Genomic DNA, 144,179 nt, shown 5'->3' with positions numbered 1-144,179 from the left:
GGACCTCGGCCTTCAGCCGCCTGTAGAGCTGCTTTGCTGCTCCCGAATTGGGTTGCTGCTTTAAGTTCAGAAATGCCTTGTGCTTGCGGCTTATTAGCTCCTGGATCTCTTGGTCGTTCTCATCAAACCACTCGGTGTTTCCTGGTTGAGTGACCGAGCATCTCTTCGCAGGCACTGGTTATGGTGGCCTTGAGGGCAGACCAGGCACTGTGGGTCATCGAGGGTCGCCAGGTTGGCAGTGAGGCGCTGGCTGTACGGTTTTCTTAACTGGGTCTTTGAGTGGCCCAGCGTTGATTTTTCTGCGGCATTGTTTCTGTTGCCGTCATTGCTTTGGGGTTATATTGATGTTGATAATGGAGCGGATTAGGCGATAGTCCATCCAGCAGTCGTCGGCTCCTGTCATGGTGCGGGTGGATCAGGAGCAGATGGAACCCCCGCTGAGGCACTAAAGTATGACGGAGAAGCATTATAGGCATGGATGCATGACCTCATCTCTCTTATCTGGAAGGAGAAGAGCATGCCTTGAGATCTTAGAGATGCCGTAATCGTGACCATCTTCAAAAAAGGGGATAAGTCTGACTGCGGCAACTACAGAGGAATCTCCCTGCTGTTGGCCACTGGGAAAATCATTGGAAGAATCCTCCTCAACTGACTTCTTCCTGTGGCTGAAGAGCTTCTCCCAGAGTCACAATGCAGATTCTGTCCATTAAGGGGTACAATGGACATGATCTTCACCGCGCGACAACTACAAGAGAAATGCAGGGAACTGCACCAACCTTTGTACATGGCCTTCTTTGACTTCACATTGGCCTTTGACACCGTCAACTGTGAGGGACTATGGAGAGTCCTCCTCCATTTCGGCTGCCCCCCAAAAGGTTGTCACCATCCTCTACCTGCTCCATGACGACATGCAGGTCATGATCCTGATCAACGGATCCACCACAGACCCGATCCACATCTGAACCGGGGTCAAGCAGGGCTCTTTTCGATCTTCCTTGCTGCAATGCTCCATCTCTCTCTCTCAACAAGCTCCCCAGTGGAGTGGAACTACACTATAGAACCAATGGGAACCTGTTCAACCTTCATCGCCTCCAGGCTAGATCCAAGACCGTCCCATCCTCTGTCATCGAACTACAGTACGCAGATGATGCTTGCGTCTGCTCACATTCAGAGGCCGAACCCCAAGCAATTGACAACATCTTCACCGAAGCATACGAAAGCATGGGCCTTACACTAAACATCCGTAATTCAAAGGTCCTCCATCAACCTGACCCCGCCACACAGCACTGCCCCCCGGTCATCAAAATCCATGGACAACGTGGACCATTTTTCATACCTCGGAAGCCTACTATCAGCAAGGGCAGACATTGATGACGAGATCCAACACCGCCTCCAGTGTGCCAGCGCAGCATTCGGTCGCCTGGGGAAGAGAGTGTTTGAAGACCAGGACCTCAAATCTAGCACCAAGCTTATGATCTACAGGGCTGTAGTGGTACCCGCCCTCCTGTATGGCTCAGAGACATGAACCATATACAGTAGACACCTCAAAACGCTGGAGAAGTACCACCAGCGCTGCCTCCACAAGATCCTGCAAATCCACTGGGAGGATAGACGCACCAACATCAGTGTTCTTGCTCAGGCCAACATCCCCAGCATCGAAGCACTGACCACACTCAACCAGCTCCGTTGGGCGGGCCACATTGCCCGCATGCCCGACACAAGACTCCCAAAGCAAGCGCTCTACTCAGAACTCCTACCTGGCAAGTGGGCCCCAGGTGGGCAGAGGAAATATTTCCAGGATACCTCAAAGCCTCCTTGATAAAGTGCAACATCCCCACCGGCACCTGGGAATCCCTGGCCCAAGACCACCCAAAGTGGAGGAAGAGTATCCGGGAGGGCACTGAGCACCTCGAGTCTCATCGCCCTGGGCTTGCAGAAATCAAACACAGACAGCAGAAGGAGCGTGTAGCAAACCAAACTCCCCACCCACCCCTTCCTTCAACCACCATCTGTCCCACCTGTGACAGAGACTGTGATGCCCGTATTGGACTGTACAGTCACCTGAGAACTCACTTTTAGAGTGAAAGCAAGTTTTCCTCGATTTTGAGGGACTGCCTATGATGATAATGATATCAGTAAAAAGAAAATGATTAAAAGTGAAGTGGACCCCTGAGAGGAGAGGATTGTCAATCTGTAGAGGTTAATCAAATAATGTCAGAGATATTTAATATGTATTTCAGTCTTTACTAAAGAGAAGATATCAGAGAGGATGTGAATCTTGAAGTGGATGAAAGGGATATGGTGGTGGTTAAAAGGACATTATTGGAAAAGTTAGTTAAACGAAAAAATGACAGAATTCCAGGACCTAATGGGATGCACCATAGGATCCTGAAGAAGATGAAGGAGTACATTGCAGAATTGCGAGAGATTATATTTCAGCTCTCTATTGAGTGTGGATTTGTGCCAGAAGACTGGAGAGTGTCCAATGTAGTAGTCATTGTTAATAAGAGAGACAGAGCTAATCCAGGTCGGGAATATTTTAGAGTCTTTAATTTATTATATAATTACCACAAATCTAGATCTAAAGAAAATAATCAATAAATCTAGCTACACTTCTCAAAGCATTTTAGGAGTGAATGTAGTTCCAGCACACCATCTGCTGGAATGTAGCTGAACTTTACAAGTGTTTGGTGTCAAATTTAAAAATCTCATAATACTCCAGTGAAGGTCCTTGGGACGTTTCACGATGTTAAAGGTGTTATATAAATACAAATTGTTGTTGTTGTAGTAGTATGAAGATCAACACTAAGAAGAGCAGCACGCATTAATAATCCACTGCTAACATAGAGTGCTTTCCGGGGGCACTGGAAATTACGGAGCAGAAGACAGAGGATTAAGTGGGGGAAGACAGAGAAGTCTGAATGGAGAGGTTGTTGATCGGCATTGGAAGGAAGAAAAACCTGTCGCAAGGCGAAGAGGTTTTGGGGAGAATTCCAAAGGATAGGGTGTAGTGGCTGAAAGTTTTGGAGAAATGTGTTAATTTAGATTCAAAGAAGTGGAGGGTGTGAATCGGACATATAGCTGAAGAAAGAGGATCAAGAATGTGGAGGAACTTGAAGGAGCTTAAAGTTGACATGATGAAGACTGCGAATCAGTGAAGCTTGGTAAGGAGAGGGTCCACGTGTGTGAGAGGACTCGGGCTGCAAAGTCTTGGACTAACCGAAGATTATGAAGGGTGAAGGAAGAGAGGCCATTGAGAAAAGCCTTCAGAAATTAAACTCTGATATTCTGTCAGGTAAATGTGCTGGCTCTGTGATCAGCAGGATCCAGTGGTGCAGCACAAAGAGTCACATTTGTGCCTTTGTTTCTTGCTTTGAGCAAGTGCCAACATTCACCAAATACATTTACCACCATAGTCCCATGGAACTGATCAATCTACAGTAGATATTGCACCTGATACAGGTTCCATGAACAGAGAAACTACTTCTGGTTCATTGCAATGTATTTTTTTTAAAACTTTAGTTTGATAAAGTACTGTGGTAAACATCTTCCACAATGATTTTGTTTACATAACTTTAGTTTTTCTTTTATTGTTAAGAATTAACAGATTATTCATTATGTTCTTGTTTCCTCTCTTGAAGTAGTGACTCATTCTCATGTATAGTTCTTTAAGTGCTGGCCATCCTCTTCTATTTCACTCAAGTTGGCACAATTCATGTGTGTGCACAGATAGTGATGCCAGCAGAGTATTTGTCATAAGTCATTGTGGTGCTAAAACTGATTCCTAATGGTGAGGCCATTGATTTGGTATCTCCACAATCTGGTGAGGTCTGCCATGTGCGCTCTGAAACATTGGCCCTATATCAGTAATTCAACCAAGGAGGTGGCCCAATATGGCAGGACTCATGCAAGACCAGTATGCCAGAGGACCAGTGTGCCAGACTATCACAGTCTGCTGTGTAGGAACAGTGATCCAAAAATTGGAGCCTTCAAGATTGGGTGGGGAAATGCTCTTAATTATGCCTTAAATGTGCCTTAAAAAGTAGTTTTAGCTTGAAAGTTCAAGACATCAAGTCGAGTTCAGCTGCTGAACTGAATGCTAGGAAATAGCTTTCAGCTGGCACAAGTACTCAGCTAGTTCAGACCATCACACAGGCTTTTAGACATGGGGCTGAAATTGCCCTCTGCCCCGTTTGGTGCAGTAATTCGAATTAGATGATGATTTACCGCCTGAATCAATGGGGCGGGGAACTAAGCGATTTTGGGCACTTTTGACTGCAAAAATGAACGGGCAGTGTTGGGGGCGGAAATGGCCTCTGTGTAGCGGTGTAGGAGCGGGATCACCGACTGAGGACCCAATTTCACCTGAATCGCATTAATTCATCATGAGGCAACTTCTCCCTGGCCTTGTTAAAGGGCAGGTCTTTCAGGTACTGGTCATTCTGATCAGAGTGTTTGTTGTTTCTCATCAATGTAACATGGCAAGTCAGAGAGGTAGCAGGAGGGTAAATACATTCACAGATGTACAAAATGAGATGCTGCTGAAAGCTGTGGAGGGAAGGAGGTGCCTCCTATTTCCAGAGTCTGGCAGGCCCTCTCAGCAGGTCTTCAATGATGCTTGGGCAGAGGTGGCTGCAGAGGTGTCGGCAACCTCAGTAATGGACCGGACGGGCATTCAGTGCAGGAAAAGGTTCAACGACTGTAAGCATTGGCATAGGCCCCAGGAAGATATTAAAGGATATTGGACAAAGTGCTTACGTCAGAAGGTTTTTATTAAAGAACATGCTGGACACTGTACTGTTTCCCAAAGATTGAGAATTTGGGACAGATTGTGTTTTATTGTTTGCTGAAAAGAAGAGAGCAGCCTGTTTGTGTTAATGTCTGGAGCAGGCCGAGGTCTCTGGGCAACAATGGCTAGGAGCGAAAACTCATCCCAGGCGATTGGCAGGATTGTTCAGTAATGGGAAACCGCTTAACCCAAGATCGGGTGCGAAGCAGATACCCATCAACAGCTATTTACGCCATTACCTGGATGAGATAGCCCTGAAAGGTGGGAAGCCGAACAAAGAACTGCCATTAAGTCCCAGACCCAGTGGAAGCAGAAGCTATCAGGAACTATCAACAGAATCCACAAACATAAGATCTGGGATGATGGGCCATTCCGACAACGCCCCAGACAAAGGGAATACTCTATTTTGGCAGGAAGAAGCATGGACTGTAATGTATAAGAGAAGGCAGTTTGCTGCCATTTCTCTCTCTTCTCTCTTCACTTCAAGAACTGTGCACTCCATCCGTGATGGAGAGGAAACCCACCAACGAGGGACCAACAACGTCGCTGCTCTACTTTCGGAAGGACCCTCGAGACCAGGACCTGAATGCTGCAGTGGTGGCACGGAATCAGAAGAGAAAGCTTTCCCCAAGGAAGAAGCAGTGAGTAAGCCAACGGATAATCTGGGTCTGCATTATCCAAGCCCAGGCACCGTTAAAAGCACCGAATCGAGTGTGAGGGGGTGTTATGTGTCCCAAACCAAGTCTTAGGGGTTTAGTGGGGAGATGCTGCGTGTGATTATAATGTGTGTAAGGTGGGATTTGTTGGATGAATCCAGTTATACCCTGTACATTACTGCAGTGTGTTGTTTTCTTCGTCGTCTTAATTTGCGACAGGGGCCTGTTAGGATGGGCCAGTTTTTGTACTGTTGTACTGTTTCATTTATGCTATAAGGTGTTACTTTTACTGGTGTTTGTGTGTGTGTGTGTAACCGAATAAAGTATTACATGGTCGAGGCTGAAAGACCTGTCTCTGGTTCAGTTTTCTGTTCCCCCAAATAATTCCCGTGTCTAGAACCGTAGGCTGGGGTGATTCGAAACCACCAAGGCAAACCACCTACACCATCACTCGAGTGATGAAAGTGAGTACATGGTCTCCCTGTTATTGATCTTCACTCTCTGAGCCTCTCCTATTCTAATTCTTATTTACCTGCTTCTGTTTCCAGTTAGCAAAGCAGCATTTCAGTGGTGAGTCATCTATATGTCATGTGTGCATACTCACAGTTGAGGGCCCCCTTCATTTATGCCTTACACTTGCACCTAATGATTTCCAGATGCCTAACTGGACTGTTACTCACCAACACTTCTTTGCTTTGTAGGCCAAGATGGCACATAACCGCAGGGAGCAGCAGAGGACTGGGGATGGAGAGGTCGACCTCCAGCAGTTGACCGATGTTGAGGAAAGGGTATTTGGCCCACAGGTTGCCTGCCCAGTGGCCAGTGACACCGTGGATCCTGCTGGGGGCAGTATTGGTATGTCAAGGCCTTCCTTTAATGCCATCTGTCTGTAACTGTTCAAATGCCGATCAGTAACATGGTCAGCAATGTTTGCAACTTGGTTGTTGCATGGTCCACCCCTCTCCCTCATCATCACACCACTCTTGTCCCATTTATGCTTGCAGATCATGCCCCGGAGATAGAAACATAGAAACATAGAAAATAGGTGCAGGAGTAGGCCATTCGGCCCTTCTAGCCTGCACCGCCATTCAATGAGTTCATGGCTGAACATTCAACTTCAGTACCCCATTCCTGCTTTCTCGCCATACCCCTTGATCCCCCTAACATGAATGACTCTGAGGGGGCATCTGGGCCAGCATGAGCCTCAGCCCCCTGAGCCAAGTGACAACAGTGACGAAATGTTGGAGGAGGCGGATGCCAAGGGAGAGACAGCTCCAAGCACTGATTCTTACACTGCACCTGGTGGCTGTCATTGAGAGTCATTGTCGGCTTTCTGTGCAGGAGTGGTGGGGTTGTGAAGGGAAGTCAGGATCCAGGTGCACAGTGCCTTCTTGTCTCCTAGGAGTTATCTACCACCTTCATTTGGTGGCTGAAACAGACCTGACCTGGCCCGCTGCAGGATGAAGGCATCGTGGCTGCTGCCAGGATACCAGACACCAATAGCCATGATTTGGTGCTTGTGGTCACAAACCAACTGGACATTGAGTGAGTGGAATCCATTGCGGTTTCTGAACATCTCCAGATTGTTCTGCGGTGCCTTCAATGCCACGTGGGTGCAGTTTATGGCACCCTGAACACTGGGGAAGGCCGCTATCATGAAGAAGCCTGTGGAATGCTCGAACTGCTTCTCTCTGGTTTTTGGAAAGGAGAGGTAGTCCTGTAGGGGTTGGTCTCGGGGGTCACGTTCACCTCTGACCTTCTGAGAGGCTCGAATAGCTTCCACTCCCTGGGTTCGAGACTTTGGATTTATTTGGGGATGTGACAAAATGCAAGAGACAACTGGTTTTGATGGTAAGAACTTCGATTTTATTAAGGACAAGAAAGTACAATGTCAAAGCTGGCAATCACTAGAATAAAGAACACTTTATCACACGTTCAAAAGGGGTTACAGAAAACAATACACCTCCCACCTCCCAATGCCTAACTCTGACTAGGTTGAACTCCAGGGCAAACAAGGATTATGGTCATCAATCCTTTTTATCGTGAGTTGGCGGTGGTTCGCAATTTCGGGGTTTGCTGGACTCTGTCGGTCCAGCTTGCCGTAGTCCGAACGTCGTGGAAGACTTCTTACTGCGCAGTCTTTAGTTGGGTGGTGTCCGCTGATGCGATAGGGCGTGTATTGGACTTATGGGGTGAGTACCCACTTTCTTCCGTCATCAGTAGGTTTTAAAGTCTATTTAGGTAATATTTCACCTGTTGGTAGCTAGGAACAGATTGTAGAGTGGAAACGTTCGAATCTTCGGTTTCTTCTTGAGGAGTTTTATTTTTGGAATTTGTCGATCGCGGTGGTTTCGATGTTACCACGTTGGCTATGGTCAGTTGCTGCCGCGATGGCGATGTGCGAAGTTACTGGGAACTGCTTTTCTGTGCCTTGATGATATTCTTCCTTCTTCTTCGATAGCAGAGCAGTATGGCCCAGGAGTGTCGCCGAGGCTGAAGATGTTAGTGCTCATAAGAGTTGCATAGAAAGCTGTGTAGCAAGCTCTCTGGAATGCTCGTTAAGGCTGCTGCGGTGGTCTTCACACTTTCTCCCTTCTTTCTCTCTCCTCACTCATTAAAACTAGGGCCCCAGTTATACTTTGGGAGTCGTTCTAATCTGCACGCCAAATCAGCCCCAGAGTAACAAAATTTGCAGATGACACAAAGATTAGTGGGAAAGCAGGTTGTGTAGAGGACACAGAGAGGCTGCAAAGAGATTTAGATAGGTTAAGCAAATGGGCTAAGGTTTGGCAGAAGGAATACAATGTCGGAAAGTGTGAGGTCATCCACCTTGGGAAAAAAAACACAGTAAAAGAGAATATTATTTGAATGGGGCGAAATTATAACATGCTGCGGTGCAGAGGGACCTGGGGGTCATTGTGCATGATTCCCAAAAAGTTAGTTTGCAGGTGCAGCAGATAATCAGGAAGGCGAATGGAATGTTGGCCTTCATTGCGAGAGGGATGGAGTACAAAAGCAGGGAGGTCCTTCTGCAACTATAAAGGTATTGGTGAGGCCACACCTGGAGTACTGCGTGCAGTTTTGGTCACCTTACTTAAGGAAGGATATACTAGCTTTGGAGGGGGTACAGAGACGATTCACTAGGCTGATTCCGGAGATGAGGGGGTTACCTTATGATGATAGATTGAGTAGACTGGGTCTTTACTCGTTGGAGTTCAGAAGGATGAGGGGTGATCTTATAGAAACATTTAAAATAATGAAAGGGATAGACAAGATAGAGGCAGAGAGGTTGTTTCCACTGGTCGGGGAGACTAGAACTAGGGGACACAGCCTCAAAATACGGGGGAGCCAATTTAAAACCGAGTTGAGAAGGAATTTCTTCTCCCAGAGGGTTGTGAATCTGTGGAATTCTCTGCCCAAGGAAGCAGTTGAAGCTAGCTCATTGAATGTATTCAAGTCACAGATCGATTGATTTTTAACCAATAAGGGAATTAAGGGTTATGGGGAGCGGGCGGGTAAGTGGAGCTGAGTCCACGGCCAGATCAGCCATGATCTTGTTGAATGGCGGAGAAGGCTCGAGGGGCTAGATGGCCTACTCCTGTTCCTAATTCTTATGTTCTTATGTTCTTATGTATTCTTTGTCTTAATTTTGGCGGGCTTGATATTTCTTTGTCATATTTTGGTGGGCCCATTAATGGTGATCTGTCTCGGATGTGTCGATCTTTCGAATTTGTTTCCTGATCGTGAAAAATTAGCCTTGGTATTTGCAATGTCTGCCTAGGCCTGGGTTTTCCATGTGGGCTGGATGGGCCATTATCATTATGTATACGCTGGATGGGTTTCCTGCTCAGAGTGATGGCTGGCTATCTCTGGGTTGATTGTTGCTATGTTAATGTCTCCCGGGGAGAAGGGTTTTCGAGTTTACACAATACCCCAAACAATTTGTTTAGCTTCAATTCCCCAGACAGCTTCAATACACAAAACTGGTTTCCTTGAAGGATAGTTATCCTTCAGTTTTCAGTCCTTTCCACACGGACCCAATCTGCCTTGTAAAATCCCAAATTCGATTAAAACTCATCGATTCTTCCATGTGCACTTTTGGATCCCAAACTTTCTGGCTGATAGTTCCAAATTGAATTTCCTTTACAATGAATCCAAACACTGGGGGGGTTTTCCCATGAATTTTACAATCTTACAGTTCCTCACCCTCTTGTACAGAGCATCAGTGATCTGACGGATGGAGCAATATGCGGCATATTGTGAGAGGTTGGAGATATCTGCTGTGGCTCATTAGAAAGATCCAGTGGCATAGAAATTCAGGGCGATGGTGACCTTTGATGCCACTGATATAGCCGTCCTCACCCTTGTTTCAGGCTGCAGGTCTGGCTGGAGGAGATGGCACAGCTCCATCACCATGTCTTTTCTGAATCACAGTCTCCGCAGACACTGGTCATCATTGAGGTCCATGCAGGAGAACTGTTGTCGGAAGACCCTTGGACAATAGGGCCTTCTGCCACCACTTCCATGACTGCGTCTTCCTCTGCCACCTTCCTCATCCCCTTCTTCATCCGGGTCATGCTGCTCCTGACCTTCTGCATCCTGGTGCTGGTAAACATCTGGCTGTTGCTGATGCTGACTTCTCCTCTCTATGTCCCTCTCCCTCTGGCTATGGATGTCGGCGACCATGACCCTCTTCCTCGCTGCATGCCCTTCTTCACATCCTTCCCACGTCCTTCTCTAGGTACAGGTATATAGTCATCTCCATAGTTGATCGGCCATTTTGCTGTCCCATCCTATGTGGGTCCCTGTCCCGCTGCCTCTGCATCTGTAGTTGGCGGCGCCGCTCTCTTCTGTGAACCACCCTGCCCTGCACAATGTGGTAGAGGCGGTCCACTTCCAGGACTGACCCCATTATTTGCAAGCAGTGGCCTACTCTGCCAATGCTAGCTCTTGGAGCAAGGTTCGGTATTGCAGGTTGTGCAAAGTGAGGCCAAGTAATCGTTGAAGCCCGATTTAGAGGATAAACATTCAAAGCATCAACACTCAATAACAATTTGGCTGACAACAATGGTGCAAGCCATAGCGCTGGTGGTTTCGAATGCAGATTGTACACCGACAAAAAAACCTATCGCTGGCACCGACATGCGTTGATCGACTATTTGAGCGCAATGTCGCTTCTGTGGCGGGAACCAGGGGTTGTGCACTATGATGACATCATTATCGCTGAATGCACAGGAGCAAAGTGGATGTGGTGGGAGCATGGTGGTCACCTTCCCCTCCTCAAAAATCATGAGGGCAATGTTCCAAACGTCGGGTCTGCCCCGCCTGGGGGGGAAACTAATTTCCACCCCGTAACTGCTCTATAAAAAAGGGGCAATTTCAGTCCCATGGTGTTTCCTGGATAATTTTCTAAACTAAAGACCATAAACTAATTAAAGCCATAAAACCACTAATTCAATTGCTCCAGGAAAATTGATGTTTCTGCTACAGGTATCTCTTAACAGGTATTAGAAGCCATTATCCTGAATTCAAACCACATGTTAACACCTAATAGAACATAAATTGTTCCTTTCATTAAGATTCGTGACCACCTCTATGAGGTGCTCATGGGTTCGTAAGGACTCACCGTTCGCTTGGCGCGGAGGGACTGCCATTTTTAAAATTGGCCTCCTTTATTTTTCGAGCGGGGTACAGGATAGCCCCAGTAGTGTTCCCAACCCGTTGGGCACGCGCCGACCCCTTACCGACCAGTGGCAAACCCCTTTCTATTCCGCATGGGAAATAGCCCCATGGGAAATTGCCCCTCTGGAGCTTCTTGTGGCAGGGCGGCGCGACCGCCCTTAAAGGGGAGGGCGCAATGACGCAACTGCCATTTGATTTAATTGTTGGCCAACTGCCAGGTCGGCCCGACAATGGTGGCCACGGGTTCGGCCAGGCCGCCAACAGGCAGCCCGGCACCCCCTTTTGGGGGCCAAAACCCTCCCTGGTGGTCCAGTGTTTACCACTAAAGTGGCTGCAGAGTTTGCCGCGGCCCTCCCCTTTAACTGAAGGGGAGGGACGCTGACATCATCAGCGTGGTGCTGATGACTCGGAGCGACAGCTATTCCAAGCCGCCCGCACTTTCATCCCACTAACGTCACCATGCCCTGCTACCAAAAAAATAAATAAAGAGCTGAATTTCACCGGATTCTCCGCCCCAATGAAAACACTTAAAAACGATGAGTACACCCTGTTTAGGACGGAGGGCAATTTTGGCACCGTTACCTCGTCCCATTTTTGTGAAATGAAATTTGTGAGAATGCAGTTTAGTGGTGGGGTTCATAAAAACCACAGCCACAAAATCTGTCCAGCTAGGGGAAAAAAACCATGCTCCAGGGACTCACTCTCAGCTTTAGGACTCCACATTGATCAGGCTTTATTTTTTTTTAATTTTTTTAATTTTTATTTTTTTTGTGGGTTTTTTTTGGGCACTAAAATCAAATTTTTCCTTTTTTCCAGTGCCCCCTATAAAAGGAGAGGGGGACACTAAAAGTTGATCAGGCTTTATTGGCAGAGGTGGGCTTGACCTTCTGGAACCAGTGTCAGCCTGATTGTTTAAGGGAGACCACACTTTAAAATTAAAATATACAATAGAGGTTTCTGTACCTCTCAAGTTGATCAGTGTTAGACAATTGGCAGTTGGTAGTAGTTAACAGTCTAAAGTAATTTTTTTTATCGCGAGAACAAGCTGTCTCTCTTTGTCTTTGCCACCAGTCTTTCCCCCATGACATGGATCCAGTGCCGGAAGAAGTTTAATGACCTCACACGAGGTGGGACGGCCTCTCGTGGGAGCAAAAAACCTGGCAGACGGTGTTGAGCATGCTTTCAGAAAGCATTTAAACTAATTCAGAATGGGGATAGTGCAGATCAGTTCAAAGTTAGGCTTACTGCTAAGCATGATGTACCAGGTAGGAAGCAAATAAGAATGAATAACTTTAAGAAATTAGATGGGAGACCTTTAAATTTCTTTTAGGAAAATGCAAGGAGTGTTAGACGCAAATTGTTAGCATTGCAATCCTATGCTATGTTGGAGAATTTAGACGTAGTTTGTATTTCTGAGACATGGCTAGATGACAATGATGGCACAGAAATTCACCTTAAGGGCTACAAGGGTTTCAGAAAGGATAGGGTAGGTCAAAGGGGAGGTGGGGTTGCTATTTTTATCAGTGAGTATCTAATAGTTAGAGTGAGGCTTGATATTGCCTCATCTGGTACAGCTGAAGCTATCTGGGTTCAAGTGGACCAAGTTCAAAGGCAGAGATTAATTATCGGTAACTGTTATAGGCCCCCGGGTCAGACACTTGATGAGTTATTATGGAAACAGATCACTGATGCTTTTAATATAAAATACCACCTTTGTTTGGTGGGTGATTTTCATTTTCCTGGCATTCAGTGGCATGGTGGTTTACCTGCTGTTGAGTTGAGAAGTGGAGCTGAAAAATGTATTGAAAATATACAAGACTGTTTCCTGACTCAACATGTTAATGAAGTAACGAGGGATAATCATATATTGGATCTGATGGTTAGTAGTGAGCCTGACCTCATATCAGGCTTCTATGTGGGGGAACATCTGGGCAACAGTGATCACAACATTATACGGTTCCAATTGGCAAGTTGAACTATAGTTACTGAGAACCTGCAACTTGTACCAGATTTCGGAAGGGCAAACTTCTCCAAAATGGCAGATGATTTGGAACAGGTAAATTGGCTAACCCTCCTCGGTGGTGATGCGACCGATGTTAATATAAATGGAAAGTTTTTAAGAATAAGATTAAAATGTGGAAAACAAACATGTACCCAAAATCAAAAGACGGAAATGTGGTAACAAAAAGCCAAGGTGGCTGACTGGCTATGTACAAAGACAAATAAAATGCAAACAGAAATGTTCCTCTAAATTAAAGAAATTTAACACTCAAATAAATAGGGTTGAATAAGATGATCAACTGAAGAAAACTAAGGAACATAAGAACGTAAGAAATAGAAGCAGGAGTCGGCCATTTGGCCCCTCAAGCCTGCTCCACCATTTGGTAAGATCATGGCTGATCAATGCTGCTATTAGATCAGTAAAAAGGCAAATGGAAAAAAGGATTGTAGACAACTGTGGTAGGAATGGGAAGAGCTTTTTTAGTTATGTGTAGAGTCAGAGAATTATCAAAGACTGTATTGGCCACTGAAGGGTGATCAAGAACAGGTTACAAATGACTCACTGAGTATGGAGGAAATATTAAATGAGTACTTTGCATCAGTATTCACCCTTGAAGATGATGCTCAAATATTAGAATTTAATAATACTCATTTTATCAGTAACATTAACATAGACAAGCATATTATTTTAGAAAGAATTATGAATTTAAAAATAGATAGAGCAGCGGGGCCTGATGATATTCATTCGAGGGTCCTCCGGGAGACGGGTCATGTGCTGTGTGAGCCCTTGGCCTGTATTTTTAATAGCTCACTGCACTCTGGAATGGTTTCTACAGATTGGAAAGAGGCTAATGTAGTCCCCTTTTTTAAAAAAGGTGACAAGGCAGATCTGGGTAACTATAGGCCCATCAGTTTAACATCAGTAATAGGTAAGATGCTTGAAAGAATCATAAGGGATGCAATATATGAATACGTTGATAGGGAGGGACATATTAGGGACACCCAACATGGCTTCATAAAAAAGAGATCATGTCTCTCAAATCTAATTGTATTTTTTGAAGAAGTTACAAAGTTGGTGGATGACGGAAGCGCAGTGACATTGTCCACTTAGATTTCCAAAAAGCTTTCGACAAGGTACCACACAAGAGGCTTCTCTACGAGATCGGAGCCTCTGGTATTAGTGGAAATATATTGAACTAGATGCAGAACTGGCTGGCACGACGCAGGCAAAGAGTAGTAATAGATGGATTTGATCTGTTTGAAGACCGGTCACCAGTGGTGTCCTGCAGGGATCAGTGTTGGGACCGCTACTTTTTACTATTTTTATTAATGATCTGGATTCGGGGCTTGGCGTCACAATTTGCAAATTTGCAGATGATACCACGATCTGTGCAACTGGTTGAATTGTAGAAGAGGCTCGTCTGATTCAGGCAGATCTTAATGTGTTGGGAGACTGGGATCATGACTGGAAAATTATTTTAACTTAGATAATGCAGTGTTATACATGTAAGCAGGGCAAATGCTCAACAATCATGCACCCTCGAGAGAAAGGCAATAAAGATGGTGGAGATAGAAAGAGATTTGGGCGTTCTAGTGCACACATCCTTAAAGGTACACGAGCAATGCCATACAGCGACACTAGAGCAAATAGGGTGTTGGGGTATATCCGTCATGTATGTATCCTCTATGCAACACCACTGCAATACTGTATATACTTAAGCAATGCACACCTTGACCACAGGGGGTGAACTAGTGGGAGACACTCCTTACCTGGTCATCCAGGTATATAAAGGGAGGTCCCACGCAGGGTAATTACTTCTTGGTCCTGTGAATAAAGGTTCAGGTCATAGAGTGACTTTGTCCATAGAATGTGCCTCATGTGGATTTTGTGCCATTGAGTAAGGACTTTACATTGGCGACGAGAAACGGGAATCAATGACCCACGTGAATGGCCACCGGTAGCACAAAGGAATGGTACTGTGTTGGTGAGGACTGGGATGATTTCATTGAGACGCTCCAGCAAAGCTTTGTCACGAAAGAATAACTGGGAGATGCAGCGGCCGACAAGCGAAGGGCACATCTGCTGACCAGCTGCGGACCTAAGACTTACACGCTCATGAAGGACCTACTAGCACCCGAAAAGACAGCGGACAAAACCTTTGAAGAACTCAGCAAACTAATCAGTGAGCACCTCAAACCGGCGAGCAGCGTACACATGGCCCGACACAGATTCTATACCCACCGACGTCGTGAAGGACAGAGCATACCGGACTTTGTTGTGGACCTCCGGCATTTGGCCAGCCTCTGTAAATTCACAGATGTTAAGGGTTTCTTTATTGAGGGCATCGGTCATGCGGGGATTTTCTGAAAGTTAATTGAGATCAAGGATTTGACTTTGGAAGCGGCGGCGTTGATGGCTCAGACTTTCATGGCGGGGGAGGAGGAAACCAAAATAATATACGCGCGCAATTCTGCCTCCAACGCGGCGGGGGATCAGGGAGTCAATATCATAAACATAACTCAGAACCCTGCAGGCAGGCAAGGGCAGTTCGACACACCCAGGCAGCAATAGACCCCAGAGCAGGTTTTCAACAGATACAATGGCAGGCTGAACGGAAATTTATGCCATCACAGTGGACAATGCGGTCCCGGAGGGGGCCATTGACACCCACTATCAGGGTACTCAAGGGCAGTCAAAGAGGTAATCAGCTAGGAATACCGGGTCATAGCTCCTTTGTTCACAACAATGGGAACCTCAGCTCATGCTGGAGGTGTGGGGGCAAACACTCAGCCAGGACTTGCAGATTTCAACAATTTGTCTGCAGAAATTGCAACCTTAGTGGCCATTTAGCTCGAATGTGCAGGAAGCCTGTAACCAGGCTAATTTACGAGGCGGATGGACCAGAAGAGGGGCCTGTGATGCAGGATGACCCTTGGGGCAAATCAATGGACGCTGAAGTTCAGCGGGTTCATGTGGCAAGGAAGTGGCATAGAAATTGGCCAAAAATAGCAGCGAACCCGGGGACTGGGAGAAATTTAGAACTCAGCAGAGGAGGACAAAGGGTTTTATTAGGGCAAGGAAAATAGAGTACGAGAGGAAACTTGCAAGGAACATTAAGACGGACTGCAAAAGCTTCTATAGATATGTAAAGAGAAAAAGGTTAGTAAAGACAAATGTAGGTCCCCAGCAGTCAGAATCAGGGGAAGTCATAATGGGGAACATTCAGGAAGGATAGAATAAAAGGAAAAGGAGGTGGGGTAGCATTGCTGGTTAAAGAGGAGATTAATGCAATAGTTAGGAAAGACATTAGCTTGGATGATATGGAATCTATATGGGTTGAGCTGCAGAACACCAAAGGGCAAAAAACGTTAGTGGGAGTTGTGTACAAACCTCCAAACAGTAGTAGTGATGTTGGGGAGGGCATCAAACAGGAAATTAGGGGTGCATGCAATAAAGGTGCAGCAGTTATAATGGGTGACTTTAATATGCACATAGATTGGGCTAGCCAAACTGGAAGCAATACGGTGGAGGAGGATTTCCTGGAGTGCATAAGGGATGGTTTTCTAGACCAATATGTCAAGGAACCAACTAGGGGGGAGGCCATCTTAGACTGGGTGTCGTGTAATGAGAGAGGATTAATTAGCAATCTCATGTGCGAGGCCCCTTGGGGAAGAGTGACTATAATATGGTGGAATTCTGCATTAGGATGGAGAATGAAACAGTTAATTCAGAGACCATGGTCCAGAACTTAAAGAAGGGTAACTTTGAAGGTATGAGGCGTGAATTGGCTTGGAGAGATTGGCGAATTATACTTAAGGGGTTGACTGTGGATGGGTAATGGCAGACATTTAGAGACCGCATGGATGAACTACAACAATTGTACATTCCTTTCTGGCGTAAAAATAAAAAAGGGAAGGTGGCTCAACCATGGCTATCAAGGGAAATCAGGGTTAGTATTAAAGCCAAGGAAGTGGCATACAAATTGGCCAGAAATAGCAGCGAACCCGGGGACTGGGAGAAATTTAGAACTCAGCAGAGGAGGACAAAGGGTTTGATTAGGGCAGGGAAAATGGAGTACGAGAAGAAGCTTGCAGGGAACATTAAGGCGGATTGCAAAAGTTTCTATAGATATGTAAAGAGAAAAAGGTTAGTAAAGACAAACATAGGTCCCCTGCAGTCAGAATCAGGGGACGTCATAACGGGGAACAAAGAAATGGCAGACCAATTGAACAAGTACTTTGGTTCGGTATTCACTAAGGAGGACACAAACAACCTTCCGGATATAAAAGGGGTCAGAGGGTCTAGTAAGGAGGAGGAACTGAGGGAAATCTTTATTAGTCGGGAAATTGTGTTGGAGAAATTGATGCGATTGAAGGCTGATAAATCCCCTGGGCCTGATGGACTGCATCCCAGAGTACTTAAGGAGGTGGCCTTAGAAATAGCGGATGCATTGACAGTCATTTTCCAACATTCCAAAGGGCCATATCGAACTCCCTCTTGAATATATCCCATGAACTGACATCAACAACTCTCTGCAGTAGGGAATTCCACAGGTTAACAACTCTCTGAGTGAAGAAGTTCTCCACATCTCAGTCCTAAATGGCTTACTCCTTATCCTTAGACTGTGTCCCCTGTCTCTGGACTTCCCCAACATTGGGAAAATTCTTCCTGCATCTAACCTGTTCAGTCCAATCAGAATTTTATATGCTTCTATGACATCCCCTCTCATCCTTCTAAACTCCAGTGAATACAAGCCCAGTCGATCCAGTGTCTACTCATACGTCAGTCCAGCGATCCCGGGAATCAGTCTGGTGAACCTTCGCTGCACTCCCTCAATAGCAAGAACGTCCTTCCTCAGATTAGGAGACCAAAACTGAACATAATATTCCAGGTGGAGGGTCAGAGGGTCTCGTCAGAAGGAGGAACTGAGGGAAATCCTTATTAGTCAGGAAATTGTGTTGGGGAAATTGATGGGATTGAAGGCCGATAAATCCCTAGGGCCTGATGGTACTTAAGGAGGTGGCCCTGGAAATAGCGGATGCATTGACAGTCATTTTCCAACATTCCATAGACTCTGGATCAGTTCCTATGGAGCGGAAGGTAGCCAATGTAACCCCACTTTTTAAAAAAGGAGGGAGAGAGAAAACAGGGAATTATAGACCGGTCAGCCTGACATCGGTAGTGGGTAAAATATTGGAATCAATTATTAAGGATGTTATAGCAGCGCACTTGAAAAGACGTGACATGATAGGTCCAAGTCAACATGGATTTGTGAAAGGGAAATCATGCTTGACAAATCTTCTGGAATTTTTTGAGGATGTTTCCAGTAGAGTGGACAAGGGAGAACCAGTTGATGTGGTGTATTTGGACTTTCAGAAGGCTTTCGACAAGGTCCCACACAAGAGATTAATGTGCAAAGTTAAAGCACATGGGATTGGGGGTAGTGTACTGACGTGGATTGAGAACTGGTTGGCAGACAGGAAGCAAAGAGTAGGAGTAAATGGGTACTTTTCAGAATGGCAGGCAGTGACTAATGTGGTACTGCAAGGTTCTGTGCTGGGGCCCCAGCTGTTTACATTGTACATTAATGATTTAGACAAGGGGATTAGTATCTCCAAATTTGTGGATGACACTAAGTTGGGTGGCAGTGTGAGCTGCGAGGAGGATGCTATGAGGCTGCAGAGTGACTTGGATAGGTTAGGTGAGTGGGCAAATGCATGGCAGATGAAGTATAATGTGGATAAATGTGAGGTTATCCACTTTGGTGGTAAAAACAGAGAGACAGACTATTATCTGAATGGTGACAGATTAGGAAAAGGGGAGGTGCAACGAGACCTGGGTGTCATGGTACATCAGTCATTGAAGGTTGGCATGCAGGTACAGCAGACGGTTAAGAAAGCAAATGGCATGTTGGCCTTCAGAGCGAGGGGATTTGAGTACAGGGGCAGGGAGGTGTTACAACAGTTGTACAAGGCCTTGGTGAGGCCACACCTGGAGTATTATGTACAGTTTTGGTTTCCTAACTTGAGGAAGGACATTCTTGCCATTGAGGGAGTGCAGCAAAGGTTCACCAGACTGATTCAAGGAATGGCAGGACTGACATATCAAGAAAGACTGGATCAACTGGGCTTGTATTCACGGGAGTTCAGAAGAATGAGAGGGGATTTCATGGAAACGTTTAAAATTCTGATTGGTTTAGACAGGTTAGATGCAGCAAGAATGTTCCCAATGTTGGGAAGTCCAGAACCAGGGGTCACAGTCTAAGGGTAAGGGGTAAGCCATTTAGGACCGAGATGAGGAGAAACTTCTTCACCCAGAGAATGGTGAACCTGTGGAATTCTCTACCACAGAAAGTTGTTGAGGCCAATTCACTAAATATATTCAAAAAGGAGTTAAATGTAGTCCTTACTATTAGGGGGATCAAGGGGTATGGCGAGAAAGCAGGAATGGGGTACTGAAGTTGCATGTTCAGCCATGAACTCATTGAATGGCGGTGCAGGCTCGAAGGGCCGAATGGCCTACTCCTGCACCTATTTTCTATGTTTCTATGTTCTAAACATTCACAGCTCATATACCAAAATGCCACCAATGATGATGAAGGTTTTATTAAACGGCATCCCTGTACAAATGGAGCTGGACACTGGGGCCAGCCAGTCACTCATGAGCGTTCAACAATTCGAAAAGCTATGGCAGACAAAGCCAGTAGACCCAAACTAGAATGCATTGAGACACAACTACGGACGTATACCAAAGAAATCATTCCAGTACTTGGCAGTGCAATGTTGGCGGTCACACACAATGGATCAGTGAACCGGCTGCCGCTCTGGATTGTCCCGGGCAATGGTCCCGCACTGTTGGGAAGGAGCTGGTTAGCTGAGATGAACTGGAAATGGGGGGATGTGCACGCCATTTCATCCATGGAGCAAAGCTCATGCTCACAAGTCCTACAACAATTTGAGTCACTATTCCAACCTGGCGTCAGGACGTTCAAAGGTACCAAAGTGGTGATACGTATCACACCGACGCCAGACCAGTGCACCACAAAGTGAGAGCGGTGCCGTATGTGATGCGGGAGAAAATTGGAAGAGAGTTGGACCATTTGCTGAGAGAGGGCATCATCTCGCCCATTGAATTCAGCGACTGGGCGAGCCCCATTGTTCCCGTCCTAAAAGCGGATGTTTCTGTCAGGATCTGTGGTGAATACCCAAGGCCACTATCAATCGGGTGTCCCTACAAGACCAATACCCATTCCCGAGAGCAGAGGATCTTTTCGCCATGCTGGCAGGTGGCAAGCTGTTTACCAAGTTGCATCTCACTTCAGCCTACATGACCCAAGAACTGGCCGACGGATCTAAACTACTGACCACCATCACTGCACACAAGAAACTGTTCGTTTACAACAGGTGCCCGTTTGGCATTCGATCAGCGGCCACGATTTTTCAAAGAAACATGGAAAGCCTGCTTACATCCATTCCTGGAACAATCGTATTTCAGGACGACATCCTCATCATGGGTCGTGACACCGAGGAACACCTCCACAACCTGGAGGAGGTGCTACGCCGACTGGACCGGGTAGGCCTGCGACTCAGGAAATCCAAATGTGTGTTTTTGGCTCCTGAGGTTGAGTTCCTGGGCAGAAGGGTTTCTGCAGATGGAATTCGGTCCACCGAATCCAAAACAGAGGCGATTTGACGAGCGCCCAGGTCTGGCAACACATCGGAGTTGCGTTCATTTCTGGGACTCTTGAACTATTTCGGGAACTTTCTGTTGAACTTAAGCACGTTGTTGGAGCCGCTTCACGTGCTCCTGCGTAAGGGTTGTGATTGGTTTTGGGGGGACTGTCAAGAACGGGCTTTCAATTGGGCGCGGAACCTACTTTGTTCAAATAAGTTATTGACACTGTACGACCCCTGTAAGAAATTGGTTCTGACATGTGATGCATCGTCCTATGGGGTCGGGTGTGTGTTGCAACAGAGTAATGCTGAGGGCCAACTACAACCTGTGGCTTATGTTTCCAGGTCGCTCTCTCAAGCAGAACAGGGATAAGGGATGGTTGAGAAGGAGGCACTCGTGTGTGTCGATGGTGTAAAAAAAAATGCATCTGTAAAGACTCCAAGCGCCTGGGCAGAAGAGAGCTCTGAAAAGAAGAAAGGATCCCACAAACGCTCAGCATCCTGGGGAGCGTGGGGCTCAAATGGCTTGAGGGTACTGTAATAGACAAAGAGGGGAACAGGGTCATCGTGGTTAAACGTAACAATGTGCAGATGTGCCGTAAGCATCTGGACCAAGTAAAAAAAAGGTTCAGCGTAGACACTGAGGAACCCGAGGAAGATCATGAGATGGTGTTCACACCACCGCCAGTGAACGAGCAACAAGAACATTCAGCAGCATGCACAGTCCCGGCGGTCAGCCCGGACAGGCCGGAATCACCACAGGTGACAGACACTCACGCCAAGGCTCAACAACCAGAGCCCCAACTGCGGCGCTCCACGAGGGAGCGTATACCACCTGAAAGACTTAACCTATGATCCCAATAAAACTTTGGGGGAGAGGTGATGTCATGTATGTAACCTCTATGTAACACCACTGCAATACTGTATATACTTAAGCAATGCACACCTTGACCACAGGAGTTGAACTTGTGGGAGACACTCCTTACCTGGTCATCCAGGTATATAAAGGGAGGTCCCATGCAGGGTCATCACTTCTTGGTCCTGTGAATAAAGGTTCAGGTCATAGGAGTGACCTTGTCCATAGAACGTGCCTCATGTGGGTTTTGTGCCATTGAATAAGGACTTTGCAGTATCCATAGCACAATTGAGCATAAGAGCATCCTAGGGTCTTAAAAGAAGTAGTAGCAGGGATTGTGGATGCATTGGTTGTACTATCCTGGATTCTGGGGAGGTCCCAGCAGATTGGAAAACTGCAAATGTAATGCCCCATTTAAAAAAGGAGGCAGACAAAAAGCAGGAAACTATAGACCAGTTAGCCTAACATCTGGGTTGTGAAAATGTTGGAGCCCATTTTTAAAGAAGCAGTAGTAGGACATTTGGAAAAGCAAAATTCAGTCAGGCAGAGTCAGCATGGATTTATGAAGGGGAAGTCATGTTTGACAAATTTGTTGGAATTCTTTGAGGATGTAACGAACAGGATGGATAGAGGGGTACCAGTGGATGTGGTAAAATTGGGAATTCCAGAAGGCATTTGACAAGGTGCCACATAAAAGATTACTGCACAAGATAAAAGTTCACGGGGTTGGGGGTATTAGTCAGGAAATGGTGTTAGGGAAATTGATGGGATTGAAGGCCGATAAATCCCTGGGGCCTGATAGTCTGCATCCTAAAATACTTAAGGAAGTGGCCCTAGAAATAATAGATGCATTGGTGGTCATTTTCAAACATTACATGGACTCTGGATCACTTCCTATGGATTGGAGGGTAGCTAATGTAACCCCACTTTTTAAAAAAGGAGGGAGAGAGTAAACAGGGAATTATAGACTGGTTAGCCTGACATCGGGAGTGGGGAAATACTGGAATCAATTATTAAAGATGTAATAGCAGTGCATTTGGAAAGCAGTGACATGATCTATCCAAGTCAGCATGGATTTATGAAAGGGAAATCATGTTTGACAAATTTTCTAGAATTTTTTGAGGATGTAACTAGTAGAGTGGATAAGGGAGAACCAGTAGATGTGGTGTATTTGGACTTTCAAAAGACTTTTGACAAGGTCCCACACAAGAGATTAGTGTTCAAAATTAAGGCACATGGGATTGGGGGCAATATATTGACGTGGATAGAGAACTGGTTGGCAGACAGAAAGCAAAGAGTGGGAATAAACGGGTCCTTTTCAGAATGGCAGACAGTGACTAGTGGGGTGCCGCAAGGTTCAGTTCTGGGTTCCCAGTTATTTACAATATATATTAATTATTTAGACGAAGGAATTGAATGTAATATTTCCAAGTTTGCAGATGACACTAAGCTGGATGGCAGTGTGTGTTGTGTCCTTACACACTACTATAAATTCACACGAGGCACATTCTGCAGACAAGGTCACTCTGTGACCCTAACCTCTATTCACAGGGCCAAGAAGTGATGACCCTGTGTAGGACCTCCCTTTATATACCTGGATGACCAGGTGAGGAGTGTCTCCCACAAGTTCACCCTTTGTGGTCAAGGTGTTCATTTCTTAGGTGTATATAGTATGCAATGTTGTTACATGAAGGTTATAGTTACATGAAGGTTACATACATGACATCACCTCCCCCCAACATTTTATGGGTCAAAGATTAAGTCTTTCAGGGGATCGACACTCTCTCATGGAGCGCCGCAGTTGGGGCTCTGGTTGTTGAGCCATGGCATGCGTCTCTGTCACCTGTGGTGATTCCGGCTTGTCCGGGCTGGCCGCAGCGACTGTGCATGCTGCTGAATGTTCTTGTTGCTCGTTCGCTGGCGGTGGTGTGTGCAGCATCTCACGATCTTCCTCAGGTTCCTCAGTGTCTATGCTGAACCTTTATTTTACTTGGTCCAGATGCTTGCGGCATATCTGTCCATTGTTAAGTCTGACCACTATGACCCTATTCCCCTCTTTGTCAATTACAGTACCCTCAAGCCATTTAGGCCCCAAAGCATGATTAAAAACAAATCTTAATCGTCATCGATTTCTATACATCTCCCCTTCGAGTTACGGTCATGGCACTCATTTTGGGACTGCCGCTTGCCCTCAATAATGTCTGACAGGACTGGATGAATGAGGGACAGCCGAGTTTTAAGTGTACGTTTCATGAGTAGATCCACAGGCGGGACTCCCATGAGTGAATGCGGTCGGGACCTAAAGGCCAGCAGGAGGTGCGATGGATGGCATTGAAGGGAGGGTCCTTAAATCCGGAGCAAGCCTTGTTTTATGATTTGGACTGCATGTTCCGCCTGGCCATTGGAGGCCGGCTTGAATGGTGCTGTCCTGACATGTTTGATGCCATTACCTGACATGAACTCCCGGAATTCATAGCTAGTGAAACACGGGCCCTTGTCACTAACCAGGATGTCCAGCAAGCCGTGGGTCGCAAAGACCGCATGCAGACTCTCCACAGTGGTGGATGTTGTGCACGAATTCAATATGATGCACTCAATCCATTTCGAGTATGCATCAACAACAATGAGGAACATTTTTACCATGAATGGGCCCGCGTAGTCTACGTGACTACGTGACCATGGCCTGGTGGGCCAGGGCCACGGGCTGAGTGGTGCCTCCCTGGGGGCATTGCCCAGCTGGGCACATGTCGTGCACCTGTGAACACAGTGTTCCAGGTCTGATTCAATTCCTGGCCACCATACATGTGACTGGACAATGGCTTTCAATAGTACAATGCCAGGGTGCTCGCTGTGGAGTTCCATGACGAATGCTTCCCTTCCCTTCTGAGGCATGACTACCCGGCTGCCCCATAGTAGGCAGTCGGCTTGGATGGAGAGCTCATCCATCCGTCTGTGAAACGGTCTGACCTCAGGGCATGCTCTGTGTGCGTGTGCCCAATCCCCAGTCAGGACACATTTCTTAATCAAGGATAGGAGGGGATCTTTGTTGGTCCGGATTTTGATCTGGCGGGCTGTGATAGGGGAGCCTGTGCTGTCAAAAGCATCGACAGCCATGACCATCTCAGCCCTTTGCTCCGCTGCCCCCTCAGTGGTGGCCAGTGGAAGCCTGCTGAGCGTGTCAGCGCAATTTTCGGTGCCTGGCCGGTGCCATATGGTGTAGTCATACGCATGCCAGCGTGAGAGTCCATCGCTGTATACAAGCTGACGCATTGGCATTGACAGCTTTGCTGTCTGACAACAGGGATGTTAATGGCTTGTGGTCCATTTCTAACTCGAACCTTCTGCCAAAAAGGTACTAGTGCATCTTTTTCCCCCCGTCGACACATGCGAGTGCTTCCTTCTCAACCACCCCATATCCACTTTCTGCTTGGGAGAGCGACCTGGAGGCATAAGCCACAGGTTGGAGTTGGCCATCATCATTACTCTGCTGCAACACGCACCCAACCCCATAGGATGATGCATCACATGTCAAAACCAATTTCTTACAGGGGTCGTACAGGGTCAAAAGCTTATTAGAACAAAGCAGGTTCCGCGCCCGATTGAAAGCCCGTTCCTGACAGTCCCCCCAAAACCAATCGCAACCCTTATGCAGGAGCACGTGTAGCGGCTCCAACAATGTGCTTAAGTTTGACAGGAAGTTCCCGAAATAGTTCAAGAGTCCCAGAAATGAACGCAACTCCGATGTGTTGCCGGGCCTGGGCGCACGACGAATCGCCTCCGTTTTGGATTCGGTGGGCCGAATCCCGTCTGCGGCAACCCTCCTGCCCAAAAATTCGACCTCTGGGGCCAAAAACACACACTTGGACTTCTTTAGTCGCAAGCCTACCCGGTCCAGTCGGCGTAGCACCTCCTCCAGGTTGTGGAGGTGTTCCTCGGTATCTCGACCCGTGATAAGGATGTCATCCTGAAATACGATTGTTCCGGGGATGGATTGAGCAGGCTTTCCATGTTCCTTTGAAAGATAGCAGCTGCTGAACGAATGCCAAATGGACACCTGTTGTAGACAAACAGCCCCTTGTGCGTGGTAATGGTGGTCAGTAGCTTGGATTCTTCGGCCAGTTCCTGGGTCATGTAGGCTGAAGTGAGGTCCAACTTGGTGAACAGCTTGCCGCCTGCCAGCGTGACAAAAAGATCCTCCGCTCTCGAAAGCAGGTATTGGTCTTGTTGTGACACTTGGTTATAGTGGCCTTGTAGTCGCCACAGACCTTGACCGAGCCATCCGTTTTTAGGACAGGGACGATGGGGCTTGCCCAGTCACTGAATTCAACGGGCGAAATTATGCTCTCTCTTCGCAACCTGTCCAACTCACTCTCAATTTTCTCCTGCTTCACATATGGCACAGCTCTGGCTTTATGGTGCACTGGTCTGGCGTCTGGGGTGATGCGTATCACTACTTTGGTACCTTTGAAAGTACAGACACCAGGTTGAAATAGTGACTCAAATTTCTGTAGGACTTGTGAGCATGAACTTTGCTCCACAGATGAAATGGTGTGCACATCCCCCCATTTACAGTTCATCTCGGCTAGCCAGCTCCTCCCCAAAAGCGCAGGACCATTTCCCGGGACAATCCAGAATGGCAGCCGGTTCTCTGATCCATTATGTGTGACCACCAACATTGCACTGCCTAGCACTGGGATGATCTCTTTGGTGTACCTCCGTAATTGCGTGTCAATGCATTCTAGTTTGGGTCTGCTAGCTCTGAGTGCCATAGTTTCTCGAATTGTTGGACACTCATAAGTGACTGGCTGGCCCCTGTGTCCAGCTCCATGCGTACCGGGATGCCGTTTAATAGGACTTTCATCATCATAGGTGGCGTTTTTGTATATGAGCTGTGGATGTTTACCACCTGAACCCGCTGAACTTCAGCATCCATTGCTGTGTCCCAAGCATCACCCTGCCTTGCAGACCCCTCTTGTGGTTCATCTGCCTCGTAAATTAGCCTCGCTGTGGGCTTCCTGCACATTCTGGCTAAATGTCCACTGAAGTTACAATTTCTACAGGTGAATTGTTGGAACCTGCAGGTTTTTGCATCATGTCTGCCCCCGCACCTCCAGCATGAGCTGAGATTGTTGTGAACAAAAGAGCTGTTACCAGGCATTCCTCTCTGATTGTCTCTTTGATTACTTTTGAGCAATCTGTTAATGGGTGTCAATGGCCCCATTCCAGGACATATTGTCCCTTGTGATGGTGTAAATGTACGTTCAACCTGCCATTGTCTCTGTTTAGAGTCTGTTACTGCCTGGGTGGTGTCGAATTGCCCTTGCCTGCCTGCGGGGTTCTGAATCGCGTTTACAATGTTAATTCTCTGATCCATCGCCTCGTTGGAAGCAGAGTTGCTTGGTCTCAATTAGCTTTCTGAAAATCCCGGCATGACCAATGCCCTCAATGAAGAAATCTCTTAGCATCTCCCCCCTGCAGGCATCTGTGAACTTACAGAGGCTGGCCAAGCGCCAAAGGTCTGCAACGAAGTCCGGTATACTCTGTCCTTCCCGATATCAGTGTGTATAGAATCGGTGTCGGGCCATGTGTATACTGCTCGCTGGTTTGAGGTGCTCACCAATCAGTTTGCTGAGCTCCTCAAAGGTTTTGTCCGCCGGCTTCTCGGGTGCGAGCAGGTTTTTCAGCAGCGCATACGTTTAGGTCAACAGTTGGTCAGTAGATGCGTCCTTCGCTTGTCAGCCACTGCCTCTCCCAGCCAGTCCTTCGTGACAAAGCTCTGCTGGAGCCTCTCAACAAAATCGTCCCAATCCTCACCAACACAGTACCGTTCCTCTGTGCTACCGGTGGCCATTCTTGTGAGTCGTTGATTCCCGTTTCTCGTCGCTAAATGTTGTGTCCTTACACACTGCTATAAATTCACACGAGGCACATTCTGCAGACAAGGTCACTCTGTGACCCTAACCTTTATTCACAGGACCAAGAAGTCATGACCCTGCGTGGGAGCTCCCTTTATATACCTGGATGACCAGGTGAGGAATGTCTCCCACAAGTTCACTTCCTGTGGTCAAGGTGTGCATTTCTTAGGTGTATACAGTATGCAGTGTTGTTACATGAAGGTTACAGTTACATGAAAGTTACATACATGACAGTGTGAGCTGTGGGGAGGATGCTAAGAGGCTGCAGGGTGACTTGGACAGGTTAGGTGAGTGGGCAAATGCATGGCAGATGCAGTATAATGTGGATAAGTGTGAGGTTATCCACTTTGGTGGCAAAAACTGGATGACAGGTTATTATCTGAAAGGTGACAGATTAGTAAAAGGGGAGGAGCAACGAGATCTGGGTGTCATGGTACATCAGTCATTGAAAGTTGACATGCATGTCCAGCAGGCAGTTAAGAAAGCAAATGGCATGTTGGCCTTCATAGCGAGAGGATTTGAGTATAGGACAGGGAGGTCTTGCTGCAGTTGTACAGGGCCTTGGTGAGACCACACCTTGAGTATTGTGTGCAGTTTTAGTCTCCTAATCTGAGCAAGGACATTCTTGCTATTGAGGGAGTGCAGAGAAGATTCACCGGACTGATTCCCGGGATGGTGGGACTGACATATGAAGACAGACTGGATCGACTAGGCTGATATTCACTGGAATTTAGAAGAATGAGAGGGGATCTCACAGAAGCATATAAAATTCTGACGGGACTGGACAGGTTAGATACAGGAAGAATGTTCCCGATGTTGGGGCAGTCCAGGGGTCACAGTCTAATGATAAGGAGTAAGCCATATAGGACCGAGATGAGGAGAAACTTTTTCACCCACAGAATTGTGAACCTATGGAATTCTCTACCACAGAAAGTTGTTGAGTCCAGTTCTTTGGATATATTCATACTGAGGTTGCATGATCAGCCATGATCATATTGAATGGTTGTGCAGACTCGAAGGGCCGAATGGCCTGCTCCTGCACCTATTTTCTATGTTTCTATTTTTCTATGTAATATATTAGCATGGATAGAGGATAGACTAATGAATAGAAAACAGAAAGTAGGGATAAATAGTTCATTCTCGGGTTGGCAATCAGTAACCAGTGGCGTGCCGCAGGGATCAGTGCTGGCACCCCAATTATTTACAATCTATATTAACAACCTGGAAGAAGGGACCGAGTGTAACGTATCCAAGTTTGCTGGCAATACAAAGATGGGAGGAAAAGCAATGTGTGAGGAGGACACAACAATCTACAAAAGGACATAGACAGGCTACGTGAGTGGGCAAAAATTTGGCAGATGGAGTATAATGTTGGAACGTGTGAGGTCATGCACTTCGACAGAAAAAAATCAAAGAGCAAGTTATTAGTTAAATGGAGAAAGATTGCAAAGTGCTGCAGTACAGCGGGACCTGGGGGTACTTGTGCATGAAACACAAAAATTAGTATACAGGTACAGCAAGTGACCAGGACGGCCAATGGAATCTTGACCTTTATTGCAAAGGGGATGGAGTATAAAAGCAGGGCAGTCTTGCTGCAGTTGTATAGGGTATTGGTGAGGCCACACCTGGAATACTGTGTGCAGTTTTGGTTTCCATATTTAAGAAAGGATATACTTGCTTTGGAGGCAGTTCAGAGAATATTCAGTCTCCCTGTTTTTTCCACCAAAGTGGATAACCTCACATTTATCTACATTATATTGCATCTGCCATGCATTTGTCTACTCACCTAACCTGTCCAAGCCACCCTGCAGCCTCTTAGCATCCTCCTCACAGCTCACACTGCCACCCAGTTTAGTGTCATCTGCAAACTTGGAGATATTACATTCAATTCCTTCATCCAAATCATTAATGTATATTGTAAATAGCTGGGGGCCCAGCACTGAACCCCACTAGTCACTGCCATTCTGAAAAGGACCCTTTTATTCCCACTCTTTGCTTCCTGTCTGCCAACCAGTTCTCTATCCATGTCAATACATTACTCCCAATACCATGTGCTTTAATTTTGCACACTAATCTCTTGTGTGGGACCTTGTCAAAAGCCTTTTGAAAGTCCAAATACACCACACCCACTGGCTCTCCCTTGTCCACTCTACTCGTTACATCCTCAAAAAATTCCAGAAGATTTGTCAAGCATGTTTTCCCTTTTATAAATCCATGCTGACTTGGACCGATCCTGTCACTGCTTTCCAAATGCGCTGCTATTACATCTTTAAAAATTGATTCTAACATTTTCCCCACTAACTGGCTAACTGGTCTATAATTCCCTGTTTTCTCTCTCCCTCCTTTTTAAAAAAGTGGTGTTATATTAGCTACCCTCCAATCCATAGGAACTGATCCAGAGTCTATAGAATGTTGGAAAATGATCACCAATGCATCCATTATTTCTAGGGCCACTTCCTTAAATACTCTGGGATGCAGACTATCAGGCCCCGAGGATTTATTGGTCTTCAATCCCATCAATTTCCCGAACACAATTTACTGAATAATAAAGATTTCCTTCTCGCTAGACCCTCGGTCCCCTAGTATTTCCAGCAGGTTATTTGTGTCTTCCTCAGTGAAGACAGAACCAAAGTATTTTTCAATTGGTCTGCCATTTCTTTCTTCCCCATTATAAATTCACCTAATTCTGACTGCAAGGGACCTACATTTGTCTTCACTAATTGTTTTCTCTTCACATATCTATAGAAGCTTTTGCAGTCAGTTTTTATGTTCCCTGCAAGCTTACTCTCGTACTCTATTTTCCCCCTCCTAATTAAACCCTTTGTCCTCCTCTGCTGAATTCTAAATTTCTCCCAGTCCTCAGGTTTGTTGCTTTTTCTGGCCAATTTATATGTCTTGTCCTTGGATTTAACACTATCCTAATTTCCTTTGTTCGCCACGGTTGAGCCACCTTCCCCAGTTTATTTTTACGCCAGACAGGGATGTACAATTGTTGAAGTTCATCCATGTGATCTTTAAATGTCGGCCACTGCCTATCCACCGTCAACCCTTTTAGTATCATTTGCCAGTCTATCCTAGCCAATTCACATCTCATACCATCGAAGTTACCTTTCTTTAAGTTCAGGACCCTAGACTCTGAATTAACTGTGTCACTCTCTATCTTAATGAAGAATTCTACCATATTATGGTCACTCTTCCCCAAGGGGACTCGCACAACAAGATTGCTAATTAGTCCCTTCTCATTACACATCACCCAGTCTAGGATGACCAGCTCACTAGTTGGTTTCTTCTCCTCCCATGAGCGGGCCCCCTGATATAGAGGGTCGACGCTCACCCCAACCTGCGTAGCAGTTCTCGAAGTTAGCAGACAGAGACGGATGGCAAGGTATAACGATCTTTAATTACAAGCGTCCAGGAGCACCTCTCATCACAGCCGCCTGTGAGTGGAGATGCTCCCTGAATAGCAAAATTGTACATCATTTATACATTTCATCGATCCCTTCGTCCCCTGGTACGACCTCCCTCGATCTCTAATTGGGTTACCTTATTAGTAATATTTTGGATTGACAGAACAAGATCTCAAGGCAACGTTTAGACCTTAACTGGGATGACCTCATTGGGTTAGAATTTGCTGATCGTACGTAGCGCCTAAAAGTCTGTTTTGAGTCTTTTTGCAAGGTCTTATCAATGTCTGTTTAAGTTCTCACATCGTATCCTGTCGGAATATTATCTAATGTCCTGGTACATATTGAATTAATAACTTCTGGAGCCTTGGTACTGGAATGTGCAAGGCCGAAGAGAGGCCTTTTACCTCCTTATAGGTCGGTGCAGGAACCAGCACTTTAACCCTTGTCCCGCTGGTACCCCTAATGCAAATTTCTCTTACAATTCCCCCCTTTTGGCCCTTGGCCAGACGCCAAGTGAGGCATATTCCCTGAAACTACCTCCCTGTGGGCAAGTCTCAGATGTGTCCGTTCGCCTGGGTGGCCATCTCCCGAACTTCAGGACTTCCTGTGACTTTTCCCGCAGAGCTGTATAAGGTAAGCCCCTTTTGCAGGATTGTTTAAATTTTTGTCCCTTATTGTCTTAATCATAGTGCATGCCCTGACGTATCGTTTGGCCTGTTTAATTCGTGCACAGGTTAGCTCTACCAGTACCATCAGGACCAGGCATTGTATTACTACAAGTGCATGTGATATAATTCTTATCCATGGGTGAATCTGAATATTAAGTCCAATGTTCCACAGTTTTGAGTACCAAGGCTGGTCGGCCAGCTTCGCGTTAGTGTCTCTTTGTAGGTTTGTCTATTTCTTCCATCAGCTGGATATAGTGTCGTCTTTGGTTTTGGATTCATTGCACCAATCGTTCCTCACTTAATTCGGGTATCTGTCTCCTTGTATCCTTCTAGGAGGGTATCCGTGATTGTTCCGTGGATAATTTCCATTTTCTCGGGATGGATGTGATATCCATTTATGTCTATCTTTCCCATAGGCCTGGAACAGAAGATAGGGTTGGTGATGACACAGGGGATAACTCCTCCCCTGGTCTTAATCGTCGGGTTGGCTGCTCCTGTGCTCACGCACCAATCTCCATTCCCTTGTGGAGCAGCGATTGTTTTGGAATCGTGTTCGAGAGGAGTGATACTCAGCATGCATCCGTTTGTTTGGTGGAATCTGCAATCATCATTCGTCACTCGTGGCGTACCTCGACATAAAACCACTTGGTTAATTTTCTAGCAATCGGTTATGTCAATGCCTTTGGTACTAATTTAATCACCTGTCTGGAGGGGCGATGGTAACGTAACTCTGTTCGGTTTCTTCACCAATACTGTCGGTTTGGTATAAGGGGTCTACCTTTCTTACGTCTTACTGTGGTATTGCGCATGTAGGGCTTGGTTATCCATGTCCCTCCCCAGCAAACCCCTTAAGATTTGCGTTAAGTTGTTAACCCGGTCGTCTATTACATACAGGTCTATGGAATTAATCATTGTAACCCCTGCCGTATAACCCGTGCCTAGTATTTCCAGTATTCCCCTTTTTGTTCGACCTTGTCCTGTTCCCTTTCTGACATTAAATCTCAGGGTAGTGGATTCCGAACCTTCGAGGATCCGTTGTGTCAGGGTCTGGGAAAGACTTATAGTTTCATTCCCATAGAAGCTCGGAAGAATGATATCCGTTAGGTTTAGGTTAAGTAGTCGCTGACGCACCCCAAATTATATCCTTTCTTTAGATTCTTTTATTACTAGCCCCGCTTTGGCTCCAGTCTTTATCGACGGGCATATGGGGGGGCTTGTGTGATTGTGCTGGGAAGAGTTGTTGTCCGTAGGGTGGTTGTCGGGGCAGTGGCAGGGCTTCCCAGGGTCCCTTTGGGTGTGTCTGGTGTCCCAGCCGGACCTTTATTTCGGGTCCACTACATTGTCATCTTTCCTCCACACTCCATCCACCCCCCTTTTTAGGTTGTATTCCTTCTTGTTTGCGCTGCGCACGATCAATACCGGCTTCTCGGTGTTATTACCATGTCACACTTCGGGACATACACCTTATATTCCAGAGACCTCCCTTGGTCTTCATTTTATCCCACTGGCCAGTTTTCTAAACATCCTGGGGTCCCACCCCCCTTTTTGCTCGGTTCTGTTCCCACCCTTCTATTTCTCTTGCGGGGTGGATTTGGCTGCTTGATTTGCAGCTTCGTCTGTCCATGCATGAGCTTCTAGAACTGAAATTCCATCCAGTTAGATTTCTGCGCCCTTCCCCTTTTGGTCCTATGAACTAGCTCCTGTCCTCGGAATCTATTGGCGCCCATGGCATCGGCAGCCTGCTGCATTACAACCTTACTTAATACACTATACATAGCCATGCGTTAAAATAAGTTCTGTCCTTGCTCCAGTCCTTGGCTGCTGGGATGCATATTTTGTCAGTTAAATTAAACAGAGCCCCATCGTTCATGTAGTTGTGTCTTTCCTGCGTGTGCTATATCTCTCGTAGTCCGTCTGTATTATCCAGTGCTTGCATGGGCCTTAAGGTTCCCAGTATCCTGAGTCGAAGTAGCTGCTGTGGCCCCATCTCGGTGAGTGTTTTATCTGCAAATTTTAAACAGAGAGCCTGGTCGTCACCAGGTGTTAGGTTCTGGTCTACTCATCTTTTATCCATGCATGTCGAGGTCACTCTGTGAAATCGGAGGTAAGGGCTAGGTTGGGTTTGTGGATTACACTTACCCACCATGGGGTACATTGGCTCTATTGCCATAGGTGATGGTGCTATGGCTGCGCACTGCACTATCCGTCTGGTCCCATTTAAAAAAAAATCTCTTCCAGCTTATTTATCTTAGCTTTTAACTCTTGAATTTGTTTTGTTTGAGTATCTTTCTTTTATTTGTATCAGGCGAGTATTATTACATAGGCTAGTTCTGTTTTATTTTTATTCTGACTATCCCACCATTTCCTCTATCTGTCAGGTGAGTATTTATTTTATTAAGAAATCCAAATTAATAATGTCCAGTATAAAACAGCTGTCAATGGAAAGGGTTAACACCTTTACAGGTTTGTAAGAAGGCCTGATGTCATTACGTGACTTCGCGTAATTATCTAAAATTTTTTCCAAGTCTTTGTACCTTCAAAACTTGCTTAGAAATTAGGAAATCATTAGTAAAGCCGTCATAATAAAAGTCTTCTCATCAGGAAAGACAGCATTTTAGATTAAACTCCAATTTTTTTTAACTTCTAATTCAAGTACTTGCCAAATAATTTTTTAAAAAATTGATTTAAAACAAGACCACACATTTTTAATTGCTATTTTGTTTACTGAAATCCAATTTTCACACAAACTGTATACATTCCAACATTTCAGGGTTTTTTACGGTGCCGTTCACTGGGCAAATCTTGTGTTTTATTTCTCTCTCAGCACAAAATCTAAACTTCCGTGCCAGTTCCATTTTCTATAAGAATTTTAACATTCAGTAAGATTCTCTAATTCCCAGTTTTTTTTCTTTCTGTGCTGAGTTCGCATAGCTTAGATCTTTACTCCTCGTTATTTTCAAAACCCTCCTGCTTGTTTAGACTGTTCGGGACTTTTCTTGATAAACAACGTCTATTTTGGAAATCTTTTTAAACTGCAGTGAAACTTTCGCGTAATTTAAAATCATTATCAATGGAGAATGTCTTTTACCTTTTCCAAAACTTTTTCAATTAAACCAATATCTTTTTCACAGCCAATATCAACTAGTATTTAGTAAGTTATGTCTTTTTCCATCGCAAACACTCTTTTTTTCAGCACCTATTTAGTACGTAACTTCTTTTTTTTCATCTTTTCCATAACTAGAATGGAGTCTAGCACGTAGGCTTTGAGAGCTGCTTTTCGTTATCTCAAATGTTCCAGTTTCAAGGCCATTACAATGTCCTTTTTTCTAAACTGCTAAAGCTTACCGTTTTAACCTTTTATTTTTTTTTCAAAAGTCCCTTTTACACCTTCGCAGATAGCTCACCACTCACCCAGAAGTTTGACCTGATTCCTGAAGGTATTTCTAGATTGTTTCCAAATCTTTTAGTTTTATTTCTCTTTTTGCTTTGAGATCAGATTTAATTTAATATTTTTTTAGTTTGAATCTATCTCAGTATTTTGCTGTGCCTTCTCTTAATATCTCAAAATCCCCAAATCCCAATTCAAATTTTGTAATGCCAATCTTTTATTTAAAACTCTTTTTTACTGAGCTAGAAGCTTTCGCATCGAGGTTTTACACAAAGGAAAATGGGAGCGTCCTTCCCCAGCCCGCAGCCTCGAGAGACCCATGCAGGCTTTTTTTTAAAGGCATTACAACTTCCCTTCTCTTTTCTTTATCTCATTCCGAGACTAAATTTATGTCTTTCAACCCAATGTAATCAATGATTGCGTGTTTTCTTTTGATAAGTGAGCTTTTCGAAAAAAATGTTTTTAAAACCACCGGGACCATGTATTTTTTATCTTTTACTCAACAAACCTATATCCTTTGGGCATTTCCTAGCTCCAGAACTTATCATCCAAATAAATCCACACCTGCATTTCTAACTTAAAACTTCCTACATACAGGACAAGACTACAAAGGGTTAAAAAAAACTTTCACTCTGTCTGAAAAAGTGGGTGGAGCTAAAACAAACAGACAGCTTCACCATTTTTCCAAACGGGCTTTCAGACACATGAAAAATTCATTCCACAGTCAAAAAATCACACAAGCACTCTCACTCAACGACAGACATTCACAAAAGTCTCTCTTCATTCAACAAAGCTTATTGTTTGGCCGGCTCTATTTTTTTTGGATCCATACATCACTATCAGGGTTTTTTATAAATAAATTAATACATGATGATAGATTAATACATTATTGATTTACTTTCTCTGTTAATTTTAAGTGGGCTCGAAGAATTAGAACCCAGGCCTTTTCTATTACTTTCTTTTGTTCCTCCGCCAGTTGGCGGGTAAGGGACCCTTCGGATCCCCACTCGAGTTCTGTTGATATATTGGCCATGTTTCAAAACATAGAAATATAGAAGGACTACATCTATAGAAACATAGAAAATAGGTTTTCTATTTTCTATAGGTGTAGGAGTAGGCCATTCGGCCCTTCGAGCCTGCACCGCCATTCAATGAGTTCATGGCTGAACATGCAACTTCAGTACCCCATTTATACTTTCTCGCCATACCCCTTGATCCCCCTCGTAGTAACTTAGTATAGTTAGAGATCTAACTATCGGAGGTCCGCCTTCACCAGTGTGACTTGTAGTAGACCACCTCACTCTCAGCGGTCCACCTGCACCAGTGTAACTTGTAGGAGGCTGTTTCTAAATCGTAAGTTGAGGATAGTTAGAGATCTAACTCTCAGAGGTCCGTCTGTCCCAGCGTGACATGTAGTAGGCTGTTTCTAACTATTAAATTTAGCTTGGGTAGCTCGTTAAAGATTGGTTTTATTCGTCTTTTTACTAGCCATGTTACCCATCTTACTTTGGGGAAGGTGTAGGGGTCTTAGGCATTTCCTTTAATTCATGTTAGGTATGCAGAACGTTGTCTATCTGTCTCCCCTCGGTGCCGTACACTCGTACTGCCACGCTTTGGGTCAATATGTCTCTGCGGGGACGTCATCTCTATGTCCTCAATATGTCTCATCCCTGCACCATGCGCTCGTACCGCTTTGGGTCAATAGACCTTCCCCTATATCTTCCCTTGCATCAGACCCTCGCACTGACACGCTACCTACACGTGCGCGTCTCAGAGTATGTCTTTTAACCCCCTCCCACCCCTAGATTGTCCCTGTCCTCTGTCTCTGTCCCTCCTGGACCTGCTACAAATGGTTCTTTGTATAGATGTTCTTCCCTCCCGGTTTACAATGCCACAGCTCTAACTTGAAGGTGGTAAATTAAACATATTCACCCCAACAGCTGGATCATTGTTCCGTTCAGGAAGTTCTTGTACCCTGCTCGCAGCGCCAAATGTAGGGGGAAAATAGGAAGGCTTCTCTTTCCACGAGCGGGCCCCCTGATATAAAGGATCGACGCTCGCCCCAACCCGCGTAGCAATTCTTGAAGTTAGCAGACAGAGACGGATGGCAAGGTATAACGATCTTTAATTATGAACGTCCGGGAACACCTCTCATCACAGCCGCCTGTGAGTGGAGATGCTCCCTGAAAAGCAAAATTTTACATTTATACATTTCATAGATTCCTTCGCCCCCTGGTACAACCTCCCTCGATCTCTAATTGGGTTACCTTATTAGTAATATTTTTGATTGACAGACCAAGATCTGAAGGCAACTTTTAGACCTTAACTGGGATGACCTCATTGGGTTAGAATTTGCTGATCGTACGTAGCGCCTAAAAGTCTGTTTAGAGTCTTTTCGCAAGGTCTTATCAATGTCTGTTTAGGTTCTCACATCGTATCCTGTCGGAATATTATCTAATGTCCTGGTACATGTTGAATTAATAACTTCTGGAGCCTTGGTACTGGAATGTGCAAGGCTGAAGAGAGGCCTTTTACCTGCTTATGGGTCGGTGCAAGAACCAGCATTTTAACCCTTGTCCTGCTGGTTCCCCGAATGCCAAATTTCTCTTACAGTATTAAATGGCGGAGCAGGGTCGAGGGACTGTATGGCCTATTCCCCTCCTATTTCTTATGTTCTTATGTTCTTATGTTCTTATGTTTTGTCCATATTCAAAATCTTAGTCAGGCCGCATTTGGAATACTGTGTCCAGTTTTGGTCTCCTCACATGGTGGGTGATATCGAGGCTCTGGAAAGGGTGCAGAAGAAGGTCACTAATTCCAAGTCTAAAGCTTTTTAGTTATCAAGATAGGTTAAAAATGTTGGGCCTCTTTACTTTAGAGCAGCTTAGACTTAGGGGGATATGATTGAGGTTTATAAGATAATGAAGAGAGTAGACAGTGTTCCAGCTGACCGCTAATTTCAATCAAATAGGCTAGGCAGGACCAGGGGACACAAATTTAAGTTGTATAAGGCTAGATCGAGGTTAGATGTCAGGAGATGGTTCTTTCTTTATACCTCTGGAACAAGCTGAATTCACTGACTCACTGAATTCCTGCAAGCAAACACTGGATTTGTTTCTGGCTGCGGCAGAGATTAACTCTTATACAACGTAGGTACTGCAGGGAGTTTAATGGCCAGATTGATCTCCTGGCCTAGTTTTGATCACCTAGATGGGTCGGAGAGAAATTTCCCAGATTTTTTCCCCCCAAATTGGCCTGGGTTTTTTATCTGTTTTTTGGCCTCTCCCAGCAGATCACATGGTTTTGGGTAGAGTGAGTTTATAAGTTGTGATACACAAGGCATCGCAATTGTGTGGGACAGGCTCGATGGACCAGATGGTCTTTACCTGTCCGTCATTGTTCATGTGTTTGTATGGTCAAGGCCAGTGAATGCATCTTCAAATGCTCTTTTCCACCAATTGCACCACTAGCCTCACACACTGCTCAATACACCACATCCCATCACTCACCTACCAACAATCTCGATCAATCACAACGCATATCTCACAATTCTAGCTTCACTTCACCCTCACACACTTACCACTGCTGCAAGCCTCACACCCATATCTCACACCTTATACACAATGCCAACTATTCAACCATGACAAGCACATCACCCAAACACAATCCACCACACTGACTGACACACTTCCCTTTCTCTTGCAGGCCAAGTCACTTATAACCAGCATGAGCAGGAGCAAACAGGCTGGATGCAAGCACGGCTGCAGAATCTGACCCAGCTAGAGGAGACAGTGCTGGAGATAATTGGAGAGGCCGTCACTGAGGCCGTGGCAGTTGGCAAGGCTGAGAGCATTAATGATAACAGTATTCTCGTAATTAATCCTTAAGAGCCTTAGCAGTTTTGAAAGTGGATAAATCCCCATACCCGGATGAAATGTATCCCAGGCTATTAACAGAAGCAAAAGAGGAAATAGAAGAGGCCCTGACCATCATTTTCCAATCCTCTCTGGCTACAGTGTGGTGCCAGAGGACTGGTGGACTGCTAATGTTATACCTTTGTTTAAAAAGGGGTAAAGGGATAGACCAAGTAATTACAGGCCAGTCAGTCTAACTTTGGTGGTGGAAAAAATCCTGAGAGACAGGATAAATCTTCATTTGGAAAGACATGGATTAATCAAGGACAGTCAGCATGAATTTGTTAAAGGAAGTTCATGTCTGACTAACTTAAATGGATTTTTTGAGGAGGTAACCAGAAGGGTCGATGAGGGCAGTGCGTATGATGTAGTGTATATGGATTTCAGCAAGGCTTTTGATATTGTCCCACATGGCAGATTGGTCATGAAAATAATAGCCCATGGGATCCAGGGCAAAGTGGCAAGTTGGATCCAAAATTGGCTCAGAGGCAGGAATCAAAGGGTAATGGTTGACGGGTGTTTTTGTGATTGGAAGACTGTACCCAGTGGGGTTCTGCTGGGCTCACTGCTGGATCCCTTGCTTTTTGTGGTATATATCAATGATTTTGACTTAAATGGTGCGGTATGAATAAGAAGGTTGCAGATGACATTAAAATAGGCAGTGTAGTTAATAATGAAGAATAAAGCTGCGGACTGCAGGAAGATATCAATGTACTGGTCAGGTGAGCAGAACAGTGGCAAATGGAATTCAATCCGGATAAGTGTGAGGTAATGCATTTGGGGAGGTCTAACAAGGCAAGGGACTACACATTAAATGGTATGACACTGAAAAGGGATCTTGGAGTGCAGGTCCATAGATCCCTGAAGGTACCAGACCAGGCAGATAATGTGGTTAAGAAGGCATATGGAATACTTGCTTTTATTAGTCGAGGCATAGAGTACAAGAGCAAGGAGGTTATGCTTGAACTGTATAAAACACTGGTTAGGCTGCAGTTGGAGTACTGTGTGCAGTTCTGGTCACCACATCACAGGAAAGATGTGATTGCACTTGAAAGGATTCAAAGGAGATTTACAAGAATGTTGCCTGGACTGGAGAATTTTGGTTATGACGAAAGATTGGAGATGCTGGGTCTGTTTTCGTTGGAATAGTGAGGCTAAGGGGAGACCTGATTGAGGTGTATAAAATTATGAGGGGCCTGGATAGAGTGGATAGGAAGGATCTGTTTCCCTTGGCAGCGGGGTAAACAACCAGGGGGCATAAATTTAAAGTGATTGGGGGGGGAGGGTTAGAGGAGATATGAGGGGCAATTCCTTCACCCAGAGGGTGGTGGGGATCTGGAACTCATTGCCTGAAAGGGTGGTAAAGGCATGAACCCTCACCACATTTAAAAGATACTTGGATGTGCACTTAAAGTGCCGTAACTGACAGAGCTACGGACCATGAGCTGGAAAGTGAGATTAGGTTGGATGGTTCTTATTCGGCCGGCGTTGACACGATGGGCCGAATTGGCCTCCTTCCAAGCTGTAAATTTCTATGATTCAATGATTCTCACATTCTATCACTTTTCAGATATCCAAGAACTGCCACCAGCCCAGTCTACGCAGGAAGAAGTAGAGGAGAGTGAAGGAGAAAGAAAGACACCATCACTAGATCTGACACTTCCAGTGATCAGCTCAAAAAATGGCACTGCGCGAACTTTAGAAGGTAGTATAGAGGCAGGATCTGCATGTCATGAGTTACTGGGCATGAGTGGGCTGCAGCCTGGCCAGGGGGAAAGGGTAGCACAGATGCCACCTCCCCAGGGGGGCGAGGTCGCACACGGGTTCTGCTGCAGAGCACTCAGGTGAGGACTTCGATGGGGCAGCCTTCAGAAGAAGAGTGATGGGCATACACACAGAAATGCTTGGTGCAATGGTGGGCCTGCCAGAGAGCCTCTTGTCTAGGAGCATAGAGAAGTCCAGCTCCAACATTGCATGGGTCTTTGTGCAGAGCTTGGAGCCAATGATTTCCAGGATGGAAGTGATGGGCAACTCGATTCGACCAGTTGTGGAATCAACCAGGATGCTAGGTGTGATGGATGACGTCACAGCTTCCATTGCAGCACAAGCAGAAGCGACCCAACATTTGACTGCTCAGACTTCTGTCTTGCAAACTCTACTTGCCACCAGGCAAGCTCTCATGCAAGCTCAGCTTGGTGCCTTCGTGGCTGAGTTTACAGGTGTGGAAAAGGGCTTGCAGGGTCTGACAGTAGTCCACCAATCTGTTCTCTAACAGACGGCTCGGAATGATGAGACGCCATCCTGGTGAAGTGGCAGTGTCTCCATGGAGCAAGATCCTGCTGTCCTCTCTCAGGAAGACAGTATTCGTACTTCCACCACTGCCATTCCACCAGTGCCATTGCAGTTTCCTGTCAGCGAACTAGCTCATGCCGAGGTGGTGCAGTATACAGCCGGGTCTTCTTGGCTCAGAGCTGCTCGAGGTTATCCTGAAAGACTATTTACATTGTCCTCCATGGAACGTCAGCCACACTGCAGCAACTGGGATAGCACTGCGGGAGCACTAGAATAAGCAAAGAAACATGAAAGACAGACACAAGGCTGTGATTTTCCCAACCTCGATGGACCCATGGTGGATGACATCGGTAGCAGTTCATGGCCACGCTGCTGGCTCCATCCTGGCCTCTGACATGACTTTCCATTGATTGGAATTGTTAATATGTTTATGGAGGGAGTCAAGCACGCAGGGAGGTTTTCTTCCCTTCCAATGGGCAGAAGTGGACTTCCCAAGGGAGTAACACAGCCTGGTTGCACATTGTGCAGCTGGGCACAAGCAGGGATATCGTCAGGTGGACCTGGCTGCAGTGGCGCAAGTCCTTCAATGATCTCAGTAGATCAAAAAATTTTACTGCAAAGCCACACTCAACATCATCCTGCTGTGCACTCATCATATCCCCATCACTCTGCTTTCCCTACCCTACTCCTGCACATCCTTACTCACACCAACTTAACTTGCACCTCCACCCATCCCTCTCTATCTACATTATCACTTCCCTATCTCACTAGCCACACTCACACTCACCCTCATCCTAGTCCAATCGTACCAATTAACAACACACAAGGGACATGTATATGTTTTAGCCAATGTTCATGTGAAGTTTCTGTTAATGTTGTGTCAAACATTGAAATTTTTATTTTCAACACTTTGCATTCTTGGATGGATTTGTGTGCACAGTTGAAAGTGCCTTAGTGAGTTGCAGTGAACAATGAGACATAACGGTACCCCCACCCACAATGGCGATGAGTGTGAAAGGAATGGCTCGGACATTGCAGGGATGCTTTATGTTGTTGGTGTGGGGTGATGCCCACCTGGCGCATCATGTGGCAGCCAGGGTGTGCAGCGTCATGTGAAGTAAACCTGGCCATGGTCATTGTGAAGAAGGTTGGTGTTGTTATTGGTGCTGCTGGTGTGCCTAGTGATGCTGATGTTGGGACTCATCATGATCATAATCTGAGGACCAAGGTAAGAGAGTGTAAATGGTCCCCATCCTGATGGAGTAGAAAGCAGTTGAAGTTGCGATGACAGATGCAATCTGTCAATGATGACAGAGGTTGCTGCAATGAGGTGACATTGCTTGGAGAATTTGCTCCAAACACTTGCAACATCAATCTCTCTCCCTGCCCCTCTCCGGGCTCCAAGCCATCCGATCGGCACCTGGCTCTCTCTCTCTCTCTCTTCTCCCCCTCCCTCATCTCCATGGCTTGTTTTATAGCCGTACCCCGAGTTGCTGTGTCCGGGCGCGAGGCCGATTCTGCCGGCCAAACCTACAATATTCCAGCCCAGCTTCAAGACGTTCGCTGGTGGTGTGTGAGTGAGTAAAAAAATGAGAAAACTTCTGAAATCCAACAAATTTACACTACTATGTTGACAGGTAAAACAAAGTTGAACTTTATTATTGATTTTGACAGTGTTCTTGACTCCCTCCAAAATCTTCGAATTTCAGTGCAAATTTGTGAATATGCGCTGGTTTTCTTAACTCACCAGAAGGTTTTTTGGGAGTGGCCAGGTACGCCAAGCTAAGAGGAAAAAATATTGGCCAAACTGCGAACAATTGAAAAAACCAACACAGACATGAGGGAATGACGTAAAAAAAAAACTGGCCTAGAAAAATCGTAACTAAGTCAGTTACGCTGGCGCAGATCGCAGGGAGAAACTTGGAAAAAAATAAATACATCAGAAAAATTAGTATAGACACAATCTATCTTCATAAGTCAACCCCCTCATCTCTGAAATCAACCTAGTGAACCTTCTCTGAACAACCTCCAATACAAATATATCCATTCTTAATTACAGAGACCAAAACTGTACGCAGCCAGGTGTGATCTCACTAATACCCTGTACAGTTATAGCAGAACTTCTTTATTTTTATACTCTATCCTCCTTGCAATAGAGGTCAACATTCCATTTGCCTTCCTGATTACTTGCTGTAACTGCATGCTAACTTTTTGTGTTTCATGCACAAGGACCCCCAGGTCCCTCTGTACTGAAGCACTTTGCAATTTTTCTCCATGTAAATTATAATCTGCTTTTCTATTTTTCTGCCAAAGTGGATAATCTTACATTTTCCTACATTATACTCCATCTGCCAATTTTTTGCCCACTCACTTCGCCTGTTTATATCCCTTTGCAGATATTGTGTGTCCTCCTCACAATTTGCTTTCCCACCTATCTTTGTGTCATCAGCAAATTTGGTTACATTACACTCGGTCCCTTCATCCAAGTCATTAATATAGATTGTAAATAGTTGAGGCTTCAGCACTGATCCCTGTGGCACCCCTCTAGTTATTGTTTGCCAACCGGAAAATGACCCGTTTATCCCAACTCTCTGTTTTCTGCTATTTAGCCAATCCACAATCCATATTACCCCCAACCCCGTGAGCTTTTATCTTGTGCAGTAATCTTTTATGTGGCACCTTATCGAATGCCTTCTGGAAACACCACATCCACTGGTTGCCCCTTATCCACCCTGCTCGTTACATCCTCGAAGAACTCCAGCAAATTTGTCAAACATGATTTCTCTTTCATAAAACAATGCTGACTCTGCTTGATTGAATTATGCTTTTCCAAATGTCCTGCTACTGCTTCCTTAATAATGGACTGCAGCATTTTCCCAATGACAGATGTTTTGCTAATCGGTCGAGAGCTTCCTGCTTTCTGTCTGCCTCCTTTTTCAAACAGTGGTGTTACATTTGCGGTTTTCCAATCCGCTGGGACCACCCCAGAATGCAGGGAATTTTGACAGATTGCAACCAATGCATCCACTATCCCTGCAGACACTTCCTTTAAGACCCTCGGATATAAGCCATCAGGTCCAGGGGACTTGTCCACTTTTAATCCCATTATATTACCGATACTACTTCTTTAGTGATAGTGATTGTATTAAGTTCCTCCTTCCCTATAACCCCTTGATTATCCCCAAATGGAATGTTTTTTAGTGTTTTCTACTGTGAAGACTGATACAAAATATTTGTTCAAAGTCTCTGCCATTTCCCTGTTCCTTGTTATTAATTCCCCTTTCTCATCCTCTAGGGGACCAATATTTACTTTAGCCATTCTTTTCCTTTTTATGTACCTGTAGAAACTCTTACTATCTGTTTTTATATTTCGTGCTAGCTTACTTTCATAATCTATCTTCCCTCTTGTTGTTATTTTCTTAGTCATGTTCTGCTGGCTTTTAAGAGTTTCCCAATCCTCTGGCCTCCCACTAGTCTTGGCCACATTGTATGCCCTTGTTTTCAATATGATACCAACCCTATTTCCTTAGTTAGCCTTGTCTTACAGCCTTACCTTCTCATTGCGATATATTTTTGTTGCGAGTTATGAAATATCTCCTTAAATGTCTGCCACTGCTGATCAACCGCCTCATACTTTAATCTATTTTCCCAGTCCACTTTAGTCAACTCTGCCTTCATACCTTTGTAGTCTCCTTTATTTAAGCTTAGGACACTGGTTAGAGATCCAACTTTCTCCCCCTGCAAATGAGTTTGAAATTCAACAATGTTATGGTCACGCATTCCTAAAGGATACTTTACTCAGAGATCGTTTATTTATCTTGACTCACTACACTGTACCGGATCTAAGATCGCCTGCTCCCTGGTTGGTTCCGCAATGTACTGTTCAAGGAAACTATCCCAGATACATTCTATGAACTATTACTCAAAGCTAGCCTGGCAAATTTGCTTTGTCCAATCAATGTGAAGGTTAAAATCTCCCATGATTATTGCCGTTCCTTTTTTACAAGGCTCCAATATTTCTTGATTTATACTCCGTCCAACAGTGTAGCGACTGTTGGGGGGCCTATAGACTATGCCTACCAGCGACTTTTTCCCATTAGTATTCCTTATTTCCACCCAAACTGATTCAACATCTTGATCTTCTAAGCCAATATCATTTCTCACTAACGCACTGATCTCATCCTTTATTACCAGTACTACCCCACCTCCTTTTCCTTTCTGTCCGTCCTTCTGAATAGTCAAATACCACTGAATATTTAGTTCCCAGCCTTGGTCGCCTTGCAACCATGTCTCTGTAATGGCTTTCAGATCATACCCATTTGTATCTATTTGTGCCGTCAACTCATCTATTTTGTTACAAATGCTGTGTGCATTCAGATAAAGAGCTTTTAAAATTGTTTTTTTTACCCTTTTTCCTGCTTTGACCCCACTTTCTGATTCACTTTTATGTTTATACATTCTGTCCCTTCCTGGCACCCTTTGGTTTTCATTTCCCCCAGTGCTATGCTGCTCTATTGCCTTCTCCTTATTCTTTGACTTCTTAAATTTTCGTTCAGCTGAACGCTCCGCCCCACTAATTAGTTTAAAACCCTCTCGACAGCCCTAGTTATTTGATTCACCAGGACCCTAGTCCCAGCATGGTCTTAGTGGAGCCCGTCCCAACGGAACAGCTCCCTCTTACCCCAGTACTGGTGCCAGTGTCCCACGAACCAAAACCCATTTCTCCCACACCAGCCTTTGAGCCATGTGTTTAACTCTGTGATCTTATTTACCCGCTGCAAATTTGCTCGTGGCTCACGTAGTAATCCAGAGATTATTACCTTTGTGGTTCTGCTTTTTAATTTGGCCCCTTGCTCGTACTCCCTCAGCAGAAACTCTTTCTTTGTCCTTACGATATTGTTGGTACCTATGTGGACCACGACAACTAGATCTTTCCCCTCCCACTCCAAGTTCCTCTCCAGCCTAGAGGAGATGTCCTTAACCCTGGCACCAGGCAGGCAACACAGCCTTCGGGACTCACACTCTCGGCTGCAGAGAACAGTATCTATCCCCCTTATTACACTGTCCCCTACCACGACAACATTCTGTTTTACCTCCCCCACGTGAATGGCCCCCTGTACCACGGTGCTGTGGTCAGTTTGCTCATCCTCCCTGCAGTCCCTGCTCTCGTCCACACAGGGAGTAAGAGCATCGAACCTGTTGGTCAAGAGCAAAGCCTGAGGCTCCTCCATCACTCCATCCTGAGTCCCCATACCTTCCTCACTCACAGTCACACCCTCCTGTCACTGACCACGGATCGAATTTGAATTAATTAATCTAAGGAGTGTGACTGCCTCCTGGAACACAGCGTCCAGGTAGCTCTCCCTCTCCCTGATGTGTCGCAGTGTCTGCAGCTCGGATTCCAGCTCATCAACACGGAGCCCAAGTTCCTCGAGCTGCAGACACTTGATGCAGATGTTGTTACTATGGATCTCAATGGGGTCAACCAGCTCTCACATGCAACAGCCATAACACATCGCCTGTCTTGCCATCTCTAATGTATTTAGTTAATTAAGTTTTCAAGTATTGTTTTTAATCCCAGCTCTTAATTCAAACCAATGCCCCAGAAAAGAGAGAAAAAGAGAATAAAACTTACCAACCAATCACTTCCCTTCTTTCCTGTGACATCACCCTTTCATTTTGGTTCTTTCTACTTCTTATCTTCAGATCAGTTGGTGCCGATGGGACAGCTCTCTTTATCTCCCCTCAGATCAGCTGCTGATCTCACTGTGTTTTGCCCCGGCTGCTGCTCATGCTCTCTTTATCTCCCCTCCAATCGGCTGCAGGTCTCACACAGAGACTGCTGGGAGAGCAACGTACAGACTGAAGACAACATCATCTGTGTCCGAGCGATTCCAGAGACCAAGGGCTGTGAGCTTTTGTTCAATTGTCACTTTTTGTTCAGCATACTATGCTGTAAGCTTAATAAATCTTGATCTATTGCTCAAACATACTGACTGCTGCCTATTGGTGGCTTGTCCAAGAACCTTTAAAAAGTTCCACAAACTGGCACCCCAGATGGGATGAGACAAAGTGGTTGGTATTGTGTAATAGATCGGACCTGGACCTTGGCCTCCTGATCAGTTGCTCGAGGAGGGATTAACCCCTAGTGGGGAGAGCTCGTGGATTGTGCTCCGATAGTTACTGATGTTAGAGGTCTGTTAAGAAAATGGCTAGTAAGAGTTTGGTTAGCGCTTATAAGAGTAAATTAAAAAAGGGGCCTGTGAGGATGAAGTACAGGTATTATTGATGGAATGTTTAACCAAAGGAGACCGAGTCCCCTTTGAAGAAGTGATAAACTTTCTTCAGGAAAGTTAAAAGTTAAAAGTGATGAGTACAGTGAGAAATAAAGTAAAGAAAGAAGAGCTAAAGAAAAAGATTGTCAGGAGGTAGAGGACTTAAAGAAACAGCAAGAGTTGGAGGTGGAAGACCTAAAAGGAAAGCAAGTTCAGGCTGCCGTTACTGCCAGATCATATGATTAAGCAGTCGGAGCAGCGGGCGGAGGAGAAATGATAGACTGGGATATACTGCTAGAAAAGACATATCAGTACGGGTTGGGGAGACCCTGCGGTGTCCCTCAACAATAGTAACGGTCAAGCCCCTGTGAGTGTCATAGTTAGCATCCAGTGGAGGGGGGGGGCGCGGGCGGAAGCGGGTGGTGTAGGGTGTGGTGTGTGGGTCAGCTTCACCTCTGACTTTCTGAGCGGTTCTAATTGGAAAGCAGTGACAGGATCGCTCCAAGTCAGCATAGATTTATGAAAGGGAAATCAAGCTTGACAGATCTTCTGGAATTTTTTGAGAATGTAACGAACAGAGTGGACAAGGGAGAACCAGTGGATGTGGTGTATTTGGACTTTCAAAAGGCTTTTGACAAGGTCTCACACAAGAGATTGGTGTGCAAAATCAAAGCACATGGTATTGGGGGTAATGTACTGACGTGGATAGAGAAACATAGAAACATAGAAACATAGAAAATAGGTGCAGGAGTAGGCCATTCGGCCCCTCGAGCCTGCACTGCCATTCAATGAGTTCATGGCTGAACATGCAACTTCAGTACCCCATTCCTGCTTTCTTGTCATACCCCTTGATCCCCCTAATAGTAAGGACTACATCTAACTCCTTTTTGAATATATTTAGTGAATTGGCCTCAACAACTTTCTGTGGTAGAGAATTCCACAGGTTCACCACTCTCTGGGTGAAGAAGTTTCTCCTCATCTCGGTACTAAATGGCTTACCCCTTATCCTTAGACTGTGACCCCTGGTTCTGGACTTCCCCAACATTGGGAACAGTCTTCCTGCATCTAACCTGTCTAAACCTGTCAGAATTTTCAATGTTTCGATGAGATCCCCTCTCATTCTTCTGAACTCCCGTGAATACAAGCCCAGTTGATCCAATCTTTCTTGATATGTCAGTCCCGCCATCCCGGGAATCATTCTGGTGAACCTTCGCTGCACTCCCTCAATAGCAAGAATGTCCTTCCTCAAGTTAGAAAACCAAAACTGCACACAATACTCCAAGTGTGGCCTCACCTAGGCCCTGTACAACTGCAGTAACACCTCCCTCCCCCTGTATTAAAATCCCCTCGCTATGAAGGCCAACATGCCATTTGCTTTCTTAACCGTCTACTGTACCTGCATGCCAACCTTCAATGAGTGATGTACCATAACACCCAGGTCTCGGTGCACCTCCCTTTTTCCTAATCTGTCACCATTCAGATAATAGTCTGTCTCTCTGTTTTTACCACCAAAGCGATAACCTCACATTTATCCACATTATACTTCATCTGCCATGCATTTGCCCACTCACCTAACCGATCCAAGTCACTCTGCAGCCTCATAGCATCCTCCTCGCAGCTCACACTACCACCCAACTTAGTGTCATCAGCAAATTTGGAGATACTACATTTAATTCCCTTGTCTAAATCATTAATGTACAATGTAAACAGCTGGGGTCCCAGCACAGAACCTTGCGGTACCCCATTCTGAAAAGTACCCATTTACTCCTACTCTTTGCTTCCTGTCTGACAACCAGTTCTCAATCCACGTCAGCACACTACCCCCAATCCCATGTGCTTTAACTTTGCACATTAATCTCATGTGTGGGACCTTGTCGAAAGCCTTCTGAAAGTCCAAATACACCACATCAACTGGTTCTCCCCTGTCCACTCTACTGGAAACAACCTCAAAGAATTCAAGAAGACTTGTCGAGCATGATTTCCCTTTCACAAATCCATGCTGACTTGGACCTATCATGTCACCTCTTTCCAAATGCGCTGCTATGACATCCTTAATAATTGATTCCATCATTTTACCCACTACCGATGTCAGGCTGACCGGTCTATAATTCCTTGTTTTCTCTCTCCCTCCTTTTTTAAAAAGTGGGGTTACATTGGCTACCCTCCGCTCCATAGGAACTGATCCAGAGTCTATGGAATGTTGGAAAATGACTGTCAATGCATCCGCTATTTCCAAGGCCACCTCCTTAAGTACTCTGGGATGCAGACCATCAGGCCCTGGGGATTCATTGGCCTTCAATCCTATCAATTTCCTCAACACAATTTACCGACTAATAAGGATTTCCCTCAGTTCCTCCTTCTTACGAGACCCTCTGACCCTTTTATATCCGGAAGTTTGTTTGTGTCCTCCTTAATGAATATCGAACCAAAGTACTTGTTCAATTGGTCTGCCATTTCTTTGTTCCCCGTTATGACTTCCCCTGATTCTGACTGCAGGGGACTTACGTTTGTCTTTACTAACCTTTCTCTTTTTACATATCTATAGAAGCTTTTGATGTTCCCTGCAAGCTTCCTCTCATACTCTATTTTCTCTGCCCTAATCAAACAATTTGTACTCCTCTGCTGAGTTCTAAATTTCTCCCAGTCCCTGGGTTCGTTGCTATTTCTGGCCAATTTGTATGCCACTTCCTTGGCTTTAATACTATCCCTGATTTCCCTTGATAGCCACGGTTGAGCCTATATTGTTGGTACCTATGTGTACAACGACAACTGGCTGTTCACCCTCCCTTTTCAGAATGTCCTGCACCAGCTCCGAGACATCCTTGACCCTTGCACCAGGGAGGCAACATACCATCCTGGAGTCTTGGTTGCGGCCGCAGAAACGCCTATCTATTCCCCTTACAATCGATCACTACAGCTCTCCCACTCTTTTTCCTGCCCTCCTATGCAGCAGAGCCACCCACGGTGCCATGAACTTGGCTGCTGCTGCCCTCCCCTGATGAGTCATCCCCCTAACAGTACCCAAAGCGGTGTATCTGTTTTGCAGACAGGAAGCAGAGAGTCAGGATAAACGGGTCCTTTTCAGAATGACAGACAGTGACTAGTGGAGTACCGCAGGACTCAGTGCTGGGACCCCAGCTATTTACAATATACATTAATGATTTAGATGAAGGAATTGAGTGTAATATCTCCAAGTTTGCAGATGACACTAAGCTGGGTGGCGGTGTGAACTGTGAGGAGGACGCTAAAAGGCTGCAGGGTGACTTGGACAGGTTAGGTGAGTGGGCAAATGCATGGCAGATGGAGTATAATGTGGATAAATGTGAGGTTATCCACTTTGGGGGCAAAAACAGGAAGGCAGAATATTATCTGAATAGCAGCAGATTAGGAAAGCGGGAGGTGCAACGAGACCTGGGTGTTATGGTTCAATAGTCATTGAAAGTTGGCATGCAGATACAGCAGGCGGTGAAGAAGGCAAATGGTATGTTGGCCTTCATAGCTAGGGGATTTGAGTGTCGGAGCATGGAGTTTTACTGCAGTTGTACAGGGCCTTGGTGAGGCCTCACCTTGAATATTGTGTTAGTTTTGGTCTCCTAATCTGAGGAAGAACGTTCTTGCTATTGAGGGAGTGCAGCGAAGGTTCACCAGACTGATTCCCAGGATGGCGGGACTGACATATGAGGAGAGACTGGATCAACTGGGCCTTTATACACTGGAGTTTAGAAGGATGAGAGGGGATCTCATAGAAACTTACAAGATTCTGTCGGGACTGGACAGGTTAGGTGCGGGAAGAATGTTCCCAATGATGGGGAAGTCCAGAACCAGGGGACACAGTCTTAGGATAAGGGGTAGGCCATTTAGGACTGAGAGGAGGAGAAACTTCTTCACTCAGAGAGTGGTTAACCTGTGGAATTCCTTACTGCAGAGAGTTGTTGATGCCAGTTCATTGGATATATTCAAGAGGGAGTTAGATATGGCCCTTGTGGCTAAAGAGATCAAGGGGTATGGAGAGAAAGCAGGAAAAGGGGTACTGAGGGAATGATCAGCCATGATCTTATTGAATGGTGGTGCAGGCTCGAAGGGCCGAATGGCCTACTCCTGCACCTATTTTCTATGTTTCTATGAATCGCTCCCACTTCCTCGATTCTGGACTTTGGATTTATTTGGGGATGTGATACAAGTGCAGCAGACAACTAGTTTTGGTGCAGGAACCTTGTAGTTTTATTCAAGAAATAACATGACATATTATGATGCACTGTCAAAATCTTACACTCTCTAAATGGGGAACACTTTAATATACACAAGGAAAATACAGCAGAAAATACCTCCCATCTCCCAATTCCTCTCTCTAGCTAAATTGAACTCTAGGGTACCAGGGATAATGCTCACCAATCCTTCCTTTGGACAGTTCATGGTGGTTCGCGATTTCGGGCTTCTCTGGATTCTGTAGGTGCTGCCTGCCATACCCCGAACACGTTAGAAGACCTCTTACTGCGTCCTCCTTCAGTTGGGGTCTGTCCACTGATGTGGTAGGACGCGTGTTGGATGTATGGGGTAAATATCCACTTTTCTTCTTGCAGAGATCGGGTTTTGAGTTACTTTAGGTAAGGTTTTGCCCGTTGGCAGGTCAGGAACAGATTGTAGGGTGGAAAACTTTTGAATCTCCGGGTTTCTCCCGAGTTGGTTATTGCCGAAATTGGTCGGTCGTGGTGGCTCAGTATTATCAAGTCGGTTGATGGTAATGCTTTGTTGGTCGTTTCGTAAGGCTCTTGTTGCCGCGATGTGTCCGATGATGTTCTGGGCCACTGAAGCTGTTTGAAGATGTCACTGAACTCGGTTGCACTTTAGAACTCTTGACTGCACTGCCTCGACTCTTAACTGCCCTGTCTCGACTTAACTTGACTGACTTGACTGTGAGACAGGCCCTCAATTATACCTTGAGAGGCCTTCTAATCTGCGCGCCAAATCGATCCCCGTTCTTTGTTTAATTTTTGGTGAGCTGGGCAACGGTAACTTGATTAAAATGTGTCAATGTTGTGAAAAGTGGTTTTGGGACTGCTGTACTCACTATTCATGAACTGATGAGCTCCCAGCTATTGTTAAAGTTATACTCTAGTTTTGAGTTGCCTGTCTGGGTCCGAGATCTCTGTGCAGGTTGGAAAGGTGATTAGAATTATGCATGTGTTGAATGGGTCCTGTGATTAGGGTGGGGACTGCTCTTCTGTGGGTCGATTGTTGAAAGTGTTAATGTCTTCTATGGGGCTGACTGAGATTAAACAGTTCCCCCAGACAACTTGATTAATTCCAATATCCAAACTGGCTTTACAGAGGTCGATCCCATCCCCTGGTTTGCAGCCTTTTTCCCTTTACAGGCCCAACATGCACCTTTTAAAGTTCCAAACCTTGGTTTTCGACCTTCAATCTCCTCTCTTAGGCCCGGCACGTATTTTACCGTCCCAAAGCTTGTTTAAAAGAGTCCAAAGTTATTCTCCTTAGGGTTTCTTCAAGCATTGGGGGATCTGTGAATTTTGAGAAATCTTACAGTGGGGGGCGGGGACGGGAGAACCTTTTCCAAGAAGCATAAAGAGTGGGAGATACAGAGGCAAAAACATCAAAGAGAAACTTGGGGTTAGACTTTCCTATGAGCCCCTCAACACCAGATTGCCCGCTGAGAAGAACTGCTAACATTCGGTGAGTAACGCTGGGGAGAATTTCCCTTTTTATGTTTCAAGTAATTAAAACTAATTGCCCGGAGAGAAAATGGACGTTACACACTCATTGTCGGCGGTTTTCTCAGCGGTTAAGTGGAAACTTAGTAACATGGGCGTTCGTTACCGGAATGGACGGTAAGTATTTAAAATTTAGTCCGAGGCTGCGGTTGGGCCGAGGGAGGAGGGAAAACTTAAAAAAATAATTTTCAATAAAAAAAATAAAAACGTACAAAGCATTCCCAAGACACTTTTATACCTATATAATCGCCATTTTTAAATTTAACAAAAATAAATAAAGAACCTTTAACTTACCTTTCTTTGCAGATTACTCACCTACCACCCTGTTTAAGCAGCTTTTACAGGGCAGTTTGCTCGGTGATCTGGACGTCGGCAGTTGAGGCCGGTTGTTCTCGGCGTTGACTGTGGCCGGTTTGGTCCCAGCGGGCGTGTTCAGATGTGAGCGATATCATGAAAAAACTTATGGGAAAACTTTCACTGGGCGGAAAAACAACTTTACGCCGAGAAAATCGGCGAGTAATGATAGGAAATCTAGCCCTTAAAATTGAAACGAACACTTAAGCTGTCAGCTTTTGAGCCTAGTGAAAAAACAAAGACATAAAATTTATTGAGTTAAAGGAACCTTAAAGGATGTTATTTAAAATTTTCCATCTGTATGAAAGTGTGTGTGTTTGTGTGGAAATTTTCCTGATTTTAAATGTTTAGGGAGTTAAAGAATTTTTCGTTTATCTGAAAGCCTGTCTGTATGTTTGTTTTAGCTCCGCCCAGCTTTTTGGACAGAGAGATGAACATTTTTTTTAATCCTTTGTAATGTTGTACTGGATCTGTAAAGTTTACGAAAGTACGAATGAATTGAGTGTTAAAATGTTCATTCTGTACCTAGAATTGTATTACATTTTAATTTAGAAATGCAGGTGCAGATTTATTTTGATTATGATTTACGGAGCTATGAAATGCATAAAAGACGGTTTGTTTACCAAAAGATAAACTTCAGCCTTGAAGTTACAGTTGCCAAAAGAAAATGAATTTGAACGTTTTACTTGGATTACAGTTTAAAAAAGTGCTTTTGTCGGATATAGTTTAAATTTAAATGGTGCGGTCTTATTTTAAATCAATTCGAATCATAACAAAGCACTGTTTATTCAATGTGGTTATTGCATGCCCGAGATGCCCACTTACTTGTCAAAAAACTTAATCATTGATTACATTGGGTTGAAAGGTATTAAATTTAATCTATGAATGAGGTAAAGAAAGGAGAAGGGAGAGATCCTATCCCTTTCAGTGTAATACGTGTTAAAAAAAAGCCTGCATGTATTTCTTGAAGCTACAAGCTAAGGAAAGCTCCGCCCTCTTTTTCTTTTTGAGTCGAATGTGTGTGATGTTTGATAAATATAAAAACGAATGTTTCTCCAGTTATATTCAGTATTTTTACCTTCATCTGGGAAGGCATCTGAAGAAAAGATCAATATGAAAAGTGAAATAACTTCCTGTGCTATTTTGTTTTATTTTATCTGCTCTGTGTTGTGTTTAGTTAATAAGATAATGATCTGAATTTGATTGGAATTATTAAGGTTGATTAACATATGAAAACCCAACTTTCATTGTGGCCATGGTGAAATTCTGGTTATTTCAAAGTGTGAATGTCTCTCGTTCCAGACTTGAGACTTTAAGATTGAGGAAAAAAAGGGAAGACATCTGATGTTGCTAATGATTTTTGCTAGGGAAAACAAAAATATTGGCAGTATTTGAATTGGAATTTTGAGATATTTGAGGTGATTCTCCTTGTTGGACATTTTGGTTGTGTTGTAAGTTCTTGCGTTTAGAAACATTTTTAAAATAAATAATACTAAACAGTTTAGAAGTAATACTAAAAAGTTTGGAAACAATCTAAAATACCATTTTCTCTGATGAGAGACAAAAGTGCCCAAGGTGGGGAGTCGAGATAAAATATGGAAGTAGCCTTGTAAATGAATTGGGAGAACTTGTGTCTCTAATGTTAAGTCACTATGGGGCCGAAATTGCCTCTTTCCTTAAGGCCTGTTGCCTTCGAAAAGCAGCAGCCATGCTGCAGAGTGGAGTGGCTGCTGACTTTTCATTGAATGGCCGCTGCTAGCCCAATTGCCTTCTCGAGTTTTCCCGGTAGTGCCCCGATCCCCGCCTTACCGCTCCGCTGCTGCTGTTCCGCGATAAGCACGTCATCACTTAAAATATCGATACTCAAAGAAAAGTTTCACACAGAGACTGCTGGGAAAGCAATGTACAGACTGAAGACAATGTTATCTGTGTCTGAGAGCTTCCAGAGACCAAGGGCTGCTAGCTTTTGTTCAATTGTCGCCTTTTGTTAAGTATACTACGCTGTTGGCTTGATAAATCTTGATCTATTGCTCAAATATACTGACTGCTGCCTATTGGTGTCTTGTCCAAGAATCTTTAAAAAGTTCCACAGTAACACATTCATTTAGATCATCAGAGTCAAACCATTTACATAGAATTACATAGAATTTACAGCTCAGAAATAGGCCATTCACCCCAAGTGGTCTCGGCTCCACACAAGCCTCCTCCCACTCTACTACATCTAAATCTATCAGCATATCTTTTTATTCCTTTCTCCCTCATGTACCTATCCAGCTTCCCCTTAAATTCATTTATGCTATTCGCCTCAACGCCATGTGGTAGCAAGTTTCACATTCTAATCACTCTGGGAAAAGAAGTTTCTCCTGAATTCCTCATTGGATTTATTAGTGACTATCTTATATTTATATCCCCTAATTTTGAATTCCCCACAAGTGGAAACAGCTTCTCTGCGTCTAACCTATCAAAGTCCTTTATAATTTTAAAGACCTGTATTATGTCACCCCTCAGCATTCTCTTTTCTATAGAACAGAGTCATGGCTTGTGGAGTCTTTCTTGATAATTATAATCGCTCAGTTCTGGTGGTATCCTTGTAAATAATGATAGCTGTGGCTCTGTGGGTGGCATTTTCTAGGTAGGAGGGGCTAGAAATGAGCAGATGCTGCTGATTACTGCATGAGTTGGAGTGAGTTTGTAAAAAGTTGGTGGTCAGTTTTGGGTTGTTTTATTTCCCAAATTTTAGGGCCTCTTTGGCCCATAAACATCAGCCAGATGGCTGCTGAGGGGCCTGAAGGGCCGGGCCCCCTCAGAGGACAATGCTCCCAGTGTGAATTTCATCAGGGGAGAAAATGTTTTGAGAAGGGAGAATAAAAGGCACAAAGATTTGGGCCGTGATCCCAGGAGGTTTAGAAAAGGAAACACGGTGGTGGTTTACTGCCAGGATAAGGAGATAAAAGTTTGGGATATCATCCAGGCAGTACAAGAGGAAAGCGGAAAGGGAAGTTGCTTTGCTTGCTGACCAAAGCCGAATAGAAACATAGAAACATAGAAAATAGGTGTAGGAGTAGGCCATTCGGCTTTTTGAGTCTGCACCACCATTCAATATGATCATGGCTGAATGTTCGATTCGAAGTGACGGTCAGTGGCCGAGAGCAGGTGGAAAGACTTTTACTGAGCTTGAAAGTTGGTGAAAAGTACCTGGATGTATCTCTGCTGTTTCTGAAGAGGTGGTGGTCTCATTCTTAAACCTGCCGGTTTCTGTTGAGGACGATGTGCTGATAAAGAAATTGGAGTCGTGTGACATTAAACTTTGCTCAGTAGTAAAGAGGAGATATTATCCAGGAACGCAGGTAGCCGATGGAACCCATTGTGTAAAGATACGGTTACCAGAGGGTTGAAGTCATTACATTACAGCATGAAATTCGAGACAAAGGAAGGAGTGCAGTACTTCCGGGTACTGCATGATAACCAGGTGAAGGTTTGCTATTACTGTCTTGGACACGACCATCTAGTAAGAAGCTGTCCAGATCTGTATTGTTATAACTGTGGTGATTCTGGACACATTGCTCGGAACTGCAAGGCAGAGAGCTGTGCGGTTTGTCACAAAGGCCCCACCGGCTGTGGGTGTGAGGCCCCTTGAGTGACGAGGAGATGGGAGAAGGAGCAAGAGATGTGAGTGGGGTGGCCAGAAGAGCAAAGCAGGCGGAGGACACAGCCGCCGAACGGAATGAGGAAAGAACACAAGAAGAGGCAGAAAATTGAGGTGCAGAAAACAGGGTGGAAATGGTGGAAAACACACTAAGTATGGTGGAAAAGGACAAAGTCAGGGAAGGACATCACGGGTCAAGGACAGAGCCAAGCCATAATATGGCTTGCCTCTTCCTAAAGAATCAGGTGTCTGTGGGGGAGTGGAGGCGGGATCGGGGTGCGGGGTAAGTGTAAGTACCTCAAAGAAAGACGGGGAGTTGTACATCCCGGGGAGCAGGAGGGGGCAAGACAAGAAGGGGGTGCAAGAGGTAGAAGCCTTAAAGGGGCAGCACGATGGGTGCGGGGAGACAAAGGCTCCAAAAGCGAGTAAGATGGGTGGAGATGTTCCATTGTCTCAGAGAGAAGAAACGGGGAGCAAGGGTCAGCAGTGGAGGTGAGGCCGAAGGGAGTGAGACTGTTGGAACTTAGCAGGAAGACTCCCTGAGGGAGATTATGTATCTGATGGGGAACAGGGACGCGAGATTACAGAAGAGCTCGAGAGTAAGGAGTCAGAGAAGGATGGAGACATGGAATTGGGGGATGGGTTGGCATCATGTGGAAAGTGAAAGGTTAGTTCAGCCATCGCCTTTCTCAAAGAAAAACAGCCAGTAACATTCTTCCTGGCAAACTACCGCTCCATCTCTAGCACCCCTTTCCTTTCCAATGTCCTTGAATGTGTTATCAATTCTCAAATCTATGCTCATCTTTCCCTCAACTTCATGTTTGAATCTCTCCAATCAATTTCCCCCCCCGCAGCCATAGCACTAAAATGGCCCGAATCAAAGACACAAATGAAATACTCTATGGGGGAGAAATTCGGTATCGCCCCATTTTGGGCGTTAACTTAACAAATTTTGAAAAATTAGTGCCAGGCGCTAATGATTCTCACCTTCCACTAAATTAGCTTTAGCGCTCCAGGAAAGAACTGGAGCATTAAATTAAGCACTAATGGCCTCAATAGGGTGCTACAGGGGCGTTACCAGCAGAGCGCTAATGAATTTCAATTGCAATGCATTCGGCAATGATCCTTCACACTGGCTCCTTCCAGCTCTTAAAGGGGAGGATGCTTCATTATGCAGATACTCATTATCAGTATTGCTGGCTGTGAAGGCGGCCTGCAACCAACTCAATCCCCTGATCGTAATGGCTGAACCCACTCCCAGGGAGAGAGTTTGTCATTTCATGGACATGCATTGGAGGCACTGGTGGTGGGAGTGGAACGAAGGAGGGCAGTGTTGATCACAACCACTGGAAGGAGGCCATTGCCCGAGGTTGTCAGAGCAATGTGGAGGGAAGTGGCTGAGGAGGTCTCGGCCAGTAGTGTGGTCATATGCTGCCTGGCACAGTGTCGGAAGAAATTCAATGACCTCACTCGGGTGTTCAGGGTGAGTACATGCTTCAACAAGTCCTACATACCAGCATCTGAACCTCAGTCTGTACACACAGCACAAGGTACCACACCCGCACCACTCACCCACCAAGCATTTCCACCTACTCAAATTCACATCCACATCTCAAGCCTTGATTGCAATCACAGCTATTCAACTATAGCAGGCATATCTCCCAAACACATAGCTGGACTCTAATTCACACACATTTGTTTCTCTTGCAGGCCAAGATGACCCACTATAGGAGAGCACCACAGTGAACAGGTGGGGGTGATGCACAGCTCCAACAGCTTTCAGACCTTGAGGAGCAAGTGCTGTGACTCATTGGGCAGCAAGTGGTGGACGCCATGGCCGTTGGCGACATTGACCCCATAGGGGACAACAGTATCTTCATCCACTCTCCATCTCCCATCCCACTTTCCCCACACCACAAGCCTTTCTCACTGTCCAGCTCTGATATTGGCTACATTCCTTGCTCCATTCCTACTCCCCTGCCGTCATCTTAACGTGAGTCTTGTGCCTTTATGCTTTCAGATAATTATCAACGAGATGAGCAGCCTGTCCCTGAGCCTCCCACTGAGAGTGAGGAAGGAGAAGAGGAGGAGGAGCAAAGCACCGCATCACTGCATCTCTCACCCGCAGGCACCACCTGATCTTTAGAGGCAAGTTTAGTCGAGGGGTCTGCACTGGGTGATGCACCAGGGATGAGCGGGCTGCAACAAGACCAAGGGGAAAGGGTAGCTCAGGAGCCGGCTCACTGGAGGCTAAGTTCAGCTGCATGCACAGGACTTGGATGAGGACCTTAATAGGGAGGCTTTAACAAGAAGGGTGATGGCCATGCATTCGGAGAGGATAGGTCCAATGGCAAGGATGTCCAAGAGCCTCTCGGCAATGGTAAGAAGCATGGAGGAGACCACCTCCAACATTGCACAGAGCTCTGCGCACACCATGGATCCCATCATTTCCACTCTGCAGAAGATGCTGGACTTCCAGGGAGATTGTGAGGATCCAGACCTCATGACACATGTCGTGGGCAATGTGGCAGCTTCCATTCCAGCACAGGCGGAAGTGACGCAATGTTTTGTGCTGTAATGCAGACAATGGTTGGTGGCATCGAGTGTGAGACTGCTCTCAACCGGTCTCAGCTTCATGCCACGCAATGTCTTGGTGCTGTCATGCCATCAATGGTTGGTGGGATCCAATCTCAGACTGCTCCAATACAGTCTCAGCTGGATACCACGCAAGCTCTGAGTGTTGCCATCATTGCTGGGTCCACCACAGTCCATCGGGAATCTCACAGTGACACAGCAGGCCATCAATCTGTGCTCCAGCAGATTGTTAGGGATGCTGAGGTGCTGCCCTGGGGGAATGGCAGTGGGTGAGTGGAGCAGGATGACAGAATTCCTGATCCCCCCACTGTCACTCTGCCATTGCACTTTTCGCTACCAGTTATCAAGCCAGCCCAGACTGCCGCCACCCCTTCCTATTTCTGAAACCTCCTCCAGCCTTACAACCCTCTGAGATTTCTACACTCCTTCAATTCTGACCGCTTGCACATTCCCGATTTTTCTTTCTAAACCATTGGCGTCCGTGCAATATACTGCTTTGAGTGCTGTTGGGGGGGATGACTCATCAGGGGAGGGCAGTAGCAGCCAAGTTCATGACACCGTGGCTGGCTCTGTTGCACAGGAGGGCAGGAAAAAGAGTGGGAGAGCGATAGTGATAGGGGATTCAATGGTGAGGGGAATAGATAGGCATTTCTGTGGCCGCAACCGAGACTCCAGGATGGTATGTTGCCTCCCTGGTGCAAGGGTCAAGGATGTCTCGGAGCAGTGCAGGACATTCTAAAAAGGGAAGGAGAACAGCCAGTTGTCGTGGTGCACATTGGTACCAACGACATTGGTAAAAAAAAGGGATGAGGTCCTACAAAACGAATTTAAGGTGCTAGGAGCTAAATTAAAAAGTAGGACCTCAAAAGTAGTAATCTCGGGATTGCTACCAGTGCCACGTGCTAGTCAGAGTAGGAATCGCAGGATAGCGCAGATGAATACGTGGCTTGAGAGTGGTGCAGCAGGGAGGGATTCAAATTCCTGGGGCATTGGAACAGGTTCTGGGGGCGGTGGGACCAGTACAGACCGGATGGTCTGCACCTGGGCAGGACCGGAACCAATGTCCTAGGGGGAGTGTTTGCTAGTGCTGTTGGGGAGGAGTTAAACTGATATGGCAGGGGGATGGGAACCAATGCAGGGAGACAGAGGGAAACAAAAAGGAGGCAAAAGCAAAAGACAGAAAGGAGATGAGGAAAAGTGGAGGGCAGAGAAAGCCAAGGCAAAGAACAAAAAGGGCCACTGTACAGCAAAATTCTAAAAGGACAAAGGGTGTTAAAAAAACAAGCCTGAAGGCTTTGTGTTTTAATGCAAGGAGTATCCGCAATAAGGTGGATGAATTAACTCTGCAAATTGATGTTAACAAATATGATGTGATTGGGATTACAGAGACGTGGCTCCAGGATGATCAGGGCTGGGAACTCAACATCCAGGGGTATTCAACATGCAGGAAGGATAGAATAAAAGGAAAAGGAGGTTGGGTAGCATTGCTGGTTAAAGAGGAGATTAATGCAATAGTTAGGAAAGACATTAGCTTGGATGATATGGAATCTATATGGGTTGAGCTGCAGAACACCAAAGGGCAAAAAACGTTAGTGGGAGTTGTGTACAAACCTCCAAACAGTAGTAGTGATGTTGGGGAGGGCATCAAACAGGAAATTAGGGGTGCATGCAATAAAGGTGCAGCAGTTATAATGGGTGACTTTAATATGGACATAGATTGGGCTAGCCAAACTGGAAGCAATACGGTGGAGGAGGATTTCCTGGAGTGCATAAGGGATGGTTTTCTAGACCAATATGTCAAGGAACCAACTAGGGGGGAGGCCATCTTAGACTGGGTGTTGTGTAATGAGAGAGGATTAATTAGCAATCTCATTGTGCGAGGCCCCTTGGGGAAGAGTGACTATAATATGGTGGAATTCTGCATTAGGATGGAGAATGAAACAGTTAATTCAGAGACCATGGTCCAGAACTTAAAGAAGGGTAACTTTGAAGGTATGAGGCGTGAATTGGCTTGGATAGATTGGCAAATTATACTTAAGGGGTTGACTGTGGATGGGCAATGGCAGACATTTAGAGACCGCATGGATGAACTACAACAATTGTACATTCCTGTCTGGCGTAAAAATAAAAAAGGGAAGGTGGCTCAACCATGGCTATCAAGGGAAATCAGGGATAGTATTAAAGCCAAGGAAGTGGCATACAAATTGGCCAGAAATAGCAGCGAACCCGGGGACTGGGAGAAATTTAGAACTCAGCAGAGGAGGACAAAGGGTTTGATTAGGGCAGGGAAAATGGAGTACGAGAAGAAGCTTGCAGGGAACATTAAGGCGGATTGCAAAAGTTTCTATAGATATGTAAAGAGAAAAAGGTTAGTAAAGACAAACGTAGGTCCCCTGCAGTCAGAATCAGGGGACGTCATAACGGGGAACAAAGAAATGGCAGACCAATTGAACAAGTACTTTGGTTCGGTATTCACTAAGGAGGACACAAACAACCTTCCGGATATAAAAGGGGTCAGAGGGTCTAGTAAGGAGGAGGAACTGAGGGAAATCTTTATTAGTCAGGAAATTGTGTTGGAGAAATTGATGCGATTGAAGGCTGATAAATCCCCTGGGCCTGATGGACTGCATCCCAGAGTACTTAAGGAGGTGGCCTTAGAAATAGCGGATGAATTGACTGTCATTTTTCAACATTCCAAAGGGCCATATCGAACTCCCTCTTGAATATATCCAATGAACTGACATCAACAACTCTCTGCAGTAGGGAATTCCACAGGTTAACAACTCTCTGAGTGAAGAAGTTCTCCACATCTCAGTCCTAAATGGCTTACTCCTTATCCTTAGACTGTGTCCCCTGGCTCTGGACTTCCCCAACATTGGGAAAATTCTTCCTGCATCTAACCTGTTCAGTCCAATCAGAATTTTATATGCTTCTATGACATCCCCTCTCATCCTTCTAAACTCCAGTGAAAACAAGCCCAGTCGATCCAGTGACTACTCATACGTCAGTCCAGCGATCCTGGGAATCAGTCTGGTGAACCTTCGCTGCACTCCCTCAATAGCAAGAACGTCCTTCCTCAGATTAGGAGACCAAAACTGAACATAATATTCCAGGTGGAGGGTCAGAGGGTCTCGTCAGAAGGAGGAACTGAGGGAAATCCTTATTAGTCAGGAAATTGTGTTGGGGAAATTGATGGGATTGAAGGCCGATAAATCCCCAGGGCCTGATGGTACTTAAGGAGGTGGCCCTGGAAATAGCGGATGCATTGACAGTCATTTTCCAACATTCCATAGACTCTGGATCAGTTCCTATGGAGCGGAGGGTAGCCAATGTAACCCCACTTTTTAAAAAAGGAGGGAGAGAGAAAACAGGGAATTATAGACCGGTTAGCCTGACATCGGTAGTGGGTAAAATGATGGAATCAATTATTAAGAATGTCATAGCAGCGCACTTGAAAAGAGGTGACATGATAGGTCCAAGTAAGCATGGATTTGTGAAAGGGAAATCATGCTTGACAAATCTTCTGGAATTTTGAGGATGTTTCCAGTAGAGTGAACAAGGGAGAACCAGTTGATGTGGTGTATTTGGACTTTCAGAAGGCTTTCGACAAGGTCCCACACAAGAGATTAATGTGCAAAGTTAAAGCACATGGGATTGGGGGTAGTGTGCTGATGTGGATTGAGAACTGGTTGTCAGACAGGAAGCAAAGAGTAGGAGTAAATGGGTACTTTTCAGAATGGCAGGCAGTGACTAGTGGGGTACCGCAAGGTTCTGTGCTGGGGCCCCAGCTGTTTACACTGATTTAGATGAGGGGATTAAATGTAGTATCTCCAAATTTGCTGATGACACTAAGTTGGGTGGCAGTGTGAGCTGCAAGGAGGATGCTATGAGGCTGCAGAGTGACTTGGATAGGTTAGGTGAGTGGGCAAATGCATGGCAGATGAAGTATAATGTGGATAAATGTGAGGTTATCCACTTTGGTGGTAAAAACAGAGAGACAGACTATTATCTGAATGGTGACAGATTAGGAAAAGGGGAGGTGCAACGAGACCTGTGTGTCATGGCACATCAATCATTGAAGGTTGGCATGCAGGTACAGCAGGCGGTTAAGAAAGCAAATGGCATGTTGGCCTTCATAGCAAGGGGATTTGAGTACAGGGGCAGGGAGGTGTTGCTACAGTTGTACAGGGCCTAGGTGAGGCCACACCTGGAGTATTGTGTACAGTTTTGGTCTCCTAACTTGAGGAAGGACATTCTTGCTATTGAGGGAGTGCAGCGAAGATTCACCAGACTGATTCCCGGGATGGTGGGACTGACCTATCAAGAAAGACTGGATCAACTGGGCTTGTATTCACTGGAGTTCAGAAGAATGAGAGGGGACCTCATAGAAACGTTTAAAATTCTGACGGGTTTGGACAGGTTAGATGCAGGAAGAATGTTCCCAATGTTGGGGAAGTCCAGAACCAGGGGTCACAGTCTAAGGATGAGGGGTAAGCCATTTAGGACCGAGATGAGGAGAAACTTCTTCACCCAGAGAGTGGTGAACCTGTGGAATTCTCTACCACAGAAAGTAGTTGAGGCCAATTCACTAAATATATTCAAAAGGGAGTTAGATGAAGTCCTTACTACTTGGGGGATCAAGGGGAGAAAGCAGGTAGGGGGTACTGAAGTTGCATGTTCAGCCATGAACTCATTGAATGGCGGTGCAGGCTGGAAGGGCTGAATGGCCAACTCCTGCACCTATTTTCTATGTTTCTATGTTTCTATGTGCCATCAGCTGCCAAGGTCCTCTGCTTTGGAATTCCCTCCCAAAACCTCTCCGCCTCTCTGCCTCGCTTTCCTCCTTTAAGACGCTTCTGAAACATACCTCTTTGACCAAGCTTTTGGTCATCTACCCTAATATCTCCTGATGTGCCTCGGTACAAAATTTGGTTTGATCACATTCCTGTGAAGCGCCTTGGGACATTTTATTACATCAAAGGCGCTATATAAATGCAAGTTGTTGTTGCTACAATTACTACCTTCAGGGAAGCAGGTAAAAAAGTTTATCGGAGAGAAAAGTAAATTCTCAAGAAGGTTCTGATCATGAGAGGAAATCAGTTATATACGAATATGCAGAAAATAAAAGAACCATGCAGCCCAATCTGTCCGGTCCCATTTTCTATCAAATATGTTACCGCACAATACTTCTCATACCCGGCTATCAAATGTTTGTCCAGGTACATATCCAACTCTCTCCTCGATCGGCTGATACAGTCAACCCCGCTGCTTCCCTTGGCAGTCCTTTCCACACATTCACCCCACACTCTGCATCGAGCAGTTGGATCTAAACTGCCTTTTCACACTCCCTTTTCTCAATTTGAGGCTGGTTGTAGAATCTCTGGCTGTGAAACGAATTGAGGTTGGAAAATTAGATATATTAGGACAAATTTTTTTCGAACTGGAGCAAGGTTAAGGGCAAAGGTCAGAGACAGGTGTTAAGGTTCCAATTTCTAATGTTTATCGACCCAAATAAAAATATTCAAGTATATCTGGCATGAGGCCATACAAGATAAAGAATTACAGCTGCTTCGCCATGTTTGGATTCAAATGCATCTGCTCGTTATATTTTGAAAACATCTGAATATATTACAGTGATCTTCACAAACTATTCTCAGGTTAACTATTGCCGGTGTGACCACTGTATCCCTTCAGCCACATACCTCGGAGACGATGGTGGAGATGTACTGCTCCTTACTGTAATCCCATCCATCCAAACAGGGCTCCTGTTCTACCTCAGACATATTGAAGGAATCTAAGTCGGGAAACGTCTCCAAAAGATTCATTATCATGTCCAACCGGTACTATCTGCATTTGCTGTACTGGAGTTTGTCTCTTTCTTGCACCAGAGGGATTGTCCGATTCATCCACGCTTCACTGAGATTCAGATTCCCGGGAATTAGCAGCGATGCTCTGGAACATCCCCAACGAAAACTATGGACAGTCTGCAGAAACTGTTGGGAAAGGCGTTGAGGTTCAAAAGGAAGAATATAAACCACTGAAAGAGTACCCATTCTCCAAGAAAAGCGATAATTTCATTGTAATCCCGCATGTTAGTTGCAGTGGGAGGACTGGAAGAGATTTTCTTCCGGAAAACTGTAGCAATTGGCCAATAGAGGGCGGACCAGGTTTGCTGAACTGCATTCTTTCAAAGTCTCAATAATTCTGAACGGTAATACAATCTTCATCCTGCACTATCTCCTTCCTGTACTCTTAAAGCGGACTCTAAGTAAACAACCTGTTTGCCAGCACTGGAGTGTTCTTATTCTTTAGGCAGGAGAAGCTATTTGTTTTTTTCCCAAACAGAAATTATCATAAAGTGCAAATTCTGGTTACATATTTACTACTGACAAGAATGTATTCAATTAAATGCTTGTTGTATGAAGGATATGTGTTGGAGGTAGACTGTGTGGGATATGCAGGCATCCCAATAATAAGAACATAAGAATTAGGAGCAGAAGTAGGCCAAACAGCCCTTTGAGCCTGCTCCATCATTCAATAAGATCATGGCTGATCTTCAACATCAACTCCACCTTCTCACCTGATTTCCATATTCCTTGATTCCTCTTGAGTCCAAAAATCTATCTCAGCCTTGAATATAGTCAATGACACAGCATCCACAGTCCTTTGAGGTCATGAATTCCAAAGAATCACAACCCTCTGAGTGAAGAAATTCCTCTTAGCTCAGTCTTAAATGGCCGACCCTTTATACTGAGACTATGCCCCTTCATTCCAGACTCTCCAGCAAGGGGAAACCCTGGGGAAATTCCCTTCAGAATCTTGTATGTTTCAGTGAGATCACGGCTCTGAAATCACGGTTCCTTCTTCTCGCGGGCGTTCGACTCAATTCTAGGGAAAAGATGTGCACTTACCTTTTGCTGCTACACCCACCAGAGATCTCGGTCCTGAGGCCTCCTCTCCCTGCGCATTGTAGCACATGCATGTCTGGTCGGACGTATAGCTGGAGCTGGAGTCAGGTGGCACTGGGCAGCCAATTCAGGTAAAATATTCTTATTCATAATAATGGGAACTCCGTAAGTCGGAGTTCTCATTATTATGATTGAGAAACATCCCCCCAACACCAAAATACCAATAAAAAATAGCAAAAATACATCACATATTTAATATTAATTTAAACTAAGTTTAATAAATGTCTTTCAAAAAAATATATTTTCCTGATTTTTTAAAAGGTTTTTTAAATTATGGTTTAAAATAAACTTACCTTAGTGGGCAGGGTTTTTAACATTAAAATGTGTTTTTTAATTTTAATTTTTATCTGTTTTTGTACGTTTGAAAACTCTTATGCTGGTAAAAGTAGGCTCTGCGCCTGCTTTTACCAGGCGCGGTTTTAAGGACATTCGCAGGGCAAGAGATGGGCAAATAGTGCAATCTTGCCCATGCACATGTCCTTCTCCCCAAGATGCGTGTGATCTGCCAAGCCAGACAGATCGGAAAAGTCGGTTTTTGGTGCATGCGCATCGCGTACTGAAAACCGGCTTTTGTGTTGCCTTCCTGGATCCGTACACACTCCGTACGGACCCGGGGAGGCCGGGATTTCAGGGCCCACCTCTCTTTCTTCTAAACTCCAGAGCGTATAGGCCCAATCTAGTCAAACTTTATGTGGCTTTGCGCCCTGCTCCCGTTCCCAAGAGGAAGTGGAGCGCGATATTTTGCGCTCCATTTCCTCTCGGGGGCGGTAAGTCCTATATAGCTCGCAGGGCGGGACTTCTGCATCTGGCACAGGAAATCCCGCCTCGCTGCTGTTACCACCCCCAGATGGGGCAGTATGGAATTTCGCCCCGCTTTACTCTTGTACTCCAACCCCCTTACAATAAAGGCCAACATGCCATTTTCCTTCCTAATTGCTCATTGTACCTGCATGCTAACCTTCTGTGTTTCCTATAAGAGGACATCTAAATCTCTCTGAACAACATTTTATAGTTTCCCACTATTTAAAATATATTCTGTTTTTCCAATCTTCCTACCAAAGTGAATAGCCTCACAATTCCCGACATCATATTCCATCGGCCACCTTATTGCCCACTCACATAACCTGTGTATATCCCTTTGGAGGATCGTTGTGTCCTCTTCACAGCTTACTTTCCCACCTTGCTTTGTAGCGTCAGCAAACTTGGATACATTGCACTCGTCTCTTCATCGAAGTCATTAATATAGATTGTAAATAGCTGAGCCCCAAGCACAGATCCTTGTGGCATCCTACAAGTGAGAACCTGCCAACCGAAAATGACCCGTTCATCCCTACTCTTTGTTTTCTGTCCGTTAACCAATTCTCTATCCATGCTAATATATTACCCTCAACCACATGAGCCCATATTTTGCCCTCAACTTCCTTTTCTGGCTCTCATTTTAGCTGATATTGTTAACAGCTCTTTCTCCTCACGCAGTGTCTCCCTCTCCCTCAAATCTGCCATCATTTCCCTTTCCTCAAAAACAACCCTCGTTCCACTCCGTGCTTGCAAACTACCGCCCCATCTCCAACCTCCCTTTCCTCTTCAAAGTCCTGGAATGTGTTGTCGCTGCCCAAATCTGTGCCCTTCTTTCCTGCAACTCCACATTTCAATCCCTCCAATTCGGTTTCGGTACCAGCCACAGTACCGAAATGGATCTCATCAAAGTCAAAAATTACATCCTTTGTGACTGTGACAAAAACAAACTATCCCTCCTCATCCTTCTTGACTTGTCTGCAGCCTTTGACATGGTTGACCATTCTATCCTTCTCCAACGCCTCTCCACCATCATCTAGCTGGGTGGGACTGCACTCGCCTGGTTCCATTCTGTCATGTATGTATGCTTGGGTTTACTAGCCACCAGGTGGCGCCACTGTCGGAGGTCATTGGGCTGTGCGCACATGTGTGCGGCCCAGGTATAAAAGGCCAGCCATCTTGTAATGTAATCACTTTGGGTCCTAATAAAGTAGAGCCAGGTTTGTACCTGTTCGGAGTTTACAGTATTCAGTCTATTGAGTTATTGCATACACAACATTTGGGGACGAGATAACATAGAAACATAGAAAATAGGTGCAAGAGTAGGCCATTCAGCCCTTTGAGCCTGTACCACCATTCTATATGATCATGACTGATCATGCAACTTCTGTACCCCATTCCTGCTTTCTCTCCATACCTCCTCATCTCTTTAGCTGTAAGGGTCACATCTAACTCCCTTTTGAATAAATCTAACGAACTGGCCTCAACAACTTTCTGTGGTAGAGAATTCCACAGGTTCACAATTCTCTGAATGAAGTTTCTCCTCATCTCGGTCCTAAATGGCTTACCCATTATCCATAGACTGTGACCCCTGTTTCTGGACATCCCCAACATCGGGAACATTCTTCCTGCATCTAACCTGTCCAATCCCATCAGAATTTTATATGTTTCTATGAGATCCCCTCTCATTCTTCTAAATTCCATGAAATATAAGCCTTGTCGATCCAGTCTCTCTTCATATGTCAGTTCTGCCATCCCGGGAATCAGTGTGGTGAACCTTCGCTGCACACCCTCAATAGCAAGATTGTCCTTCCTCAGATTCGGAGACCAAAACTGTACACAAGAAACTTTGCATGCAAAAATGAGCGCAATTGGAATTCTGGAGCAATTTGTGGAGGGAGAAGATTGGGCAGACTTTGTAGCCCGCTTGAACCATTACTTCGTGGCCAACAAAATGGAGGAAGCGACAGGCAGAGTTTGTCGCCGGGCAGTCCCCCTCACGGTTTGCATCCGAAAATCTATCGACTCATAAAACATCTTCTCTCGCCCTTAAGTCCAACGGACAAGGACTATGAAACATTGTGTGCTCAGGTACGTGACCATCTCAAACCAGAAGAAGACATCATCTTCTCAAGATATCGATTCAATATACACGTTTGTTCTGAGGGCCAGGATGTATCAGAATTTGTTGCCGACCTGAGGCGTCTAACTGGACTGTGTAAGTTTGAAACGGCGATGGCAGACATGCTGCGGGACTTCTTTGTAATTGGCATCAACCATGAGGTGATCCTGCGTAAGCTACTAGCGGCGGAGACGCTGGATTTGAGCACGGCCATCACGATTGCCCAATCATGCATGACGACGGACAAAAGCTTTAAGCAAACATCATTGAAAAATCGGAACTCGGCAAGTATTATAAACAAGATAGTATTGTCGTTTGGCAGAGCTGCATATGGCAGGGCATTTCCAACTGCGTACGCGAAACCTGTGGCTGCTCAAAGTCCGCCAACGGGAATGAATCTGATATCACTGTGTTGGCTTTGTGGGGGAAATCATCGGCATCGTCAGTGTCGGTTTAAACAGTATATTTGTAAAGGCTGTTCGAGAGTGGGGCATCTCCACCGCAAGTATCCACAACTGAGCAAGCGTGCTGCGACACACCATGTGGAGGATGATGACCAGTCTAGCGCGGATCCGGATATGCAACCCAAGATACCAGAGGAGGAAGTGTATGGACTGTATTCGTTCCTAACAAAGAGCCAACCGATAATGATTAATGTAAAACTTAATGGTGTGCCGGTATCGATGGGATTGGACAAGGGTGAGAGTCAATCAATAATGAGCCAGAGGACATTTGACCAGCTGTGGGATACTAAGGCTGTGAGGCCGAAGCTGAGTCCAGTCAATGCCAAGTTGTATACGTACACTAAAGAACTCATAGCGGTGATTGGCAGTGCAGTAATCAAGGTGCCGTATGATGGTGTGGTTCACGATTTACCATTATGAATTGTCCCAGGCAATGGTCCAATGCTATTCGGCAGGAACTGGTTAGAAAACATCAAATGGAACTAGAATGAGATCAAAGCATTGTCTTTGGAGGAGGATACTCCATGTGCTCAAGTGCTGAGCAAGTTCCCCTTGCTGTTTGAACCAGGTATCGGCATTTTCACGGGAGCCAAGGTGCAGATCCACATGGACGCGGGTGCAAGACCCGTCCATCATAAAGCTCGGGCAGTTCCGTACATGATGAGGGAGAAGGTCGAAATCAAACTGGACCGACTTCAGCTTGAAGGGATCATATCACCAGTTGAATTTAACGAATGGGCCAGCCCCATTATTGCCGTGTTGAAAAATGATGCCACTATCAGGATTTGTGGAGACTACAAGGTTACGATCAACCAGGTTTCGAAACAGGACCAATATCCATTACCGAAGGCTGATGACCTGTTTGCAACGCTAGCCGGGGGGAAGTCGTTCACAAAACTGAATCTGACATCGGCCTACATGACACAGGAACTGGTGAACACGTTGAAGAAACTTACGTGCATCAACACTCATAAAGGACTGTTTATCTACAACAGGTGCCCTTTTGGAATTCGCTCGACTGCAGTCATATTTCAGAGGAACATGAAGAGTCTACTGAAGTCCGTACCCAGAACCGTTGTGTTCCAAGATGACATACTGGTCACAGGTCGTGACTCCGTCGAACATCTGAACAACCTGGAAGAGGTTCTACATTGTCTGGACAAAGTGGGACTCAGACTGAAATGCTCGAAGTGTGTCTTCATGGCACCGGAAGTCGAATTCCTGGGGAGGAAAACTGTTGCTGACGGTATCAGGCCTACGGACTCGAAAACCAAGGCCATCAAAAATGCACCCAAGCCTCAGAATGTGATGGAGCTGCGTTCATTCCTTGGTCTACTCAACTACTTTGGTAATTTCTTATCTAAATTGAGCATCTTGTTAGAGCCACTGCACATACTGCTAAGAAAAGCCAACAACTGGGTTTGGGGTGCATTTCAAGATTGAGCTTTTGAGAAAGCTACTAATCTGCTTTGCTCTAACAAACTGCTGGTACATTATGATCCGTATAAGCGTCTAATATCGGCCTGTCATGCTTTGTCATATGGAATTGGTTGCATGCTCCAACAAGCTAATGAATCCAAATTACAACGTGTTGCATATGCTTCAAAAAGTTTGTCAAAGATGGAAAGAGCCTACAGCATGGTAGAGACAGAAGCACTAGCCTGTGTGTATGGGATTAAAAAGATGCATCAGTACCCGTTTGTCTTTGATTTGAACTGGAAACAGATCACAAGCCACTTATTTCATTGTTTTCCGAAAACAAAGGTATTGATACCAATGCATCATCCCGCATCCATAAGTGGGCGCTGACATTATCTGCCTAAGATTATGTTACTCGCCATAGACCTGGCACTGAGAATTGTACCGATGCATTGAGCCGTCTGCTGATTCCCACACCGGAGGTGGAAACACCACACCAGGCAGACCTGTTAGTCATGGATGCTTTTCAAAGTGAAGGAACCCTTGTCATGGCTCAAGTTAAGACCTGGATCAGCCAGTACCCAATATTATCAGTTGTGAAACGTTGCATCCTTAGTGATGATTGGTCTGCCATACCCAAGCAAATCTGACAGGAGACCAAACCTTACATCTATCGCAAAGACGAACTATCCATTCAATCAGATTGTATACTGTGGGGCAATCATGTTGTTATGCCCAAGAAAGGCAAAGAGAAATTTGTGCATGATCTACATAGCACATATCCCGATAGTGTCATGATGAAAGCCATTGCCAGGTCTCATGAATCCGGAGCATGCCCTGTTTTATGATTTGAAACGTACGTTCCGCCTGGCCATTGGAAGCCGGCTTGAACGGTGCTGTCCTGACGTGTTTGATACCATTACCCGACATAAACTCCTGGAATTCATAGCTAGTGAAACATGGGCCATTATCACTCACCAGGATGTCCGGCAAGCCGTGGGTCGCAAAGACCGTAAGCAGACTTTCTACAGTGGTGGATGCCGTGCACGAATTCAATATCATGCACTCGATCCATTTTGAGTATGCATCGACAACAATCAGGAACATTTTTCCCATGAACGGGCCCGCGTAGTCTACGTGAATACGTGACCATGGCCTGGTGGGCCAGGGCCACGGGCTGAGTGGGGCCACCGTGGGGGCATTTCCCAGCTGAGAAGCCAGTGTTCCAGGTCTGAGTCAATTCCGGCCACCATACATGTGACCGGGCAATGGCCTTCATTAACACGGTGCCTGGGTGCTCGCTGTGGAGTTCCCTGATGAATGCTTTCCTTCCTTTCTGGGGCATGACTACCCAGCTGCCCCATAGCAGGCAGTCGGCTTGGATGGAGAGCTCGTCCATCCGTCTGTGAAACGGTCTGGCCTCCTCGGGACATGCTCCGTGTGCGGGCGCCCAATCCCCAGTCAGGACACATTTCTTTATCAGGGATAGGAGGGGGATCTCTGTTGGTCCAGTTTTTGATCTGACGGGCTGTGATGGGGGAGCCTGCGGTGTCGAAAGCCTCAACGGCCATGATCATCTCCGCACTTTGTTCCGACGCCCCCTTGGTGGTCGCCAATGAAGGCCTGATGAGCGCGTTAGCGCAATTTTCGGTGCCTGGCCGTGTGCCGTATGGTGTAGTCATACGCAGCCAACGTGAGGGCCCACCGTTGTATGCGAGCTGATGCATTGGCATTGACAGCTTTGCTGTCAGACAACAGGGATGCTAACGGTTTGTGGTCTGTTTCTAACTCGAACCTTCTGCCGAAAAGGTACTGATGCATCTTTTTCAACTCGTAGACACATGCGAGTGCTTCCTTTTCAACCATACCATATCCCCATTCTGCCTGGGAGAGCGACCTGGAGGCATAAGCCACAGGTTGGTGTTGGCCCTCATCATTACTCTGCTGTAACACGCACCCAACCCCATAGGATGATGCACCACATGTTAAAACCAATTTCTTACAGGGGCTGTACAAGGTCAACAGCTAGTTGGAACAAAGCAGATTCCGCGCCTGATTGAAAGCCCGTTCTTGACAGTCCCCTCAAAACCATTCACAACCCTTATGCAGGAGCATGTGCAGCGGCTCCAACAATGTGCTTAAGTTCGGCAGAAAGTTCCCGAAGTAGTTCAATAGTCCCAGAAATGACCACAACTCCGATGTGCTGCCAGGCCTGGGCGCACGATGGATCGCCTCCGTTTTGGATTCGGTAGGCCGGATCCCATCTGCGGCAACCCTCTTGCCCAAAAACTCGACCACTAGAGCCAAAAACACACACTTGGACTTCTTTAGTCGCAAGCCTACCCGGTCCAGTCGGCGTAGCACCTCCTCCAGGTTGTGGAGATGTTCCTCGGTGGCTTGACCCGTGATAAGGATGTCATCTTGGAATACGATTGTTCCAGGGATGGATTTAAGCAAGCTTTCCATGTTCCTCTGGAATATAGTGGCCACTGAACGAATGCCAAACGGACACCTGTTGTAAACAAATAGCCCCTTGTGTGTAGTGATGGTGGTCAGAAGCTTGGATTCTTCAGTCAGTTCCTGAGTTATGTAGGCTGAAGTGAGGTCCAACTTGGTGAACAGCTTGCCACCTGCCAGTGTGGCAAAAAGATCCTCTGCTCTCGGAAGCAGGTATTGGTCCTGTAGTGACTTTCGGTTGATGGTGGCCTTGTAGTCGCCACAAATCCTGACCGAGCCATCCGCTTTAAGGACTGGAACAATGGGGCTTGCCAAGTCACTGAATTCAACAGGCGAAATTATGCCCTCTCTTAGCAGCCTGACCAACTCACTCTCAATTCTCTCACGCATCACATACAGCACGGCTCTGGCTTTGTGGTGCACTGGTCTGGCGTCTGGGGTGATGCATATCACTACTTTGGTGCCCTTAAAGGTCCCGGCACCTGGTTGAAAAAGTGGCTCGAATTTCTGTAGGATCTGTGAGCATGAACTTCGCTCTACAGATGAAATGGCGTGCACATCCCCTCATTTCCAGTTCATCTCGGCTAGCCAGCTCCTCCCCAAGAGCGCGGGACCATTTCCCGGGACAATCCAGAGTGGCAGCCGGTTCTCCGATCCATTGTGTGTGATCACCAAATTTGCACTGCCTAGTACTGGGATGATCTCTCTGGTGTATGTCCGTAACTGTGTGTCAATGCATTCCAGTTTGGGTCTGTTAGCTTTGAGTGGCCATAGTTTTTCAAATTGTTGGACACTCATAAGTGACTGGCTGGCTCCTGTGTCCATCTCCATGTGTACTGGGATGCCATTTAATAGAACTTTCATCATCATAGGTGGCGTTTTGGTGTACAAGCTGTGGACGTCTGCCACATTAACCCGCTGGACTTCAGCGTCCATAGCTTTGCCCCAAGCATCACTCTCCCTTGCAGTCCCCTCGTCTGGTTCCTCTGCCTCGTAAACTAGCCGCGCTACGGGCTTTCTGCACATTCTGGCCCGATGTCCACTGAAGTTACAGTTTCTACAGATAAATTGTTGAAACCTATAGGTTTTCGCAGCATGTCTGCCACCGCAGCTCCAGCACGAGCTGAGATTGTTGTGAACAAAGGAACTGTTTACAGGCATTCCTCTCTGATTGTCTCTTTGATTGCTCCTGAGCACTCTGTTGCTGAGTGTCAATGGTCCCATCCCGGGACGCATTGTCCCTTGTGATGGCGTGAATTGCCGATCCCCCTGCCATTATCTCTGTTGCTGGCCCACCCTAGAGTCTGTTGCTGCCTGGGCGGTGTCGAATTGCCCTTGCTTGCCTGCGGGGTTCTGTGTCTCGTTTACAATGTTAACTCCCTGGTCCATCGCCACGTTGGAACCAGGGCTGCGTACGTAAATTATCTTGGTCTCCTCTTCCCCTGCCATGAAGGTCTGAGCTATCAGCATTGCCCTTTCCAAAGTCAAGTCCTTGGTCTCAATAAGCTTCCTGAAAATCCCGGCATGACCAATGCCCTCAATGAAGAATTCCCTTAAAATCTCCCCCTTTCAGGTGTCTGTGAACTTACAGAGGCTGGCCAAACGCCGAAGGTCCGCAACGAAATCCGATATGCTTTGTCCCTCCCGATGCCGCTGTGTATAGAACCAGTGCAGGGCCATGTTTATACTGCTCGCCGGCTTGAGGTGCTCACCGATCAGAGTGTTGAGCTCTTCAAAGGACTTGTCCGCCGGCTTCTCAGGTGCGAGCAGGTCTTTCATCAGCGCATACGTCTTGGATCCACAGCTGGTCAGTAGATGCACCCTCCGTTTGCCAGCCGCTTCCTCTCCCAGCCAGTCCTTCGTGACAAAGCTCTGCTGGAGCCTCTCAACGAATTTGTCCCAGTCCTCACCAACACAGTACCGTTCCTCTGTGCTACCGGTGGCCATCCTCATGGGTCATTGATTCCCGTTTCTCATCACCAAATGTAGTGTCCTTACACCTTGCTATAGAATCACACGAGGCATGTACTGCAGACAAGATCACTACGTGACCTAAACCTTTATTCCCAGGACTAAGAAGTGCTGACCCTGCGTGGGATCTCCCTTTATATACCTGGATGACCAGGTGAGGAGTGTCTCCCACAAGTTCATCCCCTCTGGTCAAGGTGTGCATTACTCAGGTGTATACAGTATACAGTGTTGTTACATAAAGGTTACAGTTATGTGAAGGTTACAAACATGATAGTAGCCTGAATTGACACTGATCTGGAATCATGTGTCCATCAATGCAACATTTTCATGCAGCTTAGTAAAGCACCAGCGGAGTCACCACTGAGTCCGTGATCATGGCCATCTAAACCATGGTCCTGGAACCACATCGACTTTACAGGTCCCTTCCTGGGAAAAATGTTCTTAGTTGTGGTGGAGTGTACAATTATATCATCCAGCACATCCACAGCTACCATTGAGAGCCTTCGTGTCATGTTTGCTGCGCATGGTCTGCCTGACATCGTTGTAAGCGACAACGGATCTTGCTTCACTAGTATGGAGTTTCAAGAGTTCATGAACTCAATGGTATCAAACATGTGAGGTCAGCACCATTCAAACCCGCATCCAATGGACAAGCAGAGCATGCGGTCCAAACCATCAAGCAGAGTATGAAACGTGTAACTCAAGATTCACTGCAAACTCGCTTGTCACGCATATTGCTTAGTTACAGGACAAGATCCCATACGCTTACTGGGGTCTCCCCTGCTGAATTATTGATTGATGAAGAGAGGTCTTAAGACCAGGCTCTCCCTTGTCCACCCTGACTTGAATAATCGTGTTGAATACAGACGTCAAAGTCATCAAGGGTATTATAATCGCGCTACTGTGTCATACGATATTTCCATCAATGATCCTGTGTATGTACTGAATTATGGTCAAGGTCCCAAATGGATCGCCGGTACTGTTATGGCCAAGGAGGGTAACAGAGTGTTTATCGTTAAGCTCAAGAATGGGCAGACATGTAGGAAACATGTTGATCAGATAAAGCTGCGGCACACAGATGAACCGGAACAGTCTGAGGAAGACACAATCAGTGACCAACCAACCTACCCTCAGTCATCAGAGGACACCGCTGTCATCAATGAATCTGGACTTTCAATCACTGACATGGTCAATGAATCTGGACTTTCAATCCCTGACGTGGTCATTGCCACTCCCATCAGATCGGCTACCCAGCCTCCAGTCATAACAGACTCGCCCAAGGCTGGAGTTGAACGGAGATGTTCAACTCAGGAGCAGAAAGCCCTGGCCATCTCAATTTGTAATAAGACCGTTAATAATATCCTAAATGGGGGTATTATCATGTATGTGTGCTTGGCTTTACTAGCTACCAGGTGGCGCCACTGTCGTAGGTCATTGGACTGTGCACACGTGTGGGCGGCCCAGGTACAAAAGGCCAGCCATCTTGTAATGTAATCACTTTGGGTCCCAATAAAGTAGAGCCAGGTTTGTATCTGTTTGGAATTTACAGTATTCAGTCTATTGAGTTATTGCATACACAACACATTCCTAATAAAGTAGAACCAGGTTTGTACCTGTTCGGAGTTTACAGTATTCAGTCTATTGAGTTATTGCATACACAACACATTCCTAATAAAGTAGAACCAGGTTTGTACCTGTTTGGAATTTACAGTATTCAGTCTATTGAGTTATTGCATACACAACACATTCCTAATAAAGTAGAACCAGGTTTGTACCTGTTCAGAGTTTACAGTATTCAGTCTATTGAGTTATTGCATACACAACACAACACATTCTTATCTATCTAATCGTAGCCAGAAAATCACCTGCAATGGCTTCTCTTTCCTCCCCCGCATCGTTACTTCTGGTGTTCCTCAAGGATCTATACTTGGGCTCAATGTTGCTAATTGGCGACATCATCCAAAATACAGCATCTGTTTCCACATGCACGCTGATGACATCCAGCTCTACCGCACTATCGTTCCTCTATATTGTGAGACTGCTTGTCCGACATCCAGTTCCGGATGAGCAGTAATTTTCTCCAATTGAATATTGGGAAGCCATTGTTTTTGGTCCCCGCCACAAACTCCGTTCCATAACCACTGACTCCATCCCCCTTCCCAAATTCTGTGTGAGGCTGAAACATACTATTTGCAACCATGGTGTCATATTTGACCCTAAAACGAGCTTTCGACCACATATCTGCAGCATAACTAAGACCGCCTATTTCCACCTCTGTAATATTACCCATCTCCGCCCTTGCCTCATCTCATCTGCTGCTGAAACCCATAAGAATATAAGAAATAAGAGCAGGAGCAGGCCATATGGCCCCTCGAGCCTAGTCCACCATTCAATAAGATCATGGCTCATCTGATCATGGACTCAGGTCCACTTCCCTGCTCATTCCCCATAACCACTTATTCCCTTATCGGTTAAGAATCTGTCAATCTCTGTCTAAAATATATTCATGACCAACTTCCACAGTTCTCTGAGGCAGCAAGTTCCACAGATTTACAACCATCTCAGAGAAGAAATTCCTCCTCATCTCAGTTTTGAATGGGCGGCCCCTTATTCTAAGATTTTGCCCCCTAGTTCTAGTCTCCCCTATCAGTGGAAACATCCTCTCTGCATCCACCTTGTCAAGCCCGCTCATAATCTTATACATTTCGATAAGATCACCTCTCATTCTTCTGAACTCCAATATGTAGAGGCCCAACCTACTCAACATTTCCTCATAAGTCAACCCCCTCATCTCTGGAATCAACCGAGTGAACCTTCTCTGAAGTGCTTCCAAAGCAAGTATATCCTTTCTTAAATATGGAAACCAAAACTGCAGTATTCTAGGTGTGGCCTCACCAATACGCTGTATAACTGTAGCAAGACTTCTCTGTTTTTATACTCCATCCCCTTTGCAATAAAAGCCAAGATTCCATTGGCCTTCCTGATCACTTGCTGCAACTGCAGACTAACCTTTTATGTTTTATGCACCAGGGCTCCCAGGTCCCGCTGTAGTGCAGCATTTTGCAATTTTTCTCCATTTAAATAATAACTTGCTCCTCGATTTGTTTCTGCCAAAGTGCATAACCTCACACTTTCCAACATTATACTCCATCTGCCAAATTTTTGCCCACTCACCTAGCCTGTCTACGTCCTTTTTGTGTCCTCCTCATTCATTGCTTTTCCTCCCATCTTTGTATCATCAGCAAACTTGTTACATTACACTTGGTTTCTTCATCCAAGTCGTTAATATAGATTGTAAATAGTTGTGGTCCCAGCACTGATCCCTGCAGCGCCCCACTAGTTACTGATTGCCAACCCAAGAATGAACCATTTATCCTGACTCTCTGTTTTCTGTTAGTTAGCCAATCCTCTATCCATGTTAATATATTTCCCGCAATCCCGTGAACTTTTATCTTGTGCAGTAACCTTTTATGTGGCACTTTGTGAAATGCCTTCTGGAAGTCCAAATACACCACATCCATTGGTTCCCCTTTATCCACCTTGTAAGTTACATCCTTAAAGAATTACTGCAAATTTGTCAAACATGACTTTCCCTTCATAAATCCATGCTGACTCTGCCTGACTGAATTATGCTTTTCCAAATGCCCTGCTACTGCTTCCATGCCTTTATAACCGCAAGACATGACCATTCCAATGCACGCCTGGCTGGCCTCCCACATTCAACCTTACATATACTAGAGGTGATCCAAAACTCAGCTGCCATGTCCTAACTTGCACCAAGTCCTGCTCATCGATCAGCTCTGTGCTCGCTGACTTACATTGCATGCCGGTTGAGCAATGGCTCGATTTCAAAATTACCAACCTTGTTTTCAAATCTTTCCATGGCCTCGCCCCTCCCTATCTATGTAATCTCTTTCAGCCCCACAACCCCCTGACATATCTGCGCTCCTCTAATTCTGCCCTCTTGAGCATCCCTGATTTTAGTCGCTCAACCATTGGTGGCCGTGCCTTCTATTACCTCGGCCCTAAGCCCTGGAATTCCCTAGCTAAGCCTCTCCACCTCAGCACCTCTCTTTACTCCTTCAAGATGCTCCTTAAAACCTACCTCTTTGACCAAGCTTTTGGTCACCTGACCTAATTTCTTCTTATGCTGTTCGGTTTCAAATTTTTTAGCTCATAGTACTACTGTGAAGCACCTTGGGATGTTAAATACAAGTTGTTGTTGTTACTTTTGTATAGCAAACTTTTAAGTGTCACCTTATCGAATGCCTTTTTGAAATCCAAATATACTACATCCACTGTTTCCCTTTATCTACCCTGCTAGTTACATCCTCAAAAAACTAAAATAGACTTGTTAAACATGATTTCCCTTTCATAAAGCCATGTTGTCTCTGCTGAATAATATCTAAGTGCCCTGTTACCACTTCCTTAATAATGGATTCCAGCATTTTCCCGATGAATGATGTTACACAAACTAGCCTGTCGTTCCTTGCCTTCTCCATCCATCCTTTCTTGAACAGCAGGGTTACATTTGCTACTTTCCAATACACTGAGGCCATTCTAGAATCTGCGGAATTTTGGAAGATCACAAACAATGCATCCACTATCTCTGCAGCCACCTCTTTTAGAACCCTTACATGTTGGCTATCCAGGTCCAAGGGATTTGTCGGCTTTTAGACCCATTAGTTGCTCAAGTACTTTTCCTCTACTGATATTAATTATTTTATGTTCCTCACTCTTATTAGCCCCTGGTTCACCACTATTTTTGAGTTTTCTACAGTGAAGACAGATACAAAATAATTGTTTAATGTCTCTGCTATTTCCTTATTCCCCGTTATATTTTTATCTTTCTCAGCCTCTAAGGGACCAACACTTACTTTTGCAATTCTCCCTTTTTACATACCTGTAGAAGCTCTTACGATCTGTGTTACGTTTAGAATAACTCCACAAGACTGTACATCTTAAGGTCAAACTGTAGTGACCTTGGTCTCTTTATTGTAACTCCAGAGTGAGGAGGCAGCATAGCAGTGTGCCTTTTATACCTGCTTGCCCAGGGTGTGCAGGTGACCCTTGGGTCTCCCACACATGCGCCCCCTGGTGGCAAGTCTTACACATTAGTAGTGTTTACATACATAACATCATTCCCCATCAAAGTCTTATGTACAAGTTATTTACAAGTTGAGGTGATCCGGGGCTCTGCGTTCCCGGGTTGATTCCCTGAGTTGAAGTCCTGTCATGTGTGAGTCGGTCGGATCATTGCTGCACTGCAGTGTGGCTGGTCTGATCGCACTGTCAGGCATGGTGGGTTCATCTCGCGGTTGACCGCGCGGTCAATTGCTGGTTGGGTGTGTGTGGGTGGAACAATGATGGAAATGTCCTCTTCAAACTGTTCTTGGTTTTAGTGAACCGCAGTTTGGTCTGATCCAAATGCTTTCTGCACGTTTGTCCATTCAAAAGTTTGACAACAAACACTCTATTCCCCATTTGGCTAACACAGTGCCAGCAACCCATTTGGGACCATGACCATAATTAAGAACAAATACAGGGTCATTGACCTCAATGTCATGTGATACAGGCGCGCGATCATGGTACATGTTATGCCAGTGACGCCAGGTTTCTACATGATCATTGAGATCCGGGTGGACTAAGGAGAACCTGCTTTTGAGTGTTCTCTTCATTAGCAATTCTGCCAGGGAACCCCAGTGAGCGAGTGAGGTCCCATGTGGTAGCTGAGCAGAATCCGAGATAAGCGGGTCTGCAGGGAACAGTCCGTCGCGCGTTTCAAGCTCTGCTTGATGGTTTGGACTGCCTGTTCCGCTTGACCATTGGATGCAGGCTTAACCGTTGCAGACCTGACATGCTTGATGCTATTGCAAGTGATGAACTCGTTGAATTCTGAGCTGGTGAAGCATGGCCCATTGTCACTAACAAGGACGTTGGGCAAGCAATGGGTGGCGAACATGGCCCGGAGGCTTTAAATGGTAGCAGTGGACGTACATGACGACATTATTATACATTCAATCCATTTAGAGTAAGCGTCCACTGCTACGAGGAACATCTTTTCTTGAAAGGGGCCAGCGAAATCTTCGTGGAGCCTTGACCACGGTTTGGAGGGCCATGACCAGGACAGAGTCAGTGGGGTCTCCCTTGGTGCGTTGCTCAACTGTGAGCAAGTGTTACATTGGTGTATGCATGACTCCAATTCCGAGTCAATGCTGGGCCACCAAACATGTGACCTGGCGATAGCCTTCATCAGGACTATGCCTGAGTGGGTACTGTGAAGGTCACGTATAAATTTTTCCCTGCCTTTTTTCGGCAAAATTACATGATACCCCCATAGGAGGCAGTCCGAATGGATGAACATTTCGTCCTTGCGGCGGTGGAATGGCTTAATTTCGTCTTGCATTTTCCCTGGTACCACCGACCAGCTCCCATTGAGGACGCAGCTTTTTATTAGTGATAGCACCGGATCCTAGCTAGTCCAGGTCCTGATCCGAATAGCCATGACGGGTGACCTCTCGCTCTCAAAAGCATCCATTACAAGGAGCAAGTCTGTGGGTTGCGCCATTTCCACCCCGGTGGTGGACAATGGTAGCCGACTGAGGGCATCCGCACAGTTCTCAGTGTCTGGTCTGAGGCGGATTACATAATCATACGCAGATAACGTTAGTGCCTATCTTTGGATGTGGGACGAAGCATTGGTGTTAATACCTTTGCTTTCTGAGAACAAGAAAATGAATGGCTTGTGATTGGTTTCGAGCTCAAATCGGAGCCCAAATAGGGAGTGGTGCATTTTCTTAACCCTATATACGCATGCTAATGCTTCTTTTGCAACCATACTGTCGGCTCTTTCAGCCTTAGATAAGCTTCTGGATGCATATGCAACTGGTTGCAGTTTGCCTGACCCATTGGCTGGCTGTAACACACAACCGACCCCGTACGAAGATGCACCACAAGCTAGTTCTAACCATTTACATGGGTCATACAATACAAGTAATTTGTTAGACCATAGCAGGTTTCTGGCCTTTTTAAAGGCTGTCTCTTGAGATTTACCCCAAACCCAGTCGTCACCCTTGTGTAGCAATAAATGCAATGGTTCCAGCAAAGTGCTCAACCCCGGTACAAAGTTAACAAAACAGTTGAGGAGTCCCAGGAACGAACGCAGCTCCGTCACATTCTGTGGTCTGGGTGCATTCTTGATGGCCTCCATCTTGGATTCCGTGGGTCTGTTGCCGTCCGCCGCAATCTTTCTCCCCAGAAATTCGACCGCTGGCGCCAGGAAAACACACTTGGAGCGTTTCAGCCTGAGTCCCACTCCATTCAGTCACTTGAGAACCTCTTCTAAGTTGTGCAAGTGTTTGGTGGTGTTGCGGCCAGTGATCAAGATGTCGTCTTGGAACAACACAGTGCACGGAACCGATTTCAGCAGACTCTCCATGTTCCTCTGGAAGATGACCACCGCCAAGCGAATCCCAAAGGGACATCTGTGGTATATGAACAGTCCTCTATGCGTGTTGATGCACGTCAATTTTTTGGAAGGTTCAGCCAGCTCCTGTGTCATGTAAGCAGAGGTTAGATCCAGCTTGGTGAATGATTTCCCCCTGCTAGTGTTGCAAACAGGTCATCTGCTTTGGGTAGTGGTTACTGGTGCTGTAACGAGACTCGGTTGATCGTTACCTTGTAATCCCCGCAGATTCTGACCGTCCCGTTGCTCTTCAACACTGGCAACAATTGGACTGGCCCACTTGTTGAACTCAACTGGCGATATGATCCCCTCTCATTGAAGTCTCTCCAGCTCTATCTCGACTTTCTCTCACATCATGTATGGAACCGTTCAGGCCTTGTGATGAACGGGTCATGCATCAGGGACTAGATGGATCTGCACTTTGGCACCTGTGAAGTTGCCGATGCCTGGCTCAGATAACGACCAGAATTTGTTTCGCACTTGGGTGCACGAGGCTTCATCCTCTGAAGATAGTGCTATGATGTCGTCCCAGTTCCATCAGATCTTTCCCAGCCAGCTTCTGCCGAACAGCAATGGGACATCGCCTGGTACAATCCATAGTGGTAAATCATGCACAGCTCCATCGTACAATACCTTCACTGCCGTACTGCCAATGACTGGTCTGAGCTCTTTGGTGTAAGTGCGCAGCTTGGTGTGGATCGGGCTTAGTTTTGGCCTTTGTACCTTGTTGCCCACAGTTTCTCAAAAGTCTTCTGGCTCATAATTGACTGACTCGTCCCCATGTCCAATTCCATGGAAACTGGAATGCCATTTAATTTGACTTTTAACATTATCTGAGGGCTTTTGGTGGTGAAGGTGTATACCCCATACACTTCCTCTTCAGCCTCTGGTTGAGTTGCCTGTCTTACTCGTTCAGCGTGATCCGCGCCGGATCGGTCAGCTTCTGCCGACTTGGCCGCGTGGTGAGTCACAGCACGTCTACACATTCGCTGGAAGTGCCCATTGTTCCACAGCCCTTGCACACGCAGTGCTTGAATCAACATTGATGGGCTCGATGATTACCCCCGCAGCGCCAACATGGTGCTAATGGATTCGCATTCACGCCCCACGGCGGGCTCTGAGTCATCCTAGGCCTGGCCTCTGCGGGCGTGTAGGCCCTGCCATGTACAGTTCTGCCTGCTGAAGGCGGTATTTTATGCACATACTTGCCTGTGAGTTCCGATGCTGCAATGATATCTGTTTCGTGTTATCGTTCATGGACATAAAAGCCTGGGCTATTGTGATGGCCTTGCTCAGATCTAGGGATTCGGAAGACACCAATTTGCAAAGAATGACCTCGTGGCTGATTCCAAGCATGAAAAAGTCCCGCAACACTTCCTCCAAAAATCCAGCAAATATGCACGGTCCCTCAAGGCGTCTTCGGTCGGTGACATAGCTCGCCACGTCCTGGCCCTCAGAGAGGTAGTGCGTATAAAAGCGATACCTGGCCATCAAGATGCTCTGCTTCGGCTTGAGGTGTTCCCAAAACAGCGTGCACAGCTCTTCATAGGTCTTCTCCGTTGGCTTCATCGGTGCGAGCAGATTTTTGATGAGGTCATATATTGTGGACCCGCAAACGGTGAGGAGAATCGCCCTCCGCTTGACCGCGGTTTCTTCCTTTTCCAGCTCGTTGGCCACAAAGTACTGGTCAAGACGCTCAACGAAGGCTTCTCAATCATCACCCTCAACAAATCTCTCAAGACTACCAATGGCAGCCATAACTATGTGAAAGTTCGTGATCTTTTACTCGTCGGCAATTGTTACGTTTAGAATAACTCCACAAGACTGTACATCTTAAGCTCAAACTGTTGTGACCTTGGTCTCTTTATTGTAACTCCAGAGTGAGGAGGCAGCATGATAGACTGCCTTTTATATCTGCTTGCCCAGGGTGTGCAGGTGAACGTTGGGTCTCTGACAGGTGCGCCCCCTGGTGGCAGGACTTACACATTGGTAGTCTTTACATACATAACAATCTGTTTATCTATTTCTTGCTTGTTTACTCTCGATTCTATTTTCTCCCTTTTAATCAATTTTTTGGTCAAATTTTGCTGGTTTCTAAAGCTCTCCCAATCCTCAGCATGCTACTATTCTTCGCAACATTATAACCCTCTTTTAATCTAATACTGTTCTTCACTTCTTTAGTTATTCATGGATGGACACATTTTTGTTGAAAATTTTGAATATTTCTTTAAATGTTTGCCACTTCTTATCTACCATCATAGAATCATAGGAATTTACAGCACAGAAGTAGACCATTTTGGCCCATCGTGCCCATGCCGGCTGACCAAGAGCTATCCAAGCTAATCCCACTTTCCAGCTCTTGGTCTGTAGATTCCGGCACTTCAAGTGCACACCCAAGTATCTTTTAAATGTGGTGAGGATTCAGGCAGTGAGTTCCAGACCCCCACAACCCTCTGGGTGAAGAAATGTTCCCTCATATCTCCTCTAAATCTCCCCTCAATTACTTTAAATCTATGCCCCCTAGTTGTTGACCCATCTACCACTCTATCCAGGCCCCTCATAATTTTATAAACCTCAATTAGGTCTCCCCTTAGCCTCCTCTATTCCAAAGAAAACAGACCCAGCATCTCCAATCGTTCCTCATTGCCAAAATTCTCCATTCCAGGCAACATTCTTGTAAATCTCCTCTGCACTTTTCCAGTGTAATCACATCTTTCCTGTAATGTGGTGACCAGAACTGCACACAGTCCTCCAGTTGCGGCCTAACCAGTGTTTTATACAGTTCCTTGCTCTTGTATTCCATGCCTCGACTAATAAAGGCATACCATTTCATTTAATTTCCCAACCTACCTCACCCAGCTTGCCCTCAAACTTATGTAATTAGCTTTACTTAAGTTTAAGACTTTCATTTCGAATTTGAGGGACAAAAATTCGTGCTCTTAGTGTTGCCCATTAGTGCCAGTAGATGTCACGAATGGGGCACTAGACCAGTATCGTCGGGACGAGGCGAATCCACCACTGTATGCTAAATCCAGCCCTCCCGTAGCGCTGCCGGTAAGAGGTATCACCAGGTACGTCAATGCCAGGGAGATCGTGACGTCATTGTGCGTGCACTACCTGATTTACAAAATTGATTATCTCTGCTTACCTCACTGCCTGGAGTAAACACCGACAGGGAGAAATGCTGTGCAGCAGCAGGAAGTCGGCTCCAGGGACGGTATTTAAAGGGATCATCAATAATCACTCGCAGCTGTCAGGTTAGTGTAGTTTCAGTGTTTTATTTATTAGTTTCACCCACTGCAACAGTTTATTCAGTAATTTCAAGGTTATTTTGTATCAGGAGTCTTCTGGCAACTAATAAGTAGCTACATTTATTGTTCAAAGATTCATACTGGTACATTTACTAAGATTAATGGGTGCATTACCAGCATTGACCTTGCCCTCCATGATCTACGGCAGAGGGAGCGGAATCAGAGAGAAAGACTAGAACATGTGTCCAGAGGGAGGAGGAGGGCCATCAGAGCTCAACAGGAGGTTTTACCCTCCGAGGGTATTCCGAGAGCACTTCTCCTACCTCCAATTAAGCGAGGATCAGTGTATTAGAAGGCTCCGCTTCATCAAGGTGGTGGTCACAGAAATCTGCCACCTCCTGCAACCAGGCCTCCATCCTCATACCAGGGTGACTACAGCCCTCCCAGTAGCAGTCAAGGTCACCATCGGCCTCAATTTCTTTGCCAGTGGATCCATCCAGTCTGCAACAGGAGACATAGCTAACATCTCACAGTTCGCCATCCAATGCTGCATCCGAGAGGTCACAGAGGCGCGCTACAGTCGGAAAAGGGACTACATTTCCTTCTCCATCACCAGAGAGAAGCAGGACGAGCTTGCATGTGACTTTGCCAGGCTAGCGGGATTCCCCATGGTGCAGGGCATCATTGACTAATGGAAGCTGCCAGATCGCCCGTCATATGCGGCATCAGGTTTGGGCCATCACGGCCTGTCTGGGAATCTAGCATTCTTTGCAGACTGGAAATGATGGGCTCAATGGTGCGCGCAGAACCTTGTGCAATGTTGGAGATGGATTCCTCCATGCGCCTTATAATTGCTGAGAGGCTCTCGAGCACCCTTGCCATTGCACCTATCATCTCCGTGTGCATGCCATCATCCTTGTTCTAATTGCCTCTCCATCAAGGTCCTTATCTGACTCCTGTGCAGCAGAACTCATGCGTGAACTTGTCCTCCAGGCAGCTGGTCGCCGAGCTATCCTATCCTCTGGCCTTGCTGCAGCCCACACTTCCCGGGTGCATCAACCTGCGCAGATCCTGCTACGATATTAGCCTTTAAAGAACGTGTAGTGCCAGTATCTGAGCTGGTGTCTGCAGGTGAGGGATGCAGTGTCACAGTGTGTTCTTCCTCCTCCTTGTAAGTGGTTTTGCCCCTGGTGGTTTTGAATCACCCCTCTTACAATAGTTCTAGACTCCGGAATTATAGTCGTGAATAGTAATATACAGTCAGAGACAGGTCTTTTTGGTTTCAACAGTCGCAATGCTTTTATTCAAGTGAAAACACGCCTGCACAAGTAAAAACACACTCTGGTAGTGTAATACAAACAAACACAGTACAACACACAGTCTGACCTGTCTAAACACGCCCCTTATGCGAGGTACCCATGTCTAAAACACCACTGCTCGGATTCAAAATTGCACCACTGAAATCTGTCCAACAGGAATGTGTGTACGCTTATGATCCTTGCAACAACCTCCCCACTAAAACCTCTAAAGCTTGATTTGGACACACAACACCCTTTCACACTTTGCGGTGGTCTTAAAGATGCATGGGCTGGGATAAATGCTCACCAATTACCCCTCTGGCTTACTCGCTGCTTCTCCTGATGAGGCGTTATCTTCTGGGTCTGTACCAAACTGCGGTATTCAAGTCCAGTCTCAAGATCAGCCTCCCAGTGGAAGTAGCAAAGCTCTCTTGGCTCGTAGATGGTGGTTCCTTCTCTCCATTCCAGATGGAGTGCTCCGTCCTTGTGTGTTGCAAGCAGGCGTAGACGAGGGGAGAGAGAGAGATGGCTGCAGTGTCCATTCTCTTATCATCATCAGAGGCAGTCCCTTGAAATGAGGATGACTTGCTTCCACACCAAAAGGGATGAGTTCACAGGTGTTTCAATGAAGGACCTAAAATTCCAGGTCCCGAACTACATCCTGAAGGGTGGAAGATGCCTGTGCGTGGATTTTTTTTAATGTATGGTGGCCGTTGCACACCAGCCACCACACGGGCTTGACAGAGCTCGGTCTTGGTCCAGTGTCAAGGATTACCCAAGACAACCTGGAAGACTGCTCCTTTTCGTGCCCTGAGGCAGTCCAACTGAAAAGCCAAAATCAAGTTTTTGTCTGCTCCTTTGTCAACTCGATGGGTGGCTCCGATGAGTCTGCAGTCAAATAGCTCTCCTTTGTCTTTCAATGGCCTGAAACCCCAGGCATTTTACTTAATGTCTCACTGATGGGTTCCAATTCCATGACAAAAGGCACGCATCAATCATGATGTTCCTGATTTCAGCCATTCTCATACCCGCCCAGCTGATGTGTATTCAAATTAAACATGTTTGGACCTTGTTTGCTCTTCGCAGTAACAGAAAATGTGTCCAAGCAAAGTTCAAAACTTATAAGTCCAAAAGTATATGCTTTTGCTGTCGATGTTTTCGCCGAATGTTACATCCTCTTCTCCCGCTTTGCTCTCTACGGTGCCCTCAGGGATGTGCTGCTCAGGTGCTTGCTGATTATCTGAAAGCATAAAACACAAGAGTCGGGTGAATGTGAAAGATGAGGCAGGAAGGGAGAAATGCATGCATACAGCATGATTAGCTGGAAAGTGCAAAACGCTGGTGGGGTGTGGGTGAAGTGGGATGTGGGAAGAAGGGCTAGGGATGAGCATAATGCTGTTGCTTTTAAGGGGGCCAACGTCGCCAGTGGCCATGGCGTCCACCACCTGGTGCCCAAAGACTTGCAGCACTCGATTCTCCAGTGCAGACAGTGATTGGGTGTCGGCTTGAAACCCGCCTGTGCACTCCTGCTCCCTCCTGTTGTGAGCCACCTTGGCCTGCAAGAGAAAGGAAAGTGTGTGAGTGAGTGTGGAGCAAAGAGTTTGGGTAATGTGCCTACCATAGTTGAATAGCTGTCATTCTGTGCAAGGTGTGAGGTGTGGGTGTGAATGTTGGTAAGTAGGGATTGTTGGTAGGTGAGTGTTGGGCGTGCTGGGGTTGTGGTGCTTTGGGCAATGTGTGAAGACTGCAGTACAGATGGTGGTATGTAGCATTTGTTGAGGCGTTCATTCACCCTGACCATCCAAGTGAGGTTGTTAAATTTCTTCCTGCACTGTGTGTGGGTCATGGGGGACCACAGTACTGCCCGAGAAGTGCTGCGCTCCCTCTCTCCACATGGTGCGGAAGACTTGTGGTGAGGACCTCCTGCTACTTGCCTTGTACAGCCTTGCCTTCCGTCTCTCTACAGCATAAACCAACGCCTCCAATGCATTCATCGGAGAATCTGCGGGCTCTCTCGCTGGGGCGTTGATCTGCCATAAGCACATCTGGTTCAATCCTCCGGCTCCTTCTTGTTCCGCCTCTGCTTGCTGATGCTGATGCAGCTGCACAGCCAGCAATGCTGAGAATGATGTGCTGCTGCATCCATAAACCTCTCCTTTAAGTCGTGAAAAATGCCTGTGGCATTGGTAAGTTGCAATTATACTTCACCCGATATTGGTCCACCCTTTGAGTGTAACACCAATGAACTTGGGTTTTAAGACTTGATTTAGAACTTCAATCATTTTAATGAGCAATGGGCATGAATTTTTTGTGCACTCTAAAGCATTTGCGCCTGGCACTAATTTTCCAACTTTTCTACTGACGTCGCCCATTCCTTGACAATAATGAATTTCTAGGCCTAAGTATTTCACACTCAAACTCAATGTGTAATTCTAACATATTATGATCACTCTTCCCCAGTGTATCCTTTATTATGAGGTTACTAATTAACCCTGTCTCATTACACAATACAAGATCTAAAATAGCCTGTTCGCTGGATGGTTCCATTAAGTATTGTTCTCAGAAACTCATACGAATGCATTCCATGAACTCATCCTCCAGACTACCTTTGCCAATTTGACTTGCCCAGTATATGTGAAGATTAAAGTCCCCTATGAATATTGTATTAGCTTTGTTACAAGCTCCTACTATTTGTTGATTAATATTCTGTCCAACAGTATAGCTATTGTTTGAGACGTATAAATTACTCCCACTCGTGATTTCTGCCATTTGTTATTTCTTATCTCCATTCTGATTCTACTTCCTGATCTTCTGATTCCATTACTTCAGCTGTGATACCCAATATATATAACCACTTGCATTTATATAGTGTCTTTAACAAATGTCCCAGGGCAAAAGAAGCATTTCAAACTAAATTTGACCAAGAGCCACATAAGGAGTAGTGAACAAAAGCTTGGTCAAAGAGGTAATTTTTAAGGAGTGTGTTAAAGGAGGTAGAGAGGCAGAGAGGTTTAGGAAGGGAATTTTAGCGCTTAGGGCCCAGATAGCTTGAGGCAAATCTAGAGGTAACAGAGGCATGGATGAGGGCTTCAGGAGCAGATATGCTAAGGCTGGGGCTGAGACGGGCAATGTTATGGAAGTAGAAGTAGGTAGTCTTCCCGGGATGGCGGGACTGACAGATCAAGAAAGACTGGATCAACTTGGCTTGTATTCACTGGAGTTCAGAAGAATGAGAGGGGATCTCATAGAAACGTTTAAAATTCTGACGGGGTTAGACAGGTTAGATGCAGGAAGAATATTCCCAATGTTGGGGAAGTCCAGAACCAGGGGTCACAGTCTAAGGATAAGGGGTAAGCCATTTAGGACCGAGATGAGGAGAAACTTCTTCACCCAGACAGTGGTGAACCAGTGGAATTCTCTACCACAGAAAGTTGTTGAGGCCAATTCACTAAATATATTAAGAAAGGAGTTAGATGTAGTCCTTACTACTAGGGGGATCAAGGGGCATGGCGAGAAAGCAGGAATGGGGTACTGAAGTTGCATGTTCAGCCATGAACTCATTGAATGGCGGTGCAGGCTCGAAGGGCCGAATGGTCTACTCCTGCACCTATTTTCTATGTTTCTATGTTTGTCTTGGTGATGGAGCAGATACGGAGTCGGAAGCTCATCTCAAGGTCAGACAGCATACCAAGGTTATGAATAGTCTGGTTCAGCCTCAGACAGTGGCCAAGGAGAGAGATGGAGATGAGGGTGAGGTATTTTTTCCTGGAATTATCCCAAGCATAATGAATCTCAGATGCCTATAGTGAATTGTATCCCAAATCAAGCTGATGACAGAATAGTGCATTTTATTTTTCATGGCTAATCTTAAGCCTTTCCTACATGTTACTTGATATTTCTCAATGTCTTCCAGTTGAGACATCTGATTTGTTTTCAGATTTCCTGTCAGAAGTTTAGGCAGCAAATTAATTTTTTTACAAACTTCTTCTAAATGCTTTCCCATTCCTTTGCTCCCAGGTAACCTAGATTTTTCAATTGGATGTAGACCCACACACTGGTTTATAAGCATGCTTGCATTTATAAGTAGCGAGTAACTACACAATGTCCAATAATGACCATCTCCAACAAGAGAGACCCTAACCTTGACAATTCTATGACATTACCATTGCTACATAACCCGCCATCGATATCCTGGGGGTCGCCATTGACAAGAAACTGAATTGGAGCTGCCACATAAATGCCATAACTACTAGAGCAGGTCCGAGGTTGGCTATTCCACAGCAAGTCGCTCACCTCTCAGTCCTGATTCCCTAAAACCTTTTCACCTACAAGGCACAAGTCAGGAGTGTGATGGAATATTCTCCACTTGCCTGGATGGCTCGAACAATAGTCAAAAAGCTTGACACCATCCAAGACAAAACAGTCCTTTTGATTGGCAGCCCAACTACCACCTTAAACATCCACTACTAGTGCTACACACTATCATCAAGATGTAAAAAATGCCCATGGGATCGTAGGTGTTATCATCATCATAGGCAGTCCCTCGGAATCGAGGCTTGCTTCCACTTCCGAAGTGAATTCTTTGGTGGCTGAACAGTCCAATACAAGAGCCACAGACTCTGTCACAGGTGAGACAGATAGTCGTTGAGGGAAAGGGTGGGTGGGACTGGTTTGCCGCACGCTCTTTCCACTGCCTGCGCTTGATTTCTGCATGCTCTCGGCGTTGAGACTCGAGGTGCTCAGCGCTCTCTCAGATGCACTTCCTCCACTTAGGGCGGTCTTGGGCCAGAGACTCCCAGGTGTCAGTCGGGATGTCGCACTTTATCAGGGAGGCTTTGAGGGTGTCCTTGTAGCGTTTCCGCTGCCCACCTTTGGCTCATTTGTCGTGAAGGAGCTCCGAGTAGAGCACTTGCTTTGTAAGTCTCGTGTCTGGCATGCGAACTATGTGGCCTGCCCAGCGGAGCTGATTGAGTGTGGTCAGTGCTTCAATGCCGGGGATTTTGGCCTGAATGAGGACGCTGATGTTGGTGCGCCTGTCCTCCAAGGGGATTTGTAGGATCTTGCTGAGACACTGTTGATGCTATTTTTCCAGCAACTTGAGGTGCCTACTGTACATGCCCATGTCTCTGATTCATACAGGAGGGAGGGCAGGTATTACTACAGCCCTGAAGATCATGAACTTGGTGGCAGTTTTGAGGGTCTAGTCTTCAAACACTCTTTTCCTCAGGTGGCCAAAGGCTCCACTGGCGCATTGGAGATGGTGTTGGATCTCGTCGTCGATGCCTGCTCTTGTTGATCGGAGGCTCCCGAGATCTGGGAAGTGGTCCACGGTGTCCAGGGCTGTGCCGTGGATCTTGCTGACTGGGGAACAGTGCTGTGCAGTGAGGACAGGCTGGTGGAGGATCTTTGTCTTACGGAGGTTTAGCATAAGGTCCATGCTTTTGTATGCCTCAGTAAATACGTCAACTATGTCCTGGAGTTCAGCCTCTGTATGTGCGCAGACGCAGGCGTCATCCACATACTGTAGCTCGACCACATAGGTTGGGGTGGTCTTGGATCTGGCCTGGAGACGGTTCAGGTTAAACAGGTTCCCACTGGTTCTGTAGTTTAGTTCCACTCCAGTGAGGAGCTTGTTGACTGTGAGGTGAAGCATGGCGGTGAGAAAGATTGAGTAGAGGGTTGGGGTGATGACGCAGCCCTGTTTGACCCCGGTCCGCATGTGGATTGGTCTGTGGTGGATCCGTTGGTAAGGATCACAGCCTGCATGTTGTTATGGAGTAGGCGGAGGATGGTGACAAACTTTTGGGGGCATCCGAAACGGAGGAGGACGCTCTATAGACCCTCGCGGTTGACAGTGTCAAAGGCCTTTGTAAGGTCAAAGAAGGCCATGTATAAGGGCTGGCGCTGTTCCCTGTATTTTTCCTGTAGATGTTGCGCAGCAAAAATCATGTCCGTTGTGCCGCGTAGGGCACGAAATCCGCACCTTGACTCCGGGATGAGCTCCTCGGTCTCGGGAAGAACACGATTGAGGAGGCCTCTAGCGACGACTTTCCCAGTGGCTGATAGCAGGGAGATTCCTTTATAGTTGCTGCAGTCGGACTTGTTCCCTTTTTTAAAGATAGTCACGATTACAGCATCTCTGAGATCCTCCAGCATGCTCTCCTCCCTCCAGATGAGATTGAGGAGGTAATTTATTCACGCCAGCAGTGCCTCTCCGCCATACTTCAATGCCTCAGCAGGGATTCTGTCCGCACCCATTGCATTATTATTTTAAGCTGTCTTATGGCTTTTTCTACCTCGTGCAGTGTTGGGATCTCACTGAGGTGGCGGGTAGCATGTTGCGGGATGGAATCGAGAACACTCGAGTCAAAGGCAGAGTCTTGATTGAGGAGATCTTTGAAGTGCTCCTTCGAGCGGGCCCTCACTGCCTCGGTGTCCTTGATGAGTGTTTCCCCTTTCTTGGCCAGCAGTGGGGTGGGGCCTTGGGTGTTTGGCCCGTAGGTGGCCTTGACTGTGATGAAGAATCCTCACACATTATAGTTGTCGGCCAGCTTCTGTATCTCCTGTGTTTTCTCCATCCACCACCTGTTCTTTAGGTTCCGGGTTTTTTGTTGGACCTCAACCTTGAGCCGTCTGTAATGCTGCTTTGCTGCTCCCGCGTTGGATTGTTGTTTAAGGCTCAGAAATGCCCTGTGCTTGCGATCTATTAGCTCTTGGATCTCCTGATCACTCTCATCAAACCAGTCCTGGTGTTTCCTGGTTGAGTAACCGAGCGTCTCTTTGCAGACACTGGTTATGGAGCCCTGGAGGGAAGACCAAGCGCTGTGAGCATTCTGTGTCTCGGGGTCATCAAGGCTGTGAGCTGTGGTTAGCTGTGAGGCGCTGGCTTTATAGGGCTCTCTTAGTTGGGTCTTTAAGTGCCCCGGCATTGACTATTTTGCGGCACTGCTTCTGCTGCCCCCTCCGCTTTGGAGTCGTCGGCTTCTGTCATGGCGCGGGTGATGCGCACATCCTTGCGATTCCTAGCTCGGACAATGATATAGTCGAGCAGGTGCCAGTGCTTGGAGTGAGGGTGTTGCTACAATGCCTTGTATTTCTCCCTCTGGCGGAACAAGGTGTTGGTGATGACAAGTTTGTGCTCTGAAAGGGACACTGGGTACAAAAACAAAGTGTTAATGCTAAATCCATGCAAATATATTCAAAAGGGAGTTAGATGAAGTCCTTACTACTAGGGGGATCTAGGGGTATGGCGAGAAAGCAGGAAGTGGGTCCTGAAGTTGCATGTTCAGCCATGAACTCATTGAATGGCGGTGCAGGCTAGAAGGGCCGAATGGCCTACTCCTGCACCTATTTTCTATATTTCTATGTTTCTATGTATAGGTTAGGCTGCAGTTAGAATATTGTGCTCAGTTTCAGGCATTCTACTTTCGGAAATCTTCAAGTGAATTCTGCTCTATTTAACTGGTCTCTTCCTCTTCATTCCAACAACGTTATTAATGTTTGTTGACCTAGGAAATGGGTTGGGGTCACAGTAAAGATGGAGAAATAGTGGAAGTCCCACCCCAACCCTCCTCCAGCTGAAAATCCAACCCAGAGGGAAATTTGGCCTAATATGCCTTCTAAAAGCCCCACCCATTAGCTTCTGACAGAGACTGAGATCTGTACAGCTCAAATGTTGATATTTGGAGAGGCATGCTAACCTGTGACTTCAAGAGGGAGGGTTCATCTTAATGTTGCAATTTCTGCTGGGTGCTGCTAATAATAGAAATGTGGCATTTGTTCATTATATAAGTTTCATTTCTGAGGGTGTCACTTACGTTTAAAGGATATGCTGTTAGTGTTTGATAAAGTAGGTTGAGAGGAGGCTTGAGTGGAGCATAAACTCCAGAATAGATCAGTTGAACCTGTTACTGTGCTGTAAATTATATGTAAATACATGTATATTGAGTGCAGGAATGAGTCAAGGGTCAAGGTGCCTTATCTTTGCTGTTCCAATAAGGTCATAAAATGTTTGCAATGCTGCAGAGTCTGGGACTCTGCCACTACAAATCCCTTCTGCATTGCTTTTACTTCTAGCTTAACGGAGAGGTCTCCTGCCCTGAACCGCCTTCTCAAGGACAATTAGGGATGGGCAATAAATGCTGGGGTTGCCAACGGGCGCTCACATCCCCTGAATGAATATTTAAAAAAGTCTGCAGAAACTGATCCTATCCAACAGGCTCAATGTATTTGCTGCCTTTTCAATCTTCCTCACTGCCAAGCTCCACCTCACAGTCAACAAGATCCCCTCTGGAGTGGAACTAAACTACAGAACCAATGGGAACCTGTTCAAATGTTGTTGACTTCAGGCCAGGTCCAAGACCACCCCAACATCTGTCGTCGAGCTACAGTATGTGGACGATGCCTGCGTCTGCGCACATACAGAGGCTGAACTCCAGGACATAGTCGACATATTTACTGAAGCGTACGAAAGCATGGGCCTTACACTAAACATCCATAAGACAAAGGTCCTCCACCAGCCTGTCCTCACCACACAGCATTCCTTCGCAATCATCAAGTTCCATGGTGCGGCCCTGGACAACGTGGATCATTTCCCATGCAAGAGCAGACGTTGATGATGAGCTTCACCACCGCCTCCAGTGCACCAGCGCAGCCTTCAGCCGTCTGAGGAAAAGAGTGTTTGAAGACCAGGCCCTCAAATCCGCCACCAAGCTCATGGTCTACAGGGCTGCAGTAATACCCACCCTCCTGTATGGCTCAGAGACATGGACCATGTACAGTATACATCTCAAGTCGCTGGAGAAATACCACCAATGATGACTCTGCAAGATCCTACAAATCCCCTGGGAGGATAGACGCAACAACATTAGCATCCTCGACCAGGTCAACATCCCCAGCATTGAAGCACTGACCACACTTGATCAGCTCTGCTGGGCAGGCCACATCGTCTGCATGCCAGACATGAGGCTCCCAAAGCAAGCGCTCTACTCGGAACTCCTTCAGGGCAAGCGAGCCAAAGGTGGGCAGAGAAAATGTTACAACGACACCCTCAAAACATCTCTGATGAAGTGCAACATTCCCACCGACATCTGGGAGCCCCTGACCAAAGACCGCCCTAAGTAAACAAGGGCGCTGAGCACCTCGAGTGTCATCGCCGAGAGCATGCAGAAATCAAGCGCAGGCAGTGGAAAGAGCATGCAGCAAACCAGTCCCACCCACCCTTTCCCTCAACGACTATCTGTTCCACCTGTGACAAGGACTGTGGTTCTCATATTGGACTGTTCAGCCACCAAAGGACTCATTTTTAGAGTGGAAGCAAGTCTTCCTCAATTCTGATGGATTGCCTATGATGATGACTTGCTTCCTGTGAGGATAAGGATAAAGAGTTTTGTAAGGACAGCCAGAATGTTGACCATGGCATCTTGGAGCAGATGGTCCCTTTATCTGGAGGGAGAGGCTAAGCGTAATGTGGCATTTGTAGCGGATTCATCATCATCATAGGCAGTCCGGTGTTGAAAGGCAATGGGACGGTCAGAATCTGCGGGGATTACAAGGTAACAATCAACCGAGTCTCGTTACAGGACCAGTACCCACTACCCAAAGCGGATGACCTGTTTCCAATGCGAGCAGTGGGGAGTCGTTCACCAAGCTGGATCTAACCTCTGCTTACATGACACAGGAGCTGGCTGATCATTTGAAAAAATTTACGTGTATCAACACGCACAGAGGACTGTTCATATACCACAGATACCCCTTTGGGATTCGCTCGGCTGCGGCCATCTTCCAGAGGAACCTTGAGAGTCTGCTGAAATCGGTTCCGCGCACTGTGGTGTTTCAAGACGACATCTTGATCACTGGCCACAACACCACCGAACAATTGCACAACCTGGAAGAGGTTCTAAAGTGACTGGACAGAGTGGGACACAGGCTGAAATGCTCCAAGTGTGTTTTCCTGGTGCCAGAGGTCGAATTTCTGGGCAGAAAGATTGTGGCGGACGGCATCAGACCCACGGACTCCAAGACGGAGACTGTAGTGTATGAATAAAGAGTCTGACTAGATACTGTGAGGTCAAAATAAAGTGTGACCGTAGTCTTTTATTGCAGGTCTCCAGAGTGCCTCTCCAGCCTGTGAGGTTTCCTTAAGTACCGGTACTCCCAAGGGATTGTGGGATCCCTTGGGACTCCAGTGGATGAGCCCTCTGGTGGTTAAACAAAGTATTTACAGGTTGACATATATAACAACACTCCCCTCCCAAAGTCTATAGTGTAACTATTTACAAGATGAGTCGATCTGGGGCCTTTCTTTCCCTGGTTGATCGTCTCGGTGCAAATGCTGGTTTTGGTGAGTCGTTTGTTGGGCCCTTGCTGGGCTGCTGTGCAGCTGGCCTTGCTGGGCTGCCTAGTGTGGTGAGTTCTGCTAGGCTGGTGCGGGTGATGGGTTCTGCTTCGTGGTCAACCGCTGTGTCAGTTGCCACTGGTGTGTGTGTTCGGGGGTCAAAAAAGATGGGGTCTAATGTGGGTTGCTCTGGATAATCCATGAATCTGAGTTTGGTTTGGTCCAAGTGTTTCTTGTAGATGAGTCCATTTGAAAGTTTGACCCGAAACACCCTATTCCCCTCTTTGGCACGACAGTGCCGGGAAGTCACTTGGGACCTTGTCCATAGTTCAACACAAATACAGGATCATTAATCTCAATTTCGCATGACACATTTGCGCAATCATGATATACACTTTGTTGAAACTGCCTGCTCTCTACCTGTTTGTGTAGATCAGGGTGGACTAACCAGAGTCTTGTCTTAAGTACCTTTTTCATGAGCAGTTCAGCGGGTGGAATCCCAGTGAGCGAGTGGGGTCTCGTGCGGTAACTAAGCAGGACTCCGGATAGGCGAGTCTGCAATTAGCCTTCAGTTACCCTCGTAAAGCTCTGCTTGATTGTTTGTCCTGCTCGCTCTGCTTGACCATTGGATGCTGGTTTGAACGAGGCAGATATGACATGTTTGATCTCATTGCGGGTCATGAACTCTTTGAACTCAGCACTGGTGAAACACGGCCCGTTGTCACTCACAAGGACATCGGGCAGGCCGTGCGTGGCAAACATGGCCCGCAAGCTTTCAGTGGTGGCAGTGGACGTGCTTGCTGACATTATCTCACATTCAATCCATTTGGAGTACACATCTACAACCACCAGGAACATTTTTCCCAAGAACGGGTCTTCATAATCGACATGGACCCTAGACCATGGTGTGGAGGGCCAAGACCATAAACTTAGTGGCGCCTCCCTGGGTGCATTGCTTAACTGTGAACATGTGTTACATTTGTGCACTCAGGACTCTAAATCTGCATCAATACCGGGGCATCACACGTGGAATTTGGCTATCGCTTTCATCATTACAATACCTGGGTGAGTACTGTGGAGATCACTAATGAAAGTGTCCCTGCCCTTTTTGGGTACCACTACCCGATTACCCCACAGAAGGCAGTCTGACTCTATGGATATTTCATCTTTGCGCCGCTAGTACGGCTTTAGTTCTTCCTGCATTTCTAATGGCACACTGGACCAGCTCACGTGAAGCACACAGTTTTTTTACTTAGGACAGTAAGGGGTCCTGGCTCATCCAGGTTCTAATCTGTTGGGTAACAAATGATTGCTCACTCTCGAATGCTACCATTACCATAAATCTACGGGCTGTGCCATTTCCACCCCCGTGATGGGCAATGGCAGCTTACTGAGAGCATCGGCACAGTTTTCTGTGCCTGGCCTGTGGCGGATGGCGTAGTTATATGCGGACAACGTGAGTGCCCATCTCTGGATGTGGGCTGATGCATTCGTATTTATCCCCTTACTTTCAGAAAAGAGGGATATCAGTAGCTTATGGTCTGTTTCCAATTCAAATTTAGTCCAAACAGATATTGATGCATTTTCTTTACCCCATAAACACACGCTAACGCTTCTTTTTCAATCATGCTGTAGGCCGTCTCAGCCTTAGACAGACTTCTGGATGCATTAGCAATCAATTGCAATTTCCCAGATTCATTAGCTTGTTGCAATACACACCCGACACCGTATGACGACGCATCACTTACATGGATCATACAACACAAGCAATTTGTTTGAGCATAACAGTTTTCTTGCTTTTACAAAGGCATTTTCTTGGCTTTTACCCCATACCCATTCATCTCCTTTATGCAGCAAGGCATTCAGAGGTTCTAACAGTGTGCAGAGACCTGGTAAGAAGTTACCTAAGTAGTTCAGGAGCCCTAGAAACGACCGCAGCTCTGGCACGTTCTGGGGCCTCGGTGCGTTCTTGATTGCCAGAGTCTTCAAATCGGTGGGCCTGATGCCGTGCGCCAAGTTTCTTCTCCCTAGGAACTCCACTTCAGGTGCCAGGAAAATGCACTTCGAGCGTTTAACCTGAGCCCCAAGCGATTAAGCCGACTAAGAACCTCCTCCAGGTTCTGCAGATGCTCGACTGTGTTCCGACCTGTAAGCAAGATGTCGTCCTGGAGGACCACGGTGCGCGGGACCGACTTCAGTAAGCTTTCCATGTTTCTCTGGAATATCGCCGCGGCTGATCGAATCCCAAATAGGCATCTGTTGTAAATGAAGAGATCTTTGTGCGTGTTGGTGCAGGTGAGGCCTTTCAATGATTCCTCCAGCTCCTTCATGTAGGCCGAGGTCAAGTCCAGCTTCGTGAACATCTTTCCTCCCAGTAGCGTCGCAAAAAGGTCATCTGCCTTTGGTACAGGGTATTGATCTTGCAGGGAGAAACAATTGATAGTTGCCTTGTAATCACCACAGATTCTGACGGTGCCGTCTCTCTTGAGGACTGGAACAATCGGACTGGCCCACTTGTTGAATTCGATCGGCGAAATGATGCCCTCTCGTTGCAGCCGGTCCAGCTCGATCTCCACTCTCTCTCTCATCATATACGGTACTGCTCTCACCTTGTGATGGATGGGTCGTGCCATCAGAATGAGGTGGATCTGCACTTTTGCTCCTTGGAACGTCCCGATGCCTGATTTGAACAGTGAGGGCAACTTGTTTAGGACCTGGGCACACAAAGTGTCATCGACGGGCGAGAGCGCTCGGACGTGGATCCAGTTCCAGCGTATCTTCCCCAGCCAGCTCCTGCCGAGCAGTGTGGGGCCATTTCCCGGTACCACCCAGAGTGGTAATTTGTACACTGCTCCCTTGTAGGAGACCTTTACAGGAGCACTGCCGATTACGGGAATCAGTTCCTTTGTGTAAGTTCTCAGTTTAGTGCGAATGGGAGTCAGGACTGGCCTTAAGGCCTTGCTGCACCACAATTTATCAATAATCTTTTTGCTCATAATGGACTGGCTCACACCCGTGTGCAGCTCCATTGACACCGGGAGTCCATTTAATTCAACATTCAGAATTATCGGGGGACACTTTGTGTAAAGTCCTGTCCCCTCAGTACAGATTCACATGAGGCATGTAGTGAATTCAAGGTCACTCTGGACCTGCACCTTTATTTCACAGCTCTGGAATGCGGCACTTGACTGAGACCTGTCCTTATATACTTGTCTCTTGCAAGCGCACCCCTGGTGGTAAGGTATGCTGGTGGTTACAGGTCATATCTTATTACAGTCATGTATAGCATGTTAAGATACAGTTATATATAATAATGTAAGATACATGACATCACCCTCCCCCAAGGTCTTATTGTCTTTATAGGTTCAGTCTCTCAGGTGGTCTACGCTCTCGCGTGGAGCGTCTGAGTTGTGGTTCAGTTGTTTGCCTTGGTGTCTGTTTTTCTTTGGGTGTGGTTGCTGGTATCTCGCCTGGGCTGTCTGTTTCAATTGGAAATGATCCACTGCATAAAGTTCCCAAAGTAATTGAGTAGCCCGAGAAAGGCGCGCAGTTCTGAGACATTCCGGGGCCTAGGTGCCAGGCGAATTGCTTCTGTTTTGGACTCTGTTGGGCGGATTCCATCAGCGGCAATCCTTCTGCCCAAAACTTCAACCTCGGGTGCGAGAAACAGGCACTTGGATTTCTTGACTCGTAGGCCTACCCGATCCAACCACTTTAGTACTTCCTCCAAATTACGGAGATGGGAGTCGGTGTCCCTGCCCGTGATCAGTATGTCGTCTTGAAATACAACCGTCCCCGGGCTGAACTTGAGCAGACTCTCCATGTTGCGCTGGAATATGGCAGCTGCCGACCTGATGCCGAATGAGCATCGATTGTACATGTAAAGGCCTCGATGTGTGTTGATGGTGGTGAGTAGCTTGGATTCCTCGGTCAATTCTTGCGTCATATACACAGATGTGAGGTCTAATTTTGAGAAAAGTTTACGTCCAGCCAATGTGGCAAATAAGTCCTCCGCTCTGGGCAGTGGTTACTGGTCCTGTAGGGAGACTCTGCTTATGGTAGATTTGTAGTCCCCACGGATTCGTATGGATCCATCAGGCTTCATGACTGGGACGATGGGACTTGCCCAGTCACTAAATTCCACAGGTGATATAATACCTTCCCGCAGAAGCCTGTCTAGTTCGTGTTCAATCTTTTCCCTCATCACATAGGGTACAGCTCTGGCCTTGTAATGGACCGGTCTAGCATCCTGTGTGATGTAGATTTTGACTTTGGCCCGTTTGAAAGTGCCCACACCTGGCTGAAAGAGATGTTCAAATCGCTTTATAACTGTTGAGCAGGAGGTCCGTTCCTATAATGACATGGCATGGACATTATCCCATTTCCAGTTTAGTTTTGCCAGCCAGCTTCTCCCCAGCAGTGCTGGGGGGTCTCCAGGGACAATCCACAGGGGAAGTCGGTTCACTGTCCCTTTGTCTGTGACAAAGAGCATGGCGCTAGCCGAGGACTGGTACGATTTCTTTGGTATAGGTCCTCAGTTTGGTGTCGACCCTTGTGAGTTTTGGTCTGTCTCTTTTATGCGGCCACAGTTGTTCAAATTGTTGAGCGCCCATGAGAGATTGACTCGCTCCCGTATCCAGCTCCATGTTGACAGATATCCCGTTGAGTAGGACCCTCATCATTATAGGAGGCGTCTTGTTGTAGGAGCAGTGACCATTGATCGTGTTGACCCGCTGTACATCGGTGTCCCGGGTACTGTCCCCACCATCTTCTGGTCCGCTTTCCGACCCATCCGATTCGTATACCAGCCTAGCTGCTGTTTTTTTGCACATGCGGGCCAAATGCCCTGTATATTCACAATTTCTGCAAACAGCCTGCTGAAATCGACATCCCCTTGACGAGTGCCCACCCCCACACCTCCAGCACAGACCTGTTCCATTGTTCAAAGTGTTCCCAAAGAATGAGCTGCGTCTGGCTGATCTCTCTTGAGCTTCTCTCAGTTTGTAGTTGATTGCTCGCATTGTGGGTTGATGAGGTGTGAACGGCCGTTCCTGTGGCCCTTGATGGCTTCTGGCGCCACTGCCTGCTGTCGAGAGCCTGTTCTCCCGGTTTTGTCTGTGTGTGGGGGTAGCAGTTTGTTTAGTGCTGTGAACTTCTTGTTCCGATATTTCGTTCGTTGTCGTACCTGCATTGTAAATCAACCTCGTTTTTTTTCCCCTACCAAGAATGTCTGCGCAACCAGTGCTGCTGCCTCTAAGGTCAGCTTCTTGGTATCTATGAGCTTTCGGAATATGCCTGCGTGGCCTATTCCTTCAATGAAAAAGTCTCTCAGCATTTCTCTCCTCAGTTCATCGGAGAACTCACATAAACTAGCCAACCTCCGAAGTTCCGCCACGAAGTCGGGTATGCTCTGGCCCACACAGCGTCTGTAGTTGTAGAATCTGTGTCTGGCCACATGTAGGCTGCTCACTGGCTTTAGGTGGTCTCTTACCAGTGTGCTCAATTCTTCAAACGACTTGCTTGCTGGTTTCTCGGGTGCCAACAGATCCTTCATTAAAGTGTATGTTTTCGAGCCACAGCTGGTCCAGAGATGGGCTCTTCTCTTGTCTGCCTTATCCGTCGCCAAACCAGTCTTTGGTTACAAAGCTTTGCTGGAGCCTTTCTATAAAGTCCTCCCAATTGTTTCCCGCATTGTACTTTTCATCTGATCCGTTGTTCGCCATTCTGTGGATTCTGTAATCCCGTAACTCGTCGCCACTGTAAAGTCCTGTCCCCTCAGTACAGATTCACACGAGGCATATAGTGAAGTCAAGGTCACTCTGGACCTGCACCTTTATTTCACAGCTCTGGAATGCTGCACTTGCCTGAGACCTGTCCTTATATACCTGTCTCTTGCAAGTGCACCCCTGGTGGTAAGGTATGCTGGTGGTTACAGGTCATATCTTATTACAGTCATGTATATATGTTAGGATACAGTTATATATAATAATGTAAGATACATGACACTTTGTGGTCAATGTGTGCACCCCATATACCTCTGCCTCCTCAACCTGAGGCTCTGGTTCATCGTGATCTGCCGTGGATCTGTCCTCCTCTGCAACATGGTGGTTTGCAGGATTGGCAGCATTTCCAGCTCGCCTGCACATAGATTGGAGATGTCCCATTGTTCCACAGCCCTTGCAAACGTATCCTTTGAAGTGGCATGAATGGAAACGATGATCACCCCCGCAACGCCAACAAGGTGTTAATGGCCGAGCATTCATCACCCTTGATGTTGGACTCTGAGACATCTGCGGTCGTGCAGCTGCAGGCATGTCAGGCCTGCCCTGTATGTTGTGATTCGAAAACAACATTACTTTGTTCACAGTACTTGGAGCAGCACTCGTGTGCTGAGAGATTTGCTTGGTGTTGTCACTGGTGGCAATGAACGCCTGGGCTATTGCTATGGCTTATATCAAGGTTGGGGTCTCGACAGTCAAAAGTTTGCGAAGTATGTTTTACATACACCGACTGTACAATCTGAATGCGAGGGCCAGTGACACGGCACTTCTCTCTCTCCCTTCATGGTCAATGCCAAGTACAAAGAAGTCCCTGAGCATAAGGATTAGGAACAGGAGTAGGCCATCTAACCCCTCGAGCCTGCTCCGCCATGTACTCCAAACGTCCTTTAAATTCGCAATATCCTGCAAGGTGTCTTAGTTCGGCGACATAGCTCACCACTTCCTGGCCTTCAGACACCTGCACGTGTAGAACCGGTACCCCGCCATCAAATGCTTTCCTTCGGGTTAAGATGCTCCTGGAGCAGTGTGCCAGTGTGCACAAATCATCATATGATTTCTCTGTGGGTTTCGTTGGAGCAAGCAGATTTTTCAAGAGGCCAGACGTTGGTGCCCCGCAAACGATGAGGAGAATCGCCCTTCGTTTGGCAGCATTCGCTTCTCCTTCCAGCTCGTTGGCCACGAAGTATTGGTCAAGTCGCTCTACGAAGGTTTCCCAATCATCTCGCTCTGAAAATTTCTCCAGGATTCCCACTGTTCTCTGCATCATTGCAGTGGGGTTTGATATCGGATATCTCATTGCCAGTTGTAGTGTATGAATAAAGAGTCTGACCAGATAGTGTGAGCTCAAAGTAAAGTGCGACCTTAGTCTTTTATTACAGGTCTCCAGAGTGCTTCTCCAGCCTGTGAGGCCTCCTTAACTACCGGTGCTCCCAAGAGATTGTGGGATCCCTTGGGACTCCAGGGGATGAGCCCTCTGGTGGTTAAACAAGGGATTTACATGTTTACATATATAACAGAGACCATCAAAAATGCACCCAGACCACAGAATCTGACGGAGCTGTGTTCGTTCCTGGGACTCCTCAACTATTTTGGCAAGTTTCTACCGGGGTTGAGCACTTTGTTGGAATTATTGCATTTATTGCTACGCAAGGGTGATGACTGGGTTTGTGGTAAATCTCAAGAGACAGCCTTTAACAAGGCCAGAAACCTGCTATGTTCTAACCAATTACTTGTATTGTATGACCCATGTAAACGTTTAGTACTAGCTTGTGATGCATCTGTTGTGTGTTACAGCAAGCCAATGGGTCAGGCAAACTGCAAACGGTTACATATGCGTCCAGAAGCTTAACTAAGGCTGAAAGAGCCTACAGTATGGTTGAGAAAGAAACATTAGCATGCGGATACAGGGTTAAGAAAATGCACCAATACCTATTTGGGCTCCGGTTCGAGCTCGAAACCGACCACAAGCCGCTCATTTCATTGATCCAAGAAAGCAAAGGTATTAACACCAATGCTTCATCCTGCATCCAAAGATGGGTACTAATGTTATCTGTGTATGTTTATGTAATCTGCCACAGACCAGACACTGAGAACTGTGCGGATGCCCTCTGTCGGTTACCATTGCCCACCACTGGGGTGGAAATGGCGCAACCTGCAGACTTGCTTCTTGTAATGGATGCTTTTGAGAGCGAGGGGAAACCCGTCACGACTCGCCAGATCAGGACCTGGACTAGCCAGGACCCGGTGCTATCACTAGTAAAAAGCTGCGTCCTCAATGGGAGCTGGTCGGTGGTACCAGGGAAAATGCAAGACGAAATTAAGCGGTTCCGCAAGGACGAAATGTTCATCCATTCGGACTGTCTACGATGGGGGAATCATGTAACTTTGCCAATAAAAAGCAGGAAAACGTTTATATGTGACCTTCACAGTACCCACCCAGGCATAGTCATGGTGAAGGCTATCGCCAGGTCGCACATTTGGTGGCCCGGCATTGACTTGGAATTGGAGTCATGCGTACACCAATGTAGCACTTGCCCACAGTTGAGCAATGCACCAAGGGAGGCCCCACTGAGTCTGTGGTCATGGCCCTCCAAACCATGGTCAAGGGCGGTCCATGTAGATTTTGCTGGCCCCTTTCCAGGAAAGATGTTCCTAGTAGCAGTGGACGCTTACTCTAAATGGATTGAACGTATAATAATGTCGTCATGTACGTCCACTGCTACCATTTAAAGCCTCCGGGCCATGTTCGACACCCATGATTTGCCCGACGTCCTTGTTAGTGACAATGGACCATGCTTCACCAGCTCAGAATTCAATGAGTTCATCACCCGAAAAGGCATCAAGCATGTCAGGTCTGCGGCGTTTCAACCCGCATCCAATGATCAAGCAGAACGGGCAGTCCAAACCATCAAGCAGAGCTTGAAACGCGTGACGGACGGTTCCCTGCAGACACGGCTATCTCGGATTCTGCTCAACTACCGCACGCAACCCCACTCAATCACCGGGGTTCCCCCTTCAGAATTGCTAATGAAGAGAGGACTCAAAACCAGGCTCTTCTTTGTCCACCCAGATCTCAATGATCATGTAGAAATCCAGCGTCACTGACATAAGATGTACCACGATCGTGCAGCTGTATCACGTGATTTTGAGGTTAATGACCCTGTGTTTGTTCTTAATTATGGTCATGGTCCCAAATGGGTTGTTGGCATTGTGTTAAGCAAGGAGGGGAATAGAGTGTTTGTTGTCAAACTTTTGAATGGACATACTTGCAGAAATCACTTGGATCAGACCAAACTGTGGTTCACTGACAACCAAGAACAATTTGAAGAGGACATTACCATCATTGATCCATCCACACACACCCAACCAGCTATCGACCTCGCGGTCAACCATGAGGATGAACACACCATGCCCGACCGTACGATCAGACCAGCCACACCTCAATGCAGCAATGATCCGACAGACTCACTCATGCCAGAACTTCAACTCAGGCGATAAACCCTGGAACGCAGAGCCCTGGATCGCCTCAACTTGTAAATAACTTGTACATAAGACTTTGGGGGGAAATGATGTTATGTATGTAAACATTACCAATGTGTAAGATTTGCCATCAAGGGTTACCTGCACACCCTGGACAAGCAGGTATAAAAGGCAGTCCACCATGCTGCTTCCTCACTCTGGAGTTACAATAAAGAGACCAAGGTCACAACAGTTTGAGCTTAAAATATACAGTCTTGTGGAGTTATTCTGAACGTAACAGTTTGAAAAGTAGAAAATACTTCATTTACATCTTGATTGTTAAGTCTTTATTGCATTAAGAAACAAAAAAATTCACTTTAAACTGTTTACATGTTATCAAGCATGTTATAATTGCAAATGTTTCCAAAGATGAAAATTGCTAATTCACATCTTGATTAAGTCTTTATTGCACTAAGAAACAAAAACATTCAATTTAAACAGTTTATATGTTTTTATCAAATACTTTATAATTGAAAATGTTTACAAACAACAACAACAGCAACTTGTATTTATATAGTGCCTTTAACGTAGTGAAACATCCCTAAGTGCTTCACAGGAGTATTATGCGACAAAATTTGACACTGAGCTGCATAAATAGTAATTAGCGCAGGTCTTAGTTATGCTGCAAATATGTGGTCAAAAGCTTATTTCAGGGTCAAATATGACACCAAGTTTGCAAACAGACTGGTTCAAAGAAGAATATATATATATAACAATTTCTAATTAAATACGAAAAACTTCAATAAAGTAAATCAAGTCTTAGGTGCGGCAATAAAAGTTCACTGTTTCACTTTAAATTGCATGAGATCTTTTCTGTGCCTTGCTGGGGGTAGGGAGAGGGAGGAGGCGACAGTATCATCACCCCATAAACGTGTTGACTACTAGTTGTTCCCTTGTAGCTCTGCTTTCGGCACCAGTTGGCTCCTCCCCATCACGCCTCACCACAGGGATATTGGGAGCTTCAAAATCTTCCAATTCAGCAGGGAGCTGATCTGCAGGGTTAAGAGTTAATCTTTCATGCAGGGCAAAGTTGTGCAAAGCGATACCACAATTCTTGACACTTTCACAGGACTGTACTGCAATGTCCTCCCATCCTGTCCAGGCACCGGAAGCATGATTTTAAAAGCACGATTGTCCTCTCGACCACATGTGCTTGGTTGCATCTCTTCTGTGCCTCATTATTGGTCCTGTGGTATGGTGTCATCAGTCACAGTTTTAGCGTTAGCCCTTGTCGTCCAATTCGAATGAGGATCCTGGAGGCAATTCATTGAGAGCATCATATAAGTTGGAGTGACGGAGGACAAAAGAGTTATGAGCACTTCCACAGCAACCTGCATTCATGTTTAGGATCCTGAGTTGCGCACCACAGACGATCATTACATTTAATGAATGATACCCCTTCCTGTTGATGTATGTCACACGTGTACCAATTGGTGCCTTCAATGCAACATGGGTTCCATTGATGGCCTCAATCATTTTTGGGAAGCCAGCACTTCTGTAAAATGCAGGGATCCTCTCCTTTTGCTGCCGTGTGGACAAGTCGAAGTGAATGAACGCAGTGGCCCGACTGAATATGGTATCTGTGACCTGCTGAATGCAAGACCTCACAGCACACTGGCTGATGTTTGAAATGTCACTGGTGCCTGACTGAAATGACCCTGATACAAAGAAGGTCAGTGCCGTGGTTACCTTCATGGACACTGATAAAGCAGTGCGGATCTTCAAGTGTGTTTGAAGGTAGTCCTTTAACATGTCGCACAGTCGGCCGATTGCTTCTTTGCTGAAGCACAGCCTCTTCACACAAACTCCTCTGACATTATTTCTAAAGATAGCCTCTCCATGTATACTCTCTGTGGTGGGTATAACTTCCTTCTGATGAGGCGGCATTCATGGTTGCTCAATTTTCTTTGTTGTTCCCTCCGGTGTTTCATTCTATGTACCAGGATCACAGAGGATCAGGAGGAAATTGTGAACAAGCATGTTTCTCTCTCACAGGCTTCCTCTTTAGATAGATGCCGCACATGTAGGAAGAAAGATGCAAAGACTTGTAAAAGTTATTTAGATAAAGTGAATGGGTAGAAATTCAAGTTGGGTGGTGAATTACAATATGCAGATGATGCTTGCGTTTGTGAATACTCGGAGTCCGAACTCCAAACTATCGTTGGCACCTTCACTGAAGCGTATGAGAGTCTGGGGTCTGGGTCTCACATTAAACATCAGTAAGACAAAGGTCCTCTACCAACCAGTCCCCGGCCACACTGTACTGCTCCCTGGTTATCAAGATCCACAATGAGACTTTGGACAATGTGGACCACTTCCCAAAACTTGGGAGCCTACTATCAGCAAGGGCAGACATCAATGAAGAAGTCCAACTCCGCCTTCAGTGTGCCAGTGCAGCCTTCGGCCACCTGAGGAAAAGAGTGTTCGAAGACCAGGATCTCAAACCTGGCACCAAGTTCATGGTCTACAGAGCAGTAGTGATACCTGCCATCCTATATGCTTCAGAGACTTGGTGGCTAAGGCCAAAAAAAATGCGCCTTGTTACAGCGATGCGGGACGTATCGCCCGTGCTGATCGCCGGCTCAAGGCCCATTTTTTTTTTGCAATTTTCCACTCGGCCTTACCCCAGCGATATCAAATGGGCGATGTGATTTCTCAGTGATCTCACGATCACCCAAAGAAAATGGAAGTGAATGAAAAAAAAAGCTTCCCTAGCAACGCATTACTGCGCATGTGCAGGTTGATTTTTTTTTCAGGTTGATGCTCTTTCCCGCGTTTTGAGAGATCAGGGGTCTTCACACATGCTCAGAAGCTCCGTGTGGGTCCGGGAGAGAGAGAGAGAGAAAGAGGCGAAAGAAAGCGGGGATTTGACAAAGCCTTAATTCATATTAATTTAAACAATGGAGGGATCAGTAGAAAGGCGAAGGGCCAAGTCCTTCAGCAAGGAGGCCAATGAGGCCCTTGTTAACATTGTTAGTGCAAGGTGGGAGGATCTGACACGGGGTGGACATGGGAAACCTCCACCCCGTGCATATCGGAGGATTTGGGCAGAGATCACGTCGGCATCTAATGAAGCCCGGACACCGGACCAGTGCCGCAAAAGATGGAACAGTCTACTGGCGGCTGCAAGAGTAAGTTGAAATTTATATTTGAAATCATCCACATTTATTATTTAATCATGTATGGAAATTCTAATTAGAATCTGCAATGTTATCTCGTAATCTTTAAGCATAACTAAATAACTAAATTAGGATTAAATTATGATTACATTTATGCACCACAACATAAATTTGAATGTTACAGTATGAAATATCTTATTCCTATGCAATGTAGTGCAAACTTGTAGTCGAACTTATAAATCTGTCAGTCTTAAATGTTTATTGCCAAATCCATTTGCTTATGCCGTGCAATGTTCCCTTATCTATTGCAGAAGAAGATTTCCATCAACCAGCGAGAGCAACGCAGGACGGGCGGGGGCTGTGCCATGCTGCAGTCTCTCACCACCTACGAAGAGCTTGCTGTGGCCTTGGTGGGGCCAGAAAGCCGTTCGGTCACAACCCGTGGTGTAGCCGAACCCACCCTAGAGTCACGTGAGTAATGAGAACTGTGCATTGTGCAATGTGTGAATCAATAGTAAATATTTGTTACGCAGGTAATCCTATGCAATGATACTTTAATTTGATATATAATTGAGTTATGCTATTGAGATATTCTATTGATCTTCAAATGAGGTCATGTTAGGCCTGGTGAGCACTTGCGCATATGGGCTAATGGTAATGTTTTGAGTTCTTGAAAAATTCAAATGAATTTATCAATTCCATTTGCCTTTCAAAGGTCAACTAGTATTACTGGAGTCAGCGGACACGTCCACTGAACCTTCAGGAACCTCCCAGGAGGAAGAGCCAGAGGAGGAGCCAGTGCAAACTCCTGCTGCTGCTGTGCATGAGCAGGAGGAGGAGGAGGAGGTGGAAGAGAAGGAAGAACAGGAGATTTTTTTTGTGGGGGGGGGGGTGGGGGGGAACAACCTGCGGCTATCTCTTTTGAGACAGATGAGGCACCGGGACCAAGCGGTGTGCAGGTGGTGACGCCAAGGCACATGACATTGCAGACGGTGACCCCACGGCGGTCCAGTCAGCGTGAAATACACTCGCCTGCCACGGAGGACCAGACGCTGAGCTTACTTTCCCTGTGCAGGGAGACGGTCGCGATCGGTCACGACCTTATTCAGGGGTTCGCGGGTTTCTCAGCCAATTGGAGCCAGTTCTCCACAACCTAGAGCGAGTTCTGCTCGTGCTTCTCCAGCTGGTCTTCTGAGCAGTCACAGACTGCTCGGGAGACGTTGGAGGTGATCAGGGAGCAGACAGCCGCAACAAATGCCCTACGGCATGCGTTGCTGGCTGGACACGGCGCTGCCCCGCAAGGTGTCATGTCCACTCGCAGCGAGACCCCAAGCACACAAGCGAGTATGGAGGACACAGTTCCGCCTGACTCGGAAGTACAGCCTGAGGCTTCTGCTTCCACTCTGTTACCTCCACCACGGCAGGAAGTCTTGCCGTCCCACTCTGCACGGTGTTGGTCTGCGTAGACCAAAACAGGCGGGTCGGGTGCGAACATGGGGTGAGGCTGGACCTGGAAGGAAACGTGGCCACAGGTAGTGAAGGGGGAGTGCTTTTCAATAGTTCCGTTGTTACATAAATGTTCACTTGTTATTATCACTTTATTATTCTCTTGTTATTCTAACTAAATTGGGCACTTGTCATCAATACTTAAATGTCCACTTGTTATCATTACTTAACTGTTCACTTGTCATTCTTACTAAAATGGTCACTTGTTATCATTACTGAAATGGTCACTTGTTAACATTACTGAAATGGTCACTTATTATCATCACTGAAATGGTCACTTGTTATCATCACTGAAATGGTCACTTGTTGTCGGAATTGAAATAGTCACTTGTTATTATTACTTAAATGGTCACTTGTTATCATCAGTTAAATGGTCACTTGTTATCATTACTTAGAAGTTCACTTGGTATTATTACTTAAATGGTCACTTGTTATCATGACTTAAATGGCCACTTGTTATTAATACTTAAATGTTCAATTTCTTCTCCTTCTAACGTTTTGGGGATTTTGAGGGAAGGGTGGGTTGGTGCGGTGGGTGGGGTTGGAGGGAGGGTGTTGTTCATTAGTTCTTAAAAAAAATGTTGTTTCTTAATAAAAATAAGTTTTTCTACAACTTTTGTACCTTCTCTCTTAGTTACATAAGTTTTACAACGTACAGTTTTTCATGCATATTTGTTTGTTTATTCTGTTTCCCCACGGAAATGAAACTTTTGATTAACCATAACTGCAACTGAAAGTTTGAATATCAACAATAATAGTTCATGCGAAGCGTTCATTAATGAGCTGCTGACGCAAAAGCTTAGCGGCCGTGTAACTGCCACTGGCTACTGGTCTTCGGGAAAGGTGAAGTGGTGCTAGATCGCCATGTTGATTAAGCTCCCTATGTCCTCACCCGCATCCTCTCCTGCCTGTTCCTCCTCTTCATCCTCGCCGGCTTCCTCTTCTGTCTCATTTCCTTCTGGAGGTGAACCTGCAGCATGATCTGGCATTATTTGTCCTCTCTTTATAGCTAGGTTATGCAGCATGCAACACACCACAATAAACTCTGCTACCGGATCAGGGTGGTACTGGAGGCTGCCTCCGGAATGATCCAGGCATCTGAAGCGCTGCTTTCGGACTCCAATTGTCTTTTCAACGACATTGTGAGTCGCTATGTGACCTTCATTATACCGTTTCTGTGCTTCAGTGACAGGATTACGCAGAGGGGTCATGAGCCAACCGGCAAGGCCATATCCTTTATCCCCCAGCTTCCAACCGTGACCTTCTGGCTGATTGGCAAACAGGTCAGGGATAGCACTTTCACATAAGATGAGCGCATCATGGATGCTGCCAGGAAATGTAGCATTTACTGTCATAATTGTTTGATTGTGGTTGACAACAAGCTGCACATTTAGTGAGTGGAACCCCTTTCTGTTATGAAACACCTCCGCGTTCTTTAAGGGTGCTTTCAGGGCAATGTGCGTGCAGTCTATTGCTCCCTGCACCTTGGGGAAGTCTGCTATTCTCAAGAAACCCAAAGCTCTCTCGGTCTGTGCCTCCCTGGTCACTGGGAAGCTTATGAAGTCCATCCTGCGAGCGTAAAGGGCTTCAGTCACCTGTCGAATGCAGCAGTGTGTAGCGTGCTGAGAGATATGGCAGATGTCGCCAGCTGAAGCCTGAAAAGATCCCGATGCGTAAAAAGCTAGGGCAGCAGTAACCTTTACCTCAACGGACAGTGCGGTTCTGATGGTGCTGGAAGGCTGCAGATCATCCTTGACGAGTTGACATATCTCATCGATGACCTCCTTCCGGAATCACAGTCTCCTAAGACAAACATTTTCAGACAAGTTCAGGTAGGATTACTTTTCCAAGTGCCTTCGTTGGCTGTACGGTCTCCTCCTCTGTCTTCGTCTCTGTCTATGCATTTCTCTGCCACCTCTTCGATTGATCCTTTCAATAACCAGTGTGTGAGCAGTTGCAATTAAAGGCAGGGAAGCATGGGTCCCATCAGTATCGATAATTACTTTCACTAATTTTAATAATCTCTCTACTCTATACTCTCTAATCACTGTACTCTGCACTCTCTGTCCTCTCTAAGCTGTATACCAGTCAATTTGATAGGCCCCAACAATATCAGTAAATAAATTCACAATGTAAAAGCTATTTACAAAATAATTCCAATACATGAGAATTATTTAGCATAAATAAGTTATGTCCTTGCTATACAGTATAAATGCACACGAGGTTCATGCTTGAGAGAAGGTCAGTCTGTGACCTGTCCTTTATTCCTTAGCACTCAAGTGCAGGAAGTGGGTGAAGCTTCCCCTTTTATACCTGAAGGTCCAGGTTAGGAGTGTCTCCCACCCAGTGGTCAGTGTTCTCACGGTGTACAACTGAGGTCAGTTTATATATGGGTTACAATGCTGGTTGAATACATGACATCACCTCCCCCACGAAAGTCTTATTGGGATCACAGGTTGAGCCTCTCTGGTGGTTTACGCTCCCTTGTAGAGCGCCTGAGTTGGGGCTCCGGTTGTTGGGCGCTGGCCTGAGTGTCTGCTGTTTGCGGTGCCTCAGGCCTATCCAGACTGCCCACAGTGACTGGGCTCTCCTCCCTTTGGTTCCGGTGTTCGGTCACCTGTGGTGGAGTGAACTCTATATCGTGTTCTTCCTCTGCTTCTTCTATGGGGTTGCTGAACCTCCTTTTTGTTTGATCCACATGTTTGCGGCAGATTTGTCCATTGGTAAGTTCAACTACCAGAATCCTATTTTCCTCTTTGGCAACCACAGTGCCTGCGAGCTATTTGGGCCCTGCAGCATAGTTGAGGACAAAAACAGGATCATTTACATCAATACATCGCGCCCTCGCATTCCTGTCATGGTAGTCATATTGTGACTGGTGCCTGCTCTCGACAATTTCTTTCATGGTGGGGTGTATAAGGGATAACCGGGTTTTGAGCGACCTTTTCATTAGCAGCTCTGTGGGTGGAACCCCTATGAGCGAGTGTGGTCGGGATCTATAGGCCAACAGGAGGCGTGATAAGTGGGTTTGTAGGGAACCCCCTTGGATTCTGAGCATCCCCTGTTTGATTATCTGCACTGCTCGTTCCGCCTGGCCGTTTGAGGCCGGCTTGAACGGTGCCGTTCTAACATGGTTAATTCCATTGCCTGCCATGAAGTCCTGTAATTCAGTGCTTGTGAAGCACGGGCCATTGTCGCTGACCAAGATGTCCGGTAGACCGTGGGCGGCGAACATTGCCCGTAGACTTTCTACCGTGGCAGAGGATGTGCTTGAATTTAAAATGTCACACTCGATACATTTGGAGTAGGCGTCTACTGCAACCAAAAACATTTTCCCCATGAAAGGACCTGCGTAGTCCACATGGATGCGTGACCAAGGTTTGGCGTGTCATGGCCAGGGGCTAAGGGGGGCTTCCCTGGGCGCATTGCCCAGCTGGTCACATGTGTTGCACCTGCGAGCACAGAGTTCCAGATCTGCGTCTATCCCTGGCCACCAAACGTGTGACCTGGCAATTGCCTTCATCGTGACAATGCCCGGGTGCCCATTGTGGAGTTCTCTGATGAACACCTCTCTGCCCATCTGGGGCATGACTACGCGGTTTCCCCACAGTAGGCAATCGGCCTGAATCGAGAGTTCATCCTTGCGCCTGTGAAATGGTTTAAATTTCTTAGGGCATGCCCTGTACGTGGCTGCCCAGTCCCCATTCAGGACACATTTCTTGACTAGAGACAATAGCAGGTCTCTATTTGTCCAGACTTTAATCTGACGGGCTGTCACGGGTGAGCCTTTGCTTCCGAAAGCTTCAACAGCCATGACCATCTCAGCAGCATGCTCGGTAGCCCCCTCAGTGGTGGCTAGTGGGAGCCTGCTGAGTGCATCGGCGCAGTTTTCGGTGCCCGGTCTGTGCCGAATAGTGTAGTCATAGGTGGCTAACGTGAGTGCCCATCTCTGTATGCGGGCCGATGCGTTTGCATTTATGGCCTTGTTGTCGGCCAAAAGGGACGTTAGGGGTTTGTGATCTGGCTCCAGCTCAAATTTCCTGTCAAACAGGTACTGGTGTATTTTTTTTACCGCATATACACATGCGAGCGCCTCCTTTTCTACCATCCCGTAGCCTCTTTCTGCCTGGGACAGACTTCTGGAGGCATAAGCTACCGGCTGTAATTGACCCTTGGCATTGACATGCTGCAACACACACCCGACACCATAGGACGACGCATCGCACGTTAACACAAGTTTCTTACATGGGTCATATAGCGTTAACAGATTGTTGGAACATAACAAATTGCGTGCTCTATTAAAAGCCCCTTCCTGGCTGTCCCCCCAGACCCATTCCCGACCTTTGCGTAGGAGCACGTGTTGCGGCTCTAGCAGCATACTCAATTTGGGAAGAAAGTTACCAAAATAGTTCAGGAGCCCCAGGAACGAACGCAGCTCCATCGTGTTACGGGGTCTGGATGCTCACTGGATCGCTTCCGTCTTGGACGCAGTAGGGCTGATCCCATCTGCTGCTACCCTCATCCCCAGGAATTCTGCCTCTGGAGCTAGGAAGACGCACTTCGCCTTTTTCAGTCGAGGCCCAACCCGATCCAGTCTGCATAGCACCTCCTCCAGGTTGTGGAGGTGTTCTTCAGTATCGTAACCCGTAATGAGGATGTCGTCCTGAAAAACCACCGTCCCTGGAATCGACTTGAGGAGACTTTCCATATTTCGTTGGAAGATCGCGGCGGCTGAGCGAATCCCGAATGGACATCTGTTGTACTCAAACAACTCCTTGTGTGTCGTGATGGTGGTCAGCTTCTTCGACTCACTCGCCAGCTCCTGGATCATGTAAGCTGAGGTCAGGTCCAATTTTGAAAAAAGTTTGCCACCGGATAGTGTCGCAAAGAGGTCCTCCGCTCTTGGTAGCGGGTACTGGTCTTGGAGTGACACCCGATTGATGGTGGCCTTGTAATCACCACATATCCTGACCGACCCATCCGCCTTGAGCACCGGCACAATTGGACTCGCCCAGTCACTGAATTCGACTGGCGAGATGATGCCTTCCCTCAGCAGGTGGTCCAATTTGCCTTCTATCTTTTCCCGCATCACGTACGGCACCGCTTTGGCCTTGTGGTGTACTGGCCTGGCGTCCGGGTTTATGTGAATCACTACCTTGGCCCCCATGAAAATGCCAATGCCGGGTTGAAATAATGAGTCAAATTTGTCCAGGATCTGTGAGCATGATACTCGCTCCACAGAGGAAATTGCATTGACATCGCCCCATTTCCAGTTCATGACAGCAAGCCAACTCCTCCCCAGTAGTGCAGGACCGTCCCCCGGGACAATCCAGAGTGGCAACCTGTTCTCCGAATCTCTGTGGGTCACGGCTACCGTGGCGCTGCCTAGCACCGGAATGATCTGCTTTGTGTAAGTCCGTAGCTGTGCGTCAATCGGCGATAATTTTGGCCTCCTGGCCTTGGACGCCCACAACTTTTCAAACTGTTTGATACCCATCAGGGACTGGCTGGCACCCGTGTCTAACTCCGTTGATACTGGGATGCCATTGAGGAGCACTTTCATCATTATCGGTGGCGTCCTGGTGTATGAACTGTATACGTGCTCCACATGAACTCGCTGAACTTCAGCTTCCAGCGATTTCCCCCAGTGTCCATTTCTGCAATTTCTGCAGGTATTTTGCTCATCTCTGCAAACTCCGGCTGAGTGTGTGCCTCCACGCCTCCAGCTTGAGCTGCAGTTTGAAACAAAAGGTCCCTTGCCAGTCGATCGTCCCTGACTGCCCCTGTTATTGCCCTTGAATGCGCCATTAACAGGTATTGATGGCCCCATTACTGGCCGCATTGTCCCTTGCAATGGCGTGAATCGCTGTTCAGCTTGCCATTGTCTCTATCAAACTCCCCCTTTGGGTTCGACTACATGTTGGGGCATGCCCGACTGCCCTTGTCTGCCTGGAAAACTGTGTGCTGCTTTAACAATGTTGAATCTCTGTCCCAACCATTCCTTAACACAGTACCTCTCGTCTGTTCTGCTAATGGCCATGCTCATGTGGTTTAAATCCCAGTTTCTTGTCGCCATTGATACATCCTTACTATACAGTATAAATGCACACGAGGCCCATGCTTGAGAGAAGGTCAGTCTGTGACCTGTCCTTTATTCCTTAGCACTCAAGTGCAGGAAGTGGGTGGAGCTTCCCCTTTTATACCTGAAGGTCCAGGTTAGGAGTGTCTCCCACCTCGTGGTCAGTGTTCTCACGGTGTACAACTGAGGTCAGTTTATACATGGGTTACAATGCTGGTTGAATACATGACAGATAATACCTATTTATATTCCCTGTCCCAAAGTTCTGAGTGCAATTTTCTTCAATTTTACTCACAATTAATTCTCCACCCTTCCTCCGGTTCAAAATGGCGTCCGTAGTGCCCATTTTCTTCTCTTAGGCCCTGAAAAAGCAACTATTTTTCAGCACTCTTTTGGGCCTTGCATCGGCCCAGCGAAGTGCATGCAAGGTGCCAAAACTTGGGATGGGCCTTGTGTCGGGGATCATTTGGGCGATCATCTCGGCGATCAAAGTGGAAACTTAGGCACCTGTTTTCCGGCGATGTTTTGGGCCTAGTTTCCTCTTTTTGCTAAAAATGGGTGATAAGGGTCCATTTTGGGCGATAGATGGGCCATAGATGGGCGATGTGAAGTGGAAAGTCTAGTCCATGGACTATGTACAGTAGGCACCACAAAGCACTGGAGAAGTACCACCAATGCTGGCTCCGCAAAATCCTGATAATTCATTGGCAAGGTAGGCGTACCAACGTTAGTGTTCTCTCTCAGGCCAACATCCCCACTACTGAGGCACTGACCACGCTTGGCCAGCTCCTGTGGACGGGCCACATTGTCCGCATTCCCTATTCTAGTCTCCTGAAACAAACACTCTACTACATCACGGCAGGCGAGAGCCAGGAGAGCAGAGAAAACGCTTCAAGGACACCCTCAAAGCCTCCTTGAAAAAATACAACATCCCCACCGCCTCTTGGGAATTCCTGGCCCAAGACCGCTCAAAGTGGAGGAGGAGCATCCGAGAAGGCACCGAACACTTCGAGTCTCTTTGCCACGTGGAAGGCAAGTACAAACAGCGGAAGGAGCGTACAACAAATCAAACACCCCACCCACCCGTCTCTTCAACCACTCTCTGTCCGACGTCTGACAGAGACTGTAGATCCCGCATTGGTCTCATCAGTCACCTTAGAACTCATTTTAATGTGGAAGCAAGTTATCCTTGGCTCCGTGGGCTGCCTAAGGAGCAGAAGAAGAAGAAGAAGAAGAAGTATCGTCCAAATAATTTTAGCAAGTTCTAAGTGATATATTCTTCTTTACTTTCTGAATTAAGCATTTAAGTACACATAGTTTATTTGCAGCTGAAATTTACAACCATCCATGAGGCCTCTGCCTGGAGAGTATGTCTACTTGTGGGCCTAACAGTATCCAACATTTTATCCCTAATTTAGTCATTCTAGTTGGTTTTAGGCAAAATCTTAAGCACTAAACCGGACATATGGTAGGTAGTGTTTCTTATCTGTTGTAATGTAATACATTCCTCTCTCTGAATAAACAACGTCCTTTTTGAATTGAATAGTACCATTAGAGATTCTTCATCCAAGGCAAAGCCATTAGCTAACGATGGGTTATGCAGCACATCACAGCTGCACAGTCCGGCAACACTTTTTCTGGAAATGTCATCAAGTGTCTGGTCCAATCCCTTCCTTTTCACTCACTAATATCTTCAGATAATTCTCAAATTCCTTGTGTACATCATCCTCTAACAAATATAATTTATTCTAGAAATTCGCCGACTTTGCGAGCGGGTTTTTGCTGCTTTTTCACTCTCCACGACGAAAACCCGCTTGGCGGAAACTTCGGGCACCTTTTTGCGGTGGCACTTTCCACGTACTGCCAGGGAGAGGAGCACCGACATGCAATACCTGAAATATCGTTTGCGATCGATATTTGGCTCTCTCCGCACCCGTATTCTGCGCCCAGAATACCGACGGAAAAATCTACATTGCAGCCCTGCCAGCAGCGGTAAATATGAAGACCTGCAAAAAAGGTAAGTTAAATTTTTACTTTTTAATTCTTTTTCAGCGATTTAGTAGGTAAGGGTTTTTTGAATGTTTTGTGAATGTTTTTTTTGTTTTTTGCAAATTTAAAAAAATTGTTTCTCCTCCCCTCCCACAGGCCTCTCCTGCAGCACTATTGGCCCCAGATTAAAGTTGACAAAATTCGTGGTTTGCACCGCGAATCCTCTTGCAATGCTGATTTTTACTGCTGCACAAATTAAAGGCAGAAAATTGGGCCTACTAATGGAAGCGAAGCGAAAATGGTAATTTTTGCGTAAAAATTACTGTTTTTGCTGAAAACTGAATTTCTAGCCCGATGTTTACATTTTAATATTCCATCTGTTCATCATCAGCAGTAATATTGCCACTATCACAGGAATCAGCCGCCAAAGAGCCTCACTTTGCTTGCAAGGCTTCCTGGCATAAAACACCAGTGCAAATCTTACACCGAACCATATTCAGATCTGATTTTCAGATTGTCATTTGTTTGTCTAATACAAAATTTGAGATCCATTTAACCCCTTTTTCAATCTGATTTAAGTAGAAACCCTCCAGAGAGCAGAGAGTCTTTGAGAACAGTTGTTCTAAATGATTGCTGTTATCCCTAACCAGTCCTAATCTTTCTGCTTCTTTTATTAAAACCAGCAATTCTCTTTGTTCTGATGTAACCTGCCCTGTCTGCCTATTCATTCATTTTCATATTCCCACTAATTGCTGGTGCATTGTTAACATGTTCCCATTGCCTCTATGTGAGTTCACCAAAATATCCTCCCAAATTGTGCTCAGTAAAGATTTCTCTAAGCACTGTATGATAAAACTCTACATACATTCAATTACATAATTCAGACGATAAAAGATACAGAAAGAAATGTTTAACAGCGTAGGAATAATTTCTAATCATAAATCGTTATTATGTCCTTGCATCGCTCAGTTTGTTCATGGGATCTTCATGAATACAGTTTGCATTTTTTCCTGCGCTACCCATTTTTAAGTATTAATTGCATTAGTGTACCATGAAATGCTATCAATCACGAAGGGATATTTATTAGTGCCTGATTTGCCATTGCCTAATAATATCATGGACTGTCTGAATTAGTTCTTGTCACAGGGCTGTAGGAACTACAAAAATCACAGAGCCATTATACATGTCATTGTTTTTATTAAGGGCCAATTTGTGCAGTGCCAGCTCTTTCCAGTCACAAGCAGATTGAAGTGCTGGAAGCTCAAAGATGTGAGGTCAACATCTAAAAAACTAGTCGAGCAAGTAATTAAAATGAGCAATGCAATTTGGCAACCAGAAGTATTAATTATTTCCTCCTTAGGGGTAAGGGATGATGTCAATCACACAATAGCAGTTTCCAGATTCTCTTGAAAAGGCTGTTTTTTCACATTTAACAAAAACTCTGGGCTAAACTTTCACCTTAATTTTCAGCGTTTGTCTCAGCCGCACAGATGTTTTTTGACAAAAAACCGCCCGGTGAAAGTTTTCTCTTTATTTTTTAAAGTGTTCCGCCCACAATTTGAAAAGACCGCCGGGTAGCAAACCACTGATCTGCACCGCCGAGAAAACCGCCAGGATCTAAGGGGTGAAGTTTCGGCCGCCCGTTAAAACGGCGCATATCGGAGAGGCCCGCCTAATTTATAGAACAAAAATTGCGCCGAATACTCACCTCGCGATTCTCCAATAGCTGTCGGCCCAATTCCACCTCGGGGCGGCGCAGCAGGAGCTGCTGGGGGCGGAGCTACAGCCCTGCGCCGAACACAGTGCCGGCAGCTGCGCGCATGCGCAATGGAGGCTGCGAGCGTGCGCAGTAGCTGCCGCCGTCCTGTCTCCGGGGCGACGACCCTATCCCAGGCCGAAGGGACATCGCCCCTTCTACACTTACACCATTCTAAGTTATCCCCGGCCGAGTGGCCTGCGCAACTTACCTCGGCGGCGGAGCCCACCCGCCCGGCCTCTTGCTGGGGTGGGCCCCGCCCGAAGAGTCATCGGTGGCGTCTGCAGCCTGGCATCGGCTGCGTGTGGGCACCACCCGAAGTCCTCGGCCAGGCACGGCTTCCTTGTTATCGGTGGAGTCTGCCCTGCATCTTGCTGGGGCGAGCCCCGCCCGAACAGTCGGCGGCAGCCTGGCATCAGCTGCATGCGGGCCCCGCCCGAAGATTCGTCGCCGTCGGCAGCAGCCCGGCATCTTCTTCTCTCTCCCCCCCACCTCATCTTCTTCTCTTCCCCCTGCACCTCCCATCATCTTCTCTCCCCCCCCATCATCTTCTCTCCCCCCCCATCATCTTCTCTTCCCCCCCATCATCTTCTCTCCCCCCCATCATCTTCTCTCCCCCCCCCATCATCTTCTCTCCCCCCCCCATCATCTTCTCTCCTCCCCATATCATCTTCTCTCCTCCCCATCATCTTCTCTCCCCCCCCATCATCTTCTCTTCCCCCCCATCATCTTCTCTCCCCCCCATCATCTTCTCTCCCCCCCCATCATCTTCTCTCCCCCCCCCATCATCTTCTCTCCACCCCCCATCATCTTCTCTCCACCCCCATCATCTTCTCTCCCCCCCATCATCTTATCTTCTCCCCCCATCATCTTATCTTCCCCCCCCATCATCTTCTCTTCCCCCCCCCATCATCTTCTCTCCCCCCCCATCATCTTCTCTCCACCCCCCATCATCTTCTCTTCCCCCCCCCATCATCTTCTCTTCCCCCCCCCATCATCTTCTCTCCCCCCATCATCTTCTCTTCCCCCCCATCATCTTCTCTCCACCCCCCATCATCTTCTCTTCCCCCCCATCATCTTCTCTTCCCCCCCCCATCATCTTCTCTTCCCCCCCCCATCATCTTCTCTTGCACCCCCCCATCATCTTCTCTCCCCCCATCATCTTCTCTTCCCCCCCCATCATCTTCTCTTCCCCCCCATCATCTTTTCTTGCACCCCCCCCATCATCTTCTCTTTCCCCCCCCCATCATCTTCTCTTCCCCCCCCCCCATCATCTTCTCTCCCCCCCATCATCTTCTCTTCCCCCCCATCATCTTCTCTCCCCCCCCATCATCTTCTCTCCACCCCCCATCATCTTCTCTCCCCCCCCATCATCTTCTCTTCCCCTCCCCCATCATCTTCTCTTCCCCTCCCCCATCATCTTCTCTTCCCCCCCCCATCATCTTCTCTCCCCCCTCATCATCTTCTCTCCCCCCCCCATCATCTTCTCTCCCCCCCATCATCTTCTCTCCCCCCCCCCATCATCTTCTCTTCCCCCCCCCATCATCTTCTCTTGCACCCCCCCCCCCATCATCTTCTCTTCCCCTCTTCTCCCTGGTGCTGCAGTAGGTGAGTAGAAATAATTTTTTAATTTATTGAGTGATTTTTAATCTTTAAAAAATGTTTTATTTTTTTATTTATTTGGATTGATTTATTGGTTTATTTATCATTTATTATTATGATGGCTCTTTATTTGTAAAAGTGAAGTGTTTAGTTTTTGTTAACTACACCCCCCGCCCCCGCGCCACCCCTCGTTTCCTACGCTTGATTTGTAACCTACGCCTGATTTTCAAAGTGTAGGCAAGGTTTTTCTGACTGTACAAAAATCTATACTTACTCCATTCTAAGTTAGTTTGGAGTAAGTTTTCACTGCCTAAACTTTCAAAACGGGCATAAGTGGCCGGACACGTCCCCTTTTGAGAAAAAAAATCTGTTCCAAACTGAAACTGTTCTAACTAACTAGAACTGGAGCGAACTAAATGCCGAGAATTGCAATTTCCAAGATATTTCATTCTAAACCAGTTGCTCCAAAAAAACAGGTGCAACTCAGGCCGAAACTTGGTCCCCATGTTTGGCCTCAATGGAGGACCCGTACACATCGCCGAGGTAACTGCCCACGAGAAGCTGCCTGAAACAGGGTAGTCGGTGAGTACCCTGCAAAGAAAGGTAAGTTAAAGTTTTTATAATTATTTTTTTAATTCTAAGACAATGATTACATTAAAAAGTGTCTTGAGAATGTTTTATAACTTTTTATTTTTTGCTAAAGTGAAAAAATATTTTTTGAGTTTTCATCCCTACCTAGGCCCAATCGCAGCCTCGGAGTAAATTTAAAAAAAAATGTTAAGAACCGCCCGGTCTCGCTTTTTTCAGCTGCAACCGCCCAGAAACTGCTGAGAACCTTGGTGTAAGAACCATTTACTCGCCGGGCGGTTTTAATTTACTAATTAGTGGAAATTTTTGCCGGCGTTAACTGATTAAGCTTAGCAGTATTTTCTGGGTGGCAATCGGGCAGTGTGGGCCTTGGGGAAAGTCTACCCCTCTGTTTCTAACAATCCACACCACGTGTCTTTATTTAAAGGACGCATTTATTTATACTGTTAAAATGTCTGCCCTTTGTCTCTGATTGGTCCCATTGGAGGATAAGCCACACCCTGAAGTTTCTCTGGACTGTGTAACTGGAACCACCCATTCCAAGTTCTCACTGATGTAGGATTCATAAAATGTTGGGACCCCTACTCAATGGACATTTAAAAGGGAACTGTGTTAGACTTTTGGAGGAGAAATGTGGACAGAAATATCTCACTATTAGGTGCCTTTGGACTAAACTAGGGCCTTTTAGATTGAGTTTGGACATTTTAAATTGTATGCTGGGTCTTCATAGGGAAATGGGATCCGTATAGGGCTGCTAACCCACCTGGGAGGCAGGCCCAAGGGAGACATTAGCAGTCTAACAAAAGCCCACTTAGCAGGGAACCAGATACATACATATTTTAATAGTTCTTAAAACAGCTATACAGATAAACTCTGGCATCAGCAAAACACACAATAGACAGTATCAAGACCTGATTACATTCTAACAGCAACATTCAAAAATCCCATCAACACCTTTGGGAATCTTGTATCATGCTAATACTCAATCAGCCCACCAAAATTCTCACAAAGGGATCACATTACAGTTGATTAGCCTGCCAAAATCGCACAAAAGCAGTCACCAAAAATCAATTGTGCACCTGAGTCTTGGCACGAAAGTTTAAGCAGCCTCTCAGGTATAACTGGGGACCTTGCTGGTAGCTTAGGGGGGGGGTTACTTTTGGGCTGAGGAAACACTTTTGAAGAAACGTACCCGAGAACACTCTGAAAAAGCACTTGGGCTTTTTGACTCTGGCTTTGAAACGTCTAACTTGCCACACGAGGTTACAGCAATGCAACAAGAAGAAGCCTTGGAGTCACTGAAAAACCAACAATCATCCAATGCTGACTCAAGGAAAAAACTTATTTACCATCAAAACGTTGACCAGTGCTAATACCGAAGACACCGCAACCAGCCAAAGAATCCACAAGGTTGAGGAGAGAGAAAGCAATATGCAACTGTTCTAAACTGTGGAGAAATTCTTTGGTGAGCACAATCCCTGCAATTTCAGAGCCTAATTTAGTTAGTGTAGTGATGGGAGGTGGGGTTTTTTCACTGCATAACCTCTGTACCCATTGCTTATACATTTTCCCCCTTTTTCTATACATTTTATTATATGCTGTTAAGTTAATTAGTGTGGTGTGCTATTTTCTAAATAAAATATTTATTCTTGCACCAAACAGTTGTCTGTCTCCATCTATCACATTCCCTAAATAATTCCAAGCCCTAGAACCAGGGAGTGGGACGATTCAAACCGTCAAGGTCAGAAAAGGCTGATAAACCCACCACCCCCTACACTGACTTGGTAAATTGTAACTCGATCCACTTTGACTTCCAGAAGCCACAGAGAATAGATCTCTGCAAAAGCCACCAAGTGCCAGCCAAAATCCCTTACCCCAGCGCAAGTGCATCCCTCCCTCCAGCCAAAGTCCCTTGCCCCCCCAGCGCAAGTGCTGCTGAAGTCCCGTACCCCAGCACACGTGCATCCCTCCTGCAACCGAAGTGCCTTATCCAGCGAAAGTACTGCATCCCCCAGCCAAAGTCCCTCCTTATACCAGCGCAAGTGCATGACCTTACCCCCACCTCCCCACCATAGATGGGGCATTGTGTACGGATTGTTAACAGGTTTATTGGATATGAAGTGAATAGTGACAGTGTAGTGACTTCTGGATTTCATCCACTCCAATGATGTCCCTTGTAGGTGTTGTGAGAATGTGATCCATTTTCCCTGAATTCCCTCTCTCCACTCCAATTCTTCCCCCCCTGACCTGTGTCTCTCTCTCTACCCACCCACACACCCCCCCCCCCGCCCCAGTCTCTCTCTCTCTCGCTATCCCTCCATGCTCTCTCTCTTCCCTCCACCCGACTCTCCCTCCATCCCTCACACCCCAGGCCCTCTCCTCGCTACCCCCCGTTCCAGGCTTTCCCTCCATCTCTCTCACACCAGGCCCCCACCCCCGGGCTCTCTCTTCCCCCCCCCCCCCTGCCCAGACTCTCTCTCCCTCCCTCACAGCCCAGGCTCTCTCTGCCTCTCCCTTCCACCCCGCAGGCTCTATCTCTCCTCCACCCCATGTCCCCAGGATCTCTCTCGCTCCCTCCCTGCAATCTCTCTCTCTCCCCAACCCCGTCTCTTTCTCTTTCTCCCCCCCAGCCCAGTCTCGCACTCTCCTTCTCCCCCCAAGCTATCTCTCCCTCCCCGACATACAAGGCTCCTTTTCTCTCTCTTCCAACCCCTACCTCACGGCCACCCGCCGGGTCTGGACCACTCGGGTCGGGACCACGTGGGTTGGGGCCGCTCGGGTCGGGGCCGCTTGGGTCGGGGCCACGTGGGTCGGGGCCCCTCGGCACACGGGGCCCTTCGGGTCGAGGCCCCTCGGATATAAAGCCAGAGTTGGCTACAATGGACTGGGAAAATAGATTAAAGTGTAAGATGGTTGAAAAGCAATGGCAGACGTTCAAGGATATATTTCATAATTCTCAACAAAAAAATATTCCAGTGAGAAGGAAAGACTTTAAGAGAAGGGAGAACCATCAGTGGCTAACTAAGGAAGGAAAGGATGGTTTCAATCTAGACATTGAGTAGATTGAGCCGATACTCTCTGGAGTTTAGAAGAATGAGAGGCAATCTCATTGAAACATTTAAGATTCTGAAGGGGATTGACAGGACAGAGAGACTGCTTCCCTTGGCTGGAGAGTCAAGAACTGGGGGGCATAGTCTCTGGATAAGGGGTTGGCCATTTTAGACTGAGATGAGGAGGAATATCTTCACTTGGAGGGTTGTGAATCTTTGGAATTCACTACCCCAAAGGGCTGTGGATGGTGATACATTCACTATATTCAAGGCTGAGATAGATTTTTAGACTCTAGGGAATGAAGGGTTATGGGGATCAGGCAGGAAAGTGGAGTTGAGGTCAAAGATCAGCCATGATCTCATTGAATGGCGGAGTCGACGCGAAGGGCTGTAAGGCCTACTCCTGCTACTAATTCTTATGTTCTTATGACTGGGATGCCTGCATATCCCATGCAGCCTACCTCAAACATATATATTTAATGCAACAAGCATTTAATTGAATAAATTCTTGTCAGTAGTAAATATGTAAACAGAATTTGCACTTTGTGATATTTTCTGTTTCATAAAAAAAACCAAATAGCTTCTCCTGCCGAAAGAATAAGAACACTCCAGTGCTGGCAAACAGGTTGTTTACTAAGAGCCGGCTTTAAGAGTACAGGGAAGAGATAGTGCAGGATGAAGATTGTATTACCGTTCAGGATTATTTAGACTTTGAAACAATGCAGCTATCAAACTTCTGGTCCGCCCTCTATCAGCCAGTTGCTGCAGTTTTTCAGAAGAAAATCTCTTCCGGTCCTCCCGCTGCAACTAACATGCGGGATTACGATGAAATTACCGCTTTTCTTGGAGAACGGGGAACCTATCAGTGGTTTATATTCTTCCTTTTAAGCCTCAGCATCTTTCCTAACGGTTTCTGCGGACTGTCCATAGTTTTTATCGGGGATGTTCCAGAGCATCGCTGCTTAATTCCCGGGAATCTGAATCTCAGTGAAGCGTAGCTGAATAGAACGATCTCTCTGGTGCAAGAAAGAGACAAACTCCAGTACAGCAAATGCAGATGGTTGGATGTAATAATGAACCTTTGTAGTTACGGACACGGAGAAAGACAGGGAGAAAGAGAGCAAAATGTGGCCAGAGGGTGAAGACCCAACAGGGTTGGCAACAGGAGACTTTACCCTCCCAGGGTATTCCAGCAGCTGTTCTCCTACATCAATTTCATGGAGGAACAGTGTGTTCGAAGGCTGCGCCTCAGCTAGGTCGTGGTCACAGAGCTCTGTCATCTCCTGCAACCAGACCTCGAGCCTCAGACCAAGGTGTGGACAGCTCTCTCAGTGGCAGTAAAGGTCACCATCGTGCTCAATTTCTATGCCAATGGATCCTTCCAGTGTGCAACAGGAGACATCTCCACATCTCCCAATTTAGCGTCCATCGCTCCATCCGCGAGGTCACAGATCCTCTGTACAAAAAGTGAAGGGACTACATATGCAGCACTCCTTGGGTCAAAGGTTTTCTCCAAGCTTGATCTGACGCACACTTATGGGCAGCTGAATGTTGACAAAGAGAGTCAACAGTATCTCATCATCAACACAAACAAGGGGCTGTACTCATACATCAAGCTGCCGCAGCAGTGTAAAGTCCTACCCCAAAACCTTCCAGGCTACAATGGATAAGATTTTGCAATTGTTTATGCAATCAAGACGCTGTGCTAACCGCAATAAGCAATGAGGAAGAAAATCTAGAAGTGTTAGATGTAGTGCTTCAAAGGTTGAATGCCCACAATATCAAATTGAAAAGGAGCAAATGTGTTTTTGTGCAGTCTGAGGTTGTGTATCTTGGTTTGAAAGTTGATGCAAATGGCTTGCAACCAATGAAGGGAAAGGTTGATGCTGTCATCGAGGCTTCAAAGCCACAGAACATGTCTGAGTTAAGACCTCTCTTTGGAATGGTCTGATACTACGCACATTTCTTACCTGAGTTAGCGACTATGTTAGCTCCATTGTACGAGCTCCTTATGAAGGAAGTCCAGTGGAAGTGGATGAAAGCACATTCAGAAGCTTACGACGTTTGTAAGAGAAGTCTCTCTAGTGATACTCTACTTGTGCACTACGAAATAAAGCATGAACTTTGTTGTGTTCATAACACAGATGAGACTGCACACAGGGAGGTTAAAGTAACAGTGACCTCAGTCTTTATTAAGACACTCCAGAGCGAGGAACAGACCTTAGGGATCGGCTTATATACAGTGCTCCCAAGGGATGCTGGGATCCCTTGGGACTTCATGGGATGTGCTCCCTGGGAGCGGAATATGGGAGTGCATGCTTTACAGATACACAACATCACTCCCCCGCAAAGTCAAAGTGAAAATTATTTACAAGGTGAGGCGGTCGGGAGCCTTTCTTTCCCTAGTGGACCGCCTCGGTACAAATGTCTGTTCTGGTGTGTTGGCTGTGCCCTCGTGGGCTGGCATGTTGTTGGCCCTGCAGGGCTGCTGGGTGAGCCTGGCCTTGCAGAGCTGTTGGGCGTGATGGGTTCGATTTCCTGATCCGGGGTGGTATTGTTGATCCTTTGGGTGTGTGTTGTGGGCTCGAAAAAGGTGGTGTCTGCTGTGGGTTGTTCAGGGCAGTCTGTGAACTGCAGCTTTGTTTGGTCCAGGTGCTTTCTGCAAATTTGTCCATTGTCTAGTTTGACTACAAACACCCTACTCCTTCTTTAGCTATCACCTTGCCTGCGATCCACTTGGGGCCATGTCCATAATTTAGCACATACACAGGGTGATTCAGATCAATTTCCCGTAACACAGTGCCTCGACCATCGTTTACATTTTGTTGCTGCCGCCTGCACTCTACCTGATCATGCAGGTTGGGGTGGACTAGCAAGAGTCTGGTTTTAAGTGTCCTTTTCATGAGTAGCTCAGCCGGGGGCACCCCTGTGAGCGAGTGGGGTCTCGTGCGGTAGCTGAGCAGTACTCAGAACAGGCGTGATTGGAGTAAGCTTTCTGTGACTCGTTAAAGGCTCTGTTTGATTGTTTGTACTGCCCGCTCTGCCTGCCCATTGGAGGCTGGTTTAAACGGGGCCGAGGTGACATATTTGATCCCATTACGAGTCATGAATTCTTTAAATTTGGCACCGGAGCAACATGGCCCGTTGTCACTGACCAGTATGTCAGGCAGGCCATGGATGGCAAACATGGCCCTCAGGCTTTCAATGGTGGCGGTGGCGGTGCTCCCTGACATTATTTCACATTCAATCCATTTTGAAAAAGCATCCACCACCACCAGGACCATTTTACCAAGAAATGGGCCCGCATAGTCGACATGGTTTCTCAACCATGGTCTAGAGGGCCAGAACCACAAACTTAGTGGTGCCTCTCTGGGTGCGTTGCTCAACTGAGCACACACGCGGCATTGCCGTATACAGGACTCTAAGTCAGAGTCGATACCGGGCCACCACACGTGGGATCTGGCTATCGCTTTCATCATTACTATACCCGGGTGTGTGCTGTGGAGATCCGAGATGAACGTCTCCTTGCCCTTTTTGGGTAGTGTCATGTTTGTAACCTTCACATAACTGTAACTTTTATGAACAACACTGTACACTGTATACACCTGAGTAATGCACACCTTGGCCACAGGGGGTGAACTTGTGGGAGACACTCCTCACCTGGTCATCCAGGTATATAAAGGGAGATCCCACGGAGGGTCAGCACTTCTTAGTCCTGGAAATAAAAGTTCAGGTCATGTAGTGACTTTGTCTGCAGTACATGCCTCATGTGATTCTATAGTAAGGTGTATGGACACCACATTTGGCGACGAGAAACGGGAACCAACGACCCACGAAGATGGCCACTGGTAGCACAGAGGAACGGTACTGTGTTGGTGAGGACTGGGACGATTTCGTTGAGAGTCTCCAGCAGAGCTTTGTCACGAAGGACTGGCTGGGAGAGGAAGCGGCTGGCAAGCGAAGGGCGCATCTACTGACCAGTTGTGGATCCAAGACGTATGCGCTGATGAAAGACCTGCTCGCACCCGAGAAGCCGGCAGACAAGTCTTTTGAAGAGCTCAGCACTCTGATCGGTGAGCACCTCAAACCGGCGAGCAGTATACACATGGCCCGGCACCCGTTCTACACACACCGGCGTCGGGAAGGACAAAGCATATCAGACTTCGTTGCGGACCTTTGGCGTTTGGCCAGTCTCTGTAAGTTCACAGACGCCTGCAGGGGGGAGATGTTAAGGGATTTTTTCATTGAGGGCATTGGTCATGCCAGGATTTTCAGGAAGTCTATTGAGACCAAGGACTTGACTTTGGAAAGGGCAACGTTGATAGCTCAGACCTTCATGGCAGGGGAAGAGGAGACCAAGATAATTTACGTACGCAGCCCTGGTTCCAACGTGGCGATGGACCAGAGAGTTAACATTGTAAACGAGATTCAGAACCCCGCAGGCAGGCAAGGGCAATTCAACACCACCCAGGCAGCAACAGGATGTAGGGTGGGCCAGCAACAGAGACAATGGCAGGGGGATCGGCAATTCATGCCACCACAAGGGACAATGCACCCCAGAATGGGACCGTTGACACTCAGCAACAGAGTTGCTCAGGAGCAATCAAAGAGACAATCAGAGAGGAATGCCTGTTAACAGTTCCTTTGTTCACAACAATCCCAGCTCATGCTGGAGGTGTGGTAGCAGACATGCAGCGAAAACCTGTAGGTTTCAGCAATTTATCTGCAGAAACTGTAACTTCAGAGGACAGCTGGCCAGAATGTGCAGAAAGCCCATATCGAGGCTAGTCTACGAGGCAGAGGAACCAGAGGAGGGATCTGCAAGGCAGAGTGATGCTTGGGGCAAAGCTATGGACGCTGAAGTCCAGCGGGTTAATGTGGCAGACGTCCACAGTTCGTATACCAAAACGCCACCTATGATGATGAAAGTTCTATTAAATAGCATGGAGCTGGACACAGGAGCCAGCCAGTCACTTATGAGTGCCCAACAATTTGAAAAACTATGGCCACTCAAAACTAACAGGCCCAAACTGGAACGCATTGACACACAGTTACAGACGTACACCAGAGAGATCATCCCAGTACTAGGCAGTGCAAACTTGGTGGTCACACACAATGGATCGGAGAACCGGCTGCCACTCTGGATTGTCCCGGGGAATGGTCCCGTGCTCTTGGGGAGAAGCTGGCTAGCCGAGATGAACTGGAAATGGTGGGATGTGCACGCCATTTCATCTGTGGAACGAAATTCATGCTCACAGGTCCTACAGAAATTTGAGCCACTTTTTCAACCAGGTGTTGGGACTTTTAAGGGCACCAATATAGTGATACGCATCACCCCGGACGCCAGACCAGTGCACCACAAAGCCAGAACCATGCTGTATGTGATGCGTGATAGAATTGAGAGTGAGTTGGACAGGCTGCTAAGAGAGGGTATAATTTTGCCTGTTGAATTCAGTGACTGGGCAAGTCCAATCATTCCTGTCCTTAAAGCAGATGGCTCGGTCAGGATTTGTGGTGACGACAAGGCCACCATCACTACAGGAGTGTCACTACAGGACCAACACCCGTTTCCGAGAGTGGAGAATCTTTTTGCCACACTGGCAGAGGGCAAGCTGTTCACCAAGTTGGACCTCACTTCAGCCTACATAACTCAGGAACTGGCTGAAGAATCCAAGCTTCTGACCACCATCCCTATGCACAAGGGGCTATTCGTTTACAACAGGTGTCCGTTTGGCATTCATTCAGCGGCCGCTATCTTCCAGAGCAACATGGAAAACTTGCTTTAATCCATCCCTGGAACAATCGTATTCCAAGATGACATCCTTATCACGGGTCGAGACACCGAGGAACACCTCCACAACCTGGAGGAGGTGCTACGTCGACTGGACCGGTTGGCTTGCGACTAAAGAAGTCCAAGTGTGTGTTTTTGGCTCCAGAGGTCGAGTTTTTGGGCAGGAGGGTTGCCGCAGACGGGATCCGCCTACCGAATCCAAAATGGAGGCGATCCGTCGTGCGCCCAGGCCCGGCAACACATCGGAGTTGCGGTCATTTCTGGGACGATTGAATTACTTCGGGAACTTTCTGCCGAACTTAAGCACATTGTTGGAGCCACTACACATGCTCCTGCGCAAGGGTTGTGAATGGTTTTGGGTGGACTGCCAAGAACGGGCTTTCAATCGGGTGCGGAATCTGCTTTGTTCTAACAAGCTGTTGACCTTGTACAACCCCTGTAAGAAACTGGTTTTAACGTGTGATGCATCATCCTATGGGGTTGGGTGTGTGTTGCAGCAGAGTAATGATGAGGGCCAACTCCAACCTGTGGCTTATGCCTCCAGGTCGCTCTCCCAGGCAGAACGGGGATATGGGATGGTTGAAAAGGAAGCACTCGCATGTGTCTACGGGATGAAAAAGATGCACCAGTACTTTTTCGGAAGAAGGTTTGAGTTAGAAATGGACCACAAACCGTTAACATCCCTGTTATCTGACAGCAAGGCTGTCAATGCCAATGCGTCAGCTCACATACAGCGGTGGGCCCTCACGCTGGCTGCGTATGACTACACCATACGGCACCGGCCAGGCACCGAAAATTGCGCTGATGTGCTCAGCAGGCTCCCACTGGCGACCACCGAGGGGGCGTCGGAACAAAGTGCGGAGATGGTGATGGCCGTTGAGGTTTTCGACACCGCAGGCTCCCCCATCACAGCCCGTCAGATCAAAATCTGGACCAACAGAGATCCCCTCCTCTCCCTGATAAAGAAATGTGTACTGACTGGGGATTGGGCACCCGCACACGGAGCGTGCCCCGAGGAGGTCAGGCCGTTTCACAGACGGATGGACGAGCTCTCCATCCAAGCCGACTGCCTACTATGGGGCAGCCGCGTAGTAATGCCCCAGAAAGGAAGGGAAGCATTCATCAGGGAACTCCACAGCGAGCACCCAGGCACCGTGTTAATGAAGGCCATTGCCTGGTCACATGTATGGTGGCCGGGAATTGACTCAGACCTAGAACACTGCGTTCGCAGCTGCACGACGTGTGCTCAGTTGGGAAATGCCCCCAGGGAGGCCCCACTCAGCCCGTGGCCCTGGCCCACCAGGCCATGGTCACGTATTCACGTAGACTACGCAGGCCCGTTCATGGGAAAAATGTTCCTGATTGTTGTCGATACATACTCGAAATGGATCGAGTGCATCATATTGAATTCGTGCACGACATCCACCACTGTGGAGAGTTTGCGTACGGTCTTTGCGACCCACGGCTTGCCGGACATCCTGGTTAGCGACAGCGGCCCATGTTTCACAAGCTATGAATTCCCGGAGTTTATGTCGGGTAATGGTATCAAACACGTCAGGACTGCACCGTTCAAGCCGGCTTCCAATGGCCAGGTGGAACGTACGGTTCAAATCATAAAACAGGGCATGTTCCGGATTCAAAGACCCTCCCTTCAGTACCGCCTATCGCGCCTCCTGCTGGCCTATAGGTCCCGGCCGCATTCACTCACAGGAGTCCCGCCCGTGGAACTACTCATGAAACGCATGCTTAAAACGCGGCTGTCCCTCATTCATCCAGCCCTGTCAGACATTGAAGAGGGCAAGCGCCAGTCCCAAATCGAGTGCCATGCTTGCAACTCAATGGGGAGATGCATAGAAATCGATGACCCTGTATTATTTCTCAATCATGCTTTGGGACCCAAGTGGCTTGAAGGTACTGTATTTGGCAAAGAGGGGTATAGGGTCATAGTGGTCAGACTTAACAATGGGCAGATGTGCCGCAAACATCTGGACCAAGTAAAGAAAAGGTTCAGCATGGACATTGAGGAACCTGAGGAAGATCATGAGATGTCACCCACACCACTGCCATTGAGCGAGCAACAAGGACATTCACCAGCATGCACAGTCCCTGCGGGCAGCCCAGACAGGCCGGAATCACCTCAGGCGACAGAGACGCATGCCAACGCCCAAGCACCAGAGCCCCAACTGCGGCACTCCACGAGAGAGCGTCGACCATCTGAAAGACTCAATCTTTGACCCAAAGTCATTGGGGGGAGGTGATGTCATGTTTGTAATCTTCACATAACTGTAACCTTTAAGAACAACACTGTACACTGTGTACACCTGAGTAATGTACACCTTGACCACAGGGGGTGAACTTGTGGGAAACACTCCTCACCTGGTCATCCAGGTATATAAAGGGAGGTCCCACGCAGGGTCAGCACTTCTTGGTCCTGGAAATAAAGGTTCAGGTCACGTAGTGACTTTGTCTGCAGTACATGCCTCGTGTGATTTTATACTAAGGTGTAAGGACACCACAGGTAGCACTACGCGGTTACCCCACAACAGGCAGACTGCCTGAATGGACAGCTCGTCCGTTCGCCGCTGGAACAGCTTGATTGGCTCTTGCATTTCAATGGGGATGCTGGCCCAGCTCCCATGCAGTACACAGTTTTTTACTAGGGATAGCAGAGGATCTTGGCTTGTCCAAGTCCTAATCTGGCAGGCTGTGACAGGTGATTTATCATTTTCAAACGCTTCCGTGATCATCAACAAGTCTACGGGCTGCGCCACCATCAACAAGTTTGCAGGCTGCGCCATTTCCACCCCCGTGGTGGGCAATGGTAGCTGACTGAGAGCATCTGCACAATTCTCGGTGCCCGGCCTGTGGCGGATGGTATAGTTATACGCTGATAGCGGGAGTGCCCACCTTTGTATGCAGGCTGAGGCATAAGTATTTATCCCTTGTTTTCAGCGAACAGGGATATGAGGGGCTTGTGATCGGTTTCCAACTCAAATTTGAGGCCAAACAGGTACTGATGCATTTTCTTTACCCCGAACACACACGCCTTTTTCTCAATCATACTGTAGGCCCTCTCGGCCTTGGACAAGCTCCTGGAGGCATAGGCGACAGGTTGCAACTTCCCCGCAACATTAGCTTATTGTAATACACACCCGTACGACGATGCATCACATGCTAACACAAGTCTTTGACATGGGTTATACAATACAAGCAGCTTGTTGGAGCATAAAATGTTTCTGGCTTTCTCAAAAGCAATTACTTGTTTTTTTCCCCATACCCAGTTCTCACCTTTACGCAATAATACATGTAGGGGCTCTAAGAGGGTGCTTAACCCCAGTAGGAAGTTACCAAAATAGTTGAGGAGTCCCAGGAACGACCGCAGCTCTGTGACGTTCTGTGTCCTGGGCGCATTCCTGATAGCCTCTGTCTTGGTGTCTATGGGCCGAATGCCATCCGCCGCGATCTTTCTCCCCAAAAACACCACTTCTGTTGCCATGAAGACACCACTTCTGTTGCCACGATCTCTTCAGCCACAGCCCGACGCGATCCAGTCGCTGGAGGGCCTCCTCCAGGTTTTGAAGGTGCTTGACGGTGTCCTGACCCGTGACCAATACGTCGTCCTGAAAAACCACCGTGCATGGTACCGACTTGAGTAGGCTCTCCATGTTTCTCTGGAAGATCGCTGCAGCCAATTGAATTCCAAACGGGCATCTGTTATAGATGAACAGTCCCTTGTGCGTGTTGATGCAGGTGAGGACCTTTGAAGACTCCTCCAGCTCCTGCGTCATGTAGGCTGACGTCAGGTCGAGCTTGGTGAACGTCTTGCCTCCTGCCAGCGTCACAAATAGGTCGTCTACCTTAGGTAGCGGGTATTGGTCCTGTAGCGAGAAACGATTAATAGTTACTTTATAATCACCACAAATCCTGACCGTGCCATCACTTTTGAGTACTGGAACAATCGGGCTGGCCCACTCGCTGAAGTCCATTGGAGAGATGATGCCCTCGCATTGCAGCCTGTCCAGCTCGATTTCCACTCTCTCCCTCATCATGTGAGGTTCCGCTCGAGCCTTGTGGCGAATGGGTCGTGCCTCTGGGACCAAGTGGATCCGCACCTTCGCCCGGAAAAGTTTCCAATGCCTGGCTCAAAAAGGGAAGGAAATTTGTTAAGAACCTGGGTACATGAGACCTCATCAACATGTGATAGCGCTCGGATGTCATCCCAATTCCAGCGGAGTTGGCCCAGCCAGCTCCTTCCAAGCAGTGCGGGGCCATCGCCCGGGACAATCCAGAGTGGCAGTTCATGCATCGAGCCCTCGTATGTGGCCTTGACCATGGCGCTGCCCAAGACAGTGATGAGCTCTTTGGTGTAGGTTCTCAGTTTTGTGTGGATGGAGCTCAGGGCTGGTCTGAGTGCCTTGTTGCACCACAGTCTCTCAAACATCATTTTACTCATGATGGATTGGCTAGCGCCAGTGTCCAGTTCCATGGCTACCGGTAAGCCATTCAATTTTACATTTAGCATTATAGGTGGACATTTTGTTGAAAATGTGTGCATCCCGTGTGCTTCATCATTTGTCTCCTCTCTCTGAGGCTCAAAATTGCTTTGATTCACCATGGACCGATCTTCCTCTGCCACGTGGTGGTTAGCAGGTTTTGCAGAGCTTGCAGCTCGTCTGCAAGCTTGTTGGAGGTGCCCCATTGTTCCACAGTTCTTGCAAACATACCTTTTGAAGCAGCATGAATAGGCTGAATAGAAGCCTCCACAACGCCAACAAGGTGTGAATTGCCTTGCATTCATCCTTTGTTGCGGATTCTGAGTCATCTGGGTCACCTGCTGGCAGTTGCAGACTTGTGGTTTCTGCCCTGTACATTTCTGCTCGCAAACACAGTTCCAGTTATTTTATGAACATTGCTAGCACTTGTGTGCTGAGAGATTAGTTTGGTGTTACCACTGGTGGACATAAACGCCTGTGCTATCGCAATGGCCTTACTGAGGGTCGGTGTCTCAATAGTCAAAAGTTTTTGAAGGATGGGGCCTCGTGGTCAATGCCCAATACAAAAAAGTCTCTGAGCATCTGCTCCAGGTAGCCATCAAACTCACATTGTCCTGCAAGTCGCCTTAGCTCGGTGACGTAGCTCGCCACTTCCTGACCTTCAGATCGCTAGCACGTGTAGAACCAATATCTCACCATCAGCACGCTCTCCCTTGGGCTAAGATGCTCCCGAACCAGTGCACACAGCTCCTCATATGACTTATCTGTGGGTTTCACCGGAGCCAGAAGATTCTTCATGAGGCTGCAGGTCGGTGCCCCACAGACCGTGAGGAGGACCGCTCTCCTTTTTGCAGCGCTTCCTTCTCCATCCAGCTCGTTGGCTACAAAGTACTAGTCTAGCCATTCGACATAGACTTCCCAGTCCTCTCCCTCTGAGAACTTCTCCAGGATGCCCACAGTTTGCTGCATCTTTGCGTTGGATTTGTGTACTCGTTGCCAGTTGTTGTGTTCCTAACACAGATGAGATTGCACACAGGGAGGTTAAAGTAACAGTGACTTTAGTTTTTATTAAGACACTCCAGAGTGAGGAACAGGCCTTAGGGGCCAGCTTATATACAGTGCTCCCTAGTGGTGGAATATGGAAGTGCATGCTTTACAGATACACAACAAGCTTAAGTTAGTGTGTGATGCTTCCAGCTAGGGTGTGGGAGCTATCATAAGCCATGAAATAGATGTCGGCTAAGAGAAACCAATCATGTTTGCATCGCGAACCTTCACAAAGAGCAAAAGAAATTATGCGCAAATTTAAAAAGAAGCACTCGCCATAGTGTTTGGAATGAAGAAATTCAAACAGTTCCTGATCCTGAAAGTTTACCCTCATAACCAATCACAAACCGCTCCTAGCAATTTTGGGGCCCAAATCTGTAATCCCTGCAGTGGCCACAGCAAGAATGCAACACTGGGCAGTGTTGTTGTTACAATGTGACTACATGACTGAATAGCGCACTTCAAAGCAAAACGCAACCGCAGATGCCTTGTCCAGTTTGCCACATGAGGACTTATGTGTTGAGAATGAAGGTGCAATCTTCACACTCGTTACAGTGACAAAGACTTTCCCGTGAATGCAATTGAGATTGAAGATGAGACTCAAAAGGTCTCTACTGAAAAGAGTGAATGGATGGACTGATCAGTGTATGGACACAGAATTGGAACCAATCCATAACCATCGTAATGAATTGTCTTGTGAGGAAGGTTGTATCCAATGGGGAAACAAAGTGGTGGTTCCTGCTTCTTTGAAAAATAGAATTCTGGCCAAACTTCATACTGAGCATCCAGGGATCGTCAGTATGAAATCAATTGCAATTGGAGAGTGATCTTGAATCACATGTCAACAAATGCAGCGTTTGCCAAAATTGCAGAAACAAACCACCCAAAACTCCACTACAACCCAAGTCATGGCCAAGTAGATCTTTTCAGACTGTACAAGTAGACTTCTGTGAGAAAGCAGATGATTATATCCTGGTACTTGTAGATAGTCACTTCAAGTGGAATGAAGTGAAACATATTAGTTCAAACAAGTCTGAGATAGAAACTGGATCATCTTTGAGTTCAGAACCAAAACAAAACAGTCCAAAAATTGATTCAACGCCAAAACCTGCTGTAAGGAGATCAGGAAGGCTCCACAAACCTGTTATTAAACTGGATTTGTAGCTCATTTAAAATAAAAAAGTCAGGAGTTTTTGTTAGGTGCTACATGCAATGCTGGGAAATGTGGGACCATAGTTTTGTTGTTGTTATGTATTTAACCCTTTGTAACCTGCATTACACCTGACCACCAGAGGGTCCACCTGTTGGAGTACCAAGGGACCCAGCATCCCTTGGGAGCACAGTATATAAGCAGGCCACCCACGAGGTAACTGCACTCTGGAATCTTAATAAAGGAGCTAAAGTCACACTTGCTCATTATACACAATACTCAGCCTCAATCATTACAAGTATAACAATTGGCGACGAGGTAACGAACAATCACATGAAAATGCAAAGAACAGTCGGCATCCTGGACTAGTTCTCAGAAGGGCATGATTGGGAGTCCTTCGTGGATAGACTCGACCAATACTTCGTGGCCAACGTGCTGGAAGGGGACGGGTACACTACCCATCGAAGGGCGATCCTCCTAACCGTCCATGGGGCAACAACCTATGGCCTCATGAAGAATCGCCTGGGCCTGGCAAAACCAACAGAGAAGCCCTACGAAGAATGGTCCGGGAGCACCTAAATCCGAAGGAAAGCGTTTTGATGGTGAGATATCGGTTCTACACGTGTCAACGATCAGAGGGCCAGGAAGTGGTGAGCTACTTCGCCGAACTAAGGCGCCTCGCAAGAGTTTGAGGGATTCGTAGAACCAATGCTCAGAGACTTTTTTGTACTGGCCATTGTGCATGAGACAATCCTTCGAAAACTGCTGACTGTAGAAACTCCGAATCTAAGTAAAGCCATAACGATAGCCCAGGTATTTATGTCCACCAGCGACAACACCAAGCAGATTTCGCAGAACAAAGAAGTTTCGGCCAGTACTGTGCATAAAGTAACGTCGGTTTTGAGCAGAAATGTACAGGGCAGAACGTACATGCCGGCTGCTGTGGCCTGACCTCAATTGACCCAGAGTCCGCCATCAACTGTTAATGCGAGGCAGTTAACACCCTGTTGGCGCTGCGGAGGTGATCATCGGCCCCATCAATGCCGTTTTGAGCACTATGCGTGCAATGGTTGCAGAACAATGTGACACCTCCAACGAATGTGCAGGTGAGCTGCAAACCCTGCAAACCACCACGTTGCAGAGGAATATCGATCTACAGTGGATCAGGCTGAATTGGAGACTGGTACTGAGGAGGCAGAAGTGTACGGGGTACACACGTTCACAACGAAATGTCCACCAATAATGTTGAAAGTTGAACTGAACGGCATTCCAGTATCTACGGAGTTGGACACGGGGGCAAGTCAGTCCATAATGAGTAAAAAGGCCTTTGACAGGCTGTGGGGAAATAAGGGACACAGGCCCAAGTTCAGCCCCATTCGCTCCAAACTAAGGACTTACACCATGGAACTGATCCCTGTAATTGGCAGTGCAGAAGTCAAAGTCCCCTACGACGGAGCAGTACACGAACTCCCACTCTGGATTGTACCAGGGATGGCCCCACGTTGTTTGGCAGAAGCTGGCTGGGAAAAATCCGCTGGAACTGGGACAACATCCGAGCGCTTTTGCCCGTCGACGACGCCTCATGTACCCAGGTTCTGAGCAAGTTCCCATCGTTATTCGAGCTAGGCATTGGAACCTTCTCGGGGGTGAAAGTGCAGATCCATTTGGTTCCCGGTACGTGACCCATCCACCACAAGGCTTGGGTGGTACCGTACATGATGCGTGAAAAAGTGGAAATTGAGCTGAACAGGCTGCAGCGATAAGGCATCATCGTGCCGGTGGAATTCAATGCCCAGGCAAGTCCGATTGTTCCAGTACTCAAGGATGGCACGGTTAGAATTTGTGGGGACTATAAAGTAACGATTAACCGTTTTTCGCTGCAGGACCAGTACCCGCTACCCAAGGCAGACGACCTATTTGCAACCTTGGCAGGAGGGAAGACGTTCACCAAGCTGGATCTGACCTCGGCCTACATGATGCAGGAGCTGGAGGAGTCTTCGAAAGGCCTCACCTGCATCAACACGCACAAAGGTCTGTTTATCTACAACCGGTGCCCGTTCGGGATTTGGTCGGCTGCGGCAATTTTCCAGCGGAACACGGAGAGCCTGTTAAAGTCGGTTCCTTGTATAGTGGTCTTCCAGGACGACATATTAGTTACAGGTCGGGACACCATGGAGCACTTGAAGAATCTGGAGGAGGGTATTAGTCGATTGGATCGCTTAGGGCTCAGGTTGAAATGCTCGAAGTGTGTTTTCCTGGCACAGGATGTCGAATTCTTAGGAAGGAGAATTGCAGCAGACGGCATCAGACCCACCGACACCAAGACGGAGGCCATCAAGAATGCGCCGCGACCACAGAACGTGAGGGAGCTGCGGTAGTTCCTGGAACTCCTTAACTATTTCGGTAATTTCCTACCTGGGTTAAGCACCCTGCTAGAACGCCTACATGCGCTACTGCACAAAGGAGACAACTGGGTATGGGGGAATTCACAAGAGGCTGCCTTTAAGAAAGCCAGAAGTCTATTGTGTTCGAACAAACTGATTATCCTGTATAACCAATGCAAATGATTGGTGCTAGCTTGCGATGCGTCGTCACATGGGGTCGGGTGTGGTTACAACAGGCTAACGAATCGGGGATTTTGCAACCGATCGCTTATGCGTCCAGGAGTTTGTCCAAGGCCGAAAGGGACTACAGCATGGTTGAAAAAGAGGCTCTGGCGTGTATTTACGGGGTAAAAAAAATGCACCAGTACTTATTTGGCCTCAAGTTTGAGCTTGAAACTGATCACAAGCTGCTCATATCGCTGTTCTCTGAGAGCAAAGGGATTAATACCAATGCCTCTGCCCGCATCCAAAGATGGGCGCTCACACTGTCGGTTTACAACTATGTAATCCGCCACAGACCAGGCATAGAGAACTGCGCAGATGCTCTCAGTCGGCTACCATTGCCCACCACCGGGGTGGAAATCGCACAACCAGTGGACTTGCTCATGGTCATGGAGGCATTTGAGAAGGAGAAGTCCCCCGTTACGGCCCGCCAGATCAGGATCTGGACCAGCCAGGATCCTTTACTGCCCTTGGTAATAAACTGTGCCCTCCATGGGAACTGGTCCGGCATCCCAGTGGAGAAACAGGAGGCAATTAAACCATTCCACAGACACACAGACGAGTTGTCCCTGCAGGCAGTCTGTCTATTGTGGGGCAATTGCATGGTCTTGCCCAAGAAAGGCAGAGACACATTCATATGTGAATTGCACAACACCCACCCAGGCATCGTAATGATGAAAGCTATAGCCAGATCCCATGTATGGTGGCCTGGCATCGACTCAGATTTAGAATCATTCGTGCGCCTGTGCAACACTTGCTCTCAGTTGAGCAATGCACCCAGCGAGACACCGCTAAGTTTGTGGTCATGGCCATCCAAACCGTGGTCCTGGATCCATGTAGACTATGCGGACCAATTCCTGGGCAAAATGTTTTTGGTTGTCGTGGACGCTTACTCAAAATAGATTGAATGTGCAATAATGTCGGGAAGCACATCCACGGCCACCATCGAAAGCCTACGAGCCATGTTTGTCATGCACGGCTTGCCGGATGTCCCAGTCAGCGACAATGGGCCGTGCTTCACCAGTGCTGAATTCAAGGAATTCATGACCCGCACCCGGATTAAACATGTCACATCTGCCCCGTTCAAGCCCGCATCCAATGGCCAGGCAGAATGGGCAGTTCAGATCATCAAGCAAAGCTTGAAACGTGTGTCGGAAGGCTCCCTGCAGACCCGGTTGTCCCGAGTGCTGCTCAGCTACCGCACCAGACCCCACTCACTCACCGGGATTCCCCCAGCTGAGCTGCTCATGAAAAGGGTGCTTAAAACAAGGCTCCCTCTTGTCCACCCTTAACTCCATGATCACGTGAAGGGCAAGCGGCATCAACAAAGTGTGTACCATGACCGCGCAAATTTGTCACGCGATATTGAGATCATTGATTCTGTGTTTGTGCTCAATTATGGGCATGATTCCAAATGGCTTGCTGGCACGATCACAGCCAACAAGGGGAGTGGGGTTTTTCAGGTCAAGCTGACCAATGGACAAACACACAGAAAAGATTTGGACCAAATAAAATTGCGGTTCACCAACAGCTACAAACAACCAGCAACTTTGACCTTCCAACACACACACACAAGTGGTAATTGACATCATAGTTGACCACGAAACCAAATTCATCATCGCCAGCAGCCCGGCAAGGCCAGCTGCCCAACAGCCCAGTGAAGAGCTGATCAAACCACCCACACCCACATTTGTACCGAGACGATAGACAAGGGAGC

The sequence above is a fragment of the Pristiophorus japonicus genome, chromosome 4, assembly GCF_044704955.1.
Source record: "Pristiophorus japonicus isolate sPriJap1 chromosome 4, sPriJap1.hap1, whole genome shotgun sequence".
In the NCBI taxonomy this organism is placed as follows: Eukaryota; Metazoa; Chordata; class Chondrichthyes; family Pristiophoridae; genus Pristiophorus; species Pristiophorus japonicus.
The sequence above is the reverse complement of the archived record's forward strand: the minus strand, read 5'-3'. Positions refer to the sequence as shown.